At 43.1% G+C, this 135,356-nt stretch overlaps 2 protein-coding genes across 5 annotated transcripts; one reads left to right on the forward strand and one right to left on the reverse strand.

The window, feature by feature from the left end:
- Positions 1-51,054: 51,054 nt before the first annotated feature.
- Gusb (glucuronidase beta) lies at positions 51,055-65,336 on the forward strand. The gene is made up of 12 exons (XM_048433743.3): positions 51,055-51,301; positions 53,264-53,449; positions 53,625-53,803; positions 54,486-54,628; positions 55,053-55,240; positions 56,116-56,259; positions 56,456-56,634; positions 56,720-56,866; positions 58,847-58,931; positions 61,250-61,426; positions 64,387-64,522; positions 65,009-65,336. Exons 1-12 carry the CDS (start codon positions 51,092-51,094, stop codon positions 65,176-65,178), a joined length of 1,944 nt encoding a protein of 647 aa, XP_048289700.3. The 5' UTR covers positions 51,055-51,091; the 3' UTR covers positions 65,179-65,336.
- Positions 65,337-70,051: 4,715 nt separating this feature from the next.
- On the reverse strand, positions 70,052-119,584 carry Vkorc1l1 (vitamin K epoxide reductase complex subunit 1L1). Of its 4 annotated transcripts, XR_015737289.1 has the most exons (4): positions 119,244-119,584; positions 78,162-78,271; positions 73,331-74,524; positions 70,052-73,243 (listed from the first exon to the last, which is right to left on the reverse strand). XR_015737289.1 is itself a non-coding variant. In XM_087903593.1 (3 exons), exons 1-3 carry the CDS (start codon positions 119,582-119,584, stop codon positions 74,298-74,300), a joined length of 540 nt encoding a protein of 179 aa, XP_087759719.1. In that variant the 3' UTR covers positions 70,052-74,297. The 4 variants fall into 4 exon arrangements, 3 of the variants coding, with proteins under 3 accessions (XP_087759719.1, XP_085555967.2, XP_087759721.1); XM_087903593.1 differs by having other exon boundaries at positions 70,052-74,524; positions 119,382-119,584; XM_085699841.2 differs by having other exon boundaries at positions 70,052-74,524.
- Between the last annotated feature and the right edge of the window lie 15,772 nt (positions 119,585-135,356).

The following is a 135,356-nucleotide window of genomic DNA, read 5'->3' on the forward strand; positions in this document are numbered from 1 at the left end:
TTTTCATGGGGATCCTCACGCGCTCCCTTGTACACCTGGCCACAGTTCTGTGCATTTTGGGGTTTACCAGTCAGCCCCAGGTTGGGTGCAATATGTTGAGGACCAGCCTCAACAAATCACCTCTTACCAGTGTAGGGGCATGGGAACTGGAGAAGATGCACAAAATAACAAGACAGAAACTATCAAACAGTATCCGGAGGGAGTTTCAGGGATTACTCAGATTCTGAACTCACCCACGTTTATTTTTCACAGCTTTTATACCCACCATAAGCTGGGGGAAAAGGTAACAAAATGCTTCATTAACATGATACAGCAAGGTTACCTCACACAGTCACTCTGAGACTCCCCATCATCAGCATTCTGTGGCCCAGGTAGCCAGATGACCCAAGTCATCTACACTCACAGACACTGAGTCACACACACACAGAAAACGGCCCTTCCCCAGTGATCTCATAGTTACAATGGAAGGAGCAGAAGCACATTTGCCTATCCTGACCACCTGTCCAGATGGCACCAAGCTGTCTTAACTTCAAAAGTGCCAGGCAGCCATGTCCTGAGTTAGAAGGTGCAATTATGCCTGTTAGTCTCCAAACTCTCTGACCGTCAGACAATGGTGAGAATGTGCCTGCATTTCTCGGCATCCTCACCTCAGGTCTTGGACTGGTCTGTAATCATTGGTTTGAGTTTTCTTAACAAGCAACAAAGGTTTGTTCCAGGCTGATTGCATGGGGCGGAAGACTCCCAAGTCCAGTAGCCGACTGATGCCTTTCTTGGCCTCTAGGGGCATTGGGTACTGGCAGACTTTGACTGGATCTGTCCCCTGCTTGATTTCCTAATAAACATAGGAGGCAATGCACTATCAGTCCCATCCCCCCCACCCCGTTTGGTCCAGGCTGATGGGAACTCCTAGAGCCACCTCTGCAGTTGGGGGTCAGGCCCAGTGGCCACTGGTGCGGTCTGTACTCTTCAATCAAGCTACTGGTCACCCGTACTTAAACGGGTTTCCTGTAGTCATAGAGCAATTTAGCTCCTCCATCAGAAAAATGTATCTGGGCTTTCATTTTATTCAATAAATCACAGCCCAACAGCGGATATGGACATTCTAGAATCGCCAGAAATGAGTGGGTTACCCGGCCCACCCCTAAATCCACCACCCTTCAGGTAGTCCATGAGCAGGGCTTTGACCCTGTGGTCCCTTGGACCCAAGTCTTTTTATGTGTCATAGGCCCGTGAGTTTTTAATAAAACTGAATTTTGAGTCCCTGTATCCACCATAAAATCAATCATTTTCCCTCTGCTTTTAGGGTTACCCTAGTTTCAGGGAGGGCTAAACCCCATCTCCCCTAGTCGCTGTCCATGGCCATTCCTGTTTTCTTTTTGGTTTTTCGAGACAGGGTTTCTCAGTAGCTTTAGAGCCTGTCCTGGAACTAGCTCTTGTAGACCAGGCTGACCTCGAACTCACAGAGATCTGCCTGCCTCTGCCTCCCGAGTGCTGGGATTAAAGGTGTGTGCCATCACTGCCTGGCCTGGCCATTCCTTTTTGACTAAGGACTCTGGTGTTGCCCTTTGTCCCCTTCTGTGGGCATTTTCTAACCTAGTGTTCTCTCTCCTTACTGTTAAGTTAGGAGCATCACTCTAGCCCCTGGCATCTACCCCAGCCCCCTGGCCTGGGAGTTGCATTGGTCTGGACTCCAAATCCCAAGGAGAGGTCAGGACCACTCCCACAGAGTATTTAAGTGGGTTCCCAGAGAAGGAACATGTGGTTCTGGGTTTTGCATATGCACCCCGGTTTTCTGTCTCCCCTGCCATGCTCTCAGCCATCTGAGAGTGCTGCATTTAATAAAACATGGGCATTTTAATTTGGTTTAATTTGTTTTAATTGGATTTTGTGCACCGATGGAACAACTTGTCTTAGGATTTTTTTTCCTAACATGGAGGTTATCACCGAGTGGGTTTAGTTTTTCCTGCGGGCCCAGGGCTCAGGGCCATGCTGGAAAATGCCCTTCCTGCGCACATGTTCTGCCAGGCAAGTTCAGCTTCCCTTGATGAGTTCCCTTTTTTAAACTGCATGCGGGTAGGGTTTGGTGTGACCTGTTTGTTTTGGGGTTTTTTGTTGAAGTCTCAGCCATGCCAAAAGCCTGACACACACACAGCAAAGGCCAGGCCTATTGCTGAGATGGAATTTGGGGCAGGGAGACGTCCCTGGCCAATTTATCATGAACCCCGTTTTCTGACTTAGCACCGTGTTCCAGTAGACACACCGCAATAGGCTCGAGTCACAGGCGTGCATTTAAAATGGGTTTCTTGCAATTCCCAGTAGATTTCAAAACGCCCTTAAGCAGGCATTTACAAAAAAAAAACTTTTAAATTGAGACTATCCAACTTAAAGCAAATTAAGCTCTACGCCCACATTTTTCTAAGTGCGTGCTCTCGGTCTCCCCTTCTGCTTTTCTTTCTCTGTTCATTGGCTACCACACGGTTGGTCCCACCCCCATTTTTGCCTTTCTTTGTCTCTCTTGTCCCACCCCAACTTCCATTTCTCCCCCCCCCCGACTCCCCTACTGCCTCACTCCCTCAACCCCCCACCCTCCCATCCCTCTCACCCCCGCTCTGCTCCCACCTCAGGGCTGGGACCTGGTTCTCTCTTTTGGGGAGGGGGCGGGGGCGATTCGAGACAGGGTTTCTCTGTAGCTTTGAAGCATGTCCTGGAACTAGTTCTTGTAGACCAGGCTAGCCTCGAACTCACAGAGATCTACCTGCCTCTGCCTCCCGAGTGCTGGGATTAAAGACGTGCGCCCGGCTATGGGACCTGGTTCTCAAGTGCCTTTTTGTCCTGCCCCAACTTCCATTTCCTCCCACCTGCTCGGCTCCCACTTCGTGGCTGGGAGCCCCAGAGCTCCCTTGAATGGCATACAGACACTCGGGCTCTAGTGAAACTCCAATGGGCCTATTCCCCGGGTGCAGTGCTTGGCACCATCTGCGGACAGCACTCTGGTCCCACCCAAGCCTGGTGGCTCCGGGCGGGTGGTGGATGGGCTCCAGCGTGACTCTAATGGTCCCTTCCCCCTAGGCCCCAGCACAGGCCGAGCACTCAGCCTTGTTAGCCACGGAGGTGGCATAAATAACATAAGTTTTAAGTACATGTATGCTTCCAGATTACAGCAGCTCTAAAACTTTAGCTTTTATGCCCAGTTTAAAATACCAGGTAATGGTGCCTGGTTCTCAAATGCCTTTATAGATCTGAGATCATGGCATTTTAACAAGAGCTTCTCACACAGAGACATGCCAGCTTTTGCAGCACCCAATGGCTTCTCCAAGAAGACAGAAGACCTGCCACCTCCAGGCTTGCTCTGGGTTTGGCAAAGCCACCCACACAGAAGCAAAAAGAGGCTTTTTACCTCTCAAGCATCTGGATGCTTCATCCGGGGAATTGATCAGCTCATCCTGCGAAGACAGGTAGACTAAATCTTTCCCCTCACAGAAAAAAATCTTTGGGCCTCTCGTACTCAACAGCTAATGGCAAGTACTGCTTCTAAGACTGGTGTTCTCCAAGGGCACGGAGAGGATTCGGGATTGTCTGCTAGCCAAAAGATGTCTCATTTTTGCTCATGTATTCCTCCCAAATCTGTCTAAACGCATTTGACAACTCAAATGTTCTTTAACAGGCTTCATAGTCCAGGATTAACAGGCTTCAATCTGCAGAGGTTCAAAGTTCCCAATCACCTTTATTGCCTTCTAACCTATAGCAATAGCCTTTTGCTGTAAAATCTGTTCCAGTTCTCTGACAGATTCCTGGAAAAGTTCGACCACTACCTCAGAATCAGGGCTCATAAAATCCAGGGCTCCCAATTCCTTTCATTGTTTTACTGCTACACTAACCCCAGCCAGTCTCCAGCATATTTTACAGGTCACTCCTGCTGCCTAAGCCAAGACAAACCTATGATGTGCTCCCAGGACAACACCAAAAGCACCTTTACCAGCTCCTGGTTCTTCACCATTGGTACCAGCTCTCCTAGATCAAGGGCACCTGCCAACTAAAATCTGGTTTTATCTGCTATTGTGTCTCATCCCATGGCTAGCCCCATTTCATAGGGGCAGGAATGACAATATTTTTTCCTCCTAGACACCTGCCTTCTTACCTCCCTCAAGAAACAGATGCCTGGTATCTCCAGGAAGACAGGGAGCAGGATGCCTTTCCAGCCACACCTCCCGCTGAACATAAACCCACCAACTTTCAGCTCACCCCTCTCCGATGTCGTCCTATGTCCGCAGGAAGTAGCCAGACTTCTGTCTATGCCCCTTTTCCAATGAGATCCTAAAATGTCGGCCATAATTGTCACCTCAACTTCCTGTCATCCCTATATCCAAAGAGTCTGGAATGTTAAGTTGGAAGCGTCACCCTAGCCCCTGGCATCCATCCCAGCCCCCTGGCATGGGAGTTTCATTGGTCTGGACTCCAAATCCCAGCATGCCAGGTCCTGAACCCTCCCCAGGGGAGGGTCAGGAGCACTCTCACAGGGTATTTAAGTGGGCTCCCAGAGAAGGAACAAGTGGTCCCAGGTTTTGCATGTGTTCCCCGGTTTTCTGTCTCCCCCGCCGTGCTGTTGGCCACCTGAGAGTGCCGCATTTAATACAATGTGAGTATTTTAATTCGGTTTAATTTGTTTTAATTTGATTTTTTTTGTGTGCCGGCAGAGCGTCTCATCTTAGGACTTTTTTCCTAACACTTACAATATGGGCATTGGTTCTCTCCTAGCAGGGGACCTCTATTACCCCTTGGTTTCTCCTTCTGTGGTCCTCCAGCAGGACACTGGCCAGGAGTTGACTTTTGCGCCTTTCTTTTTGCTTCTCTTTCCCCATCACTTTCCCGTCTATAATACACTTTCTCAGTCACTGTAACTAACGCTCTAATTCCTTTCTCCCCTAAACACTCTCATTTCTGCAGTTTCCTTTTAATATCTGGTGCTGCCTGATGAACAAAGACTTGGGTCAGGGCTGTCTACTTTCCTGTGATTCTGGATTATATGGTGTAACATGAAAAGGCCGGACCTGCTTTTGTCCTGCCCTGTTCACCAGCTGTTTAGTCCCAGAGAAAAATCACACACAGATCTCTGTAAGTTATAATGCCGATTGGCCCTTTAGGTCAGGCTTCTTATTAGCTAACTCTCATATCTTGATTAACCCATTGTTCTGATCTATTTTAGTCATATGGTTCAGTACCTTTTTTAGCTGGGGCAGATCACATCCTGCTGCTTCGGTGATCTGGGCAGGGATGGAAGGAATTAACTTCCTCCTCCTCAGAATTCTCCTGCTCTCTTTGCATCATTTCCACTTCCTGTCTGGTTTACCTCCTGCCTGGCCAATCAGCATTTATTTAAAACATGATTGACAGAATACAAACAATTCTCCAGCACCATTTCCCCCTCTTTTTTATAAAAAAAAAAAAGGAAAATATCCATAGTCCATTTTTTGGGAATGTGGGCGTAGTATTCCAGGCTACTTCCAGCTGGTTGGGGGCACTGATAATCTTATGGGGACCTAAAGAAAATTTAGAGTTATGATCAGGTCTTAACTGAAGTATCCTGTGAGTCTTGATCATCCCAGGCAGCATCTTGAATCTGTTCTAGATGAAGAACTCAGACATCTGGGCCATCTGTTCCTACCAGAGAATACTCAGGTGGTCTCCCTTGGTCAAAGATGATTTTTCTTAACTCTGAATAAATCCAGAGCCTCTCATTTTCTGTGGAAATAAAAGCAAAATCTCTTCTCCAAAGTAACATACATTTTGACTTCAATTTTGAAGCCAAGGTATTTTCAAAATACCTATCTTGGATTAATTTTGCAGCATTTATAAGCAAATATCTTTTAGCAGCTGTTGCTCCTTCCTCAGCATTCAAACAATTTAAAGAGAGCATAATAGCAAACAGTATCAAGATTCCCTGTGCATTTTCCATCTTTACGTGACTTTATTTTAACCTCTATTTCTTTTATTTTTACGTTTAACTTTTGTGTTTTTTGAGACAGGTTCTCTGCATATCTTTGTCCTGTATCTCCCTCTGTAGCCCAGGCTATCCTTGAACTCCCAGAGATCCATCTGTCTCTGCCTCCCCAGTGCTGGTATTAAAGGTGTGTACCACCACACCCAACTATTCTCTTTCTTTCTTTTTTATTTTAAGGCTTTAAACATTTTTTTTCAAGCTTGTATATATTTTTGACATATTGTAAACCATTTAGAGGTTTTTTAACTCTTTGAATCTCTCTTTATTGTATATCTCTCTTTTTTTGACCATATGGGTCTTTAATTTGCTAAGGAATATGGAGAAGACAACATTCAAAAGCTCTTAAGGTGGTTTAAGGTCCTTGCCAGGAAGCAAGCTGCAACATTGTTTCCATGGTCTGGATTGCCTGCTTAAAAGAGTCAGAGTTTTTTCTGGCCGGACAGCCCAGAAAGCTGGCATTTTAAAACAGCGCAGCTTTTTTCCTGCTTCAGTTGAAAACTGAAATGCTTTACTCTAGTCTTTCCCAAGCTTTCTCAGGCTTTCTGTGGATGCAGTTATCCACGTGGGCGCCATTCTGTAACATGAAAAGGCCGGGCCTTCTTGTTTGTGTTTCTGTCCTGCCCAGTCTCTCCAGCTGTTTAGTCCCAGAGAAAAATCACACAAAGGACTCTATTAAGTTATAAAGCTGATTGGCCCTTTAGGTCAGGCTTCTTATTAGCTAACTCTCATATCTTGATTAACCCATTGTTCTGATCTATTTTAGTCATATGGTTCAGTACCTTTTTTAGCTGGGGCAGATCACATCCTGCTGCTTCGGTGATCTGGGCAGGAATGGGAGGAATTAACTTCCTCCTCCTCAGAATTCTCCTGCTCTCTTTGCATCATTTCCACTCTTCCTGTCTGGTTTTCCCGCCTATATCTCCTGCCTGGCCAATCAGCATTTACTTAAAACACGATTGACAGAATACAGACAATTCTCCCGCACCAATATGGTGTATATCTTCAGAAGGCCTCCTGTAGTCACTCCAAAAATGCTGCTGAACTTTCATCTGGTCCCTGCCTAACATCAAAAAACCTTGCTCAAATTTGCAGGCCATCATGCGGCTGCTTTGAGACCTGCCAGTAGGGTCTGGGGATAGACTAGGGGACTTCCCTTCCCTTCAGCACTGTTGTTCTCCCATCCAGGGTGAGTCAGAGGGGACTCGGCGTCTATCAGAGCCCGACTGACAGTAGGCTCCTTGGTGGGGCCCAGAACCAATTTCCTGGCTTCTTCTTGGCCCTGCTCCTCTCCTCTGTGGTGAATAGGACCTGCAAAAGCAGATGATAATCATGTCAAGTGGGTGGGTGAGTGAAAAGAACAGTTTCAAGGAGATTAATCAGGTCTTGGGGGTTCTCAGAGAAAAGAGCATTCTGAGACTTCCAATTGTAGAGATCACTAGTAGCAAAGGGCCAGTAATGAAAGGGTTGATTTCCATCTTGGTTGGGGGATCTGGTGGCTCTCAAGGGTAACATAACCAAGTTAGATTTGAGGGTTTCCTTTCTCCATCTCCTGGTGCCTCTAGCTGGTCCTCTGAAGTGGGATTCCCCTCTGTGTGCTGTGAATTGGTTAATACCATTGGTTAATAAAGAAACTGTCTTGACCTGTTTATAGGGCATAACTTAGGTAGGCAGGGAAAACTAAACTGAATGCTGGGAGAAAGGAGATAGAGTCAGGGAGACACCATGGAGCCACCACCAGAGACAGACACACTAGAACTTTGCTGGTAGAACACAACCTTGTGGTGATGCACAGAGGAATGGAAATGGGTTAAATTAAGATTTAAAAACTAGCCAATAGGAATTTAGAGCGAATGGGCTAAGCAGTGATTTAAATAATATGATTTCCGTGTGATTATTTTCAGATCTGAGCTGCCGAGTGCCCAGAACAACCAAGTGGCTTCCTCCAACAGTTCTCCTTCCTCCTGGACAGAGTCTACAAGGGCTATGGGAGGGGCTCCTCCTGGGCCACCAGTGGTCCAGGACTAGGAGCTGCGATGTAGGCGTAGTGAGGGGGAAGGAAGATATCTTTCTCATATTTCTGCCATTAAGGACTAAGGGTGAGGGGCCCTCACTTGGCAGGTTATTTTCTCTTTGCTGCCAGTATGTTAACCTGTTGAAAGGTTTAACACAAGAGGGGGGACCCTCTATTAGACCTCTCTATGTTACGATGTAAGGTATCTGGTCAGGGTGCCAGGGTCTGGGGCTGGAACATGATGGGCTAGCATCAAATTCCCCTCTGGGGCAGTTGTTGCCAAAGGTGGGCCATTCTGCACTGCAAAAGGTTGGTGGAGGAAGGACATCAGTCTATGTGTTACTCTCATTGGTTAATTAATAAAGAAAACTTCTTGGCCTGATAGGTCAGAATATAGGTAGGCGGGGAAGACAGAACAGAGAACAGAATGCTGGGAGGAAGAAGGCAGTGAGGCAGACGCTATAGCTCTCCTCTCCAAGATGGACGCAGGTTAAGATCCTTCCTGGTAAGCCACCACCTTGTGGTGCTACACACATTAATAGAAATGGGTTAATCAAGATGTGAGAGCTAGCCAATAAGAGGCTGGAACTAATGGACCAAGCAGTGTTTAAATGAATACAATTTGTGTGTTGTTATTTCGGGTGTAAAGGTAACCGTGGGAGAGCCGGGCGGGAATGCAGCCCGCCACTCCTTTCTACAAAAGGTAACAAAACTTCCCTTGTGAATTTCAGCTCCTTGATTGTTAGCTGTGGCTAGGACATCCTTCCAATGGGCTAGACAGAAGTCTTGAGGAGGGGAGGGGAACTGCCCCATTATTTCCATCACAGTCAAGCCTGCAATAAGAACAATTAGCAGACCACACAAAAGCCTTCAGGCATACAAGAAACATCTACTCGAAACAACTCTGTCCCAATGAGACAGCCGGCAAAGTTCTAGAAAGAGTGGCGGCTCAGTTCGGCACTGAGGGAGCGACCCTCCAGGCTCAATTATACAAAATGCTGTTCAGATTCAAGGCTCTCCATCCTCACACAAACAGACTTGGGGGTCTCCATCCCATCCAGCAGAAACGTCTTCTGGACCCCTGTAATTTCAATCTTCCAGCGCACTCCACTCTGAACATTACTGGATCACACTACAGACCTGGCACACCACAGAAAACAAAAGTACAAGCATACAAAGAAAGAGACAAAGAGGCTTACCAACTGGTCAGGAACCCCTCAGGCCTGGGACTGAGGGTGGCAGGGATCCCAGACAAGCCCCCAAATGTTGCTCTGGTGTCGCACACAGTGAGTTCCAGGATGGGCAGGGCTACACAGAGAAACCCTATCACAAATTAAAAAAAAAAAGCAAAACATCTAGATTTAGGTTGAGTATGTGCAATATAAATCTACAATATAAATATATCTAATATATAATATGCCTAGCATATTAATTGGGGTTTCTCAAATGAACATGAGTAAGTGCTGTAGAACACTTGACTACACCCTGTCACTTGTATTTTAAATAAATGCTGATTGGCCAGTAACCAAACAGGAAGTATAGGCATGGTGACCAGGCAGGAAGTAGAAGTGGGGCAATGGGAATTCTAGGAAGAGGGAAGTTTCAGTCTACAGTCGTCACCCAGACACAGAGGAAGCCAGACACAGAGTAAGCAAGATGTGACTGCCTCGCCGAGAAAGGTACCAAGCCACATGGCTAACATAGACAAGAGTTATGGGCTAATATAAGTTATAAGGGTTAATAAGAAGCCTGAGATACTAGGCCAATCAGTTTGTAATTAGTGTAAACCTCTGTGTGGTTTCTTTGGGACTTAATAACTGCGGGAAATGGGCAGGACAGAAACCTCTATCAACAAGTAACAAAATAATTACTGAAACATGGGCAACTTCTTTGAGGCCACTCCATTGAAGAGAATGATGCAAACCCTTCAGGGCATCATGCATGCTAGGTAAGCAATCTACCAGCTAAGCTACATCTCCAGACACTGAATTATTTTCATTTATTTATTCATTTACTAGCCTTTTGTTTCTTTACTTTTGTTTTTTGGCAAAGTCTCTTGCAGCCTAGGCTGGCCTTTCAGCTCAGGATGAATTCTCTTACCCTGATTCTCTTGTCTCCACCTCCCAAAGTCACAGGTGTGGACCACCACACCTAGTTTATGGAGCAACGGCAGTGGAACTTAAGGCTTCATGCATGCTAACCCATTATAACGAATCCTTCTTTTAAAAAGATCTATTTCATTTTTATGTATGTATAAGTGTGTGTGTGCGTGTCTGTGTGTGCATGCACATGAGTTATATGTGTGCAGGTTCCCACTGAAGGCAGACAAGGACACTTGATGCCCTGGAGCTGGATTTACAGGCAGTGGCTTGCCAACTGACCTAGGTGCTTTTCTTTCTTTCTTTCTTTCTTTCTTTCTTTCTTTCTTTCTTTCTTTCTCTCTCTCTCTCTCTCTCTCTCTCTCTCTCTTTCTTTCTTTCTTTCTTTGTTTATTATGTATACAATATTCTGTCTACATGTATGCCTGCAGGCCAGAAGAGGGCACCAGACCTCATTACAGATGGTTGTGAGCCACCATGTGGTTGCTGGGAATTGAACTCAGGACCTTTGGAAGAGAGGCAATGCTCTTAACCACTGAGCCATCTCTCAGCCCTCTTTCTTTCTTTCCTTCCTTCTTTCTTTCTTCCTTCCTTCCTTCCTTCCTTCTTTTCTTTCTTTCTTTCTTTCTTTCTTTCTTTCTTTCTTTCTTTCTTTCTTTCTTTCTTTCTCTGTAGCTTTGGAGCTCGTCCTGGAGCTCACTCTGTAGACCAGGCTGGTCTCAAACTCACAGAGATCCTCCTGCCTTTGCCTCCCCAGTGCTGGGATTAAAGGCGTACGTCACCACCACCACCCTGCTAGTATCGAGCCTTAATTATTGCGTCATCTCTCCCATTACCAGCATCCATGTTTCCTCCACAGGCAACTTTTTCTTCCTGTCCTGTCCCTATTGATTTCCCACAGTTTTGCCCACCCAGAAGTTTTTTCTCAGACCTGGAACCACAAACCTTTTGATTCTTTCATTATCTGTAGTTTCGTGACCATTCTCTCTTCCTTACAACATCGACTTCAACACCAAGAGCTGACGCTGCAATAGCTGCTCGGATCAATAGTTGCCACAATTGATGTTTCCATCCAAGATCATCAGGTTCCTCAGAGTGAGGGACTAAGAAAAGCTTGATTGATCATCCCTCATTCTCCTCATCTGATATCCATCCCTTGCTGGCTGAGGACCAAGAATTGTGACATAATAAGATTGGTCACCTGCTTAAAAAAACTGTACTCATCTTTCTGAGAGACAGCAAAAGCAAGATTGTCAGAATAGTTAAGGAAGTATGCCAGGCCCACACCCTGTGAGCTGTGTGCGCTGAAACACCCCATGGATGAGGTTTTCCTCCCTTCATGCTCACTCTCTTCTCCACCTACAAGCCTGCAGAATGGACCTAAAATGTCTCCTCTTCTAGGACAGAATCCTTCGGATAAGACGCATTGACAGGTGATGCCAGCCCGTGAAGGGGGAAGAGGCAGAGATAAGGAATTCAAAATCGGCCTTGTTTATATAATTACACTAATCACACACCTGCCTCTGATTACAAAGAAATTTTAAAAGCAAGGAAGGCAGAACAAGATGGAAAGATGGGGGAAATACTGGAAAGGTGGCTCAGTTGGTGGAGTGATTACCTAACAGAGATGAAGCCCATTCCCAGCGTCATAGAAACTGGCAGGATGGCCCACACCTGTAATCCCAGCACCAGTGCTGGGGAGGAGATGGGGGAAGCAGGATGAGAAGTTCAGCGTCATCTTTGTATGTAGGGAATTGGAGACCAACCCGGGCTACCTCAGACCTTGTCTAAAAGGAGAAGGAGGGAAGGAAGAGAGACGAAGGAAGGAAGGAAAAACTAAGAGGTCATGAGAAGAGAAAAAAACCTCACCCTGTCCTGGCTAGTTTTATATCAACATGACCCAAGCTAGAGTCATTTGAGAAGAGGGAACCTCAGTTGAGAAAGTGTCCCACCAGACTGACCTGTGGAGCATTTTCTTAAAAATTAGTGATTGATGTTGTAAGGTACAGCTTGCTGTGCGTGGAACCATCCCTGAACTGGTGGTTTTGAGAATTATGTAAGAAACACGTTGAGTAAGTCACGGGGAGCAAGTCAGTAAGCAACCCTCCTCCATGGCTTCTGCATCGGTTTCTGCCTCCGGGTTCCTGCCCTGACTTCCCTGAATGAAGGTAAAATAAACTTTTTCCTCCCCAAGATGCTTTTGGTCGTGGTTTTATCACCGCAATAGGTGAGAAACTTGGACACAGCTGACAATATCAAAATTCTCACTGAAATTTCCTTCAGAGATAGCTCCATTTTCAAAGGTGTGTCTTCAACAAGAATGTTTAAATAGCCAATCAGCCTTGTTTTCAGCCAGAATATCTGTGACCTTTGACTTAACCTTATCAGCCCTGCTCTACGTGCCAGATCTGAACAGTACATCCCAGAAAAATCACTATACAGCTTCATTTACAAAAGAAAGTTCTCTGAGATAAGAGGGATACACAAATCAGTTCATTTTCTCCAACAACCTTTAAACTCTACTTAATGTTTAAACTCTGTTCAATCTTCGAACCTGGTTCTACTTGGCATTATTGAAGGACTGTGATTTTAGTTGTGCAAGGTGGTGCCCCCTTGTCATTTTGGGATTGGAAGGTACAGGCAGGGTCGTGAAGAAACCAAGGTCATCCTAGACTACCTACTAAATTCTGTATGTTGAACAAAGTCTGTACTTCTGGAATAAAACCACCTTAATTATGGTGGATGATCTTCTGGATATGAGCATGTATTCATTTTTCTAGTATTTTATTTTTAAAAGTTGGCCCTGAGATCATCAGATCATCATATTCTCTCTCTCTCTCTCTCTCTCTCTCTCTCTCTCTCTCTGTGTGTGTGTGTGTGTGTGTGTGTGTGTGTGTGTGTGTGTGTGTGTTCGTGTCTCGGGGTTTAAATTAGTACTGGCTATGTAGAATACCTTTTGGAGAGATCCTTCACAGTCTGTTTAAAAGAAACACCAAGACAGTTCGGTTGTAATTCTTCTTTTCAGGGCTTGTGATAAGACTGGTGTCCTTTTCAGGATTATCCGTATGGATTTCGACAGTTGCTATACCAGTTTTCGCTCAGTGAGCATGAGTAGTCCCTTCCCTGCATCCTCACCACAGTGTATTATCACTTATATTGATCTTGGACATTCTGACTGGGCTAAGACAAAATCTGTAGACAGTTTTTATTTTATTTCCTTGATGGTTAACAAAGATAAATGCTTTTCAGTGTTTCTCAGCCATTTGTGTTTCATTTTCTGAGAACACTTTTTTTTAGTTCTATTATCCATTTTGAAAAATGGAATCATTTGTTTTCTTGATGTTCATTTTTCTGGGAAGGCAGAGAAAGGAGGACCCCTGGGTATTATTAACTTGCAAAACAGGTACCTTTTTTTGGGGGGGGGGGGCTGAGGCTGTTATGAGAACTCACCTGGGGAAAAAAAAGCAAAATAGATTCTGCAGTTTGATGCAGGAAGATTATCCCTGGCCACCAGGAGAGTACTGCCAGCTAAAAATGGTATTTAAATCATCTCTGTGGTAGTCTTGATTAAGAAACAACCATCATAGTGGCTGAAGAGATGGCCTATTAGTGAGTGTCACGTCTATCCAATAACAAATTGATACACTGGATGAAAAAAAAACATTATATATTGTCTAGAAATAAAGTTTTATGTGAAAAAACTATCTGAAGACATTTTGTTAGATTTATTCACATCTTTAGCTAGTAGTGTTCTCTGCATGAGCTTCAAATGACCTACAATATATTCTGGCTTTGTAGCATATTTCAGTTCAATACTGAATTTCAATTGGAAGGATTGAAAACTTTCTGAGTAGCCACAATTGTTCAGAGTACCTATCAGCATGAATGTGCACACCCACGATGCTTTTGTCCATGTAGAGGAAATTCCCAGACGCTGTACTTATACTGGGTTCTATAGTTGCTACCTTCTTGCCTATACCCAATGACTTTGGTTTGAGAACTGACCATTCAAACTAAAAATCAAACAGAGAAATCATGATTTAGTCTTTGTCATCATTGAATGCATATAAAAGGCCTTCAAGTTTTCAGTGAATTTGAGTGAGCAATATTATCAATGAAGAAATCGGCATACAGAGATAGGACCAAAGCACTGCCAGGTGGTGGTAGAGCACACCTTTGATTCCAGCACTCGGGAGGCAGAGACAGACAGATCTCGGTGAGTTCGAGGTCAGCCTGGTCTACAAAGTGAGTTCCAAGACAGCCATGGCTGTTACACAAAGAAACCCTGTCTTAAAAAACAAACAAACAACAAAGAAAGAAAAAAAGAAGTGGGAGGACCAAAGTAACTATACTTACCTCACTTTGGCTAGTACTCGTTTAGAAAATAATCATCCTGTTTGTAATCACAGAAGACTTCCTGTATTTGTGCCAGTTGTGCCACATATTATGGAGGCTCTCCAGCTTCCTTGTCCAGACTTCATTATTCACTGAGTATCTCTTACAATACGCTAATTCTTTTGTTCTAGGTCAGTCATAATGTAGACATGGGTTTATATGTATATATTATAAGTGCTTTTATTTGTAACCTAAAACTTATACTTGTGGCCGTAGGCTAGACATAGTTCTAAGCATTTTTAATTTTTATGGTGTTAAACACACTTTGCAAAGGCCCAAAAATGTGAGCCTACTTCCACATTGATCAAAGTTCAGAGAGTTGGAATTTACCTCTAGTTCCTTCAAGGTTGTTGTGCTTCTACCTCAAAGGTCCCACCTAGTTTCAGATCAAAGAGTTCTTATCTCTCAAGGTTATTGTCAACAGGCTAATATCCAGACCTTGCATTTCAGGAATAGAGAAGTAGATATGTTCCTACCTCAAACAAAAGTCTAAGGATCCAATTAAGGGTCCAGTTCCCTTATGGAGATAACCTTGGATTCTACCCAGGGAATTGTTTGCCTATAGAATGTTTTGGTGACTTATTTTGTTCTAGCAACAGAATATTTAACTATGGCTGTAGCCCACAACCTTCAACTGATATGTTCATTTCTTTGTATTATCATGCAGTTTTTCAATCTTACTCCAACCTCTTGGGATCAGGATATTTTAAGCAATTGGAAATTAAATGTGGGCGATTTCAGTATTCTGTTGGCTGAGGTTTTCTGTCCCACCCGGTTCCACAGCTGTTCAGTCCCAAAGACTCACACAGAGGTCTACATCAATTATAAACTGATTGACCCACTATCTCAGGCTCTCCTTATTAACTAATTCTTATAACTTATATTAGGCCATAATTCTTGTCTATGTTGGTCACGTGGCTTGGTACCTTTTTCGGCGAGACAGTCACATCTTGCTTCCTCTGCAGCTGGGTCACAACTGGAGACTGAGACTTCCCTCTTCCCAGAATTCTCCTGTTCTCATGGCCCCACCTCTACTTCCTGCCTGGTCACCCTGCCTATACTTCCTGCCTAGCTACTGGCCAATCAGCATTTTATTAAAAATAATACAAGTGACAGGATAAATGAGCATTGTCCCACCACACTAGTCTCTGCTTTTCTGTTTTATTATTTTTGTGTCTTCGTTCTTTTTGTTTATATTCCTAGTCTCCATGCCCCTACCCTGGCAAGTGGTATTTTTGTGAAGGCTGATCCCTGACATATGGAGACACAATGTGGGGGCGATTGGTGAACCCCAAAGCACACAAAAGTGTCCAGGTATACTTGGACAAGGGAGTATGAGAGGAACCCCACAAAGAAAATTGCACCACAGGTGGAGAGGTCAGAAATAAATAACAGATAATTAAAAAAAAAAAGGAAAGAGAAAGGCAGGACAAAAACTTAGGGATTAAAACTGTAAATACTTGTAGAAATGAGACAAGGAAATAGTATTCAACGATCTGTACAGTTGCTTAGATGTATTTTGATAGCTAGAGGAGGTGAAATGGAGCAGAATCTAACGCAGAGGTTTTTAGAGTTTGAAAATGTTATATTCCTGCCCTCACACTGGCAACATACCCGCTGGTGCCTTCAGGGTACTCTGGGACTCAGGGAGGCCAAAGTGAGGGGCCAAAGTGAGGCCTTGCCTTCGCCCACTCAAGTGGTGGTGCTTTGGAGACCCAGCCGCATCCTCTGTTGCTGCTTAGTGGGTGAGAAGAATGAAAGGAGTTTTGGTGCGTGGCCCAGCAATGGCCTGGGTTACCGCTGAGATTGTGGCAGTCCACGAACACGCACTGTGGGCAGCTGAGTCAGACCCACGCTGTTCCGTGGAGCCAGGAAAGGCAGGAGACAGGAAAGTTTGAAGGGCTCTACCTCCACAGTCAGTGCTCAGGGCTGGCCAATAGAAATGCCTAGAGGCTATTTGGCCTGTGATCCAAGGAAACTATGACAGATAATAGAGGAGAAGATTCAGGAAGTCTCCTTATATCATGATTACAAACTTTAAAATAAAAAAGCAAGGATAGTAAAAATTAGCGTGGTTATATCCGCCTAAGCTTGTGGACGCAGTGGTCTCGGAATTGCTACAATGGTAGACGACTGAGAGCCTGTAAATTTGCCAGGGGCCTCTAACACTGGCCTCTGAGGGGACTGCTAAACATAAAAACACAGCAGGCAATGAGCGACCCGCACCTCCTGGTCCCAAGTCCCCAGAGGGACACTGCCAAGCAGAGAACATAGCTTGCGCCCTGCCACGCAGCCCAGCGTCAGCTGTGAGCCAAGATCCTGGGTCCTGGCCTGACAGTCAAGCTGCTAAAAATGTAGCCTCAGGGAACTGCAGCTTCAGGCCAGTCAAGAGGTCAAGAGTCTGTGAAAACGCCAATGAGCAGGTTAAGCCTATCAGCTAGGCAGACTTGCAATTTGGATTAGAAGAAAGATAGTTTACAAACCTTAAATAAGACATGCTATGGCAATAACCTTATTTAAAATATCCTTCGGGAGACCTTGAGCCACTAAGTAAAATTCTTAAAGGGAGCAGTGTAATGGATTAAATAAAAATGCTGCGGATCGCTGAGTGGCTGCAGTGGCTGAAATGCTTTAGGTCCCAAGGGGCGGGAGTGGCAGTGGGTCCTGAGAGCAGCCAGACCCAGGCAGGGACTGTCGCAGATCCCTGCAGTGACTGCAGCAGGCCACGAGTCCCAGGCAGGGAGCCTTGTGGTGCCTGAGAGACCTGTACAGGGCAGCCAGCCCCACACTGCAGGTCTCCAAAAGCTCACACCATGCAGCTGTGAGGTTGGATGTTTATTTAGTGGGTTATGGAAGGGAAGAGGGAGAAGGGAGAGAAAGGGACGAGCAGAGAGACAGAAAGAGAGAGAAACAGAAGGGGGGAAGGGGAGAAGTGGGGAGAGGCAGAAGCTGCCTCTTTGAGAGGGAGCTGGAAAATGGAAGGACTCAGGATGGAAGCTGAAAATTAGCTTGCCTTAGTGGACTGGGGAGGGAGTGGGTGTGGTTCCCTCTTAAAGGGACAGGACAGATCATTACAAGCCGTGATACAAATTCCACTAGACAGCTTACAAAGCTGCCAGACAAGTACTCACACAGGCAGCACAGGTAGAGTATGCTATACAGAAAAAGCAAGTACATTATATTAATTATGATCAGCCTTGGCAAGCATGTGTATTACCTACAAAACTTACTCCTACAGCAGTATTATAACAAAAGGGTCCTCTTTTATGGCTACGCCTTCCTGTCTTGCCAGTTAAGTTATTAAGTTAAGTAGTAGCTTGCTTAGCACAGAAGAGCAGGACAGAATCTAGAAGAATCTAGAAGATATTTTGCCAGAGAACCAGCTATGATCAATGTTCCTTTTACTAAGAAACAGATTGATTGGTTTTTTTTCAAAATAGTCATTCTTGGGCAATTGTGTTTGCTCAATTTGAAGGCCAGATTAATAATCTTTTCCTGGCTGATCCATCAGTGCAATTCATGCAACTACATTCCCTTATTTTTCCTAAAGTTGTAGCAAAAGATTCCTTAAAGGATGCCATGTTAATTTTTACAGATGGTTCTTCCAATGGAAGAGCGGCATATGTTGTTAATGGAATAAGTTTAAGAAAACAATTTAGAATAACAAGAGAATCTGCTTGCCAAATTGTTAAGCAAAGGTATGTATGTTCACAGTATTTACCTATACTTCATCTGGGAGTAAATCCCCGAAGACTACTTCCTAATCATTTATGGCAAGTGGATGTTACTCATATTGCAGAGTTTGGCAAATTAAGATATGTGCATGTGACAATCGATTCATATTCAGAATTCTTGATAGCCATTGTACAAACTGGGGAAGCCACTAAGCATGGAATAACTCATTGATTAAAATGCTTCTCACATCTGGGGACCCCAAAATTTATTAAGAGAGAGAATGGGTCCAGATATGTTAGTAAAATATTTCAGCAATTTTGTTCCCAATGGAATAGCGAACATAAGACAGGTATTCCTTAACATCCTCAAGGACAAAGAATTGTGGAGCGTGCCATGACTCCTTAAAAACACAACTTCAAAAGATAAAAACAGGAGAATTATATCCTCAAATACCATATACTACCTTGAGTCAGGCACTTTTTATGCTAAACTTCTTGAATATGGATGTCCATGAACAATCTGCTGTAGACAGATTTTGGCATGGTGGCACCAAGGAAACCTTTGCTAAAGCAAGGTGGAGAGACCCTTGCACTGGATTGTGGAAAGGACCTGATCCTGTATTAATATGGGGTAGAGGTCATGTTCATGTGGTTTTTTTACAGGATGAGGGTCAAGCAAGATGGCTTCAGAGTGACTGGTTCGATGTGTACAGCAGAGGAATGCCAGCCCTGATGAAATCACAGCTGCTGTTGATTCCGCAGGAAAATCAGAAAGAGGCTCCCAAGCGTGTGATCCCAATTTCCTTATACCACCATGCTGCAGGCCGAGGAAAGGGTACCTGAACCAATGTTCCTGACTTACTACAACCTGCTGCAGTCTGAGAAGGCAAAGAAGATCATGGTGACAACTGTGATTTCCAGCCTCTTGATGGACTTGCTATGCAAACTTCTGGACCTAGTGAGCCCTGTTTACTTTGGAACCAGACCAGAAACGCAGACTGAACATTTGGTGTTTTATACTTTCAGACATAGAACTCAGGTTGCCAGTGAGGTATTCTGTCTGCTGATGAAATGTTAAAAGAACCTGAGAACTGTGACCTCAATTTTCTCCTCAGGGGAAAAAAAAAGACTCATTGCAAGGAATGACTGAAGCCTCTCCTCAGCTGTGAGGAAGGTAACATAAAGGTTTTATCAGCTGCTAAGAGACCGGGACAATTGCTTAAAAAAAAAAACAATGCCATTGGACTCTCACCCATCACAGAAACCTTTCCTGTCTTTTGATTAAAATGAATTTAAGAGAATTGTGATTTGACAAACTGTGTTATGGTTTTGACCTGTTAATGCTTTAGTCATTATAAAAGATTTTTTTAGTCATATAAAAGATATTTTATAAAAGTCTTTATAAAAGATGAAGATTAGAACTTGTCTAAGAAAAGTATGACATTACCAATAAATTCTCAAATTCAACATGTTTGATCAGACAAATTTAGATTTTGATACAGCTGTATACTGTTAAGAAACACTCTATACCGATTCAAAAAGAGCATTCCCATCCCAGTGATTCTCCACTCCTTGAATTAGGAGATGCTATAGCCATAGAGTATGTATAGCCCAAAGTATTATCTGCTTACTTATCATTAGCCAATTGCTGATAAACTCTCTTGACAGAAACTTGGCTCAGAGACACAGAGCCCAGAAGTACTTTCTTCCTTAACCCTTTGCTTACAGAGGTCAAAAGTCAAAGATGGGTTTGATCCCTCCCCCTCCCCCAGGTGCCTGAGACATAAACAGGCATGGTTGGAATGCATGTACCAAAGATGGGTAAGTCTGGGAAACAGGAAAGTGATCACCTAAGGCAGACACAGTGATCTGTCCTGCTGCAGAAGCACAGGCTTTATTAAAATTAATAAAAAGGGGAGAATAGTGGAAGCCCCAAAATGTGAGCCTTTTTCCACCTTGAGCAAAGGCCAGAGAGTTGGAACTTACCTCTACTCCTTCTAGGTTATTTGTGCTTCTACCTCAAACAAAGGTCCCATCCAGATTCAGATCAGAGAGTTCTGCTCTCTCAAGGTTATTGTCAACAGGTGTGGCTTAATATCCAGTCCTTATATTTCAGGAATAGAGAAGTAGATGTGTTCCTATCCGCCAAAAAAAGGCTAAGGATCTGATTAATGGTCCAGTTCCGTTATGGAGATAACATTGGATTCTACCCAGGAAGTGGTTTTGCCTGCAGAATGTTTTGGTCTAGGGTGTGAGTGTGACTTGTTTTGTCCTAGCAACAGAATGTTTAACTATGGACGTAGCGTGTGACCTTCAACTGGTCTATTCATTTCCTTGCATCATGTTAATGCAGTTTTTCAATCTTACTCCTACCTCTTGGGATCGGGGTATTTTAAGCAATTGGAAATTAAATATGGGTGATTTCAGTGTTCACTGGAACTACCTCCCAGAACTAGTCTATGTTTTTCAGTTTTATTATTTTCACACATGCTTTTGTATTCTTTACTAATATTTCTAACTCCCCATGCCCCTACCCTGGCAAGTGGCACTTTTGTTGAGGCTGATCCCCGACAACTCTTTCCTTGAACATAGTCATCCTAATGTCAGAGAGAGATGCTTTGAACCGAGAGCTTCAGGAAAAGGGACCCACAGGCTAGATTTATCAGACCTATTTGTGGACGGTTTTTATGATAACACTGATTGAATAACATAGCATGTATGACTTTGACTGATATGCTCACTCACACTTTTCAAATTACTACAAATGAGATCCTTAGAGGTTTCTACATCTACTATTAGAGCATAATATTCAACCATAAGCCTAGAACCACAAGGATTTCTACGGAAACAATCATTTTGTCTCCAGAATTATAGTGGCAGATAAAGGTCACAATGCATGCATTTTAAAATATTCAGAACCTGAGCAGAATACTGTGCATTAAATGAATTTAAAACTGTGGAGCAGAATACTGTGCATTAAATGAATTTAAAACTGTGGCCTGAGCAACAGAGTAATCATACTCTTGGAAGACAAAATGTTAAAACTTAATGATGATTTCCTATAAGGAAATATCCATATGTCATAGGCTACTTTTAAACTTTTCCCATATATGGACTACTTTGTTCTTCCAGTGCCCTGAATTCAAATACCAGGGGTTCAGAGCTGTAAGAGATATCATTGAAAAATAAATGTATAAATCATTGAAAAAAGATGAAAGATGTTCACTTGCTGTGGGACAATGGTCTGTACCCTGTCATTTGTATATTAATAAAAATGCTGATTGGTCAGTAGCCAGGCAGGAAGTAGAGGCGGGGCGATGAAAACTGGAGAATACAGGGAACAGAAACAGAGTCTAGCAGCCAGAAGCGAGAGCTGGAAGCAAGAGAGCAAGCACAAGCTTTCCAGTTGCATTTATAGTATAAGAGACCTTGCCCAAGTGGGCTGGTAACTTCAAGGTTATTGGCTGAAGGAGCTGAAGGAGCTCCCACAGCATCGTTTTCAATGGGCAACTGCCTTGAGCTCAGAAAAGGCTGATTCAGTAATCACACATTTATTAGAAGTTATGACCATCATGGGTATAATTGCACAAAAACAGACAATGGTCCAGCATATGTGTCTAAGAAAATGAAACAGTTTTTTGCTTATTATAATATAAAGCATATTACAGGTATACCAAACAATCCTACAGGTCAGGCAGTTATAAAAAGATAAAATTGAACTATAAAGGATATACTAAACAAACAGAAAGGGATGGAAAATACTCCCAGAAATAGATTGAATAATGTTTTATTAACCTTGAATTTTCTTAACACTAATGAGAAAGAAACTACAGCAACAGAGAGACATTGGATAATAGAAAAAAAAAACTTCTGAATTAAATCAGCTGGTATATTTCAAGGATGTGTTGATCTCACAATGGAAGCCAGGAGACATGCTACAGTGGGGAAGGGGTTTCGCTTTTGTTTCCACAGGAGAAGAAAAGCGGGGGATAGCATCAAAATTAATAAAGATTCTGTTTGAAAAAGAGAAACCTCTTGAGAAAGATAAATGACAACTCATCCACAAAGATGACAACTATACAGGTGGTTTTTTAAAAAAACATCATAAATGTTGGAGTAGGTTTATGTTTTTGTCTTTGCAGGAAATATTCATCTTCAAAGAGTCAAGAGACCTTGGATATCTAGATGCCTAAAGATGAAAATATAGCTATCCAGAAAGAATTAACAAGCAAAGAGAAAACTGACTTATGATGCTCTATCATCTGCATGGTAAAATTTGATTATCTGGACATGTATATACATCTCTAATTAAAAATAAGAGCTGGCTTTGGAGTTGGACAATGGCTATCCTTCTCCAAATCCAAGCATGTTGTTAAAAGAAAAATTCGAAATTTCCGTCTCATGTCAGCAGCCATCTGGTATGGGACAGAAAGAAGATAGATTTTAAGGAAATATTTGACTTTTCTCCATGCCCATTTTGTCTATATCATATCTTTAGTTGAATATATGTCTATATGAATGATGGTTAAGTTTTCAACAATGAATAGTAGATCTTCCTGCAGCAATCTTTGAAGCTTCCAGGAAGAAGACGGGGCCCCACAACAACGACTCCACCTTGTTGATATGACATCATGAACCTAATAGTGTTACTGTGAGACTGGTTTTGGGGTACCAACTGTGGAAATGGTGCACCTTCTTACAACATTCTGGCCAGAACTCCAAACAAGAGCAAAACAAAACAAACAAACAAAAAAACCCTATCAACTACTCAGAAACAATTTACAATTATATAAAACGGTAATCTTGAAACTTAACCATCATTTTACTTTTATAGAATCCCATAGAAAGAACATCACCCCCATGACAGTTGAAAGCAATTCAAGAAGACGACGTCCCCTCTCCCAACAAAGTTTGTCCTCATGGTTAGGGACACCATCTAGGGGTTGATTATTACTCATATAGGGTTGAGGGGTAGGGTGGAAATTATGTAGGCTTGAAGATCTTAAAAAAAGAGGAAAAATGAATGGGATAATAGGTAGATTAGTGTGAGCTTACTCACTAGGAATAATAATAGTGATTAATATAGTGAATACTTGTGAGATATTATTTATGGACAGTTTACATTGGTATAGATTTATATATATTGATATAAGTTCAAATGATATTTGTTACATTGAATATGTACCTATTTCTGTTTACAATATTTGTACACCTATGCAAAGTTATTTTGTCATATTGTATGCATGTGTGCTTCTACCTTTGTTTAAGACATTTTGTATATTGATACAATTTTAGGAAATATTTATTATATTGTATTATGTATTTCTACCTCTGATTAAGATATTTATACATTGTTTGCATTTTGAGGTCATTGTCTTCCTTTACTGCATAGGTATTTAAAGATTGTTTAATATTCTGATATGAAGTCATAATCATTAAGTTATATAGGTTTTAAGTATTATAGGTCAATAGTCATTAATGTTTGTTATACTTTTAGTCAGACTAATTAGGTTCTTTAGATACATAGAGATTGTATTCTGAATAGAGAGGTAACCTTCAACTATTTCAAAGATCTGTGGAACATGGCATTTAAATAACTTAGGATTCTGTTGACAATTGCTCCTGGCAGCACCAATCTATTCCCTAGAGAGTTTTGAGCACCAAAGACACTCCACTTAGAGTTTGTTTTCTTTTTGAAAAACTGGTCTTTGGGTAAGGAACTGACAAAGCACATGATGTCCAGACTGGACAAGTAGAATACAAGAAAAAAGATTGTCAAATCTTGCCAAGACAGGGTAAAACAGTTCTAAAAATGTTCCTACCTCTGAAAATGGTCTGTCAGTTACTCTAGGCCTTAGCCAAAGTTGGTTCCTTCAGCATTGCAAATGAGACTTTGGGTGATTGCTCAGGCGTCCAGTTGTCTCTGTCATCTACTGAACATTTTGGAAGCTGCTTAATTGTACTTCCTGTCAACTCAACTAATATTATCTCCCTTCTCAGGCCTTCAGTGGGGTTGAAGATTAGATATTCATAGTTATTATCCTCTTATGACCTAGTCAAGCCATTTCCAACACAAGACTTAGACTCCTTAGGATAGAACGCTTATTAAAACATTTAGCATATGTTTCTTGCTTAATATTGTTTATGCTGGTTGTAATTTTAATCTTATACTTGATATCTGTTCCTAGTGCATATAGTTTTCTATTGGGTTTAGAACTCTCCTATTTAAACAAAAGGGGGAGGTGCTATGGAAGCTCCTTCAACTTCTTCAGCCAATAGCCTTTAAGATACCAGCCCACTTGGGTGTGATCTCTTATACTGTAAATGCAGCTGGAAAGCTTGTGCTGCTGTCTTGCTTCCGGCTGCTAGACTCTGTTCCTATTTCCCATATTCTCCTGTTCTCACCACCCCACCTCTACTTCCTGCCTGGTCACCCCACCTCTACTTCCTGTCTGGCTACTGGACAATCAGTGTTTTATTAAAATACAAGTGACAGGGACAATTCCCACAGCATTCACTGTTAAGAATTTGGTTTTCTGAAAAGTTTTGTGGAACACTAAGTAAATTCATTCATTTCAATTCCCTTGTCTCTATCTATAATCACAATGGTCTTACTAGTTCATCAGATTTTCATAATTTTGAATGTGACAACAATTATTTTAAAAGAAGTCCTGAATCATGATAGAGAAAGGAGAAGGGATACGAGATGTTACAGAAGGAAGAAAGGTAAGGAGCAAACGATGTGATTATATATTAAAATTAAAAAATAAAAGATTTCACGGCTTTTATCTTAATGTCTGTGATAAATATAATCCCATATCTTTTTATTTTGAACAGTATGAAATCCAATTTTTTTCATTTCTTTCACATTCACTTAATTTTTATTTTATATTAATCTTACAAGTGATGAGGCTTAAGGGCTTATTTTGATTTGTATTCAGGACTTAAGAAAGAATAATAGCTATGAATTCCAGGATCACAGAGTAAAAGCACCCAGGACTTTGACACACAAAGACCCTTTTCTAAGAATGTGTTTCATTCTCAGAGCCTCCCCTCACTCTGATGACAGACCTTATACTAAAGTTTGGCTAGAAGGAGAAACCCCAGGCCACACTTTTCAAGGCAAGTACATCTTTGTAAACATGAGGCTATTTGTCCTTTGTTTTGCAGGTTTTGTTTTTAGATTCACACATTCCCCCACTTAAAACAATGTACTTTTCCATACTTTCTTCTGGTTCTGCTTGTCTCTGTATCCTTTTTTGCACAGAATAATTTTGGCAGACACTAACTTCAAGAGTCACGACATTGAGGAAAGAGGGCTGTTGGGAATTACTCAATTGAAACTATGGATGAAAATATCTCAAATCATCTTTAAAACATGAAATGAAAAATAAAAATAAGTAGTCCTCAACAAAGAGAAAAATAACATAACTGACATTGAGAAGGATTCAGATGAACCATAATCAAGTAACATATAGTACTGACTGTAAAGTTTATGAAGTTTGGTGCTTTGTTCAATTAGAAGGAATATCCCAACTCAAATGTCAGATATATATAGATATAGATAAGTCTTATACATATTCAGTCTTAATGCATTTTCATGTTTTCAGTTATAATCGATTTATATCATTTTCACTCTTCTTTTCCTCCCTCTAGTCCCTCCCACCTATCCTCCCTTAAACTGCTTCTATGGACCCACCCACTCCAGTTTATAGTCTTTTACTTTGATTATTATTGATATATACATACATATATGAATGTAAACCACACACACAAATGTAGTACAAAAGGTTGCTCATTCATCCCAGCAGCCCAGCTGTCTTAGACCTGAAATAATCCCACAAAAATGTATTAATTAAATCACTGCTTAGCCTGTTAGCTCTAGATTCCTATTGGTTAACTCTTACAACTTAATTAAACCCATCTCCATTAATCTGTGCATCACCATGAAGTCGTGTCCTACCAGCAAATTTTCAGCATATCTATCTCTGGCAGTGATTCCATGGCATCTCTCCAACTCTGCCCTTCTTTCTCCCAGCATTCAGCACAACTTTCCCTGCATAACTAAGTTCTGCCTTGCTATAGGCTCAAAGCAGTTCTTTATTCATTAACCAATAAAAGCAACACATAAGTAGAAGGACCTTCCACATCATTTTCTCTTTTCTGTTTAAACAAAAAGGAAGGCTTTAACTTTAACATAGTAAAATTATATATAATAAAACAAGTATCAAGCAAGAATTACTTTATCTTTTATCATAACTAAGGAAAACTACAACTATAACTATAAATTCTTCAACTCCATTAAAGACTCCAGAAGGATATAATATTACCTAAATTAACAGGAAGTGTATTGTAAGCAACTTCCAAAACTCTAGAATTGACAGAGATATCTTGCTACCTGGACAGTCAGCCAAAGTTCTTCTGTGCTGTTGGGGCATCCAACTTTAGTCTACAGGCCCAGAGTATCCAGTAGACTTTTCCATTAAGCAGGAAATTTCAAAGACAGTTCTGCCTATATTGGCAGTTTACCAGTCACTTTCTTCTGTATCCTGCAGAATTTCTCGCAGAATCTTTCATGAATCAGGAACCCCGAAGGATCATCTCACCTTTAGGCAAGTTCAGCAGTCATTTCTCTGTGGGTCCTGCATGTTCAGTTAAGAGTCCAGGCAAGAACAGTTTCTTGCCCAAATGGCCAACCAACTCCATAAGGAGCCTCTTTGATGTGCATCTTCTTCTTGAAGTAGATTGGTGCTGCCAAGAGAAGATGTGTCTCATTGTCATGAAAAGGTCTAAGTTTTTAAACATTTAAATGCCATATTCTGAAGGTCTTTGAAATATTTGAAGAACACCTATCTAACTGAAATATATCTCTATGTATCTAGAAAGCCTAACAAATGTGACTACAAGCTTGACTATTATGGATGATTATCTATTAACCCATATTTCTTAATTACATATTACATTCTTAATGAGCTGCCAAACACAATGCCTTAATTAAGAACAGAAATATACATATAACAAAATTGACCTTAAATTTGTATCAATAAACAAGATATATACCAATGCAAATTATTCATATCTATATTATTTTCCCCTTTAAATGTAAACAAACATTTATAGACAATATTTGGGAATACGGGCATAGTTTTGTCTATACTTCTTCCTGCTGATTGGAGGCACTGTTAATCAGGTCTTTTTAGTGTATCCTGTGTGCTAGGTTCATCTCTGTCAGCAGTTGGGGGAAATAATTTTTGAGGAGTATTCAAGGTGACCTTTCAGGGGGTCTTATTTTATCAAACCACACCAATCTGGAAGCAAACAACAGGTTCTCATTCTCTGTGAAAACAGAAGAATCTCTTTTCCAAAGCAACATATCCTTAGACCCATATTCTGAAATCAAGATACCTTTAAAATATATACGCTGGTTTAGTTTAGCAATCCTCAGAATCAAATGTCTCTCTACAGCCAAAAAATTCAAAGATAACATAGTAATATACCAAATGTAGACTCTCTGTGAATTTTCTAACTTTACATGGCTTATTTTTCTTTACTTATTAATCTATAACTGTACTCTGTCTCTTTAAAGATTTTGTTTTATTTTTGAAAAACCATTTACTTCTTTTTATAACTCTCTATACTCTTTTTCTTTTCTCTCTCAAGCCTACATACATTTATCCAACACTAAGACCCATCTGGATTTGTCTTTATCGCATATCTGTAATTCTTTGCTGTCCAGGAATGCTTTTTTTTAAAAAATGCTAAGCGCTTCTTAAAACTTAAACTGTACCATTACTAGGGTAAGACCTCTCTTAAAGGAGCTGCCATACACTGCCAGTAAACAGCAAGATGCTGTGTTAAAGTCTGTATTTTTGTGTCTAGAGCTCCTTTTCAAGCCCTCTCTGGTTTTACATGAATTTAGTCCACCACATTGGTACCAATCTGTAGAAGGAATTGCTTGCTTGTCCCAGCCACCTGACTAGCTTAGACCCAAAATAATCACACAGAAACTGTATTAATTAAATCACTACTTGGCCCGTTAGCTCTAGTTTCATATTGGCTAACTCTTACATCTTAATTTAACGATCTCCATTACTCTGTGCATCACCACGAGGTCATGGCCTACCAGCAAAGTTTCAGCATGTCTATCTCTGGCGGTGGCTCCATGGTATCTCTCTGACTCTGCCCTTTTTTCTCCCAGCATTCAGCCTAACTTTCCCTGTTTGCCTAAGTTCTGCCTTGCTATAGGCTCAAAGCAGTTCTATATTCATTAACCAATAAAAGCAACACATAGACAGAAGGACCTCCCACATTACACACACAACCTGATGGGTACCATTTCCTTGGTTGTGTATATATGGTTTCAGGGCTGTCAATTCTACACCGAACAACAATCACATTGCTGCTCTTCCCTTGGTGAGGTTAATTCTCCTCCCCAAACTCATTAGTTCACTCTGGTCATTGCCCAGGGGTGGGACTCTACATAAATTCCCCTTCGGTGCTAACATGTCCATTGATGTTGCCGTTTTCCCCCACCATGTTGACCCAACCTTTTCTAACAAAGAGAGTTTAGCAGAACTCCTGATATTCTGGCTCAGCTCCTTTCTACTCCCTCTTCAGAGATATTCACTGGTCCCCAGATGCAGCTGACAAGTAGATGCCTCCATTGGGCCCAGGCCCCACCATCTTCTGTTGTCTGCCTTGTCTCCGGGCCTGGTTTTCTGTGGTAGTTTACATCTGCTATAAAGAGGAGCTTTTTTTTTCAGGAGGAGGGTTCTACCTTCACTCATATGTAGTTAAAAGATGAGATTTAGAATGTAGAAAGGGATTGCGCTGGTCTTTTCACAAATCCATGACCTCACTCACCCTGGGTATTTGACACAGTTTCCTTCCTGTGGAGAGGTCCTTGAGTCCTTTCAGAGAGCTGTCAATTGTCACCTACATATGAATGTTATTTCTTATACCCTTTTTTGGGGGGTGATTTCTAGGCAAAGTTTCTCTGTAGCTTTGGAGCCTGTCCTGGAACTAGCTCTTGTAGACCAGGCTGGCCTTGAACTCACAGAGATCCACCTGCCTCTGCCTTCCATGTGCTGGGATTAAAGGTGTGCACCACCCCTGCCCAAATTTATATACCTTTTTGCTCAGCGTTTCATGCTTCTCATTGGCAGTGTTCATGAGTGTTTCATTGGGGTAAGAGTTTGTTTCTCTCCCTGGGCATCTTAAACGCTATTTTCTGGAACCAGGAGGGTGAAATGACTGGAAAGAGCACTTGGGTTCACAAGTCCAGTTAGAATAACCCGAGTTCCATGTCCTAACTGTGCAGTGACTGTGGCCATAGACACCCCTCCACACACAAACTCTGAGATGCAACCAAGCTTAAGAGAGATACTTTACGTTGTTTTGGCCATCACATTGTCGGCCTGACAAATCACTCCAAAGGCGTTTTTCTCATTCCTAATACTATTCGTTAGGCTATCGTTCTTGTGGGGGAATTGATCAGCCCAAGTGGCTTAGCTTCTTTTAAGATATGAATGTCTATCCACATGTACATGTATATACCTACATTCATATGCTTTGTGCATAATTTCAGGTAAATATAAATTATAAATACAAAACAAAATTTAAAAATGAATGTAAAATATGATCCTTTGAGGCTTGATCAAACAACTTTGCTCTTATTTCATTCCCCACTCTGTCCCCCATTGTCTTAAATTATTTCCCTCATCCCCACTTGGAACACTGTCCCTATAACTCTGTTTTCATCTTTATTCTGCCATTAACCTCCCAATCCTCATCCCTGCACTACATATAGTCCTTTTACCCTTTCCTCATGTCTTTGTTCACCCAGTATTGTATACTCAGATCTGTGTGTTTGGAGCTAGGAACCGCAAATGAGAAAGAAAGGTGATATTTTGGTTTTTTGGTCTGTGTTACCTCACTCAATATGATCTTTCCTTATTCTTTCCATTTACCCACAAAGTTCATGATTTCATTTTTATTGGCATATGAATAGTGCTCCATAGTGCATGTGGACACATTGTCATTATCTGTTGTAGGCCATCAAAGTATACAGCACATGGCAATTCAGATGTCAGCCCACCAGAGGAGTGATTGGCTGATGGAGGTTAATCCTGTCCAGTCAAGGCCTGCAGGACCACCGACTCTGGAAACTGTTGTTCACATTTGCTAAGGCAGCTGGTGTCTCCCCAGTACCTGCACTGTAGTGTGTAATCTCATGTGATGTGCATATGTAATCTCATATTGCATGTCAGTCTTATGGGGGCATCCACATCTGTGAATGGTCAGGAAGATGACTTTTCATTTAGCTGTATAAATTTTATTATATATATAAAAATTTATATATATATAAATTTATATATATATAATTATATATATATAATATATATTATATATATATAAATATATTAAATAATATATAATTATAATTATATATATATATATATATTATATATATTATAATATATATATAATTATATATAATAAAATATAGATTTTATTTTATTTTAAAAATAAAATATATAATATATATATATAATATATATATAATATATATATAATTATATATAATAAAATATAGATTATATATAAAATAAAATTATATATAATTATATATATTTATATATATAATAAAATATAGATTATATATAAAATAAAATTATATATAATTATATATATAAATTTATATATATAATAAAATATAGATTATATATAAAATAAAATTATATATATATAATAAAATTTATACTAGGACATGCTTCTTAAGTAGATCTATCTGTCCTATGAGGACTGTAGACACTTAAAAACCTGTTTTGTTTCTTTTTCTCGGACTAACTGCACACAATTGGCTCACGTTTGCCTCAGAGCAAGTTCAAACTAGACTAAAGACTTTGTAAACAGTTCATAAGTTTGAAACTCTACAGCTGTGTACAAGATCAGAGTGGCAGGTATCCAACCAAGGTTGCTACACAAAGGACACTAAGAAAAGCATGCCAATTCTTCTCTAGCCAAATCTGGTGACAATAGCTGACATGTCCTAGTATATGTCTCAAAGTTGTCCCTGGGTGCTGGGCACCTTCCATCCTGTCACAGTCTTACGCCTGACACCCTTGTGTTGCCATGGTAAATGTCTTGACTTTTCATCATTTACCCTAGGAATGTTCTTTTGACCAATGAGAAGTAACTCACAGCTTTTTTCATTGCTTCAAACCCCATGAGGAAAGGGAAATTTGAGGCTAGAGGAGAAGTAGTTAGGAGGAATTAGAATTAGAACAGGGGCATTAGACTAGAGAGAGAAGAATAAAGAGATTTGTTTAGAACAGCACGGTGTAAAAGAGTTCTTTTGCCCTCTTTAAATTTAAGAATTTAAAGTTCTTTTTGCTTCCTGTAATGTCCGATACAATGAATTATGGTATAGTCATTTCATATGATATATTTATTGCCAACTTCTTGAGAATTATCCACACTGGACTGCAGAGTTGTACAATTTTGCAGTCTCATCAAGAGTGAATGAACGTTCATTTTTCCTTCCCAGGTTTTCTGTTTGTTGTCTTTTTGATCTTTGCCCTTCTGGGTTAGTATGAAATCTCAACAGTGTTTTGGTTTTCATTTCCAAATGACTAGTGCAGAGGGACAATTGATGACATGTTTCTGAAGTATTTTTCTTTGTATCTTTTAAAAAATATTCTCTACAGGTCCAAGGCCCATTTTGAATGGAGTATTAATTTTCTGACTTTTTTTTTTTTAGTTCTTTATTCCTTCTTGTGGCACCTGCACCACCTGGAAACATGATCAGGCAAGGATCTAAGGAATAAAAAACACACAGAGACATGGGTCACCCTTGAAACAAGAATGTCAATTTTACTGTGTTCCAGGGCAGCTTATATTGGGTTCTCCTTAACTAATGGCCATGCCCCAGCCCTCAGGAATTTCAACTAAAAACTCACCACAAACCACTCCCATGCCATCAGGAACTCATGAGGGTCTTGTGCTCAGAGCAGCTGCAAGCATAGGAAAACAAATTGTTCACTCCAGCAGGCAAAGGGTCGTAGAAAATTCAGGGTCTGGGGGTCTGCAGTCCCCAACACCCTCTCTTTCTGTGGGCTTCCATTTCATACCATTTATTTATTTATTTGGCTATATTTTTTTTTGTAAAGTTTTACTTGCAATCCTTTGACCTTAATTCACATCTTACATGTTTGCCTGCCCTGAGCCTGCACTCGTGATGAGGAGCTGATTCATGTGACTTTACCCTTCCGTTTTGAACTATAGACCGTTGAAAAGTTTTTGTCGTAGAGAGACATTGCCTTCACTACTGTATCCACTGATGAGACCCCTGGTGTCCCACTGTTATTTCCAAAGCTATCTGTAGTTACACTGGTAGGATAAACTTATCGAGTCAGATAAAAAAAAATTTAAAAACACACATGAATCTCTAAAAGGGACCTGTTGGCAGGGGAAGCTTTGAAGTCATGAAGTGATGTGGGATTGTCCTTCTGTGTGCTGGGACTATGTGTTCCCTCTCTCTCTGCTCTTCTTCCCTTCTCCCCTTTCCCCTCCATAACCCACTTAATAAATATCCAACCTCACTGCATGGAGCTCCTATCCATGTCTCTGTCTCTTGCCTGCCACCACGTGTCTCCCTGCCTGGAGCAGCCACCACTCAGGGACCTGCAGTCATCCCTGCCTAGGACTTGCTACTCTCAGGCCTGCTGCCTGCTGCCATATGGCCCACTGCCACCACTTGGGGACCTGCAGCGTTTCTGCTACCTGTCACCGCTGGGGATCTGCAGCAGTTTTTAATTTTTCCATTACAATCCTAATATCTCAGTTTTGAGAAAGTTTACTGTTCCATCTCCACCTCTCTCCCACCATCATAGAACAATGCATTCATTGAATGGTATTTTTTTCTCAAAAGTCTTTTCCTCTCTCCACTATACAAGTTCTTAAAGTCTCCTGTGATCATTTCCACTACAGCTTCTGCAGCTTTGCTTCGTAAATATTCAGGTCCATGACACATCTGTATGAATCTATCCTATTCTGGAAGATGCCTTATAAGATTTTTCTGATAGATATTTGTTATACCCAAATTCACAGAGTCCCCCCAAAACCAACGAACAGACCAAGTCCCATATATTAAAGCAAGGAGCCTTTACTCTTACATGAATTTGCAAACTCAGATGCTAGCATGATTGGAAAGCCTTGAGCACAGTTGGGGTGGGGTTTTTATATTAGCAGAGGGATTTTTTAAGGTTCAGGACCCCTGATTGGCTGACATTTGCCTAGGGGAGCCATGGCAAAAAGGGGATGGGCGTATGCTGGGCTAAGAGACGTCAAGTGATCCTATTTACAAAAGTTGGAATGTTAAGAATTTCCTTTGGATGGTCTGTTCCTGGGTGGAGCATGGGTGGTCTCAGTTTGTGGTCTTTCTTGGAACCAGTACTACCTTAGGGTAAACTGAGACTCAGACCTGCCTTCCTGTTGGTCAATAGAACCTGTCTTGGCAGGTGTGTACCAAGCTACCCTGGGTCCTACATGTATCAATGACAGGACTCAATTATGGGTCCTGTCCATCCAGAGGTCCAAAGGGGTGATGTTGGGACCTTAGGCTGATCAGTTGAACACTATTGACCTGGTTCTCAAACAAAAGTCATACGTCTGTTGACAAGACAGGGGCTGGAATAAGTAGTGGGAACAAGATCGCTAAGGGGTCTGCTAGAGCTGAAAGGAAAGTGGCTGACCAGGGAGACCGGTTGAACAAGTTTTCATACCAGCCAGCTTCCCCGTGAGTATTCCGTTTTCTCTACCATTAATCCGTTTTCTTAACAAGACTATTGAATCTCTAATTACTTTGGAGCGACTGACAGAGGGAAAACATTCTTCCCCCAGGGCTGCACACAGGCCTTCCTGTTGCATGCAGAGGAGGTCCAAACCTCTTCCATCCTGTAAGGCAACCTCAGCCAGGGAATCTAAAGGTCTCTAGATTGAGTATAGACTGTTCTATGTTAAGATTCGAATTAATAGCCGACGGTAGGGCCTGGTAGTTTTTATCCTGGAGGATTAAGGTTGAGATGCCCACCCTCATTGCTCCAGCTATGCCCAGTCCTACCAAGGGAAAGAACAAGACAGCTGTTGCCCCTGTAGCCCGTTTTACCCTGGCAGAAACAGGAGATAAGGCCAGTACCATTTGGTCCTCTGTGTTATATTTCATGTTGGGGAACAATTGGACCATCACACAAAAACCTTGTCCTGTGCTAAGGACTGTCCCGTGGATGCAGGGAGTGAGCCCCGAAGTACAAACCCACCACCGAGTGGAAACCAAACAGAGGGTGTTATTTTGTATGGTGATGGTTTGGTTACATAGACCTGCTGGGGTCTGCCTTCCAGGGATCGCCATACAGGTTCCCATACCTGTCACCTGCTGTAGCGAAATCTTTTCTTGTTTTCCCCAAAGGCAGGATTTTGGGGAGACTGAGGCGTAATCACCAGCTATTGCAATACCAACATAGAAAGGTGGTTATGCATTTAGACAATGCCAGCATTTTTTAGGCAAATCAGGGTTAGAGGCATTAATCACCTGGAAGAGTTTAGAAACCAAGTCCCATAAAGGCTGTATGAAGAATCTTGACTCTCGGGGGTTGGTTCCCGAGTGGGCTGCTGGTGTCTGGCCGAGGGTCTGGTGACTGGAGCCTCCTGAGGTACCAGAACTGGATTGTGTCCTATTGCCACTGGGGAATTTGTCTGAACCTCTAATCTAATAGTGAAGAGGGCCCCCTGAGACTGGCCCAAGAAAAGGCCCAGGGCCATCAAAGATTTGGATACCCCAGGTTTTATCAGTAGTCCATTCCTCAGTCAGAATCTGTTTTCCTTGATCAGTAAACTCTATCCTGAGAGGGTTACATTTCTGTCTTCCATAGGACCCACAACCCACATCATATATTCCCTGTCGGATAGTGATGGGATCATCTCTTACTGGTGGTATCCAGTACTCACACATTTCCAAGGTGCACAGAAGTAAGATTCAGCTCCCTCTCACTGTTAGCAGCAGGACTTCTTGATCTTGTATCCCGAGCAGACATCAATACTGTTCTCTCTCTCTCTCTCTCTCTCTCTCTCTCTCTGTGTGTGTGTGTGTGTGTGTGTGTGTGTGTGTGTGTGTCTGTCTGTCTCTCTGTCCCTCTCTCTCTGTCTCTGTCTGTCTGTCTGTCTGTCTGTCTGTCTCTCTCTCTCTCTCTCTCTCTCCCTCTGCTGGTGCCTGTCTCAGTTGGCCAGAAATAAATCCTGCACCTCAAGTTCTAGAGGAGAGTACCAGGTCCCAGGAGGAACCATAGCAGATTCTTGTTTGAGGATGTCTCCAGGGGAGCTGTCGGTGACAGCCCAAGTGAGTTCTTCAGGTTGATGTGGATTAGCAGGAAATGTGGTCACATCCACACCTTTCTATGCCCATTTTGTCACGTCTTCCTGCTCTGTATGCCTGCTCTGTCACATAGACTAAATTAACACCTCTTTCCCAGGCAACCTCCCAAAATTACAAAGAAGGAGTGGAGCGACATTAGCATGCCCCACCCTTTGTTTAGGATGGCAGCAGTTGTCTCAAAAGGCTCGGAGACCACCTCCTGTGTGGCCTGAAATTCTGACCGCCATACGAAGTAGAAATATGGGCCTGTATAATATGGCCCTACATTGACCCAAAGTTAACTTCTCGGCATCTTTAAACAATGGGGTGGTGGCTGCAAAGATTCTTAGGCATGGGGGACACCCTGCTACCACCGGATGGAATCTCTTTGTCACGTAGGCCACCGGCCTATTCCGAGGTCCTAGAGTTTGAATGAGAACCCCTTTAGCTATGCCTTTTCTTTCATCTGCATAGAGATGAAATGATTTAGTGATATCTGGCAATCCCAGTGTGGGCGCTGACAGGAAGGCCTTTTTTATTTTATTGAAGGCCTTGTCTTCAGCCTCTGTCCATTGGTCCATTGAAAGGGCCGGCTTTCTTTTGTTGCCTCATACAGCGACTTAGCCAGCTCAGCAAAGCTGGGAATCCAGAGGATGACAGAAGCCAACTAACTCAAGGAATTCTCAAACTTCCCTCCTGGAAGTCGGGGTAGGTATTTTGAGCATAGCCTCCTTATCGGCTTCAGAGAGTCAATGCTGTCCTTCCTTGAGTAAATATCCCAGATAGGCCACTTTAGTTGGGCAGACTTGGACCTCTTTAGCGGATGCCTGGTACCCCAGGGTTCCCAAGGCAGAAAGCAAATCCCCAGTGCTTACCTGGTAATCTTCTTTGTGTCGGCTGCTCTCAGGACCTCATCCACATCCTGCAGGACAGTGACCTGTGGGTGTGTCCTCCGACGTTCCCCGAGGTCCCTTGAGTGGAGGCCCTTCCATTGGCCTCTGGAGAGGCGTTTCGGTTGGCGCTTCTTTTCATCCGGACCTCGTGTGGCGGCTGCTAGGAGGGTTCTTGCCGTACTTCAAGTCTGCTTTGTGTTCTCCGCAGCAATGGCCCTCCTCTGTTTCTCGGTTGTTGTACACTTTCTGAGCCACTTAACAGCTCCCAGACGCTCTTATCTGCAGGCCCATCTATCTTCTGTAACTTTCGCCTGATGTCCACCACTGACCTTTTCTCCCCGGCCTCCGGCCCATAGGGGAGTGTGCCCTAAAGGCCTCTGTAATTCATTCTAAGAAGGCCGATGGAGACGCTGTCTTTTCTTGTAGTGCGTTTTTGATTTTGGTCAAACTGGAGGACCAACAAGCAGCTGCCCAGAGACCTCTCATCAGAATCTGGCGGTAGACCTGGAGCCTCTCCTTCCCTTCTGTCAAGTTGAAGTTCCAGTTAGGACAGGTGAGGGTGAAGCCTTAGTCGATTAGGGCAGGGTTGACCATTGGGTTTCCAACTTTTGGCCTCTATCGGAATTTTCTCTCTTTCTTATGTGGTAAACAGAGCCTGTAACAGCTGATGGCAATATTCCAAGCGGGCTGGTGAGTGACTCTAACAGAATCTAAAAGGTTAATGAGGGCCCTCGGATTGCTTGAGAAACTGGGGTTTTGGTTTTCCCTGCTATAGAGATCACCTGTGGCAAAGGGCCAATACAGCATCTGGGCATTGCCCTCATCATCTTATGGGCTGACTGCCCTCAGGGGAAGAGTGACAGAGTCAGTGACCTGGGGCGACTCTCATTGGGCCCACCCCTGGTGAAAGGCCAGCTTTCCAATTTCCCTGGCCTCATTCCTGGCCGCCTGATCAGTTGGGCGAGGCGGCCAGTAAAGGGGAGGTGAGAAAAGAAGTCCATGCCCCTTGAGGCACAGGGGCAGAGAGAGGGCTTAGGACCCTCTCACCTTTTGTCCTCTCTTCTAGCAAAGATGCTCTTGTTTATTGGCCCTGTGGAGATATGGTTTTAACCAACAGGTCCTCCCAAGTGACTATGTAAGAAATCAGGTCTGCCTTTTCTCGTAGAAATGACGCATGACTCGAAGGTTCTCTCTATTGGACACCCGGTTCCAAATGTTGGCAGTTCGGTCTTGCAAAACATGATAACTTTACCCTTTTTAGTTTTCAGTTCTTCTCTCTGCCCTGTTTCTAAAGTCCCGAAAGTGGTCCAGAATCAAGGTTAGGGGAGCAGGGGTTCCCTCAGTCTGCCCCATATTGTCAGCACCAGTCTAAGGCAGGACAAACAGCACAACTCACAGGACAAGAAACAGACAAACAGTCCTCCTGGTGCCCAGAGGCGACACTAACAGCAACCCGCATGTCTCTCTACAGAAACCAGAGAGATCCACTCGCATGCACAATGGTCCTGGGACCCAAATACAGAAGAGCCCTGGGAACGTCATCCCAGCTACCCTGCCTGCGATCTTCCCGTGTGTCTGTGTAGACCATCTACAGGCTCTTACAGTTTCTGGTACAGAACTGGGCCTACTGACAGAAAGCTATCCAAACAGAAAGGCTTGAACAAAACACGGAAAGCAACTGGCTGAAGCTGAAGAGTCTGTGGGCGGTAGTCCTGGTGGGTTTAGGGGATCGGGACAAGCCCCCAAATGTTGCATCCAGATCCATGGAGTACCCCCCAAAAACCAACTAGGAGACCGAGTCCCATATGTAAAAGCAAAGCCTTTATTCTTACATAAATTTGCAAACTCGGACCCTCTGTGTGCCCAATTGGTGCATATCTATACCCAATAAACAGCCCTCAACTGCTCGGAGATCTGGGGAATATGGCATTTAAATGTTTAATTATTAAAAGACTTTTCATAACAGAGAGACAGGTTGACTCCTAGCAGCAGCACTCTGCTTCCTCCAAAGAAGACAGAAGACAGATGGGCACAGAACAACGTCCATCCGCAATTCGCTTCATCAAGTGACAGCGTTAACCATCGGACAGAACTGCCTTTCATCTAAACCCCTGAAGATCTCCGGATGTAGACAAAGAATCAAATGGAATCGACTAGCTGCTCAGGCCAAGGTAGGCTTATCTTCCTACAGATTTTCTAGCCCACAGGATCTTCTGGAGCCTGGCAGGCCCTGCTTCTAACAACAGAAGACCAATACAGTCCTGCTGCCCTTGCTCTCAACGACCATGGAGAACACTGAGGAGAAGCTCTAGGAAGCCAATAGGGTAGGTCCTCTGTCATATTTTTTAATCAATAACTCTGTTGGGGTTGGGGTTTTACCCTGTCCGGGGAGTCTGGAATGTTTGGGTGGAGGGTTCCATTCCTCCCCACTCCTCTGGGAGTTGCCTCAGTCCAGCTCCACCTCCAAGAAAGCCCACCGAATGGTGACCCCTCTCCAGAGAGACTCAAGACCATTCCCACAGGGTATTTAAACTGCCCCTCAGAGGATGGACATGTGGTTTTCTAGGTCTTCCTTCCTGTCTCCATCCCCAGGCCACCGGGGAGTGCTGGCATTCATTAAACCTGGGCTTTTTCTAATTTGGTTTGATTTTGTCTGATTTGGATTATTGCATCAGTAGAGAGGTTTGTTGGGCCGTAAAAACTTTCAAAACTCACATAAAATTTTATCCTTCTCTGAGAACTCTAATGCAGTTTGACAACTGAGAGGTTTTGCCAGTTTAAACGGATAACCTGACCAAACAAATATCAGTACAACTTCTTAACATGTTCTAAATAAAAAGTGTTTTAAGATATAGCAATGCAAGTTATTAAGGTGTGCACCTGCAAGTTATAAAGGTGTGAGGACAAGTGCACAAGTTATTAAATTTCTATACTTTTCATTGTACAAAAACATCTGTCACAGTCATTCTGACGTAAATATGCTGCTTTTTACACAATGTATGTGTCTAAAACTTGTGTTTTCACAATCTCAAAAAAAATCTTATGAGTTCCAGGGAGCCGAATTAAAGGATCCACCCTAAACAGGTCAGATACACGCCTCTCAATTCCCTGGTTCTGGAAATTTTTTTCTTCCTAAATTTAACTTTGTCCTCTGCTCTGCCAACACCTTGCCAGGTCCAAGAGACACCGGACAGTTCCACACCGCAAACCCTGGACAGGAGTAAAGTGACCAGCTACCCCAGGATGTGACCAACACTCGGCTATCTCAGGCCCCCCCCCAAGAAAGACTTCGATGCCCACAAATAAGCAGTCTTGAGAACCCACCGTCCCAATTCTTTCAACCTGCTATGCCTAACTCCCTGACTTTTTATTGTAAGAAAAAGATGGGAATGTTATAATCTACTGGCCTGGTCTGTCATCTGGGTACCGTGTCCCTTTAAGAGACAAGCTCTGCCCACTCCCAACCTCTCCACCTCGCCTCTGGCGATTTCTCTCTCTCTCTCTCTCTCTCTCTCTCTCTCTCTCTCTCTCTCTCTCTCTTTCTCTGTCCTTCTGGAGAGGCACCTTCTGCCTCTCTCTCTTCTCCCCACCTTCTCCCCTTTTCTTCCCCCTCCATAACCCACTAAATAAACTCTATGCCCCAGCTCTCTCTGCATGGCGTATAGGTCTGTCTGTCTCTCATCCACCATGGTCTCCCACCCACCAAGGGAACCCACCGAGGCCTTGGGAGGCCTGCTGCTGCCCTCGCTGCGTTATGTTTATAAATGATAACACAAAGCACTTCCATTTCTTTCCAAGTCCATCAGATATTTATTTCATTTTATACTAATCTTAACAGCAAGGAGCCTGAAGGGCTTATCCAGGATTCAGCTAACAATAGTAACTGAAGTGCACTGCTCAGTACATGAAAGTATACCTGGCCTAGCTCCAGGGTGCTAGCACCTAGCCCTAATCTCTACTGGGTTATACCTGGCCTAGCTCCAGAGTGTTAGTACCTAGACCTAATCCATCTTTTGTTTAGCAGATACCTTTTGTTTCTCTTGTCTCCCAAAGTGAATCTTGTCTGAGAGTTTCCCAAGGATTCAAAACCTATGCAAAACTTGGATAACAACCCGGAAAACCACAGTACCTCCTAAATCAGCTCTTTGCACTGGGCATTGTGTCTTTGGAAGCTTTATTCAGGTTGTTTTGAGCATATGGAAATCAACTGACTAAAGTGTAAATATGGGAAAAATGTCCTGAGCAAATGGAAAACCCTTCAGTCCTTAGAGGCTAAATTCATTCTTAAAGTGTCTCTGAGTCTTCTTCTGACAGACCTGCATGACCCCCCGACACCCACACCGCGATGTTCACAACAACCTGGAGTGTTGGCCTCTGAGATTTGTCTACGGGTGCCCTGCATCCTCAGAGCCTCCTTTCTCTCTGATGACTGACCTTAGACTAAATCTTCACTAGAAGGAAGCCAGGTAGCATATCCCAAGGGAAACATAACTTCACATACGTGAAGAAGCCATGCTAATATCCCTATTTTACATGTTTTTCTGTTAGATTTGTACTTTCCCATACTTTATTCAACACACTCCTCCATATCCAGTTCTATTTCTGCTCCTCTCATGTACCCACCGACTCTAAGTTCATAGCCTCTATTTCTTTAGTTATTATTTTCACATATACATCTCTGTGTGTATGTGTTTGCATGTGCCTCTGTGTGCGTGTGTGTGTGTGTGTGAGAGAGAGAGAGAGAGAGAGAGAGAGAGAGAGAGAGATTATTTGTTGTTGATCTTTTTGATAGAGCCTGAAGACTCATGTTTTTACGATTTTTTAAAAATGCTGGCGGGTCCCCGGCGGCAGTAGGCAGGCAACAGACTCTGGGAGCAGCCAGTCCCAGACAGAGACAGCTGCAGGTCCCTGCAAGATCCCCAGAGCGGTTGCTGGTCCCAGCGAGACGAGTGGCTGGGCAGACTGGTCCTGCCATGGGGGCGGGTGTGAGCAGGCGGTGGGTAGAAAGAAGGCACATGGGCAGACACATCGTACAGAAAAGAATTGGATATTTATTACTTAAAGGAGAGAGAGAGTGTGGGGGAAGAAGGAGAAAAGAAGAAGAGGAAGAAAGAGACAGAGAAGGACCCGAGAGAGACATGCATGTGCCAAGAGGGGACAGACAGAATCTAAGATGGTGGGAGGAGGGCAGGGGTCGCCGGGAGTAGGCGTGGCTTGTCTCTTAAAGAGACGAAAACCATAACAATGCTGCTGCTCAAGCTGGCCTCTATCTCGTGATGTGGAGATGACCTGGAACCATGACCTGGAACTTCTGAGCCCCTGTCTCTCACATGCTGGGACTACAGATGCACACCATTATAACTGGCAACACTCTGATTCTTTTTTTCCTCTGTCTTTATTCCTTCTTCTTCCTCCTCCTCCTCCTCCTCCTCCTCCTTCTTCTTTTTCTTCTCTCTCTCTCTCTCTCTCTCTCTCTCTCTCCCTCCTTCCCTTTCCTTGTAGTCTCCCCACTGGAGACAGAGTTTCCTCTGGGTAGTCCTGGTTGTTTTGGAACTCACTCTATAGATCAGGCTGACCTTGAACTCAGAGATCCACCTGCCTCTGCCTCCTGAGTGCTGGGATAAAAAGCATGCTCCACCAATGCCCGCTCCCTCTGATTCTTTATTCTACAAAATCAGCACCTCAAAACTACATAAGCCTCGGACAATGAATGTTACCTTGGGTGCCATTCTGTAACATGAGGGCCGGGCCTGCTTGTTTGTGTTTTCTGTCCCCACCTGGTACCCCACAACCGGCAGGCCCCAGAGAAAATCAACCACACAGAGATTTCTATAAGTTATAAAGCTGATTGGCCCGTTAGGTCAGGCTTCTTACTAGCTAACTCTCACATCTTGATTAACCCATTTTTCTGATCTATGCTAGCCATATGGCTCAGTACCTTTTTCAGCTGGGGCAGCTCACATCCTGCTGCTTCGGTGATCTGGGCAGGAGTGGGAGGAATCAGCTTCCTCCTTCCCAGAATTCTCCTGCTCTCCTTGCATCATTTCCACTTCCTGTCTGGTTTTTCCACCTACACCTCCTGCCAGGCCAATCAGCGTTTATTTAAAACATGATTAACAGAATACAGATAATTCTCCCTCACCAAATGAAGAAAGTTAATTTCACATCAGCTGGTGTGGCCCACATGGCTTTTATGCCTCACATCTGGAGATAAAGGTGAAACTAGACTCTAGTCACGTAAATGCCAAAGCAGGCTATGTGGGACAGCAAAGAAAGTCCTCACAGTACCAAGCAAAGCCAAACTTCCCCGTGACACAACTGAGTTTCCAAACTGAACAAGTACCTTCTAATGTGGCCAGCTCCCAGGCTGGCCTTGAGTTTCCTATGTGGCCAATGATTCCTGATCCTCCATCTTCCAAGCCTGATGCTCTGGACAGAACTCACAGCTATCTACCAACTGACCTGCATCTCCACCCCTTTTGAGAACATGGTTTTGTTTCCCCATGACTATCCTCAGTGTAGCTGACAATGACCTTAAAATCCTAATCCTCCTGCCTCCACCTTCCAAGTGCTGGGATTACCAATACACCTGAGAAGAACTTGGCAGGCATACTTGGGGCAGGAGAGAAAGGCTGGTAAAGCCGAGTGGTGGTGGCACACACCTTCAATCCCGGCACTCAGGAGGTAGAGGATGGCAGATCTCTGAGTTCAAGGCCAGCAGTTAGTTCCAGGGCAGCCCGGGCTACACAGAGAAACCCTGTCACACACAAAATCAAAACAAAAAGAAAGAGAGAGAGGTCCATTTCCAGTGTGTGTGACAGTCAGAGAGTTTGGAGAGCAACAAACATAGTTGCACATCCCAACTCAGGATGTGACTGCTTGGCTCTTTTGAAATTAAGACAGCTCATTCAAGTAAGTTCATGCCATCCTAACAGGTGGTCAGGATAGGATGTGCAAACACACTCTGCTCCTTCCTTTATAACTATGAGGTCACCTGGGGAAGGGCAGCACGTGTGATCTAGAGCGCATTTGTTACCTAGACAACAGAATACTATTTGATGTCTCAGAGCGATAAAGTGACTGACTGTGTGAGTTATCCCTTGTATCATGTTAATAAAGTCTTTTGTTACCTTCTTCCCCTCCCCCACCCTGTTTATGTTGAGTATAAAGTTGTGGAAAAATAAATGCAGGTGAATTTCAGGATTTCAGTCACTGGAATACCCTCCCGATACTCTATGTTTTCTGTCTTATTATTTTATGCATCTTCATATTCTTTACTTATATTTCTCCAATTCCCATGCCCCTACCCTGGTAAGAAGTATTTTTGTCAAGGCCGGTCCTCAAGAAGGAGGAAGGGAGAGAGGAAGAAAGAAAGGGAGGAAGAAAAAAAGAAAGAAAGGAAGAGAGAAAAGAAAAGGAAGGCTGGTAAAATCTTGGGGATACAACAGTGAAAAGTTTTTACAGTCCGATAAGCCTCTCTGCCAATGCAATAATACAAATCAGACCAAATCAAACCGAATTAGAGAAAGCCCAGGTTTAATGGATGGAGATGGGAAGGAAGACCAGAAAATCACGGAGAAGAGAAAGGAAGACCAGGAAGACCACATGTTCATTCTCTGGGGGACAGTTTAAATAGCCTGTGGGAATGGTCTTGAGCCTCTCTGGGGAGGGGTTACCATTTGGTGGGTCCAGGCACACCCGAGTCTGGGACCTTCGAGGGAGTAGATAGATCAGAGCCAGACACTTTTGCAGGACCAATCCCAAGCCAGGGACCTCTGCAGGAGCAGATCCAGACCAGAGATGTTTACAGAAACAGGTCTGACCCGGCAGTCTAAGCCAGAGCAGGCCTGAGACAGCAAACTCCACGGGATCTGAGCAAACCCTGGAGCGGAGCAAACCCCAGGAGCACTGAGCAACCTCCAGGAACACGGAGTGACAAACGGAGCAACATGACACTGACTGTATCATGAGGAACAACCGAGGAACAACTATCTGAGCCTTGGATCCACTGGCACCTAGATTAATCACCAGAGTCACAGACAGCCCCAACCACACCAATTAGAGGAAAAGATGAGTAGACAAGGTAAGAATGCAACACCACAAAGAGCAACGTGACACCAGTAAAATCTAGAGACCCTACAACAGCAAGACTTGAACAACCAAATACAGATGAAGCAGAAGAAAATGACCTGAAAAATAGCTTCAGAAGTATGTTTGAGACTCTTAAAGAGGAAATGAGAAATTCCCTCAAAGAAATGGAGGAAAAGACAAACAAAAAATTGGAAGACATCAGCAAATCCCTTAAAGAAAACCAAGAAAAAGCAATCAAACATATGAAAAACCTATTCAAGACTTGAAAACTGAAATAAGGACAATAAAGAAAACACAAGCCAGGCTGGACAGATAGCTCAGTGGTTAAGAGCACTGCCTGCTCTTCCAAAGGTCCCGAGTTCAATTCCCAGCAACCACATGATGACTCACAACCTGATACCCTTTTCTGGATTGCAGGCATACATGCAGGCAGAACACTGTATACATAATAAATCTTTAAAAAACACAAGCCAACAGAATTATAGAAACAGAAATCATGAAAAAACAATGAGAACCACAAATGCAAGCATAAACAGCAGAATACAAGAGATGGAAGAGAAACTCTCAAGCGCTGAAGATACAGTAGAGGGAATAGACTCATCAGTTAAAGAAAACATTAAATCTAACAAAAGCTTAACACAAAATATTCAGGAAATATGGGACACCATGAAAAGACCAAACCTAAGAATAATAGGGATAGAAGAAGGAGGAGTTCAACTCAAAGGCACAGAAAATTTATTTAACAAAATCATGGAAGAAAACTTTCTCAACCTACAGAAAGATATGCCTATGAAGATACAAGAAGCTTACAGAACACCAAATAGACTGGATCCGAAAAAGTCCCCTTGCCACATAATAATCAAAACACTAAACATACAGGATAAAGAAAGACTATAAGAGCTGCAAAGGAAAAAAGATCAAATAACATATAAAGGCAGACCTATCCAGAATTTCAATGGAGACAATGAAAGCCAGAAGGTCATGGTCAAGCATTATGCAGACATTAAGAGACCACGGATGCCAGCCCAGACTACTATATCCAGTAAAACTGTTGATCACCATAGAAGGACAAAACAAGATATTCCGTGACAAATCTAGATTTCACCAATACCTAACCACAAACCCAGCACTACACAAAGTACTAGAAGGAAAACTCCAACCCAAGGAAGTTGGCTACATCAACAAAAACACAGACAATTGATGCAGCAGCAAATCCCAGAGAAGGAAAAAACACACAAATTAACATCAGCAACAAGGAAAACTAAATTAAAAGGAGATAGCAATCACTGGTCATTAATATCCCCTAATATAAATGGACTCGACTCACCTGAAAAGACACAGGTTAACAGATTGGATATGATAACAGAATCCATCCTTCTGCTGCATACCTCAACCTCAAAGACAGACTTTGTCTCAGATTAAAGGGTTGGGAAAAATTCCAATCAAATGGACCTAAGAAACAAGCTGGTGTAGCTATCCTAATATCTAACAAAATAGACTTCAAACTAAAATCAATCAAAAGAGACAAAGAAGACATTTCATATTAGTCACAGGAAAAATCCATCAAGAGGAAATTTCAATACTGAACATCTATGCCCCAAATACAAAGGCACCCTCATATGTAAAAGAAACACTTCTAAAGCTTAAATCATACATTAAACCCCACACACTGATAGTGGGAGACTTCAACACTCCCCTCTCACCAACTGACAGGTCAGTCAGACAAAAAATTAACAGAGAAAAAAAGGGAACTAACAGATGTTATGACTCAAATGGACTTAACAGACATCTATAGAATATTCCATCCAGACATAAAAGAATATACCTTCTTCTCAGCATCTCATGAAACCTTCTCAAAAATTGACCACATACTTGATAACAAAACAAACCTCAACAGATACAAAAAAAAATGAAATAACCCCATGTATCTTAACAGATCATCATGGCTTAAAATTAGAATTCAACAGCAACACTAATTCCAGAAAAACAGTTATCAAAAGTCTCCCAACCAAAAAAAGCCCAGGACCAGATGGTTTCAGCTCAGAATTCTACAATATTTTCAAAGAAGAACTAATACCAATACTCCTCAAATTGTTCCACACAATAGAAACAGAAGGAACAATGCCAAACTCTCTTTATGAGGCTACAATTACCCTGATGCGCAAACTACAGAAAGACGTTACTAAGAAAGAGAATTACAGACCAATCTTACTCATGAAATTTGATGTGAAAATACTAAATAAAATACTGGCAAATCGAATCCAAGAACACATCAGAACCATAATCCACCATGATCAAGTCGGCTTCATCCCAGAGATGCAGGGATGGTTCAACATATGAAAATCTGTCAAGGTAAACCACCATATAAACAAACAGAGCGAGTTCCAGAATAGCCAGGGCTATTACACAGAGAAGCCGTGTTTCTCAAAAAAAAAAATATATAAACATATATGTGGGTTGCAGAAATGGCTCACTGGTTAAGAGAACATGGCAGCCTTACCAAGGATCCAAGTTCTGTTCAAAGCAGCCATGTTGGGCAACTCACAACCACCTGTGACTCTGCCTCCAAGGAAGTCAATATCATCTTCTGGCCTCCTTAGGCAAGCACGCTCGCGCGCGCGCGCGCACACACACACACACACACACAATTAAAAATATAAAATTTTCATTGTATGCATAAGTATTTAATAAGATCTCTTACCTTGCATCCTAAACTGGCTGATCTTTAAATTCTTTCCAATACTGAAGCCACGACTTCCAGTTTAGCTTGAGTCAAGGTCTAGAGAAACCTGAGCAGGAGAAGGGCTAGTGAGAGAGGCTTGGGACATTGTGCCTTTCTTCACTCACTTCTGACGTGTTAATCCAAGCCTGTTATCTCAGCACTCGGGAGCCGGAGCTAGAAAGATCATGATTTCAGGTTAGCGTGGGCTTATAGCAAGTTGGGGAGGAGAAAAGAATACAGATATACATACTCTTCCCCTGTCTTTGCAAAATTAGTGTTTGACAGACATGCAGCTCGAAGCTGGCATCCCAGAAAAATATAAGAGGCTTGTATTCTACACCTCTCCAAGCAACGGACCCAGGGGACAAATCGCTCTGCCAGGCCCAGAATGGGTTAGGAGTTTACATTCCCTGAAATATCCCAAGAGACTTTTAAATTTTTGTATGTGTATGGGGCATTTGGCCTGCATGTATGCTGTGTGCCACATGCATGTCAGGTGCCCACTGCAGCCAGAAGAGGGTCGGATCCCCTGGATCTGAAGTTACAGACAATTGGGACCATTTACGTAATTAAATCTGACTCTGCTGAGTCTGTGTTCTCAACTGCCTTAACCCTGAATATTGGCATGTGGGTCTGGACCCCAGCTCCAGCAAAGGGAAGGGGGTGGGGAGTGGGAGGGAGACAAGAGTTCCAGGTCATTCTGGCCTCATCCACTTCCTGTCCAATCTATGTGAGACCCTGTCTCAGAACAGCCATAAAAATGGCCTCCTGCAGACGTGGTGGGCTTTCCACTCATTCCAGCACTCGGAATGCAGAGGCAGGCGGATCTCTGTGAGTTCCAGGCCAGCAGGGCTACATGGTGAAAACCTGCCTCAAAAATTAAAGAAAATGTCCTCCAAAGGCTCATGTGTCAAGGGGTCACTTGCCGAGACTGCGGGTTTTAGGGAGATGACTGGACCATGACGTGAGTGTCTAACCTGAACAGTGGATTAGCCTATTCATGAATTCACACAGAATGGCCCATGAGGCTAGACCTAGGTAGAAGAATGTCACTCGGGAATGTCTTTGATGGCTCTATCTTTTCCCAAGACCTTCCCTTTTTGGGGTCATAGTTATGAAAAATTGCCTCAAGAGAAAGTTAACCAAAGTCTAAGAGGACACCAGGATCAGGCCTGGCGTGATAAGGCCACTGGAAGGCCTCGGGAAGGATCAGAGCCCCGCAGTGAAACTGTGGCTGTGTGCACAGGGGCAGGAGGGCGACCGAGCCCATGGGACATGGTGAGAGAGGGAAAGATGCCTGCACTGCGCTGAGTGTGGTGGTACACACCAGGAATCTTGGCATTGGGGATGCTGAGGCAGGGGATCACCAGCAGTTCAAGGCCAGCCTCGGGGAAGAGGAGAGAGAGAGAATGAGAATGTGTCACACAGTCTTTCTTGTCTACAGATCATTCTGATGGATGCAGTCTCCTGGAAGGCCCTAACTTGTCTAAATTGTGTCAAATCAACCAAAAGCCAGCCAGCCAAGATGGAAGAAGACTCCTGATGTCCTCCTCTGGCTTTGCGTATGCATACAGGCATATCTATGCACACACATAAAACAAATTTTAAAAAGTATAAAAAAAAAGCAGTTAATCCATAAGAGCAAATAGATACTCTTTTTTACCTCTTTGCTTTTTAAAAATTATTTAATGGCTTGGTTCTGATTGTAATTGTTTTTATAATGCACTTTTCATTTAAAAAATAAAAAATATGTGTAGCAAAATGACAGTAATTTCTTATTGTAATCATATAACTTAGTGTACATTTGTGTATACAATATATGCTTTTTATTATTTTGTTGTTGTTTGGTTGCTTTTTAAGACAGGGTCTCCTGGTACTGAAGGGTTCAAGAATAAGAATATAAAAAAATGTAGATTCCAGAAATAAGAATGTAGAAAGAAAGAAATATGAAGTTGTAAGCCTAGGAGAAGGAGAGCAGGCTGTCAGCAGCTTTCTCAGCGGCTCGAGGATTAACCATTAACAGTGGGTTACTCCGATTTACAACTCATAGCTCTATGTGCAAGGCCGAAGCATCTCCCTGCAAACTGAGAGCCAGCCCACGGATATGAGCTGAGTCAACTTTTAGGAGATAGATATACATGACCTCTGCGTTACACAGTATCCCTACTATGTGAAACCGGCAGCATCAAAGGGGGACGCACGGGGCTTCAGTAAGCACCACCTGGGAGTACCAAGGAAGGCAATAGATTAAGTACAAACACTACTTAACTGAAAACCTCTGTTGATGAAGATTGGAAAGTAAGGCAATCTGTACCTGAGTTTTACCTTGAGATTGTAAAAATTTCTTTGTTCAGACCTAATGCTTGGTACACTTTACTATAAGGAGGTGGAGCCAGGCAGTGGTGGCGCACACCTTTAATCCCAGCACTTGGGAGGCAGAGGCAGGAGGATCTCTGTTAGTTCGAGACCAGTCTGATCTACATGAGGTAGTTCCAGGTCAGGCTCCAAAGCTACAGAGAAACTCTGTCTAGGAAGAAGAAGAAGGAGGAGGAGGAGGAGGAAGAGGAGGAGGAGGAGGAGGAGGAGGAGGAGGAGGAGGAGGAGGAGAAGGAAGAAGAAGAAGAAGAGAAGAAGAAGAAGAAGGTGGGCTCAGAAACTGGCCTTTACCACAGCCTCACGAAATCCATCTCTGGCTGTGTTCTCAGCTAACTGATAAGCTTTTTGTGTCCCGTGGAGATTTTTTATTTTTTTTTTAAATTTTTTCCTGGAATCTGGTTTCTGGAATAAAGTTTGCTTCCGGTTTATTAGACTTTGGTGGTCTGTCCTCATCTTTGAGCGACCCCCGTGGACCCAATGGTACCCTGGCTGGGGGACAACAGGCTTTGGAGCGGAGGTAGACCTGCAGTTTTGAGTAATCCTCCAAATTACTGGTGCCTGCGACGCAAGGAGGAAACTAGTTCTGGGCAGAGTTGGAGCATCTACACCCAAGTTCCAGACGCTGTAGAACTCACACCAGCGGGCATGAAAGAAGAGTCTCCTGGGCCTATACCGTGTCTTTCCAGTCAAGGTACAGGTTGTGATGGGTGTTCCACAGGTCACATGACCTGCAGAAGCCGGTCCCCCTCACCCGGGTCCTCAGTGGTCTTAATACCGCCCCCCTTCTCTCTTCCTTCCCGCCCCATCCATCACTGCACTAGCTAACAGATTTTCAAGTCCTCAGATTTCTCACTTGGGCAGTAACTATACATCTGAGCAAGTGTTGATGGCCAGATATCTTACTCTCCCACCCCTACCCCCTTGCCTGCCTCCTGCTGGGCATCAGGAGGGCTTAGCCGCAAGTTTGTAGCGTGAAGCCACCCGCTTCCTGAGAGACCTACAAGAAGGGACCCTCATTTCTGGACCTGGGACCTGAACCCTCTGATTCAGAGCCCCCACCTCATGAAGTTGTCCATATGTCGTTAATAAACTGCTAATCCCCAACAATCCCTCCCAGTGTCTCTCTTAAACCCCTCATGCGCGACTTTTCACAGGAGTCGTGGAGAAAGGGTGGGGACCGGGACTCCGAGGGTTCTCTCAGCCCTTGGTCTGAGAGTTTTCTCTTCCCGCAGATCCTGGCCCCGGTGCCTCTGCATGGCCTTGCCCAATAGCTGTAGCTGGACGGGTACTTACTTGCCCTTAACCAAGTTGGCGCAGGCGGCCTCACGCGGGAGCACGTGACCCTCCCAGGCCCCGCCCTCGCCCTCCCTAGAAGAGCGAGGCTAAAAGCCCAACCGCTGGTCGGTGGGCAGTCAGACCAGCATGTCCCCGAAGTTGAGTCCGTGCTGGGTTGTGCTGGGCCCGCTGCTGTGCAGCTGCGCGCTGGCACTGCAGGGCGGGATGCTCTTCCCCGTGGAGACCCCCTCGCGGGAGCTCAAAGTGCTGGACGGACTGTGGCACTTCCGCGCGGACTTCTCCGAAAACCGGCTGTTGGGATTCGAACAGCAGTGGTACCGGCAGCCGCTGCGGGAGGTGTGCGCTCCCGGGGGGTACCCAGGTTCTGGAAGCTTCCAGAAGCCAGGGGATGGGAGGAGGGGTGCCTGTACCAGGAGATCCCCTTCCCTTGTGCCAGTCTAGCGGAGGTTATGGGTTTGCAGGCTGGGGAGGGGAGCGGCCGGACGAGGAAGTGGGACCTCGCATGCCCCAGAACCACATGGACTCCAGGGATTCTGCTAGGCGAGCGCTGCCCCAGGCAATAGATTTTTTTTTAAAAAAAGCTTTTCATTGTATTTCATTGTGCTGGGTGTTGAACCCAAGACCCTGTGCATGCATGTCACTACTGAGCCTTTTGTTCTTCTTTTGAAACTGTCCCATTCTGTAACCCAGGCTGGCCTGGCTATCCCGGTGAGCCTCCCGCTCCAGTTTTCGGGCGTGTTGGAGTGGATGTTTGCACATGCCTCCTGCATGCTCTCGCACAGCTAGTGAGAAGCAGAACCCTAGCAGTGTGCACGCATGCATTGGTGATGCTGCCCACCACAAAGATTTGGGGGTGGGGATAGAGGAGGGGAGAGCTAGTAGGCCTTGCGGGGTCCTTGGGGTTGCAAGATTCAGATAAAGGACATGACTTGGCACCCAGCCAGCGGAGGATCCAATCTCTGCTCTCCCTTCCTAACTGGGTAGGGTTGGTGCAGGAGCAGGTTGAAGAAAACCTGTGTGTTCACAGCCTCCGCCTCTCCGGGATTCATTCATTTATTCCTTCGTTCATTCCCCCTCACTTCCTCTTCCCCTCTTTGGCTCTTCTCCCTCTTCCTCATCTTTCTCTGTCTTCTTTGTTTAATGTTTATAATATCTACTTACTTGTGTGTGCATGCGTGTGGGCACCCATGTGCCACACAGTTCATGTGAGGTCAGGGGACAACTCGCTGGAATCTGGTCTTTCCTAGGTTCCAGGGATCTACTCAGGTCATGAGGCTTGGTGACTAGTGCCTTTAAGGCAGAGTCTCTCTCTCTCTCTCTCTCTCTCTCTCTCTCTCTCTCTCTCTCTGTGTGTGTGTGTGTGTGTGTGTGTGTGTGTGTGTGTGTGTGTGTGTGTGTTTGAGACAGCACTCTGTCCCACTTTGACCTCCAACCTGTAGCAATTCTGCTGCCTTAACACCCTCCCTCCCACTCCCCCCAATCCCCGGTGCTAGGGTTACAAGTTATGAGCCTACCACACCTGGTTTAACCACTCAGTTTTCATCTGCCCTACCCAGCATTCAGCAAAGGAGGAAGTAAGGAGGAGAAGTGCCCTCCACGCGCCTTCTCAGTTTCCTCAGCCCAGGGCCCCCTGTGCCCTGCTGTTGACCTTCCTGTGGCGGCAGGCGGTGGCCATCTGCCTCTTCTGTCAGGGTCTGGGGCTTCCTGTCTTCCTGTCTTCTGCTGGACAGTGGCCCTGGGCTCACTCTTTCCATGGAGATTTTGGCCCTGGTGCCGTCTGCCCTGGGGAGGAAGTTGGTTGCAGCAGCCTTCTGCACTAACGGTTCATACAGTTCACTTGTCAGCAGGCAACCTACCCACGTGCAGCCCGTGCTTATAGAGTCCCTCATCTGTGTCCCTGGGCTTCTGGGAAGCGCTGGGGAGTGCAGGCATGAAGGACAGACCAGATTCTTGCTGTGTGGCCCCAGCTGTCCTGGAACTTACCGTGTAGACCAGGCTGGCCTCCAACTCACAGAGATCCGCCTGCCTCTGCCTCCCGAGTGCTGGGATGAAAGGCCTGCACCACCACTGCCGGGCCTGAGATGTGCTACGTAGCAGGTGATAGATAACCAGGGTATGCCCTTGAACTCCGATCTTCCTGGCTGCACCTCCTGGGTGGTGGGACAGCTGGTATGCACCAGCACCATTGGTTCATGCAGTGCTGGCGTTGGAACGCGGGGTCACAGGCATGGTAGGCCAGCACTCTACCAGCTGAGGTACAACCCTAGTCCATCATGACTCCGACTCTTCTTTACCTAGTCGGGCCCAACCTTGGACATGCCGGTCCCTTCCAGCTTCAATGACATCACCCAAGAGGCGCAGCTTCGGGACTTTATCGGCTGGGTTTGGTACGAACGGGAAGCAGTCCTGCCGCAGCGATGGACCCAAGACACAGACACGAGAGTGGTGCTGAGGATCAATAGTGCCCATTACCATGCCGTTGTGGTCAGTGTAGGGCACGGCTGGCTGGGGGAGAAGCAACCTGGGCTGTCGAGTCTGTGCCGAGGGTCCCAGAAAGGGTTGCTTCGTGGGCTCCATTGGAACACTTCCGTCGGGCTTCCGGAAGGGGGCGGTCCCCTTTGGCCAGTTGCCCTCTGCTCATATTTCCTTGTGTCTGCAGTGGGTGAATGGGATACATGTGGTGGAGCATGAGGGCGGTCACCTCCCCTTTGAAGCTGACATCAGCAAACTGGTCCAGACTGGACCCCAGACCACCTGCCGGATCACGATCGCCATCAACAACACACTGACCCCTCACACCCTGCCGCCGGGGTCCATCATCTACAAGAGTGACACCGTGTAAGCAACATCCCTCCTCCCCCCTCCCCTCCCCGTCCAGTGGACTCCCATATAGGGAGGGTGACTTTACCCCGGATCTGCAGAGACTACAGAACACAGGCTAGTTAAATGTCAAAGGAGGCAGAGGGCTGGGAAGATGGCTCAGTGGGTGATACGCTCAGTAAGTAAGCATGGGGACATGAGCTTACAGTCCAGGCACCCGTGGAAGAATGGATGTGATAGGCTGGAGCTGTCATCCCAGCATCCCAGCATCCCAGCATTCCAGCATCCCAGTGTTCTTCTGTGGGCCTGTGTGGAGATAAGAGGTGGAGATGGATTCTTTGAAGTTCTCAGGTCATCTAGAACGAGGGACCCTGTCTGGAGGTAGGTCCCTACCTACCTCCAGGCATGAGTCAGTACCTGAGGTTGCCCCGTCTCTACATGGGCACTGTGGTACAGACACACACACACATACACATACACGCATGCGATTAAAAGACACAGGAGCCAGGCAGTGGTGGCACACGCCTTTAATCCCAGCACTTGGGAGGCAGAGGCAAGGCAGAGTTCAAGGCCAACCTGGTCTACAGTGTAAGTTCCAGGACAGGTTCCATAGCTACTGAGAAACCCTGTCTCGAAAAACAAACAAACAAACAAAAAACCTCACAGGAAAGGAACAATCGATCTTCATTTTCTACCCTAGATTTCCCAAGAATTACTTTTTCCAGAACACAAGCTTTGACTTCTTCAACTATGCGGGACTGCATCGGTCTGTGGTCCTCTACACCACGCCTACCACCTACATCGACGACATCACTGTGACCACTGATGTGGAGCAAGACGTCGGTAAGGGCTCCTGGCAGGGGGGCTGTGCTAGACTGAGCCCAGTTATCTCAGTTCCCCAGCGGGAACAGTCTCTAAGGAAAAAGGCTTCAAGCATCTCCCAAGTGTCACCTGCTTCATCACCCTCAGAGGATGAGACCCAGACTGCCCGAGTTAACAAGGGTTTCAGAAGTCACCCATCTGGTGGGCCTCGATTTGCGAAGCCATGAGGACCAGTGAGAAGTGTGGTCTTGTCTAGAGTAACATAGTCAAGCCATTGAGTCACTTGGCCCCTCCCCTGTTGTACCACCCCTAGCCGCTCCTCCCTGCACAGTAAGCTGAAAAAGAAAACATCAAGCAGTTGTTTGCTGGGGTCTTGGGGCCCGAGAGGACTTCTGGGAGTGGTGAAGTCCTATCCGTTTCTGTCCCCATCTCTTGTTTCCCACAGGACTGGTGAATTACTGGATTTCCGTCCAGGGAGACGAACATTTCCAGCTAGAAGTACGTCTTTTGGATGAGGATGGCAAAGTCGTGGCCCAGGAAACGGGGGAACAGGGCCAGCTTCGGGTCCCTGGTGCCAACCTCTGGTGGCCTTATCTGATGCATGAGCATCCAGCCTACCTGTACTCCTTGGAGGTAATGGAAATTTGGATCTGGGGCCAAGGAAGGCCCTTTGCTGCCACCTGGTGACTGTAGATTCACTAAGCAGTCTGGGACAGGTGGCTAGGCAGCCACTGCCCTAAATGCCTGGCTTTCCTATCCCTTGGAAAGTCCTGAGATTATGTTCTAAAGACAGAGACTATAATTTCGGCATCTCAGCTGAAGCAGGATACACAGGTCCTTTTTAGCCAGGCCCGGGGGTATGGGATAATAGGATCAAATGAGTACAGGGATTGAGGTTAGCCTGGTCTACATAGTGAAACACTGCCTCAAAAAAAAAAAAAAAAAAAAAAAAAAAAAAAAAAAAAAAGGCAGTGATAGTACCTTTAATCCGAGCACTCAGAGGCAGAGGCAGGTGGATCTCTGTGAGTTCAAGGCCAGCCTGGTGTACAGAGCAAGTTCTAGGATAGGTTCCAAAGCTACAGAGAAGCCCTGTCTCAAAAAAAAAAAAAAAAATCCAAAAAGCAAAATAGCCAGCTAGACATGGAGGTGCATACCTATAATCTTAGCACTTGGGAATTATAGGCAGGAGAGTCAGGAGTTCAGGGTCATCCTTAGCTTCAAGCGAATTTGAGGCCAGCCTAGGATACACAAGGTCTGATTTGAAAGGAAAGGCGGGGCGGTGGTGGCGCACCTCAGCACTCGGGAGGCAGAAACAGGTAGATCTCTGTGAGTTCGAGGTCAGCCTGGTCTACAGAGCAAGTTTCAGGACTGCCAGGGATACCCAGAGAAACCCTGTCTTGAAAAGAAATAAAATCTCCAGAGTGTCATGCATGGGACGAGTCCTTCCTGTCGGGAAGGATGAGGCTCAGTCTACCTGGGTGCCCCTGCCCGGCACATTGGTCTCCTAGGTGAGAATGGCAAAAACTGTGTCTGAGTCTGACTTCTACACCCTCCCTGTCGGGATTCGAACAGTGGCTGTCACCGAGAGCAAGTTTCTCATAAATGGGAAGCCTTTCTATTTCCACGGCGTGAACAAGCACGAGGATTCGGACGTGAGTTGTGACTGTGGTATTCCCGTGTGGGATGCTGGGAGTTCATGTGCTCTGAAGAGGCTGTCATGGGCTTGGGTGTGTGAACTGAGCCGAGATGGGAATAGGGAAGGTGTCTCTATAGGGGCTGGGGCTTCAGAAGAAAGCGGGTGTTCTCCAGTGATAAGGGCAGAGGTCACACAGCCCTGCTCTCCCCCAGATCCGAGGGAAGGGCTTCGATTGGCCACTGCTGATTAAGGATTTCAACCTAATCAAATGGCTTGGTGCCAACTCCTTCCGTACCAGCCACTACCCCTACTCGGAGGAAGTCCTCCAGCTCTGTGATCGCTACGGAATTGTGGTCATTGATGAGTGCCCCGGTGTGGGCATCAAGCTGCCGTGAGTGCCCCTCGCTGCCCACACTGCCCAGCCTGCCCTGCTCTCCTCAGAGCCCTTGGTGACCCTTTCCTTTCTGCCTCCACAGCCAGAGTTTTGGCAACGAGTCTCTTCGGCACCACCTAGAGGTGATGGACGAGCTAGTTCGCAGGGACAAAAATCATCCGGCAGTTGTGATGTGGTCTGTGGCCAATGAGCCTGCTTCTGCTCTGAAACCTGCTGCTTACTATTTCAAGTGAGTTCCCCCGGGCTGACTGAGGCCTGTCAGTGTCCCTTCCCTGTCCATCATTTCTGAAACCCCGAATCAGCCTACCCAAAGTGTGGTTTTTCCACCCATTAAGACCCTCCTAGTCGTTCCTGGAAGGGAATCCAGAGTTCCCTTTGATACACAGAACTCTGGATTTTATATATTATTTTTGAGACAGGGTCTTGCTGTCCCTTGCTATGCATCAAACTTGTACTGATCCTTTTGACCGTGCCTTCTGAGTGCTGGGATCATAGGCATGGTCCATCAAGCCTGACAATGGTTTTGGTTTTAGATTTATGTGTACTTTATTTCTGTGTGTGCCACGGCACGTGGAGGCCAGAGGATAGCTTGTAGGAATTGCTTCTCCCTTTCTACCATCTGAGTCCTGGGGCTTGCACTCAAGTCATGGGACTTTTAACCAAGTCATCTGCTCAGCCCCTTGGCAGTAGGTGTTTTTAACTACCGACTCATCGATTCAGCCCCTTTTCTGATTTCCTTTTCTTTCTTTCTTTTTTTTTTTCAAACAAAGTCCCAAGTAGTATAGGCTGACCTCAAATTTGTTATGTAGCCAAAGTTGGCTTTGAATTCCTAATCCTTCTTTCTCTACTTCCTTCTTGGTGCTAGGATTACAGGTGTGTTCCATCACACCTGGCATTCATTCATTCATTCATTCATTCATTCATTTTAGATAGAAACATATGATAAAACTATAGAAAACTACTTTATGATGTTTTGGGTTCATCTGAGAATATAAATGGGATTTAAAATTGTTCTGTGTGAGTGGTATATACCTGCATAGATACCTGCATAGATACCCGTCCCAAGTGTGCCTCTTTCCTTCAGAGGCCAGAGGCATCAGTTCCCCAGTAACTGGAGTTACAGCTGTTGTAGGCCACCATGTGGGTGCTGGGAATTGAGCCAAGTCCTCGGAAGAGAGCAACCACTGGGCTATCTCTCCAGCACTATAAAAGGGGATTTTTTTTTAATTACACAGAAAGATTTTAAATATTTTCTAATGTTGAGGATCCAATCCAGGGCCTTATCTATGCATGCTAGGCAAGTGCTCTACCAGTGAGCTCTACCTCCAGGCCCATTCCTTCATCTGTCATGAGACTGTCACTTAGTCTTAGGGTGAATTATACAGCTTGTCACAGAGAGACAACCGAAGCTTCTGATGCTGTATGCCAGCTCCACATAGTGAGCTCCTCTGAGTCTGTAGGAGGCAGGCCTGGAGAAATGCCCCTCGCTTAGGCCAGTGAGAGCTCTGGACACACAGAGTCCTGCAGAGCTCATGGTGGACCAGGGCTGGGTGAATAAGGCTTTTTTCTTGAAGGGGAAGCATATAGCTTACTGAGGCTCCCAGACGTTTTCAGGAGGCGGCAAGGGAGATGCATGCATGTGTTAGGAACAGCAGGGATGAGGCTAGGAGACTGGCTGGACTGGAGTAACCCAGACTGACTTTGCTGGTTTAGAGCTATTTGGAAAGGTGGGTTTGGAGCCTAAGACCAAGGGGCAAAACACAGCCTTCAATGATCAAAAAGACGTAAAAGGGGGGAAAGTCTTTAATGATGAATGATGGTGATCTGTGCCATGCAGGCCGGGAATAGGTCCCAAGTAACAAATCTTAACCCTCGACTAGTCCTTCCATTGGGTCCTGTCCTCTCTAGTCCTCATGAGTCAATGGAATTCAACTCAGTACTAATATTATTGCTTCAAGAGCCTTCCCGACTCTTAGTTTAAATCATGATCTCCCCCCATATCCCCCCGACTGACTGACTTACAGGGTGCGACACTCCCCTTGCTTTCTGCAGCCTCTTCGGTTTGAACTCATCTCTGCTCTCGTGGCTCCGTGCAGTCATGGCCTTAGCTGGGAGCCCCCCGCTGATGGGGTGATGGGAAGGAAAGGGAGAGACAGGTGTCCGAGAGCCCCGCCCATCTGACAGCTTGTCTTCTGCCTTCCACTGACAGGACGCTGATCTCCCACACCAAAGCCCTGGACCCCACCCGCCCTGTGACCTTTGTGACCAACGAAAAATACAATGCAGACCTGGGGGTGAGCCTGGGGGTGGGGTGGCCCCCACACTGCTCTGCTCACCTGTGCTTGGCCTTTAGTCTTGTGCTTGCTACCATGAACCAGCAGTGGCCCGTTCAGCCATTTTCACAAGTGGTTAAAGTGACTAACTTCCTGCTTATCCTCCAGGCGGTGTGGCTTCTAACCCCAAGAAGGCTGTGCTAGAGCCAGGACAATGTACTTGTTTGTGGACTTGGGCTTTTCTAAAGATGATTTTTATTAGTGTGTGTGTGTGTGTGTGTGTGTGTGTGTGTGTATACATATATATATGGTTATTTTATATATATAATCAAATATAATAAGCCTGTTATACATATTAACAGGTTTATTATATTCTCCTATGTGTGTATAGTGTATTTGATCATAGCCACTCATTTCTTCCCTTGCCCACCTCATACTCCCACTGATCCCTTTCCTCCCTTCAGCTTTCATGTTTGTTGCCTTGTTTGTTTGTAGACAGAATCCCACTATGTAGCCTAATCTGGCCTAGAACTCAAAATCCTCCTAGCTCTAGGATTACAGGTGTGAGCCAGCATGCTGGTCAGGCTCAGCCCCCCCCCCATTTTTTTCATTAATTTTTATGAACTTCAGCAGGCAGGCATGGTGCTGGAGCAGTAGCTGAGAGCTCATAGCTTGAACACAACCACATCTGCATTCTATCCTGACCTTGAAGGGGGCCGCTCTTGTCCTAGGCCCCATATGTGGATGTGACTGTGTGAACAGCTTCTTCTCTTGGTATCATGACTGGGCATCTGGAGGTGATTCAGCCACTTGGAATGAAACTTCAAAACCCACCCCCAGTGATAAGTCTCCCCCACAAGGCCACACCTCCTCATCCTTCCCAAACTGTTCCACCAACTGTAGACTAAGAATTATAATATATGAGCCTATGGAGACTATCCTCTTCAAACCCACAGTATGAGCTCCTAGTCACCGAGCCATCTCTTCAGCACCTACCTTCCCCTTTAATTTTTTTGAGGCAGAATCTTATTGAGACAGTCATTTCCTTATGAATAAGAAAGCCTTGTCAGGGAACTGGAAAGATGGCTTATTGGTCAAGAGCACTTGTTGGTCTTAAAGAGGACCAGAGTTAGGTTCTTAGTACCCACATGGTGGTGGCTCATAAATATCTTGTTCCAGGGGATCTGACACCTCCCAATGCATATACAAATACACAGGGAAAACACTCATTTATAAATATCTAAAAATAATAACAAAAGTCTTATTATCCCTGGCTTCTCTATATCTCTAGAGCCCACCCTTCAAAAAAAACACAGAGTTTGCATTGAGGCCTGGGTGCTGGCTGTTCCAATGCTTATCCATCTTCTCTGTGGGTGGGGACGGCTTTGCTGGGTGCCCTGTGCCTGGCCTCTTTACCTGGAGTGTGCTTTATGAAGTGACAGTCCTTCATCCTCCAAAGCTTTCTGCTGCTTGCATCTTCCCACCACCACAGCCTGGAAAAGAACTCACCATTTAAAGGGTAGCTTTGGAGCCGAGCAGTGTGGCCTAAAGCAGACATGCCTGTGTGACCCTGGAAGCTAGCCAGCTAGATGCACAACTCTTCCCTGCTGTTCAGACACATTCCTGTCCCTTCCCTGTGGACCCTCATCACTGCTAGAGAGAAATCTAGCCAGTCTGGGGCTCACAGCACTGCCTTCTCAATTGTGGCTCAGTGGTATGGCCTGTGCTTAACTCAAACAAGTCCTTGGGTTGCATCCCCAGCATGCACGTGCACACACACACGCACACACACACACACACCACCCCCCTAAAGAATAAGGAGCAAGAGATGTAGCTTAATCAATAAGAGCATTTGCCTCAAGTTCCTGAAACCCTGGACTTGATCCCCAGCAAGGCAAACAACGAGGTGTAGGCAGTGCATCCCTGCGACCCCAGCACTTGGGAGGTGAAAGCAGGCAGATCATCAGTTCAGGTCAGTGCTGGCTACATAAGGAGCCTGAAGTCAGCTTGGGCTAGCTAAGGGTCTCAAAACCCGAACTGTAGAGAGAAAAGCTATCTGCTCTTCAGGTTGGGTCATACCTCCAGGCAAGGCCACAGCAGACCAGTGAGAGGAAGGAGTAAACTCCAGCGAGGCAGAGGCTGGCTGGCAGCCTGCTTCACTTCCAGCCATGGCCCAGTGGGAGCCTCCACGTAGCATCGTAGACTGGCCCCATGAGGGTCTGCTCTTGGCTTTATTCCCTACATGTTGGGTCAGATAACGTCCGTCATCTGCATTCTAGTCTGACCTTGAAGAGATCATCAGTGTGGGGGGCATACTCACATGACTGCTCTTGTCCTAGGCCCCGTACGTGGACGTGGTCTGTGTGAACAGCTACTTCTCCTGGTACCATGACTCTGGGCATCTTGAAGTGATCCAGCCACAGCTGAAGAGCCAGTTTGAGAACTGGTATAAGACTTACAAGAAGCCAATTATCCAGAGCGAATATGGAGCAGACACAATTGCCGGGTTTCACCAGGTAAACGGTGTAGACAGTTACCACAGTGGTGACCCTACTTAGCTCTCTGGGCCGTCCCTGCCCTCAGGTGGAACTAGGCACTCAGCCTTCGCTCTCAGGCACCTCCCCAACTCTACACACACTGTGCCCCTGCATGCAGGCCTCTGCTTGGCTTGTGTGGGTTCCAGAGGCAGCCCCACTTTTAGCTTTGTTTCCACACCACCACCACCAACCTGCTATCCATACTGGGTTTCTTTTTTTTTTCTTCTTCTTTGCAAAGATGTTTGTTTGATGCCCACGCTGGCCTCAAACTCACAGTCTCTCTTAGTCTCTTGAGTGCTGGGGTGACAGATGTGAGCCTCCACATCTGGCCCTTTTTTGTTTGTTTGCTTTTGTTTTGTTTTAGGTTTTTCAAGACAGGATTTCTCTGTCTAACAGCCCTGGCTGTCTTGGAACTAGCTCTTGTAGACCAGGCTGGCCTCGAACTCACAAAGAGACCCGCCTGCCTCTGCCTCCCAAGTGCTGGGATTAAAGGCGCCAATAATGACTTTTTAAGATTCTTGGCCCGTGGGCTGGACAGATGGCTCAGAGCACTTGCTGCCCTTCTAGAGGATCTCAGTTTGGTTCCCAGTACCCACATCGGGTAGTTGACAACTGCCTGTAACTCCAGTTCGAGAGGATGTGATGCCCTCATTAGGCCTCCACAGGTACCTGCATGGCTGTAGTACACACAGATACACAATTTAAAAAAAAGATTCTGTTTCTTTCTTTTTTTTTTTTTGATGTATTTATTTATTATGTATACTATAGTCTGTCTGTGTGTATGCCTGCAGGCCAGAAGAGGGCACTGTACAGCAGCTTCTGGGATCTGAGATGTAGGCAGTAGACTAAATTGATCCTAATTTAAATAGCCACATGCGGCTTGTAGCTACTGTATTAGCGTGGGTCTATTCACATTACAAATCATGATGGGCAAGGTGGCACAAGTCTGTTCTACCACTTGGGTGGAAACAGAATGAGCTCAAGGCTAGCCTCAGCTATATGCCTAGTTGCAGGCCAGCCTGGGCTATATGAGATGACTCAGATAAAGTGATTGCTACACAAGCATGATGACCAGAGTTCAAAAGTTCCCAGAACCCACATAATGCCAGGTATGGTAGCACACATCTGTAATCCCAGTTCCCCACCTGGTACACAAAGTGGTGAACAAGAGACCTTGTCTCAAACAAGGTGGAAGGCAAGGGCTGACGGCTATCCTCTAACTTCTCTGTGCCTGTGCCCATGCACATACACATACTTGTACCTACACAAGAATTTCTTAAATTTCTTTAATGATTTCTTAAAAAAAAAAAAAAAAAAAAAAAAAAAAAAAAAAAGAACGTGCATTGGTATTTTGCTTGCATGAATGGTATTGGAGTTACAGTTGTGAGCTGCCATATGGGTGCTGAAATTGAACCAGACTCCTCTGAAAGAAGAGCCAATACTCTTAACCTCTGAACTATCTCTCCAGCCCCATACATAAGTTTTTGTCTTTGTTTGTTTGTTTGTTTTTTAAAGATTTATTTATTTATTATGTATACAGTGTTCTGTCTGTCTGTATTCTTGCTGGCCAGAAGAGGGCACCAGATCTCATTACAGATGGCTGTGAGCCACCATGTGGTTGCTGGGAATCGAACTCAGGACCTCTGGAAGAGCAGTCAGTGCTCTTAACCTCTGAGCCATCTCTCCAGCCCCCCCTACTTAAGTTTTTTTAAAGAAATTTTGGGCTAGGGATACAGTGCAATGGTACAGTGCCTGCCTATCTTGCACAAGGTCCTAGGTTCAATCCCCAGCACTATCAAAAAATTTTTAATTATGTGTATGTCTATGTGACTGTATGTAGGTAAATATGTGCATGTGTCAGGGTAACCCCTGAGGCCAGGGGTGTCAGAGTCCCCTGGAGCTGGATTCACAGGTGATCATCAGCCACCTACCACAGGAGATGGGAACCGAACTTGAGTCCTGTGCAGAGACAGTACACTCTTAACCACCGTGCCATCTCCTCAGCCGCTTATGTATAGACTTTAAAATAACAACAGAAGTCGGTCCACACGAAGGAGCTGCTGCAGCAGGATGACTGCATTGACAGAGGACAGTCTAGGCCACGCCCAGGCTGTGTCGTAAGGTCGTATCTTGAAAACAAAACCAAAAAGAAACACATGCACACACACACACACACACACACACACACACACCCTGCCCCACAACACACTTTTTTACAGTTGAGGTAAACACACACTTTACTTCCTAAGTACTTTAAAGCTTTAAGAGCAGCTAGGGCTGGGGGCTGTGGAGAGGCTTCAGCAGGGAAAGTACTTGTTCTGTGACCATGAGGAGCAGAGCTCAGCTCCCCACCACCTAGGTAGGCTCCAGGCTAGTGTGGCAGGCTTCCTGTAATCCCGCTGCTCCAGTGGTCGGAGATGGGATCCCCAGCAAATAACTGAACTAAATGGAACAAGAGACCCCCCAACTCAATTATTTAAGGTAGAATACAATTAAAAATCATCTGATTTCCAACACATACACATGAGGGAGAGGGGTCACTTGGGTGCTATTGTGACGGATCAGACTTGGGGCAGAGTGGAAGTCAGAGAGAATGAATATACACAGCTTAGTTAACCTGAACAGTCAGGGTGGTAACAGACCAGTTACTTGGGAGGCTGAGGCAGGGTAGCAAGGTCAAGGCCAGCCTGAGCAGTTTAGGGGTACCCTGTCTCAAAACTGGATTTTGTTCTGTTTTTGTGGGACAGGGTTCCTCTGTAGCCCTGGCTGTCCTGGAACTCGCTGTGTAGACCAGGCTAGCCTTGAACTCGGAGATCCACCTAACTCTGCCTTCCGAGTGCTGGGATTAAAGGTGTGCACCACCACCACCCGGCTGGATCTCTAATTTGTATCTAACACTTCAGTCCCAACTCTGACATTCCCTTTGTCTTGAATCTCAGGATCCACCTGTCATGTTCAGTGAGGAGTACCAGAAAGCTCTTCTGGAGAATTATCATTTGATTTTCGATCAGAAACGAAAAGAATACGTGGTTGGAGAGCTCATTTGGAATTTTGCTGACTTTATGACCAACCAGTGTAAGTGTCTGTTAAGCTTATGGGTTTTTCTCAGGTTGGCCTTTCCAGTTATGCTGAAAATGGGGCTGGGGATATGCTTAGGTAGTAAAGTACTTGCTTTGGTCTATTGTACATTTAGTTAAAATGGGTTCAGCTCACCTCCAACTCTTGGTAGGGTCTCACTATGCAACCCTGGCTGACCTGTAGACCAGGCTGGTTTGGTACTCAGTGATTTGATTGTCTCTGCCTCCTAGGTGCTAGGATTAAATGTGTGCTCCTCCATAGTATCTTAAACTTTTTTACTTTTTTATTTAGCATGTGGGGAAGTAGGTGGGGAGTTTTGATGTGCCCTAAGACACAAGTAGAAACTATAAACTTTGGCGAGTCTGCTTGCTCTTTCTACCATGTGGGTGCCTGTGATTGAATTTGGGGTGATTAGGTTTAATGGCAAGTTCTTTACTGAGTCATCTTATCAACCCCCTTGTGGTTTTTGTTTTGTTTTTAAAGCGCCAATCAGAGTAATAGGAAACAAGAAGGGGATCTTCACTCGTCAGAGACAGCCCAAAAGTGCAGCGTTTATTTTGCGAGAGAGATACTGGAGGATTGTCAGTGAAACCATGGATCACCATTCGGTGCCAACGACCCACTGTTTGGGAACCAGACCATTTACAATCTAAAGCTAGAAGTACCTCACTGCAGATGCAACCTCTGATGAAAGAAATGAAAGGCATTTTCTCAACAGACAGTTCCTGGTGCCAGAGTTTCTTTACGCTGGATTTGTGATCTGCTAGAAGGGAACATTAGCAGTGATAATAAAGCTTTCCTTGTATGGAAATAGTGACTTGCGTATGCATATCTGTGCTGGAGCTCAGTAATGTGTGCTGAGAACTGTTTAAGGTCATTTCTACATCAGTTCTTGGCATCAGGCTTTGGGCACTCTTGGAAACCTGTGCGTGGACACTCACACTTCCTTAAGAGATTAAGGTAAGGGACTGGAGAAATGGGTCAGAGGTTAAGAGTGGGGACTGTTCTTTCAGAGATTCCAAGTTCAAGTCCTCACATTCACTTGGTGGACAACTGCGATTACAAACTCCATTCCAGTGGTGGCGCGTGCCTTTAATCCCAGCACTCTGGAGGCAGAGGCAGGAGGATTTCTGTAAGTTTGAGGCCAGCATCGTCTACAGAGCGAATTCCAGGACAGTCTGAGCTGTTACACAGAGAAACCCTGTCTCAAAACAAAACAAAACAACAACAAAAAAAACAAACCTTCCATTTCCTAAGTGACACAAAAGCCCTCTTGGCCTCTGCAGGTATCACATCTATGTGGTGTACACACATACATGTGGGAAAATAGCCATACATGTAAAATAAAATAAATTTTTATTTATTATTAGTTTTTCAAGACAGGGTTTCTCTGTGTAGCCCTGGCTGTCCTGTAACTCACTCTGCAGACTAGGCTGGCCTCAAAATAGCCGTCTGCCTCTGCCTCCTAAGTGCTGGGAGTAAAGGTGTACACTACCACCCACCCGGCTAATTTTGGTTTCAAAATGCTACAGGTGACTATTCACTGTCCCAAACTCCCATGGGCATCAAAACTGTCTAGTTTTGACCCAATAAGAGTCAAAGACTCAGCTGGGTGGTAGTGGCATATATCTTTAATCCCTCCCAGCACTTGAGATGTGGAAGCAGGAGGATCTCTGAGTTTGAGGCCAGCCTGATCAACCAAGAGTTCCAGGACAACCAGAGCTGTCTGAAAAAACCAAAGACTCCACTCATTAAACCCCACAAAGGAGCTGGGTGGAGTGGCACATGGGAGGCAAAGGCAGGCAGACCTGTCTCAGAACAAACGCCCCACAGATTAGCCACAGCTCCATGGGTGTTCACATACATAGAGAAGTCTCTATATAGTACAGAAACTGACAGCCACTTTCCATGACTGAGCGGACAAGTGATTGTGACTGCAACTCCAGGCTAGTCTTTGGGTATATACGCATACTTGTGGAGGCCAGAAAAGAATCTCAGGTGCTATCCACCTTGGTTTTAGAGACAGGGTCTCAGACTAGGGAAGAATTCACTCAGTTTAGCCTGTCTCCCCAATGTTGAAATTATAAGCACATGCCATCAGTCCCAGCCCAGCTCTGAGGTATGAGTTCTGAGGGCTGAACCCAGGGTTCTTATGCATGTACTGCAAGTACTTTACTGTCTCCACAGGCTTCTTTATAATTCAAAACTTGACAGGGCAGATTTGTGTAGAAGCCCAATGGCTCTCAGCAATGCCACTGGCGAGGACCTGGCTCTTTAAACAGGGCCTATATAAGTGAGTGTTCTGTGGCTGGTACATCCAGAGTGATGACCTATTATCTTGCTAAGTCTTTCACTGGGGATTTGTCCCTGTATCCCTGGTTCAGAGGGGATACACTTCACTGAAGCAAGAGTATACAGCACAGTATTCTTCCCAAGGCCAACACCGGAGGATGGGCGTCCAGAAAAGGGCTCCCAAGCTTTCCAGTCAGGTGGAAGGATCCATCTGCAGTGCAGTAGATGGCTGGACTCTTTTTCTCAGCGTCAGCTGCATGCCTCTATACACATCCCTTTCCAGTCTTCCTTTCCTAGACCCATGAAAAGAGCCTCCTCCTCCTATCCTGAGATCATTTAAAACTGAGACTGTTGTTAGTTCAAGTGGGAAGGGATTTTAGGAGAGCTGTATTTTATTCACTATGGAACTTTTAAAATTTTCAAAATAATCAAGTTTTTTGTCTTAGCTTAATATAAATCTTTATTAATTTATTATTTTCTGTGTATGAGTGTTTGGGTACCATGTGCATGCCTGGTCTGGTGCCGATGGAGGCCAGAATATGTCAGATCCCCTGGAACTGGAGTTATAGGCAGTTGTAAACCACCCTATGTGGTGCAGGAGAATTGTCTGTATTCTGTCAATCATGTATTTTAATAAAACGCTGATTGGCCAGGCAGGAAGTACAGGCGGGTCAACCAGACAGGAAGTAGAGGCGGGGCAATGAGAATAGAAGAAGCTTCCTCCGCCCTAGCCTTCCGCCATTCCTGCCCAGATCACCGAAGAAGCAACATGTGAGTTGCCCAGCTAGAAAAGGTACTGAGCCATGTGGCTAACGTAGATAAGGATAATGGGGTAACATAAGTTATAAGAGCTAATAAGTAGCCTGACCTAATGGGCCAATCAGTTTATAATCTTATGGAGTCTTGTGTGTGATTTTCTTTGGGGTATGCCGGTTGTGGGGTGCCAGGTGGGACAGATACCCCAACAAGCCGGCCTTCATGTTACACATATGGATGCTGGGACTTGAACCCCAGTCCTTTGGAAGAATAGCCAATGCTCTTAACTATCTCTCTAGCCAGCCCCTAGTTTAATATGAATTTAAATAAAGCTTCTTAGTTGACAATATGTAAATGGAACGGACATGTAAACATTTTACAAATTAGAGATAAATTATGGTTTGAGTCCTAAAATGGTCTTTTTTGTTTTTTTGAGACAGGATCTCAGGCCAGTCTTTTTTGTTGTTTTTTGAGACAGGTTCTCTCTTGCTGTTCTGGAACTCACTATGTAGACCAGGCTGGCTTCAAACTCAGAGATCTGTCTGCCTTTGCTGGGACTAAAGGTGTGTACCACTACATCTGTTTGGGCTAATCTCTTAAATTAGTATTTGGCATGGGATGATCTTGAATTTTTTAAATTATTATTAGTCTCTTTATTGTATTGCAAAACACAGTTCATGTGTGGTGTCAGAGGGCAAGTTAATGGGTGCTCTTCTTCAACCATGTGGGTCCTGAGGATAAAACTCGGGTCGTCAGGATAAAGCAACTGCTGTAGCTCACTGAACCTGCTACTGGTCCAACCTTGAATGCTTTGGTCCTCCTGCCTCCACTTCACAAGTGTTGGGTCTATGGTACTCGTTATCACCCCCAATTTATACCAAACCTGGGCTGTGTACATCCTCCCATGAAAGCTATCAGCACCACTATATCCCAAACTCAGCTCCTAAAGTTTCACATAAAACACGGTTTAGTCAGTGAAGGATGGCTTAGATCTCAAACGGACTCTGTTTCTAGATGTTACCTCTTTAAAGGACTGTTGTAAATATTAAAGATGTGTTACTTTTATGTTGCATTTGTTGAACTCTGTGAAGCTGTGTTAGTGTCCCTGTCTAAAACACCTGAAGAAGCTGAATAGCCAATAGTGAAGCAGGAGAGAGAAATAGGCGGGGCTGGCAGGCAGAGAGGACAAATATGAGGAGACATCTGGAAGAAGAGGGAGCGAGAAGAGGAGAGGAGGACGTCAGGGGCCAGCCACCCAGATACTCAGTCAGCCACAGAGTAAGAGTCAAAGTAAGATATACAGAATTAAGAAATGGTAAAAGTCCAGAGGTAAAAGGTAGTCAGGATAATTTAAGATGAGAAAAGCTGTCAAGCAAAAAGCCAAGCTAAGGTCGGACATTTATAAGAATAAGCCTCTGTGTATAATTTATTTGGGAGCTGGGTGGTAGACCCCTCGAAAAGCCAAAAGAGTATAAAAAGTAAAACAATCAACAACAAACTATAGGGATGGAACATTCAAAGAAAGCTATGGAAAGACATTCTAAAACAGTCTATGTAACATCTATCGTCAGCACCACCACTACCACCACCTCCCTTTTATCTGTCTGAGTGTTTGGCCCGAATGCATGTCTATACATCACTGCATTTGCACACTTGGTTCTCGAGATCATCAGATCCCCAGGAACTGAAATTACAGATGGTTGTGACCTCCCACGCAGGTGCTAGGAGTCAAACCTAGGTCCTCTTGAAGAGCAACCAGCGCTCTTAACCCAAGCCATTCTTTGTCAGTTGTTTTCTGGGGCAGCATCTACATGGCCTAGGCTGGCCTCCAACTCAGTATGTTGTTGCAGATGCCCTCAAGCTCCTGATGCTCAAGCTTAAACCTTTTTGCCTTTTTTTTTTTTCGCTGATGGGAATTAAACTTAGAGCCCACTAAACAAATGCTTTTCTGTTGAGCTATGTCCCCAGCCCTGTCATGGATTTTTTTTTCACTTCTGGAGCTGTACTTACAGGTGGTTGTGAGACACCATGTTGGCAATGGGAACTGAACCCAGGTCCTGTACAATAGCAGCAAGTGCTCTCTTACCTACCGAGCCATCTCTCTAGCCCCTATCATTGATTTTTTTTTTTTTTCTGGCTGTCCTAGAAATGTATTATGTAAACCAGGCTGGCCTCAAACTCACAGAATTATGTTTGCCTCTGCTGTGATTAAAGACTAAGCTCCCAAAGCACCCGGCCCTATCATGGATTCTTAACAATCACATATGTAATAAACCCACAGGAATCCAAGAACATAATCCCTAAGAAATTCGCATCACCTATAAGTTACCCGGGATTTAAGAGAAAAGGCTTCAAGTTAGTATGTGTAGGGACAGGGTTACAGTACCAGGGATCTGCACGTTCTTCCTGACTCTAGACTTCATTCCATCCAGCTTCATTTTGAAGACTCCACAACGAAGTAAGAATGGCAGCACAATGTCCACAGGTAACGTCTACATTTATTTTATACCAAAAAAGTTATGTGCAACAAATAAACATTCTTACATATTTACAAGTTTTTATTTACCAGTTAGCAAAATGGTGTCCTAAATCTCTGATAAAGAATATTTTTATCTGTATTAGAGAAGGATCTTCCCAGTGAACGCCTTTTTACATGAATGTTTCCTCAGGAGTTTTCAAAGCATGAGTACTATTTTAGATGGACACACTTCACAGGTCATATACACCTATTATTTAGGCCATGCTCAATACAGCTTCATAACAGTTCATCTCTTCTGGGCCAATTAGTTTCAGAAGGGGGCAGGGGATGTTTGATCAAGTGCCTGGAATCCTACTCTGCCCTTTGATTGTAGGGTTGTACTCACAAATTCGAATTCATAAATGTGCTGCCTCAAATGCTAAAAGGTGTAGAGGGGCAGGCTCACTGATGTATGCTGGAGGAAAACACAGGGAAGGGTAAAATCCATATCCCCAAACACTTCCTGGAAATGACAGTGAGGAGCTTTGCTGACATTTTCCTGACTTTTAAGGTAAAGCTACCACCTGTCAGTATTCATCAGAATCAACTGATGGTGCCAACTATAGCTTAGGAAGTAATTGCTGAGCAGTGTTTTTAATTTTTGCTTGTGAGACAAGTCTCATATAAGCCAAGGTTGCCCTTGAACTTCTGGTCCTCCTGTCTCTACCTCCCAAGTACTGGGATTATAGGTATGTGCTACCATGCCTGGCTACACTTTCACTGTAGTCTTTTGAAAATAATTATAAATAAAAACAAACAAAAAAAAGCAACAATATTAATCTCATTGTCCTCTATCTTACCTCATAGGTAAAGGATATCTTGTACCAAATGAAATACTTTTCTATATGTATGGGTGTTTTGCCTGCATTAATGTCTATGCACCATATGCATGCAGTGCCCTTGGAAGCCAGAAGAGGGCATCGGATCCCCTGAACTGGAGTTACAGACTGTTGCTAAGCTGACCTGTGGGTGATAGGAGCTGAACCCAAGTCCTCTGCAAGAATGACAAGTGGGCTTTATCTCTTTATATGAAAAAAAGTCAATGTCTTTCAACATTCTTACATATAATAAATTTGAACCACTCATTCTAGCACTTGGGAGGCTAAGGCAGGAGGAATGCCAACTTTGAAGCCAGCCTGAGCTACGTACTGAGTTCTAGGACAGCCTAGGCTACAGAGCGAGATCATGTGTCTTTAAAAAAATACAAAAGAACAACAATAACAAAAGAGTCAAAGGAGAGGCTACATACATGAAGCAAAAATAGTTTCTGGAATGCAGCTAGTGCAACTTGTTAGACCTGAGTTGTTCCAGTTTATCCTCCTGATAGAAAGCAGCTGTGGGGAAGGGCCAGCCACAGTCCTGGAGCATGCCTAGGCAGAACTTCTCGTATTCCTTCAAACACCACCACTGTGGAGTGAAAGGCTTCACAGAATTACTGTCGGAGTCACTGTCCTGCTAGTCTGCCCTTCCGCATGTGTTGTTAGCTCTGCTTCAGTGTTTACTATTATTTTGTGGGTTTCACTATATAACCCTGGTTGGCCAGGAGCTCACTATCGAGACCAGGCTGGCCTCCAACTCAGAGATCCACCAGTCCCTGCCTCTCAAATGCTGGGATTCAAGGTGTGTGACACTATGCCCAGTCAAACCCAGCTTCTTCAGTGTTTAAATATTCAGTCTGAACGAGTCATAATAATACTAGCAGTTTTATAGCACAGTATTTTCTCCCCCATTTTACTAGGTTTAATAGAAGGTACAGAGAGGAACCTGAATTTCCTCAGGGCAAAACTACCAATAAAACACAATAGGGTTGCTTACTGAGAACATATACTTTAGCAAACTCTTCTTTTCTTTCTTTTTCTTTTTCTTTCTTTTATTTTAAGGATGGGACTGCTATAGCTAAGGCTGGTCTCTAATTTTCTATGTAGTCAAGGATGACCTTGAACTCCTGATCCTCCTGCTTCTACCTCCCAAATGACGGACCACAGCACACAGTTCGGCATTCTTATTTCAGACAGCACCTGTTAACTCTCAGTGAGAAAAGGGTATTCATTCTGTTAGGTCACAGGAATGTAATAAACAAACAAAAAATTCATACAATCTATAATGGTAGTACTCCCAAGACTTAGGAAAGCAAAGGGGAACCATGACGGATGTGGTGGATGGGACACTCTCACCTTTTCTTGAGTAAGTGTTGTAGACACCTGTAATGTCAAGACAAGCTTTAACGCCACTCTGCTGAGTGATAAAAGATAGAAAAGATCATTTGGAATTGGGACCCAAGGGACTTGTTTAGCACAGCCTTGATATGTAAGTAGCAGAAATCTTGGCTATTAGCCATTTCCACTGCCTTGGGAGAGCTGGACGAAGGGGTACGAGATGATCTCACTGTACACTTTTCCCATGAGGACTTGGTCCTCCATAAATACCATTCAGTACTTTCTAGAAGTTCTTTAACTACTTCGAAGACAACAACAATGCGTACATAGTAAGAAAGTCATGGAAATGTTCACATTCTTGAGGAAATACACCTTTGATGAAATCAGAATTAAGTTGTCTTAAGAAACTGGTTAGAACCTACTAAAAGGGCATTACAATTCACATTTTATACCTGCCCTGGGCCAGAACTCCTACAGTGCATCAGTTGTGACTGAAGGGCGTAAACCACTCAACTGCTGACTGTTCTTTACAAAGCAAAGTCTGTTCCCTCCCTCCAAAAAGAAGGCAAATAAAAGGTCTCCAAATTTGCCATCTAGTTGTCTATTTTTAAAATAATGATTAACCAAATCATAAACAAAAACACTTCCACTACTTCTCAACCCAAGGAATAAAATGGCCACACAGCCCCTTCTGGTAGAATGCAAGTTCTCTGTTTCATGGTAAGGAATGAAAGGAGGGATACTTCTGCCCCAGTCCAACACACAGAATAATTTGGTTTGAGATTTAAGACAGAAGGCACTTTTAACATCTCCTGTAAGATGCTAACCAGAGAAACACAGTCACCATGTCCTCCAGGTTTATTCAGATCACCTCTGGGTTTCTTCTCACTGCTGCTGTGTGGCTACTGGAGTGGGACAAAGTCTCTAGGTCTCACTTTCAGGTCTTTCTATGTGTTGTGTTTCTTCTGAGTCAGCAAACCGGTCCTCGTGTCAGCCCTAAGGTTTACAAATTCAATATGTGATTCTGAAACACTGACAATCCTTGGTGCAGAAGAAATGAGAAAGGAAACACTATGGACCAACCTTGGAGCACTTGGCTTGTGCTTATTTCAGTCCTAATACTGCTGAGCGGACTGGCACCAGTTTCAAAGGAACACATCTGTATTGAAAGGTCAGCTACTGTTTAAGAGGCTTTGCCCAAAAATGCCATGGTGGTTTCAGTTATTCTCCATTTCCTACCATCAGTGTCCCAAGAGCCTTGGAATTAAAGGTCTGGTCACATGACATCCTAAACAGTTAGGATCCATCCAGCTTTATTCAAATTGGATGTTCAAATTTAACTTCTTCCTCTCAGAGTAGGAGATGCAGGGAACCAAGCACCCTACTGTTTCTGCTGTCAACCTCGTACCAGGGCTGTCAGCACATTTCCCGAGATGTTCTGTCGGTGTCTACTACCTCCACTATGCATCAGTCGTCATGAGCTGACAATTCCTCATTGCTACACTTCAACTCAACTGTACAGTAAGTTCTGCAGGGGTGGATCCAATGTTTCTACCTTTATTTACAAATATCACATGAATGGACTCTAATTGAATCTACAGGTTTAAATCCATCAGCTAAAAACATATTACATGTTGTAAACATGGCAATATTTAATACAGTATCTATTCTAAAATATTTTCATGTTCATGATCACATTTGTTATACCTGAAATTGAATTTTTACACATTAAAGAATTACTAGCAATGGCTGCTCACTTTACGGTTAAGGACTGGGGGCAAGGGCTACATTTTATTATCTCAGAAACATCTTCAAGGTAAAGTTAAAGCTTGTCTTTGATTGGCTCGGTGTATCCTTTTTTGTATCCGGATTTAAAATGAAGATTGACACAGAAAATAGCTAGGGCCCCTTCTAATTTACAGTATTTTTTAAAAAATCAGTTTAAGATTCTCAGGGAAAGTGTCTGTTGTGAATTTAAAAAAAAAAAAACTTGCAAAATAAACTTAATGAAAGAAGTGTTTGAGACAGTCGAGTGGGAATCCGCCAGCCGTCAGTCTTCCTTAGGCTGCAGCTGTCGCTTCCAAGCCTCATTCAAGTAAACTAGTCGTTTGTAATTGATGATAAGGAGGATGAAGTTCAGCACATATGTGGTGACGCAGATGATGCAGAACTCCTTCAGCACAAAGTACAGAATGTAGGCCAGGTACAAAGACCCCACCACGGACACGATGGAGGAGGTCATGAGAACAAGAGCTGCAACTGCGCTGGCCGTCATGCCTGCAAGAGAGAGACACAGCTAGATCAGGGCCTGGCCTGGACAGAAGTTTCTCAACTGATAAGTAACAGGCTGTGGCTAAAAGCAGTAGTGTATCAATACTGACCTTACCTTGACTATGAAAACAGAATGCAAAAACCACCCGTCTGTTTTAACATTAAGCAGGCTGAATTTTACTGAAAGGACTGCTTCAGAGCTGCCAGGCATCTGATCTGTTACTATTTCACAAGAAGTGTGCACATGAACTATGCAAGCTTGCAATTACTTTAGGCAAAGGCGTTGACAGTCTCCTAAAGAGCACAGGAATGAGGGCTGCAGCTTTCCTTTCAAGCCATCCCTATTGGGTAAGATCCTCCTCTCTGATGTTTCACTATAGGTTCCCTATCTGGGGAGAATGTTTAGATCGAATTTACCAAATACCCAGACCTGGTGATACCCTTGCGAACACTGGCTGAAGAGGAAAAAACAAAACATAAAGCTTTGAAACACTTTAGGATAGCTAGTTGGTAAATAAGGACAACTACAGCAGGCCAGTAAGCCTCATGTGCATTAAAACAATTAGGAAAAAAGGCAGTTTGAGCCAGGTGTGGTAGCATATGTCTGTAATCCAGCACTCTGGGGCTGAGGCAGAAGAACTGAAGACTGGAGCCTGCCTGGTTTACAGTTAAGACCCTGTCCCAAGAGGGGGGTATTTGAAGCCAGGGCTCAAGACAAAAGTGTGTCTGGAGTCTTGACTCCCTTCATATGTACTCTTGTGTAACTGCCTAATATCAGAGACACAAAGACTATGCCAGTGACACCACGGCTATACACATTTATTTTCAAGGTCAAAAAAGGCAGAGCTTATAGCTAGTGTGCCAGCAAAGCCTAGACTATGTTCAACTATCTCAAATTGCACTGCCCCCACCTGTGCTAAATCACCTGTGCTAAAAGTCGAAGCCTAATGGTTAGTGTTGACACCTTTGTCAAAGTTTTAAAATGATGGGAGAGTTAGGCATGGCAATCTACTCTGTAATCCCAGCACTCAGGAAGGGAAGACAGGAAGGAGGTCTTCTGTGAATCTAAGGAAAGCCAAGGCTATGAGTTCTAGCCTCATCTGAGATATGTACACAAATAAATATTTTGAGAAATGATACCGGTGAGCTAGATATGAAGATCAGTAGTAGATCTCTTATCAACTAGATGTACAAGGCTATGGGTTCAATACCAGCACTGCAAGCAAACAAACAAAAAATAAAATGATATGTAAAGTATTGCGTTTTTCTCTGCTCAAATTTCAACAGTTAACTCCTAAATCTGTTGTGAGAATTAAGTGAGCGAAGCTAGAGCTTGACTATTTGGGCTACAATAAGGTGCTCAGAGTGCCCTGTAAGTACTGCTACTCTGTAACTGTGGCATATGCAGGCACTTGTCATTTGAGGAAAAACTGAGAACTTTATAACATGCCATAACTCTAACAATAGAATATTATATAGCTGCAAAAAAACCAAAACAATGTATCCATATAAAAATATGGAAAAAGAGCCATGCAGTGGTGGTGCATGCCTTTAATCCCAGCTGAAGCAGTGAGTTTGAGACCAATCTGCACTACAAAGAGAATTCCAGGAAGGCCAGGGCTGTTACATACAGAAACCCTGTCTTAAAAAACAAAACAAACAGACTACACACACACACACACACACACACACACTATCATTAAGATAGATCATAGATCAGTCAAGCAAAAAAGAAGGATCAAAGGGGGAGAAAAGAAAGAAAGCTGTAAGACAGGAAACAGCATTTGCTTTTTATGTTTTGAAAGGAAAGAAATTAGACCATGTGTTTGTATCTTTTATATATGCAAAAACAAACCAGAACCATAAACTGGTGGGGGGTAAGGGCAAAGGAGATAAAATGAGGTGGAACTGAGGTGGGATTATTTTTCACCACACAGCACTGTATGAAAAAATTAATTTTAAATGATGACAGTCACATAGTCCACCAGGGAGTGAGGTGATGAGCTCCGGATGTGTTAGAAGATTCAAAAGAACTGACACTACAGAAGTATATGGAAACTAGAAAGTCAGGAACCTGAGTGGAAACAATGCGCACGATGAAACTATGCATCATTTAATGGAACCAACACATTACTGTTAGAAATGGAAACATGTCTCGCCTCAATTTCCCATGTAAGCATGGATGACTGTTTTCCCTAAGCACTCTCCTATAAGGGGAAAGGAGTTGTTCCTTGAGTCGGGATTATACTTTAGAAATCCCTCAGAACCAATAAATTTGAGATGAAACTTCTCCCTTCCAACCACAGAATCCCTCACGATGCTTTTACATGCACATACAAACATGATTACCCTATTCTTTAAGCTCCATTTTGCTTGTTTCTTTCTGGACAGCATCTTAATCTATTCACACTCACTTTTGCTTTAATGACTACACAGAACTTTCTAATATGGATACGCCCTCATTAGCTCAGCCATTACTTACTGCTGAGTTCCCAGTGATAGCTTTGCTATTTTAAATTGCATTATCATTCCTATTTCTGCAGGATAAATATGTGCATTCAGAATTGGACAAACTTAATAAAACTTTTTAGAAAAAAAATCATATTCCAAATGTGAATCATACAAGCAGACTTAACTGATCACTGCACAGAGGAGCTGACAAACAATGGAACAGAATCTTAAACAGTTGAATTGCAAAGCACAAATGGTAGCACTAGACCCAAAGCAAAACCACAAAACCAACATTTCAAAGGATAAGCGGATTATCACAAATAAGCTTAGTGGGCAGCAAGAGGACATTAAAATACAGTCAAATTACAAAGATGGCTACTAATACTTGATAACTAGAAAATCTGACAAGAAAACAACCTTTCAAAAGAAGATTAGGGGGAAAAATGAAGATTAGATGGAGACCAGATGACAGGGGTGGGGTGGGGTGGGATGACAGCAATTTGGCAATAACTGATAAAATCCATTTTAAAAAAATCTTTTTTTGACTCATTAACCTCATACCTGGAAATTTATTTCAGGGAAATAACTCGAGGGAGGTGCTTTAAAGAAAATGGATCCCTGTGGCATTATTTAGTAAAAATGTGAAACTGAGATGTTCACAAACACTTAGGACAACGATATTGAAAATAAGAGAGCATAAGACTTCTATTTTTTTTTTTTTTAAGCAAAAGGCAGGGCTGAAGATGTAACACAATTATACAATTCTGGGTTTGATCCCAGCACCACAGGGGACAAAGCAAAGACCCACTAGATACGGAAACAGCAGATACATAAACGCGATGAAAACTATAACAGCTTACTGCCGTTTACTTAATATGTGGTATTTTAAAATAGCTCAAGTCTATAATGTCATTTTAAAAACGAGTTTACAAGACTGGAGTAATAATTTCCACGAATGGGGCTGGGTTTCTGGACATCAGGACACACTGCGAGTCACGACTAAAGGTCCACTGACATCAAAGTCAATAAATCATAAAAAGCAGTGAACCACATTTTCACAAAAATATGCTGCACCATAGTGGTTCTCTATCATCAGCATGTGCTTTTTACTACGATGATATAATTTAGGCGAAGACACAAGCATTGAATGGGCATAACAAGCTTATTTCTGTATCTCTGTATAAATACTTACCAAGTAATAACTGTAGTATATAAAATATAAGTCCAAAGACACTGTTTGGCTGGTTTAATACACCATCTTTTCCAAAAATGGAACCCAAAAGACCAAATCCTCGACCCCATCTGTAAAATAAGGAAAACCAGTAACCCTATATTTGAGATTCCCTAATTTTTAAAATGTAAAATTATTTGAGAATGTTATCCAATTCCAAAATAACTATGTTCACAAAAACACTTAAATATCTTTTGTTCCAAGAATGATTTACGCACAGGGGAAGGCCAATCACTAACTCCTGTATTGTGTCTGATTTAAACTGATGGTTTAATAAAACTTCCCTACAAATCTCTGTATCTCCATCTAAGACCCCAGGTTCACCTTCTCTTCTCCTGAAGTAGGCAAAGATATCTTTCCTGACCACACTCAAGGGAAAGCCTCTCTCAACTCATATCACCCTCTCAGACCTTTCCAACTAGGGGATTCTTAGAAGTGTGGGCTGTTCTTGCACTACAGTGGTTAGCAAGGTCCCTGGCCTCCACCATTCCATTTCCCACTCTCAGCTGTGATCACCAACCAAAGCCTCAGCCACTGCTAAGTGCCCCCGCTGAAAACTACTGATGTGGTCCCTTCCAAAGCTGTACTCAAAATCAACAGACTGAGAAGCTGCTTACTGGAAACTTCACCAAGGTAAACAAGAGGAATAGATACCCCAGGACAGATCTTTGAATGCAGAGAAATACCAGAAACACTGGTCTCTTCTAAAATCCTGCTTCCCAAGTAAAAATCTGATACCTCACATTCCACTATCTGCTTTCATTAAAGTTTAACTTTAAAATTTGTGACTTTACATATTCAGAGTCTTTTAAAATAACTTTTATTGAGTTTGTTCTTTGACAGTTCCATACATGTATAGATTTCATTCTGTCCACCCCTTTAATACCTTTCCCACTTCTACTACCCATGCTAGAATCCTCTCTTTAAAAAAAAATGCATTATTAAAATCATGATTTAATAAGATAATACAAACAGACCAACAGTAACGTAACCTTTAAAAACCTTAAGAGACTTCTGCTTTAACTCAGAATGACAGTGCTTCCTAAATCCAAAAAGGAAATAACCATAGCGTTTAGCAGGATACACTGGAATATCACTTCAACTCTGCTGTAAAGACAAACGTCTGAAAATAAGAACGAACAATCACGTCACGCTGGATTAAAGGACTTCATGCCAAAGCAAGTGAACAAAACCCCTCCACATTGATGTTGAAAAAAACCATTCCAATCTTGGAACTGAGAGCTACAGAGAATTTTTATTACATAGACTTACACATTTCAAACTACAAAGTCAGTTCTATTACTTACATGTATTCTCTTCATTCATCACATATTTATTGAAGAGTACAGACACTGAGGTACAGCACCCTACAGACAGCACTGTCCTCATGGGATTTACATTAGTTATGGCAAAAATAAAAACAAAAAAAATCATTACCTAGTACATAACATTCAGGATTGAACAAGCCTACTCAGATACACAGAAGAATGGGGGTGGGACGTTCCAGGGCAGCACCTGGTACAATGAAGTGACCTAGTGAAGACTTGTCAACAAAATGCAGATTTTGCCTCAGTGGGCTGGCAGTGGGGCTAAGACATTCAACAAAAGGAGCTGAGGCTGGGGTGCATGTCTGTAATCCCAGCACTCTGAAGGTTGAAGTAGAAGGATTATCATGAGTGTGAAGCTAACCTGAGCTACACAGTGAGTCCCTAGGTCAGCCTGGGTTACAAAATGAGACCTTGTGTCAAAACAACAATAAAAATAACCAACTAGAAATGCATCTCCCATTTGAGCCAGCTGTAGCAATTGTAGTTATTTCTCAGAGTGGCTCCAAGGTTGCACATGGATATTTACTGCATGCTGTGGATAGTGAGCTCAAACCCCAGAACTCACATAAAAGTGGAAGGCGAGACTCCACTCCACATGTGTGCCATGGCCATTCACCACCATCCCTGTCCACATCATGCACGCACAACTATATACAATAATAATAAATTTTAAAAAAAAGTTAGGGCCATTGAAATAGCTCAGTGGTAAAGGCCTTTGTCACCAAGCCTGATAAACTGAGCTCAATTCTCAGGACTTACTATAATGAAAAGAACCAACCCTACAAGTTTCCCTCTGATATGCCATTGACATGCATACACACACCCGTAAGTAATCTTGTCTGAACAACCAAAGAGTCAGTGTTGGTGGAACATACAAAGAAAATAAAAAAATTAAAAACATTTTTTTTTAACTGTGTAACCCTAACTGGCCTGGAACTCAGAGATTTGCTTCTGCCTCCTTAGTGTGGCAATTAAAGGCATGAGGCACCACACTTACAAAAAGATCATTCTGAAATGTGTATGGTTATATAGCTCTATAATCTCAGGACTTGGGAGGCTGGAGCAGGAAGAGAACGAGAAGTTAAGGCGAGCCTGGGCTATAAAGTGATCTCTGTGTCCATGATTTATTATTATTATTATTATTATTATTAGCTGCAAAATGACTCGGCAGTTAAGAGTACCCACTGCTCTCGAAAAGGACCTATGTTCAGTTCCCAGACCCCATTGTCAGGTGGCTCACAACTGTTTGTAACTACAGCTCCAGGGGATCTTATTACATACTCTCTGGCCTCCTTGGGCATTGAACAAACAAAAATGAACACACACACACACACACACATACACACACACACTTTAAATAAAAATAAGCTGGGGGCTGGAGAAACACTGGCTGTTCTTCCAGAGGACCTAGGTTTGGGAAACACAGCAGCTCACAACTGTCTATGGTTCCAGTCCCAGGGGTTCTGACTCAACTCCCTCTTCTGACCTCTTCAAACACCAGGCATGCATGTGGTTCACAGACATACAGGTAGGCAAAACACCATACACACAAATACATAAAATAAAATTTTTAAATAAAATAAAAATAAGCCATGAGTAGCAGTGTATGTCTTTAATCCTAGCATTCAAGAGGCAGAGGTGCATCTCTGTGAGTTCCAGGACTGCCAGGACTATTACACAGAGAAATCCTGTCTCAAAAAAACAGTAATGGTGCTAATAAAAATAAATAAATAAAAAAGCATTCTAGCCTCAGTGTTGGCCAGGTGCTGATATTTGGAAGGTACAGGTCCCAGAACTTGCTACCAGATGGAACACAGTACAAAGAAATGATGCAACAATGAGGACTTTGACCTGAGTAGCTGGGAAAAGAAGTTGTGTTTTCTGAGCTAGGAAAGATATGATCGAAACTCAGCTTTGGACACAGGTTTATGTGGCCTTTGTGTATCTATGTAGAGCTGACAGATAAGCAACTAGATGTATCAACTTGCAGCGCAAGCTAGAGATAAATTTGGTGATAGTCAGGATATGAGTGGAATTTTAGAGTCAGGAGACTTATGACATCAACAATAACCTTTGATAAATGGTTAAAGGCATCAGAGAAGGCAAGGGTGAACATGTGGCTAAGGACTTTGGTGATTTATGTTTCTGTTTACATAAACATCAACTGATCTTGTTTCAGTTGTCAATCCTTTGCCTTCAGATATTCTCAGATGCCATATTTCAGTAAAACAACACCCAGACGACATTAACACACTGGGTTTCCTCAAGTAACTTCAGATCTGGTGGCTTTCCCTTTAATTGTCCCTGAAAGTTAAATGTACTTTCTATATACCTTGTAATGGAGACTCTGGATTTCTCATCAAAACCTGGCTGAGAGGGGATGAGGAGATGGCTGATTTTGTAAAGTGTTTGCAATGTAAGTAAAGAGATCCAAGTTCAAGCCCCAAAATTTCTGTAAAATGCTAAGTGTGATGGCACCTGTAATCCCAGTTAGGGGGTGGGGCACAGGCAAGTGAATACCTGGGACTTGCTAGGGGCCAGTCCAGCTAAATCAGTATGTTCCTGGCCAGTGAGAGACTGTTTCAAAGAATAAAGGTGGGAATATGCAAATGGTTCAGTGGGTAAAGACCCTTGCTGCCAAGCCTGACAACCTGAGTTCAATCTTCACGATCCACATACATGGTGGATAGAGAACTGGTTACCTCAAGTTGTCCCCGACCTCCAAATATTTCTGTGGTATATACACACAAACATGCATAAATAAAAAACTAAAAAATTAATAAGGAAGAGGGAAATTAAGAAGTCATTCAGCATTGACCTTCTGCCTCCACATGTACTGGATACACATACACACAGTCTGTGGACTCAGCTGAGGGCATTCCAACCACTCATTTCTATGAACTTTACCTCTTTTTTCTTTTTTTTTTTCTTTAAAGTTTTGATGTGAGGCCTCTTATTTTGTAGCCTATACTGGCCTAGAACGATGTAGCTCAGACTGGCCTTAAATATGTGACAATCTTCCTGCCTCAGCCTCCCAAGCATGATTACAGGTGTGAGCCACCATTCCTGGTTGAGTTTTACTCTTGAATCAACCATAACCACCAGAAAGCTGTCTTTGGACAACACTGGTTTTTTTTCCTTCGAGGGTTTCTCTAGCCCTGGCTGTCCTGGAACTCACTCTGTAGACCAGGCTCACCTGATACTCAGGAGATTTACCTGCCTCCGCCTCCTGAGGATAGGAATTAAAGGCATACACCACCACTACTCAGCTGTACTGTCTTTTAAACCGCTTCCTTGAAGTCTAACGCTGGTATTATGTCTTAACAACTACTAAAGGGAACATTCTTTTATTAAAAGAATGTAAAAGGGAATACTGCATTTACTAAAGGAATGTTGCCAAAACACCTATAGCTATATATTCCTATGTTGCACTTTAAAGAAGATTAATATTAATAATTAATGGAGAGAGAAGGCTTTGACCTTCAAGGTCATGCTATGTTAGCATCAACTCAATCAGGATAGCTTTGAATTAATAGTAATTTCCTGCCTCTGTTACTCAAGTACTAGGACAACCAGCATGGTACCTCACCTAGCTTTAATATTTCCTTTTCAGGTAGTCTGCCAACTAGGAATAGTAAAGCAGGCCTATAACTCCAACACTCCAGAAGTGAGGCAGAGCACAAGGTCTAAGATGAGTGACATGAAGTATATAAGGTTTGATTCCATGTTTTTACAGTCTTCATAAAAAAGCAAAATTATAGTGCTACAGGGAGACAGCCCAGCAACAGTCTCCTCTAGAAGGTTTGGAGGCACATTATTGGCATACACCACCATGCCCCACCATTTTATCTTTTGAGACAAGGTCCCTCACCAAATATAGAGTTTGCTGAGCCACAGGGATCCACCTGTCACTGCTTCCCTGACCTCTAACATTTTGTGTAGGTGGTAGATGCTAAGGATCTGAACTTGGTTCCTCACACTTGCATAGCATGCCCTCTGTGCAATGAGCTATCTCCCCAGCTCTACTGGAATTCTTGATGTAAAATATATAGGAGATAAAAGAAACTGGAAGTACAAGACCTCACATGTACTTTTTGTTTTGTTTTTGAGACAGAGGCTCATTATGTAGCTCTTGCTGGTCACAAACTCTTCATGTAGACTAGAACGGTTTCAGACTCAGAGTTCTGCCTGCCTCTATAGGCGGGGCGACGAAAACAGGAGAATTCTGGGAAGAGGAGAGGTCAGTTATCTGTCATCCAGTCCTAAAGGAAGCGTCTCACTGATAAAGTGAGAAGGCCTCACTGATAAAGGTACCAGGCCGCATGACTAACAAAGACAAGAATTATGGGCTAATTTAAGACATAAGAACCGGTTAATAAGAAGCCTGAGCTAATAGGCCAACCAGTTTATAATTAATGTAGACCTCTGTGTGTTTCTTTGGGGCTGAACGGCTGCAGGATCAGGCAGGACAGAAACCTCTGTCAACACGCCTCTGCCTGTGATTAATGGAGTACATCCATCACCACATCTAGCAGATTTATGTTTTTTAGCATATATATACACTGTTTTGCTTTTTTGTTTTGTTTTCGTTTTGTTTCTCAAGACAGGATTTTTCTGTTAGCTTTGGGAATCTATCCTGGGACTTGCTCTATAGACCAGGCTGACCTCCAAGTCACAGAGATCCACCTGCCTCTGCCTCCTGAGTGCTAGGATTAAAGGCATGCATCACCACAGCTCAGCTCTTTTTTCTTTTTAAAAACAGGGTCTTACTATGTAGCCTTGGCTAGTTTTGTTATATTGGTACTTGTTATATTGCTGACTTCAAATTAATGGCGATCCTTCTTGACTCAGCCTCAAGTGGTGGGATTACAGGCACGTTCCATTATGCCAATCTTAATTTATAATTTAACACTAGTTAAACTCGAGAAAATAAAATCTCTACATATGGACAAACAAGCACTGGCATATTGCACCAGCAGCAGCAAACCAATGTAGGCTGGAAGGAGCATCTTAGCAGATGAAGACCAAGAAGTGTGATCTTCACAAAAATTCAGCTTCAGTGCCAAGACTGATGGCGAAAGACTGAAAACACAGTGTGCTGCCTGATGGGGCAACAAAGCTAAAGAGTGTGTGTGTGTGCTGGGGAGGAGAGAATAGCTCAACTGGCAAAGTGCTTGCTAAGCAAGCATGAGGACCTGGTGTGGTCCACCAGTAACCATGCAAAGAGCCAGGAATGGTGAGTCGGACAAGCAATTCCAGCACTGGGAGGCACAAGAGGTTCCCTGGGATTTGTCTGCTGGCTGACCTAGCCTTCTTGGTCGATTCAGGCCAATGAAGAGATCTTCTCAAAAAACAAAGTGGATTGTGCCAGAAGAACAGTCAAGGCTGGCATTGAGGCTGAATTTTTCTTTTTTCTTTTCCTTATTTATTTATTTATTTATTTATTTATTTATTTATTTATTTATTATGTATACAGTGCTGGCCAGAAGAGGATACCAAGACTCATTACAGATGGCTGTGAGCCACCATATGGTTGCTGGGGATTGAACTCAGGACCTTTGGAAGAGCAGGCAAAGCTTTTAACCACTGAGCCATCTCTCCAGCCCGAGGCTGAATTTTTAAAAAGTTAGTTCTAGCCAGGTGCAGTGGTAAGCACCATTTATTTATTTTTAATCTTTCTAAGATTTTGTTATTTTTATTTATGTGTATATGAGTATTTTGGTTTATGCACCACATGCACGCAGTGCCTATGGAGGCAAGAGGGCATTTTATTCCCTAGAACTGGAGTTAACCAGCATGTGGTTAGTATTAGGAGTTGAACTCAGGTCCCTCATGGACCAGTGGCTCTCAAGGAACCTTTCAGATTTCCTGCACCAAACTGCAACACTTCAGGCATCTAGCCTTGTGGACTAGGCAACCACTGGGTTGTCAATTTGATGGATGGGAGACATCTACCTTGGGACTGCTCTGGGTCCTGAGTCATTCACTCAACTTCAAAAAACAAAACAAAACAAAACAAACAAAAAACCAAAAAGAACAAGCCTGGTATGGTGGTCCATGCCCTTAAGACCAGTACTCAGGAGGCAGAGGCAGATGGATCTCTGTGAGTTGGAGATCAGTCTGGAACAATGAGTTCCAGGACAGTCAGGGCTGTGTAGAAATCTGGTCTCAACAAAACAAACTTAAAAAAAAAAAAAAAAAAAAAAAAAAAAAAAACCTGAGCAACTAACAGGTTCTCAGTCTCTAGGTGTGATCCAACAGTTAATGTTTTAATGCAAGCTGACTTAAATTCTTTGATACATACATATGTACATATGTAATATATATTCATCCCATTTAATCCAAGAGAATCCATTTAATCTAGAGAATCCTGAATAGTACAAGTAAAGGCAACTGCCACCCATCCAGACGACTTGAGTTTGACTCCCAGTGGAAGAGAATTGACTCTAGAAAGTCATGGCACACGGCACCTCCTGACTCCCATTATAAAATAGAAATATAAAAAAGAAAAGTTTTTAAATAGTGAAAACAAAAGGTAGGAACTTCAAGGGGGAGAAAAATCAGCTTTGAAAAATGCTTTTCACTGATTATCATGACCTTATACTTAACAAGAAATTCAAACTTGACTTTCCAACCAAATGAGATCTACTTAAAGAAAATGTAGCAGGGCTAAATCTAATCCTTTCATGTAAAGTTACAACATAAAATCTATGAATTGGCTACTGTTCAAAGATGAAGATGCACTGAAGGCTATATATTACTTCATTTGGTATAAAATTCAGAATGAATACTCTCACAGTCTTTTTTTCTAATCCTATAGACAGAATGTGGTAACAATGGTTTTGTACTTTTGGGGATTAGCTGTCATTCAAGAGTGGCACTGCTCTGAGATAACCAACCAGAGGCACTCTCACCTGCCAGGTAAGAGTTTAACTATCACAGGGATGACTATATGGGAGCTTGGGGAAGGGGAAATGATGTAATTATAGTCTCAAAAATAATTTTTTTTTGGTTTTCGAGACAGGGTTTCTCTGTAGTTTTTGGTGCCTGTCCTGGAACTAGCTCTTGTAGACCAGGCTGGCCTCAAACTCATGGAGATCCACCTGCTTCTGCCTCCCAAGTCTGGGATTAAAGGCGTGTGCCACCACCACCCGACAAAAATAAAATTTTTAAAAAAAAATTTATTTGCTTATTATGTATACAATATTCTGTCTGTGTGTATGCCTGGAAGCCAGAAGAGGGTACCAGACCTCATTACAGATGGTTGTGAGCTGGGAATTGAACTCAGGACCTTTGGAAGAGCAGGCAATGCTCTTAACCACTGAGCCATCTCTCCAGCCCAAAAATAAAATATTTTTAAAAAGCTTTTAACAGTTGATGAAATAGTATTGTTGGTACAAAGTACTGCTCCCCTGTAGTTTATTATTACAACTACAAAATAACTTTGCATCTGATTCTATGTCTAGTTTTTACAATTCTTTATCCTGTCTTATTTAAGTATTGAAATGTGATTGTCAGTTGACTAAACTATGTGAGTTTATATTTTGCATGTCTGATTTGCTTTAGTGATACATTTTAAAAACATATCAATCCGTCCACAATAGATTGGAAATTAGTATTTGTGTGTGGGTATGTGCGAGTTCATATTGAGGGGTGCACACATGTGTTTGTGATCAACTTCAAATCTTGAGGTCAACCTCACAATTTACTCCTCAGAAGCTATCCACCTTGCTTCTGCAGTCTTTCACTGTTGTAGAATATTATTGTTAAGATGTGTTACATTTGGTTATGCTGTGGAACATTTGTTTGATGATGCAAAGATGTGTTGCATTCTTTTATGTTGCATTGTTTAACTCCGTGAAGCTATGTGACTGTGCCTGTCTAAAATACCTGATTGGTCTAGTAAAGGGCTGAACAGCCGATAGCTAAGCAGAGAAAGGGTAGGCAGGGCTGGCGGGCAGAGAGGATAAATTGGAGGAGAAAAAGAGTAAAGAGGAAAAAGGAATAAGAAGGAGGTGGACATCAGGGGCAGTCACCCAGGGACACAGCAAACTACAGAGTAAGACGTAATAAAAAGTGTATAGAAATAGAGAAAGGTAAAAGCCCAGAGGCAAAAGATAGATGGGATGATTGAAGAAACAAGCCAAAGTAAAGCCGGACATTCACAAGACAGAATAAGTCTCAAGTGGTGGTGGCGGCGCACCCCTTTAAGCCCAACACTCGGGAGGCAGTCAGGTGGATCTCCGTGAGTTCAAGACCAGCCTGGACTACACCTGGACTACAAAAGCTAGTTCCAGGGTAGGCTTCAAAGCTACAGAGACACCCTGTGTTAAAAAAAAAAAAAAAAAAAAAAAGAGTAAGTCTTCATGTGTATTATTTTGGGAGCTGGGTGGCAAGCTCCCAAAAGGTAAGAGTAAAAAATAAAGAGTAAAAAAACAACCAACTAGAACCTGCCCTTCATTATGTTAGGCTGGCTAGCTAGGGGATCTCAGAAATTCTCTGGTCTTTGCCTTCCTAGCACTGAGATGACAAAAGCTAACCACCACAGTAGAATTTTTGTGGGTACTGGGGATTGAACTCAAGTATCATGCTTGCCCGGCAAGCACTAACCACATGAGCCAACCCCAACCCTTACCCAGTCTCTAGACTGGAAATTAACATTTTTAATTAATCTGAATGTTTTGCCTACATGTCTGTGCACCACATGTACACCTGGTGCCAGAGAGATCAGAAGAGGGTGCTGGATCCCCTAAAACTACAGCCAAAGGGCTGTGAACCACGGTGAGTGCTGGGAACTGGACCTGAGTCCTCTGCTCTTAACTGCTGAGCCATCACTCTAGGCCCTGGATTGAAAATTTCATTCACCATAGTTTGGGAAACACTGGGCTAGCCTTAGGAAGTTACACGTGTCTTTAGCTTGATCAGCAGATTAAATATAGATAAAATTCTGAATAAATCTCTGTTGCTTAAGATGCTGTTAATACTTCAAGTAATTTAAATTTTTAATATTTAAAAATTAGAAATCCTAAGCATACAGGAGCATATTTTTAACCAAGTCAATATTTACATGTAGAATAGTTCAGCTTTCACAAACCAACAAATTAACAGATCTCACACACAGCTTTCCTATTTCCACAGTTAAGTAATAAAAGTCAGAACCAGGACATGGTGTTTCCTATTAATCCAGCATCATGTCCATAGAGATTATTAAAGGAGAAGAGACTGGTAGAAAATTCTCTGAAAGAACTGAAATCTTTATGTGTATATGGTAGATGCATGTGGAGCCTGAAGTTGATGTGGAGTGTCGTCCTCAACAGCTTCTCTACCTTTATTTTTTAGAGACACAGTCTTTCACTGAACCTGGAGTTCAATGATTGGCTAGACTGGCTGACTAGCAAGTCCCAGGGTTCCTTAGTTTCTACCTTCCCAGGGCTGGGATTACAGACAGGCCTCACCCAGCCATTTCTGCAGCAAGCACTTTACAAACTGAACCACCCTCCCAACCCTCCCCTAACAAAACCTAACTATGTTAGATTAACAAATAAAGAGTCTTTGGAAGTACCAGAATGTTCTGTTAAGCCTGGACTTCCCAAAGTTTAAGTAATTTTAATTCAAACAACAATTAAACATTCAGTTCAAAGATCTGAGGATGGTTAGCCCAGTTAGCAGCAGTAAAAATATGAGATCTTCCAGCTGGGTGGTGGCGCATGCCTTTAGCCCCAGCACTCCAGAGGCAGAGGCATCCAGATCTCTGAGTTTGAGGCCAGCCTGGTCTATAGAATGAGTTCCAGAACAGCAAGGTCTACACAGAGAAACCCTGTCTCAAAAAGGAAAAAAGAAAAGAAAATATGAGATATTTTTCTTTGAGAGTAAGACAAAACAATATCAGTGTTTGTTCAGTGGTATTTCCAAGTAACTAAATGCTGGAAGGTCTACTAAGGCTTCCTAGGGAGAGAAAGCAGGTATGCAGGCTCTTTCAAGTTAGCTACCAGCAAAAAAAAAAAAGTTATCAGAAATAGTGCCAGTATGAATAAGTTTTCAGGTATGAGGAAGGAAATCAAAAGCTAGTTTTAAATGATGAATTTTATGTTAAATGTAGGGAGCAGTGAGACCTCTGAAAGTCATCTACCTAGACTGAGGCTTTAGGTGGAGTACTTCCCCATTACCCCCACTCTTTTTCAAAGTATGCACTGGGAGTAAACACTTGTCCAATTTTACACTCACATCTACAGAGGAACTCTATTAAGAACTTCTGGAGGAGCTGGGGATGTGAACAGGAATGAGAATGTACTTGGCATCAAGTCTTCTACCTTAGATGAAGCATTTCTTGGGGCAGTAGGAGGTTGAGGCAGGGTTAAGCTGCCCGTACCCTCTCACAGCAGTCCTACTCCAACCTCTCTGTGGTAGGGATCACAAGTGTGCACCTAACCCAGTTCTAATGTATTTTTACTTGTGGGTAAAAATTCCCCATTACTCCAAAACAAAGTCCTAAATTTCCATTCTGCATAAAATTCCTTCTAGTTCCTCAGTAGAAAATTGCAGACTATGAGAACTGGAAAGATGTGGTTAAAAGTGCACACTTGTTCTTGCAGGGGATCCAAGTTTGATGCCCAGTAACCATGTCAGGTGGCCTACAACTGCCTAAAACTCCAGCTTCAGGGGATCTGACACTTCCTTCTGGTCTCTGCAGGCACCAGGTATAAACATATATTCACACAGGAAAAACATTTATAATTAAAAAAAGCTTTTTTTAATAAATCCCCCAAATGAATGATTTGGGGACATATTCCTATCTGTAGATCATCATGAAATGAGACATTAACTGAGAAATTGGAGAAGACTTTAGAGAGACCAATTTTCAACCTGGGCTCAGAGGTGTGGGTCTATACTCCTAGGCATTTGGAAGCCTAACATATTCAAGGCCAGCTTAGGAAAACACAAAGTGAAATCTCATCTTTTAAAAAACATCACACAGAAAAAGCAAGTCTTGCCAGTTGGGCGGTGGTGGTGCACACCTCTGGAGGCAGAGGCAGGCAGATCTCTGGTGTGGGACAATGGTCTGTATCCTGTCGATTATATTTTAAATAAATGTTGATTGGCCAGTAGCCAGGCAGGAAGTATAGGCGGGACAACCAGACAGGAAGTAGAGGTGGGTCAAGGAGAACCGGAAAATTCTGGAAAGAAGGAAGTTCTAGTCTGCAGTCATGACTCAGCCACAGAAGATATGACTGTCTCACTGATTAAGATATTGAGCCACCTGGCTAGCATAGACAATAATGGGCTAATATAAGTTATAAGAGTTAATAAGCCTGAGCTAATGGGCCAATCAGTTTATAACTAATGTAGACCTCTGTGTGTTTATTTGGGACTAAATGGCTGTCAGGAACCTTGGTCAACAAATGGCGCCCAATGTAGGGCAACTGCATCCACAGAAAGCCTGAGAGAGCTTGGGAAGTAATTCTACACAGAAAAGAATAGAGTTAAGCACAGCTTATTGATAGCAGCATTTTCTCAGGTGGGCTCTGTTTGCTAGAGGCAAATGTATCTCATTTAAGAGAGGCTTTCTGACTCAGCTTTAGCTGCAAAAACTTTGCAGCCCTTTTAATAGACTCTGTCACAAAACACTTAAATGGTGTTTATGAATAGCCTACAACATGCTTCTTGGTGGTGGCACAGACCTTGAAATACCATAGAGTCATGGCACTAAATGTGGCCCTGGCCAGTACCTCCGCCATGAGACTGGAATCTCAGAAAGTTAAGGAATGGGCTTGATCCAGCCATCAAAGCCACAGCATTAATCCTAGCCATATCACTTAGCAAATTAAAGACTCATGTGGTCAAAAAGAGAGAGATACAGTAAAGGTAGATTCAAAGATGAAGAAAACCTCTAAATGATTTACACTGTGTTAAAAATATATATATGTAGGCTTGGGAGAAAAAAGGATAAAGTCCTTTAATCCCAGCACTTGGGAGGCAGAGGTAAGCAGATCTCTGTCAGTTCAAGGACAGCTTGGTCTACAGAGGGAGTTCCAGGACAGCCAAAGATACACAGAGAAACCCTGTCTCAAAAAATCAAAAATTAAAAATGAAAGAAATAGAGGTTAAAATAAAGCTATGTAAAGATGAAAAATACACAGAGAGTCTAGACACTATATGTTATTATGTTCTCTTTAATTGTTTTAAATTGTTTGAATGCTGCTAAAAAATACTTGTTTATAAATGCTGATGAATTAATCCAAGATAGGTATTTGGAAAATACCTTGATTTGAAAATTAAGTCAAAAGGTATGCTACTTTGGAGAACAGGTTTTGCTTTTGTTTCCACAGGAAATGAGAGGCTGTGGATTCATTCTGGGTTAAAAAAAAATCAGGTTTGATCAAGGAAGACTCCCTGAGAAATCTTCAATAGAAGCAGACGGCCCAGATGTCTGAATTCTACATCCAGAACAGATTCAAGACCACTGCCTGAGATGATCAAGCCTCACAGGATACTCCAATCATGACTTGATCATAATTATAAATTTTCTTTAGGTCCCCGTAAGATTATCAGCGCCCCCAATCAGCAGGAAGTATCCTGGAAAACTACGCCCATATTCCCAAAAAATGGATTATGGATGTTTGCCTTTGTTTAGAATGTTAGTTACAAGTTGTTAAGTATAATGGTCAGGAGAAAAGCTAAACAAAGGATATTAGATTCAGAGTTCTTGCTTTAAAAAAGCAAAAAGCGGGAAGTGCTGTAGGACAATGGTCATTATCCTGTCACTTGTATTATTTTTAATAAAATGCTGATTGGCCAGTAGCCAGGCAGGAAGTATAGGCATAGCAATGAGAACAGGAGAACCATGGGAAGAGGGAGGCTCAGTCTCCAGTAGTCACCCAGTTGCAGAGTAAGCAAGATGTGACTGCCTCACCAAAAAAAAGGTACTAAGCCATGTGGCAAACATAGACAGATGATTTACTATTATTTCCATTTTTTATTTTTCATTTCTAAGTTATTCCATCTTCAAGTTCATGGAGTTATAAGTGCCTCACCTGTGCGTGCTTTTCTTCTCCACCTCTATATGTTGTGTGTGAACAGAATATATGTGTTTATCTCCTTTGTGTTATCTATTTCTTTTACCTTCCCAAACAAACAAAAAAAAACATATTTACTTCAATGCTTTCTTAATCCTAATGTGTCATATATGAAACTGATTTTCCTCCTGATTTTAAGGCACATTTCCTGGTTCTTTTCATGCTTCGTAATTTTGAATGCTTAAACACTGATTTATCTTTTGCCTTGGGTTTTGTTTTGGCATAGTGTTAAGTTTCTTGGAATCACCCTCCGAAATTGCTTCTTTCACTTTTTTCAGTGAGAGGGTAGTGCAACAGAGCCTTTAATTAGAGCAGATATAGCTTTATTTCCAGGGCCATACCCTTTGATGGTCTGCAAATACTCTGGCAAGGAGGAACAGACTATGCCCGGCAGTGTGAGGTCATGGATCATTCTGCCTAGGGCATTCTTCAGGCAGAGTAGCCCCCTTCACCTAAGTGCAAGTCAATGCTCACCAGACCAACAGAGACTCTCTGCCTGTCTATAATTTTCTTTCTTTCCTCCCTATGTAATCTACCTCCAAACTTTCTCCCTCTTCTCCTACTCTACCCAACTTTTATATCTAGCTTCTCAACCAAGGTAAGACCTCCAAACTTGGTGGCCATGGTGGCGTATGTCTTTAATTCCAGGGCTCAGGAGGCAAGAGACAGGCAAAGATCTCTGAGTTTGAAGCCAGCCTAGTCTACAGAGTGAGTTCCAGAGTTCCCAGAGAACAGCTGGGAAAGAAATCCTGTCTCAAAAAAACAAAACAAAAAAATACAACAAAAGGCCTCCAAATTTTATTTGGGCTCCTTACTCTCTATTCTGCAGCCTGCAAACTTCTAGTATGAACTGGGGTAACCAGAGAGTGCAGGTTTGTCTCCTTTCTTTCAGAGATCACTGGCCACTGAGACCTATTAGTACCCATAAACAACAAACTGCTTTCTTACACAATGTCTAACATTGTCTAACTTTTTCTTTTAGTGTTGAAGACAGAAATAAGGGCTTTGCATTGGCTAGACAGCACACTGGACCACTGAGCTAGCTTTCTGGGGTTTGTTTCTTTGTTTGTGAGACAGGGTCTTGCTCTGTGGCTCTGGCCCAATGGGAACTCACTATAAACCTTGCTGGTTTCTAATGTGTGGTGATGCTTCTGCCTTACCCTCACAGCTGTTTACCACACCTGACTTGTTCTTTGAGACAGTCTCTAGTTTGAGAGGCTCTTCCTCTCTTACTCTTCCAAGTGCTGGCATTACAGAAGGCTACTATGCCCAGCTAGTTTTCTGGTTTCTTTTCTTTCCTATTTACTATTTATTTATGGGAGAGGGGCGCAGGTACAGCGGTCAGAGAACAATTTGCACAAGTCAATTCTCTACTTTGATCCAGGAATTGAACTTAGGTCATCAGAAACCTTCACCCACTGAGCCATCCACCTCATCAGCCCTGTTTTCTGGTTTCTTAAAGTAGCAAGATGCGGTTATTACTAAGGTCAATATCACAGGATTTAGAAGACGAGCCTCTGGGCATGCCTGTGAGTAATCATCTTGATTAAGTGGAGTGGTATGAGAAAATCCATCTTAACTGTAGGTTGGACAAGCCCCTGGGCTATATAGAATGGAAAGAATAAGCTGAGCACAGGCATTCGTTGCTCTCTGACTGCAGATAAAACAGGGCCAGCTGCTTCAAGTCCCTGCAGAAGCTAAAATAAATCCTTTCTCCCTTAAGTCACTTTTGTCAGAATATTTTGTCACAGCAACAAGAAGTCAGAGGATTAAATCCAGGCCTTGTTTTAATACTATTGCTGGACATAATATTGCAAATCAAATAGTAATCCCTTCATTTCACATCTTACTCAACTCAACACCTCCTCTTTGGAATACCTAACCAATGACTTTCTTCCTTTTTTCTTGACACTTGCTCCACTCTTAAGTCTGATACTGAACTCCTTAATTCTCCTGCCCTTCCTTTATAGTGCCATAGTGCCTTGGATTTCTTCACTTAGCAACAACCCAGAGGAGAAAAACAAACTTTAGAAAGTAATCAACTAAGCTTTAAAATCCGTCTATCCATATATAGATATATCCAGAAAAATAACCAGAAGTTAATTCCATTCCAATGTTAAGAAAGGTAGCCCAGCCAGATGGTAGTGGAGCACTCCTTTAATCCCAGCACTTGGGAGGCAGAGACAGATAGATCTCTGAGTTTGAGGCCAGTCTGGTCTACAGAGTGAGTTCCAGGACAGCCAGGGTACACAGAGAAATCCTGTCTTGTACCCCTCCCCCACAAAAAAAGATGACTGTTCTGGGTGTTTTTTAATGCCAATCTTTTTTCCATATTCTTAGAATACAAAAATACACAGAGACAATGAGATGTATATGTACTAGAGTCAATATGTGACAATGTGTGTGTAAAAGAGAGAGGGAGAGAGAGAAAGAGAGAAGAGAGAGAGAAGGGAGGGAGAGAGGGAGGGAGGGAAGGAGGAGGAAGGGAGGGAAAAAGAGTGCGAGCACAGACCAGGCTGTGCTGCATGATCTCCTTGCCTCAGTCTCCTGAGCTCCTAAGCACTGGGATTGTAGACATCAACCACAGTTCAGAGTTGTAGTTGGTTTTGCAAACCATTCTCTCCAACTGACATTTTTGAAACCGTCATGCACTTTCCACCTACAGCCTTCATGAACCCCCCTCCATTCTAACGACGTATAGCCCTCTAATAAGCCTCAATCATTTCAACTCTCCTTTGTTCCCACACCCACTCAAAAATCCTACCATAGCCAGGTTTGGTGCTGCATGTCTAGGAATCCTAGCACTCAGAAGGCTGAGGCAGGAAGACCACAATTTGAGGACACATAAAAGGGAAAAAAATTAAAAGTAACAAAAGCCCAAACTTACCATAAACAATTCACAGGAAATAGTGAATACTGCAAAGAGGCCTGGCAGAGGGTTCTCAGAGTAGCATTGAAAAGCCACTTTTTCCAGGTCAGAGATTCAAGAGAAATCATCAAATATGAAGCAACGACCTTGGTGTACAACAAGATTGTATGGGGAGAAAGAGGTAGATATTGAGGACAGTGCCAATGCTGGATAAGCCCAGAGGAAAAACTATTGAGTGGGGTTGAGAAGCTGGGGACACAAGGAGAAATCAGGATTCAAATAGCATTCTGACATAAAGCTATTTTGGCAAACATCTTGACATTCAATACTGGTTGAGCTGAATAATGAACGCCAGTTATCAATTTTTTACCTCACAGTTAAACCAGTATCTGAATGATGATGTCTTTTTATATTATTTTAAAAAGAAGTAATAACTGAACAAAGTGCAGAATTCAAAGGTTGTGAACTAGTATGGATGAAGTCTGAGGCACTATAATCTCAGCATTCCAAAGGCAGGAAGACCAGGATACAGAAGCCAGCCTGGACTGCAAGAGACCTTCTTTCAAAACAAAACAAAAACTACTCACAAAAAGACAAACCAGGCAGTGGTGGCACATTCCATTAACCCCAGCACTCAGAAGTCCGAAACAGGGGGACCTCTATGAGTTCAAGAACAGTCTGGTATAGAGAACAAGTTCCAGGACAGTTAGGAATACACAGACAAATCCTGTCTCAAAACACACAAAAAAGGCAATTATCACGTAAGTTTTGCTATATATATTTTACCTCTATTTTTAACTTTTTCACAATCAAATTTTTCAAGTTTTATTACTTAACTCTTTTTTAAAAATGGTCTTTTTAAACAGCCACATGTATCCCAGGTTGGCCTTGAACTATGTAGCAAAAGATGGCTGTGAAATCCTGATTCTCCAACCTTTACATCCCAAATCCAAGTAGACTCTATATCCAACTTAAAGTTTTATACTCACTAATTTGATCTTCTTCTTCTTCTTTTTTTTTTTTTTGAAGCAGGGCATCATTCCACAACAAAGACTGGCCTCAAGTACGTAACAATCTTCCTGCCTGCCTCAGCCTCTTGAGTGCTGGGATTAAAGACATGAGCTACAACAAAGTTTTAAAGTCACAAAATACTATATAGAAGCCTGTCGTGGTGCGCACACCTTTAATCCCAGCACTTTACAGGCAGAGGCAGGCAGAGGCAGGCAGAGCTTTGTGAGTTCAAGGCTAGCCTGGCCTACAAGGTGAGTTCCAGGACAGCCAGGGCTATTACAGAGAAACCCTGTCTCAAAAAACCAAAAACCAAAAGAACAAAAAATAAATAAATAAAAACCTATACAGAGAAAGTATCTTACAATTCTGTCATCCATCCATCTCCAGAGACCTTCCACTAATACATTCTACTCCCTCAGAGATCATCTAGATATGCTTGTACATCTTTTATTTTAAAGTTGAGTGAAGCCGGGCAGTGAGGGTGCACATCTTTAATCCCAGAGGAAGAGGCAGGTGGACCTCTGTGAGTTTGAGGCCATCCTGGTCTACAAGAGTTAGTTCCAGGACTGCTAGGCCTGTTACACAGAGAAACCCTGTCTCCAAAAAATAAAAAAATAAAAAAGATGAGTGAATGTAGATTTAAGAAAGAGGTTCCAAGGGAGGAAAAGAATACTCCATGTCTAACAGAGTCAACAAGAGGAAAGAAAAAAAGGAAAAAAAAATGCTTCATGTCTTTTAAATAAATCTACATAGTAGTATATGGCTTATTAATAGCATGCATATGTCTGTGTGTGTACTGTGATGCACTTTTATCTTTTCATTTAATGGATCTTAGAGACTTCTGAATTAATTCATATAGTATTAGCAAACTCATTCTAAGAGCTAATTCAGTGTATGACTAAATTGTTTTCCTAGTTCTTTACAGACAGGTTTAGTCCTAACTTTTATGATTTATCAATGCAGCATTTACTGACAGGATAGTTTTTTACAGATAGGTTTTGTCCCAACTTTTATGATTATCAATGCAGATACTATCTAACCCCTACACACACCGTACATGTGCACAAAATGGAATGATGTACTCATGTTACTGAGTTCGTGCACAGCATTTCACATACAAATTTTACTGGTGTATAAGTGGCCCTTGTAAGTTTGGCATCTGCTGGTTAAATCAACTGTGGGTGAGATACTCAAGAAAAAAAGGGGGGGTTGGGTGAAGGGTTTTCAGTTTTAAGTGGCTATAATCCTAGCTCCTTGGAAGACTGACACAGGAGAGTCACAAATTCAAGGCCTGCCTGGCCCAAAATGTCAGTTCAGGCCAGCCTGGGCAACTTAATGAGATCCTGCTTCAAAATAAAAGCTGAAAAAATGTAGTTCATCTGTCTAGCATACATGAGGCCTTAGGTTTAATATCTGATACCATGAATGTATTGAATATGTACACCATCAATCACAAAATAATACAGAATAATAACAAGTGTTTCATGGTATTTACACTCTACTAGGTATGATAAGGAATGTACAGATGGTTTAAAGTACACAGAGGATGTGTGTACAAGGTCATGCACAAATACTGCAATGTAAGTTCATAGACAAAATGTTAAACACAAGAAGCTAGACAAAGAGAACCTACTATAAGATTTACTTTACTTAAAACTAAAAGAGAACAAAACCAAAGTATGAACAGAAGACAGAAATGTGATCACCTCTAGGAGAGGTGACACCAACCAGGAAGACAATAGAGAAGGTGGGAAGCTGGAAAAAGTCCATACTTTCATCTGGTTGGCAGCTACTTCTATCTATTCATATGAAAACGTACTCAGTTGATCCCTGAAAATGCATGCACTATCTTGTATCTCAAAGAAGGCATTTCCTTCTTTAGAGTGAGATAGCAAACCCTTTCTTTTTTCCCAAACAGGTACTCAGACTGCCAAATATCTTTTCTTGAAGAACTCACTTTTTAGAGATTTATTTTGATTTACATGTATGTGTCTGAGCATATGTCATGTGTGTGCATGGAGGTGTGACCATGGAGGCTAAAAGAGGGAGTTAAATACCCTGGAGCTAGTTACAGGCAGTTGTGAGCCACCTGATATGGATGGTGGGAACTGAACTCCAGTTCTTGTGTTTTCTGATGAGCTATGGAAGAAAAAAATAGTTGTGAGTGACAGAGACCAGCACCACTGAAGTGAAATGTCTGCTTTATTAGGACAACTGTTACCTGGGGTTAAGAAACCAACTGTGATTTAAACAAGAGACCAGCATCACTGAGGCAAAATCTGGAAGTAAAACTTTCTTAGGGTGTGCTTAGAGAAGCTACAGCATAGAAGGGACCAAGATTACATCTCAAGCGGGAGGTTAAACCATGTAATACATAAGTCTCCCATGTGTTGCAGGTTTTAGTGGTACGCGAGTTCCAGGATTAAAAAGGTCATGGGGAGCAGCTGACGTTTGGAACTGCGAAAGGCCAGGAGAGGCCTTTAGTGAAGGTGCAGCCTCAGTTACAAGTGAAGAACCCAAGATATTGGAGACCCCAGGACCATGAGATGTCTGCCAAGGGCAGTGGCAGGTATGGATTAAGCTCGCCTAGGCCTCCAACAAAGTTGTGTGTGTGTTGTGGAGGAGCAGAGCTGGAGAAGAGGAACTATCCAAACTGGAGCCCAGACCTAGGACACTGTTGGATTCTTAGTTCTACTTTGACTGTAATTGATTATAACTGTGCCCTGGCTCTTCCTCTTGGAATAGAAGTTCTGTAGGTTTCTTTCTTCCTTTCTTAACAGGAGTCCACATTTGAGATTATTTTGGATTTTTAAGGAGACAGTGGAGCCGGGCGGTGGTGGCGCACACCTTTAATCCCAACACTCAGGAGGCAGAGACAGGCGGATCTCTGCGAGTTCGAGACCAGCCTGGTCTACAAGAGCTAGTTCCAGGATAGGCTCCAAAGCCACAGAGAAACCCTGTCTCGGACAAAGAGAGAGAGAGTGACAGAGAGAGACAGAGAGAGACAGAGAGAGATTTTAAAGCATTTTTTTTAAGAGAATAGAACTATTAAAGTCATGCTACTAACGAGCTTTTGGAGATAAACAAGAAAGGAAAGGTTATCATCTAGTAATGTATTTGTGTGTCAAATTAACAAGGGAACAATTGTATGGGTTAGTTTTTTGTTATCTTGACACAAGCTAAAGACACCGGGAAGGAGGAACATCAATTGAGAAAATGTTTCCATCAGATTGGCCTATAATCAAGTCTTTGGGGTATTTTCTGGATTAAAGACTGATGTGGGAAGACCTAGTGCCCTGAGAAGAGATCCAGAGCAAACCATGGAGAGCAAGACTAAGAAGTACACCTCAAATAGAGCGGTGGTGGTGCACGCCTTTAATCCCGGCACTCAGGAGGCAGAGACAGGCAGATCTCTCAGATCTCTGTGATTTTGAGGCCAGCCTGGAGCAAGTTCCAGGACAGGCTCCAAAACTATAGAGAAACCCTGCATTGAAAGTAACAAAAAAAAAAAAAAAAAAAAGTTTTCCTCCATGATCTCTGCTTGTATTCCTGCCTCCATAACCCTGTCCCGCCTTGATTTTCCTCAATGATGAGGTGTAATTGAGACATATAAGCCAAATAAACTCTTTCCTCCCTAAGTTGTTTTTGGTAATGGTCTTTATCACATTATTTGTTTCTTTATTAAGAAACTAATTAGGGGGGCTGGAGAGATGGCTCAGAGGTTAAGAGCATTGCCTGCTCTTCCAAAGGTCCTGAGTTCAATTCCCAGCAACCACATGGTGGCTCACAACCATCTGTAATGGGGTCTGGTGCCCTCTTCTGGCCTTCAGGCATACACACAGACAGAATATTGTATACATAATAAATAAATTTTTTTTAAAAAAGAAACAAACTAGGACCCTATATAAATTATTTTGACTTGGAAGACTCTCTGAAATGGTCTCAGGAACCCTATGTCTCACACTTTTGAGAACTCTTTAAATAGAGTACTTAAGAACATACGACATAGGCCCAATTTAAAAAAGAATGAAATTACAAAAAAGAGTTAAGAGTCCAGATATATCCTTAGTTATACAATTACCTGATTTATGACAAAAAAATGGCTCTACAAAGAAAGACTAATGATTTTTTTAATAAATTATACAATACCAATAATGACAATATAGAAAAACCAATTGACTATCTCACAGCAATAAAAAGATTTCTGCCTGTCTCAAAAGGGGGGGGGGAGGAAGAAAAAGTCAGATGTGATGGCACACATCTTTAATCCTAGCACTCAGGAGGCAGAGGCAAGCAGACCTCTGTGAGTTCAAGGCCAGCCTTGTGTACATGTTGAGGTCCAGAAGAGTGGGGCCATATAGAGAAGACCCTACCTCAAAATAAATAAACAATAAATACAAACAAGCCAAGAACACACTTGTAATCCTGGCACTGAACTCAGGAGGCCACCACAGGAGGACTATGAGTTCAGGGTTAACTTGAGCTACACAGTAAGAGTGGGGGAAGTGGAAGGTTAGAGAGATGGTTCAGCAGTTAAGAGCACTTACTGCTCTTTCAGAGGACCCAAGTTTTCTTCCCACATTATTGGCTCACAACTCTAGCTCCTGGGATCTAACACCTCTGACCTCCTTGGCACCTGCATTCTTGTGCACATACCCACATACAGACATATGCACACCTACACAAAATTTAAAGATTTTTAAAGTTCTTTTAAAAGGGGAAATAAACCCTATAAATTGTTACCTATATGTAAACAGTAAGACAGAAAATAATATGGAATACCTTCACATTAGAAGCTAAAAGGTCTTCATTTCAAAGGGGAATGTTGATAATACAATTAATTAGTTGGATGTGACAGCCCAGATCTGGAGATTCCAGCACTTAGAAGCCTAAGACTGTCTCAAAAATAACCAAAAATAAGCCACCTTACAACATTAAGTCTAGCTGGGGACCAGCAAGACGGCTCAGTAGATGGGCAAGCCTAAAAGGTAACTTGAGAGAAGTGACTCCCAGAGTTGTCCCCTAACCTCTACAAAAACACAGTGGCAACGCATACACACATAAAGCAAACCTGTCATCCCAGCACATGGTGGGAGGAGGCAGAAAAATCAAAAGAACAAGGTTACCCTATGCTAAATAGCAATTTCGAGGCCAAGCTGGGCTAGATGAGACCCTTTTCTAAAAAGATCTGATGGCACAAGTCTATAATCCCAGTCACTTGAGTGGAGGACTGCAAATTCAAGGCCAGCCTGGGCTACAGTAAGTTCCAAACTGACCTGAACAACTTACTGAGTTCATCTCAAAGTTAAAAAAAAAAAAAAAAGGCTGGGATTGAAGTTCAGTTGTAAAGCACTTGCCTAGCATTGGGTGAAACCCTAGGTTCAATCCTTAGAGCTGAGGGACTAGGTGTCTTGTTCAAAAGGTTATCTCTAATTAAAAAAAGGCAAAGCCATAGATGAGGAGTGAGTATGTGGATGTGTGGGGTACTTATATGTGTATGTCTGTGTATCTCCTACACAGCAGTCAAACAATGACGGAACACCTGCTAGAAAGATGAGCAAAAGATTTTAATGAGTCTTTCAAAAACAAGATATCCAAAGAGCAAAAATCCATGTGAAAGGCTGCTCAATTTCTTTAGTAACCAGAAAAAAGCAAATTAAAACCAAAAAAAGAGTGTTAAATAGTACAATCACTTTGGGAAATTGTTCTATAGTTTCTCATGAACACTCACTCTGACCCAGAAAACCACTCCTAAAGATATACCCAAGAGAAATGAGAACATGTAAAAAGATTTGCATGTGACTGTTCAGAGCAGCTTAGTTCACAACAGCCAAACTCTTAGAACTAAATAAAAAATGAAGCATAATTAGGTAAGAGAATTCAGTACTAGTAATAATGTTTTAAAAACTGATACTGCCAACAAGTTCAATGAATTAGAAAAGTCATTATACTGGGTGAACAATGCCAAACAGCAAAGAGTAAATATAATATGACCCCATTCATAAGAAGTTCAAAATACAGAATGAATTAACAGTGTTAAAGTTTGTCTGGGCCTGGAAAGATGGCTTAGACGTTAAGAGTGCATACTGCTCTTGCGGATGATCTGAGTTTGCTTCCCAGGACCCACACTGGGAGGCTCACAATCTCTATAACTTCAGCTCCAGAGGGATCTGATACTGCTGGCCTCTTGAGGGCACTGTACTCACAAGAGAGTATGTATGAACACGGCACGCATGCATGCACACATGAACACATGCCTAAATTTTATAAAATGAAATATATATTTTCAAAAATGCAACAGTTTCAAGGGTTTGTAAGAATTAACAGGAGTTCCCACATATTACTGGTAGAAATCTATTAAAAGCAACCAATGTCAGTTGGTCTGACATTACCAACTAATACTGAGCATACACAAAAATGTTCATACAAGCAGTGTTTGTAATTGCTGTGAATTGGGAGCAACTGAAATATCTTATCAAAAATAAACAAATGAGGGCCTAGAGAGATGGCAGAGCAGTTAAGAGCACTGGCTGCTCTTCTAGAGGACCTAAGTTTGAGTCCTTGCACCCACTTGGTGACTCACAATTGTCTGTAGCTCTAGCTGGGCGGTGGTGGCACACATCTTTAATCCCAGCACTGGGGAGACAGAGGCAGGCAAATCTCTGTTAGATCAAGGCCAGCCTGGTCTACAAGAGCGAGTTCCAGGACAGGCTCCAAAGCTACACAGAGAAGCCCTATTTTGAAAAAAAAATAAAACAAAACCACACAATTGTCTGTAACTCTAGTCCTAGTGGAGTCAACACTCTCTTCCAGCCTCCATGGAAAATAGGCAAACATGTGGTACACAGACATATATGGAAGAAAAATGCCCATTCACATAAAACACAAATAAAAAATATAAATGAGTAAGTCCATTATACTATTCATCATAGAATTTTATCTAGCAATGACTACTGATCAAGTATGTAAACACAAAAATCTCACAAAGAATCACTGAATGAGCTGAACATCGTGGTGTACACTGATCCCAGCAGTCAGAAGATCTCAGTTCAAAGCCAGCCTGGTCTACATAGTGTTTCAGGCCATCTAGGACAACGCAGTGAGATCATGTCTGTTTGTATGTCTGTCTCTCTAACATTCTCTTTAAAAAAATCACTGAGTAAAGGCAGAAAATAAAGAAAACAAAATTAAAGTTTCCATTAAAATTCAAATGAGTTAGGTATGATGCACACCTATAACTCTGGAACTTGAGAGTGTCAAGATGAAGAAGGGAAAACCTCATGTTCAAGACAAGCTTGGGCTATTCTGTGAGACCATCTCAAAAATTAAACTTTTGCCTTTCAGCCAAATACATAGAAAAAGAGGTGAGTTGCCTATTTTATGTTCCCTAGGTCTTCAAAAAAACATGGATGTGTTCCTTCAGGCACATATATCTGAACACACAAGAAGAGTGATATTATAGACATCAAGGGAATGGGTATTGTTCAAAACAGAATGGCCCATAACTGTTCACACGGCAAAAGTGAGTCAACATGTCACTCACATGTTATTGGCACTGCTGTAAACAAGCAAACTAAAGACAAAATTCTTGTCAAGAGAATTAATGTGCAGATTGAACAGATTCAGCACTTTGAGGGCAGAGACAGCCTTCTGAAACAGGTAAAAGAAAATGAGGGAATGATCTCAAAGAAAAACAAGGGAGATGGGCAGTAAAGAAAAAGCACCAGGTTCAACTGAAGCACCGGCTCTCTACCCAGAGTAGCATTTTGTGAGAACCAGCGGAAAATAGCCAGAATGTTCGGGTCAGGAATTCATGAATACAAAAATAAAAGACCTAGACTGTAAAAAAATAAAATGACGTGGTGGTGCACACCTTTAATTATAGCACTAGCACTAGGGAGGCAGAGGCAGGAGAATCTCTGTGAGATCGAGGCCAACCTGGTCTACAGAATGAGTTCCAGGACAGCCAGCGATGTTACACAAAGAAACCCTGTCTCAAAAAAATAAGTGCCTTCTCAAGAAAACTCAGATACCATTTGGAGCTAGAGGTCAGTTGATCAGAAGAGAGCCTTGCACTTCTGACCTGACTGTTGATTATGAGGGTTATTATGCTTTACGAATATTATAAGAAAAAGGCACACAGCTCAATGACTCTGACAATCTATTAGGTCTACTGACTCAACCACACTCAGTATGGGAGGGAACACAGCAATAGACAAGCCACGGGTTTCCAACTTAAGCAACAGTGATGCTGTGCAAAAGTGATGCTCTTCACTAACAGCATATTCAGGGGAAGAATACAAACTAAGCTGGGGCATGCTGAACTTAAAGTATTTTTAAATAGCCAAGTAGTTAACATGCAGATCAGTGCTCAGTGCTCAGAGAAGAGGTCACAGGTGGAGATACAAACTTTGGATTCTATCTAAGTGAACCTACTAGAAACAAACCTATAAAGAGATGACTATCAAGAGAAAACAGTCACTGGAGGGCCCAGAACTAATCCATGCCAACATTTAGTGGCCAGATACAGAGCAGGTCAACAAGAAAAGAAGGGAAGGGATCAAGTGGCAGGAGAAAAATAAGAGCACATCATGAACTATTAAGCAAGATAAAATGGCAAGAAAAGGCCACTCTTCAGGTTGATGCATACTTAAGAGAGGATACGGATTATGGATAATACTCAGCAAGCCAGTTTCTACTCCACCCTTTCTGACTCAAGACAAACAGCATCTCACCAGGAAACAGCTGCTTCTGAGAATGGATGCAAGTATTTCTGAGTTGTTTTGTGAGGAGAAAAATCTCAGCCCTCTTTCTCTGATCTGACTCTCAAGGAGGGAGATGGCAGCCTTTGGAGCTGAGTCTGTACAACTGGACACTATTAAAAGGTCAACATGCAGGGAATGGCTCACCTTTCTGCTCCTTCCATGTGTCCTTACTGGCAGGAGAAGGTTCAACACCCACCCGACATTCTTCTCCAGAATACACCCAGGGCCAAGGCTACAACTTGTGCAGAACATGCAGGGGGAGGGGGACTGGCAGATGGCCAAAGCAAGTCAGCAGTCAGTCAGGGCAAATGGGCTCCTCTGGTTACATGCCCCAGGGCAGGTGACAGAACCTAGTGAAATTAGGCTTTGCCCAGATCTCCAGGGAAGATCTAGTCATATCTGAAAAATAGAGATAGCTCACTTCATGGTATTTTAGTAGTTTCAATAATTTAAGTTTAACTTAGAGTCTAAAAAACACCATTTCTACATGTACCAGCTGAGCTCATGCCAGTATTCTGTCCTAAACTTTGCCAAAGTCTTAGTTAAGAATAAAGCAGGGTTGGGGGCAGGGCAGGGATAAGAGAAGCTGGAGATACAGCTCAGCAGTTTAGAGCACTTGCTGCTCTAGTAGAGAACGCAGATTCAGTACCCAACACCCACATAGTAGTTCAAACTATCTGTCACTCCAGTTCTGGGGGATCTGACCCTTTTATGGCCTCTAAGAGCACAGGACATGCACATGGTTCACTTATATACATGCAGGCAAATTATTTATGTACATAAAAATTTTAAAACCAAACAAAGTAGTATAAGTGAGATAGCAAGGGGATTATAAATCTGAAACCAGCCTGGGCTATACGGCAATTTCCAGGCTACCCTGAGCTATAAAGTAAAACACTGTCTCAAAATATAGTAGCAATACAAAACACAATTGATCTCTCAGTCCATGAATTCATAATATTTCTGTTGTTATTTTTAGAGACAGGGCTTCTCTGCATAGCTTTGGCTATTCTGGAACTTGATTTGTGGACCAGGCTGGACTTGAACCTAGATTTGCCTGCCTCTGCCTCCCTAATGCTGGGATTACCACACCTGGCAGAATTCATGATTCTTAATGTCAAAGGTTTCTTTATTTCTCCCCCCATCTCCCAAGACAGGGTTTCTCTGTATAGCCCTGGAACTGGAACTCACTCTGTAGATCAGGCTGCCCTCTTAACTCAAGAGATCCGCCTGCTTCTGTATCCTGAGTACTGAGATTAAAGCCATGCGCCACCATCACCCCGCTTTTCTTTTCCTTTTTAAAACAGGGTCTCACCATGTTCTGCAAGTTCCAAGAACTCCAGCCTTAGCACAAGAAAGTGGGACTAAAGTCACACACCATCATACCTGCCCTGGCACTCCTTCAATAAACTTTCACAAAACTTCACAAATAGTATAGATGATCTAAACACATGGAAAGAAGAACGAGGTGGCATATGGGGCTGAATTTGGAAACGACATTCACCTCTTCAGAGGTGGCACCTTCTTTTCCTTACATGCTGCCACAGTACGCACTGCTCACAATCACAGGTTACCTAAAGGTCTGTCTGTCTGTCTTTCTTTCTTTCTTGAGACAGGGATTCTTCTTTTACATTTTTTTTTAAGCTAGAACATTTTAAAATAAAGTCAAATTTGTAAGCTCAACATTACACTTTCAGAACTTGGAAGCTGAGGCTATGGAGATGGGTCGGTAGCTAAAGAACATGCAGTGCTGGATGAGTCTGAATCCCTAAAACACATATAAAAAGCTGGGCAAACATGGTGGTCTCTGCAATCCCAGAGACAGGAGATTGTTGGGGCTAGACTAGTCAGAAGTGGCAAGCTACAGATTCAGTGCTCCTGCCTGAATAAATAAAGTGGAGTGAAATTAAGAAAGATACCCAACATGAACTTCGGGCCTCCACCCACATATGTGAACATACATACATGCATGTATCATACACATACAAAAATATAAACAAAAACTTGGAAGTATCCTTAATATCCAACAAATAAAGTATCACAAATAAAGTATCAGTTCAGTTATCAACTTAATGAAACAGTACTTAATCATTATATGAATGACATTAAGAAAGAGATCACAGGTATTGTATGCCTTTAATGTCCTGAAATTAGCTCTATAGACCTGGCTAGCCTCAAACTCGGAGATCACCTGCCTCTGACTCCTGAGTGCTCGGATTAAAGAAAGGTGTGCATCATCACCACCTGGCAATAGCTAACTTTTTAATACATTTACTTAAGAATGAAATAAAAATATAAAGGGAATCTAGATTCAAAAAGTATTAAATACAACTCAATAAGAAGATGCACTATAAGTCAGAATTGGCTGGGGGGAAAATGAAAAAAACTGACTCCTTCCAAAGTCATCTACAAAATCCCAAAAGGGATATTTTTAGAGCCCAGATCTAAGATTCCCATGACAATATAGGATGCAAATAGCTCAGAAAATTCTGAAAACAAGCACATTTACACTATTAGATACCAAATTTACTATGTAAAGTCACAGGGGTCCAAGAAACTGTGATAATGGAATAAAGACAGATAAAACATTTTTCTAGATCAAGAGGTCTTATTGAGGAACATCTGAGCCATGTCAATACAGAAAAATCTGTACAGCATGTTGGTGTCTATAATCCCAACACTTGGCAAACTGAGGAATCTCTGGGTTGGGGCCAATCTGGGCTACACAGCAAGACTCTGATTTAAGTGTATGTGTGTGTGTGTGTGTGTGTGTGTGTGTGTGTGAAAACGGGAGATAGACAAAAGCCTACCTATTTAGAAGAAAATAAGCCAGATCTCTACTTAACAATAAACGCAAAAGAAAATTCTATGAAAGATAAAACTGTGAACATCCTTTTCTCTTTTTCTTCTTTTCAATTATTGATAACGATGGATTAACGATCGCTATTGGCACCAGGCGGGACTCGAATCCAGGTTCTCTGGCACTAGAGCAGAGCGTTAGGTGCTCCTAGCTGCCGAGCCACGGCTCAAGCTGCTTCTTTTTTGTTTTTCAAGACAGGGTTTTCTCTGTGTAACTCTAGCTGTCCTGGAACTCGACCTGTACACCAGGCCGGCTTTAAACTCAGAGAGCTGCTTGTCTCTGCCTCCTTCTGTGCTGAGACTAAAGAGGTGCGCTACCACAACAAATCCATATAGTTACTGGGTCTGGTGCACTGCATTTAATTAATCCTAGTACTAAAGAGTTCAAGGCTTCTGTGAGTTCAAGGCCAGCCTGGTCTACTAGTAAGTTCCAGTCCAACTAAAGCTACATAATGAGGCCTTGTCATAAAAAAAAATCTAATTACAATGATATCTATAAAAATGAACTATAAAAATAGTAAAACAGGCCGGGCGGCGGTGGCACACGCCTTTAATCCCAGCACTCAGGAGGCAGAAGCAGGCGGATCTCTGTGAGTTCGAGGCCAGTATGGTCTACAAGAGCTAGTTCCAGGACAGGCTCTAAAACTACAGCGAAACCCTGTCTCAAAAAAATAAAACAGGGGGCTGGAGAGATGGCTCAGTGGTTAAGAGCATTGCCTGCTCTTCCAAAGGTCCCGAGTTCAATTCCCAGCAACCATATGGTGACTCACAACCATCTGTAGTGAGATCTGGTGCCCTCTCTGGCCTGCAGGCACACATGTAGGCAGACATTGTATGCATAATAAATGAATAAATATTTAAAAAAACAAAACAAAACAAAAAATAGTAAAACATTCAAACCCCTTAAAAACACAAAGGATGTCCAAATGTCAAAATCAATACAAAGATTTGCACAAGCTAGATTCGCAAACAAACAAAAAAAAACTGTAAAATACAATTAATAAAAATATTTTTTTAAAAAATCATTAAGTTAGAGTCAGAGACAGGTGGATCTCTGTGAATTCGAGGCCAGCACGGTCTACAAAGTGAGTTCCAGGACAGCCAGGACTGTTACACAGAGAAACTCTGTCTCCAAAAACATACATAAAAAAATTTTGTTTCAGGGCTGGAGAGATGGCTCAGTAGTTAAGAGCACCGACTGTTCTTCCAGAGGACCCAGGTTCAATTCCCAGCACCCATATGGCAGCTCACAACTATCTGAAGATCCATTTGTAGAGGATCTGACACCTTTACACCAATGCACATAAAATAAAGTTAAATAAACCATAAAAAGTATTTTTAAAAAATTTTGTTTCATTTTTGTGTTTGTTTTAATTTTGATACAAGAGCTTAGTCCAGGTTAGCCTTGATCTCCACCATTCTGCCTCAACCTCCTCATACAGGAATTAACAAGTGAGCTCCACCATATCTAGCCTGTCAACTTTCTTTTGTATTGGTTTCTTTACTGGAATTCCAGGAACACATTATTGCTGTCTTATGATTTTTTTTTCAACCAAAACATTACTGTATTTGAGAAATAAAATAGTAGAAAATCTATGGCAATATAAGGAATTAAATTGGATAGAAAGGTCAACCCCACTGTGTTTAGAACTTGATTTATTTCTAGCAAGGCAATGGTGGCACACACCATTAATCCCAGGAGGCAGTTGCAGGTTGATCTCTGATTTCCGAAGCCAGCCTGGTCTACAGAGTGACTTCTAGGACAGTCAGAGCTACACAGTAAGACCCTGTCTCAAAAAACAAACAAAAAAAGAATTTGATTTATTTCTGTACATTGTGCATGTAATAGAGTATCAACACAAGTCAACCAGAGTCGAAATCGCAACTTTATCACTTCATTAATGTGTTTCTGCTTCCTCCTTTACCCCATGAGGGAAACAGTGTTATCTCACAGAATTGTGGGGACTATGAGGGCACCAGTTAGTGTATGTAAATTGTCTAAGGACAATGCCTGAGTAAAGTCCTCATTATAATTATTTTAGAGCATAGTTGAATCTTGAGAGTATTTAATGTTTTTCCTCTCACTAACACACCACAGCTATTTTCCCTTATCATGAAAAAAATCACACCAGTATTGTAAGAGAATGTCAGGAACCTTGTACCCTTGCCAGTACTGGGCAGTCTCACTTTTCAGTTCTTTGCCAATTTGATGTATGAAAAATGTTATCTCATTGTTTTGATTGGCATTTCTCCCTCCCCAAGGATCTATAAAGCTTAATGGTGTTTTTAAGTCTATTTTTTTATTTTATGTGTATGTTTTGTCTGCGAGTACACATCCATTTGTGTGGTGCCAAAAGAGGGTGCCAGACTTCCTGGACCTGCAATAAATGATGCTGTGAGCTGCCTTGGGCTGCTAGGAACCGAACATGGGTCCTAAGACAAATTGTCATGTTGTACAAGTTGGCCTGGAACTTGGTATGTACTTGAGGATAACCTTGAATTTCTAATTCCCCTGCCTCTACCTCCAGAGTGCTGTGGTACAGCTTATACCACCAAACCAGTGTATGCTGTACTGGTGATAGAACCCAGGACTCCATGCTTGTACACTAAGCTGGCCTCTAACTCACTGAGATCCTCCTACCTCTGCCTCCCAAGTGCTGGGATTAAAGGCATGCGCCACCACAGCCCAACCAAAGTATTTCTAAATGAAATTTTATGTAGATTGTAAATCTATGAGAAACAAATCAGATTTTATTCTAATTTCATTTTTAAATTTTAAAATACATTTATTTATTTGTGTGAAGGACTCTATATGTATGTAGATATCAGAAGACAACTCCCATGAATCCGTTCTCTACTTGTACCATATAGGTCCCAAGGATCAAACTCAGGTCATCAGGTTTGCAGGTAAATCCTGCTAGCCGTATCTTTTTTAAATTTTTTATCTTTTTTTTTAAAATCAGTATACTTCATAAATCCAAATCTGTAACATTTACAGTGAGAACAATAAAGTTTTCCTGATGAAAAAACTAAATTAAGCCAGGCAGTGGTAGGCAGAGGCAGAGGCAGGCAGATCTCTGTGAGTTCAAGGCCAGCCTGATTAACAAGCCCTAGTTCCAGGACAGGCTCCAAAGCTACAGAGAAACCCTGTCTCAATAAATAAATAAAGAAATATATGAAGGAATAAATAATAAATTTGATTCAACAGTCACAAATGATAGTCTGTTCTTTTAAAACAACAAGAACAGCGCATTAAAGCTAAATTTATACCTGTCTAAAAGACTACAAAGTACATCTCCAAGTTAAATGTGTACATTATTTAAAAATATGAATACTTGCTAATTGCAAATGTTTAGTAAAAATAAATACATGGTAATTATAAAAAAGATACACATGAAAGGTGTATTTATGTCCTTGTACAATGCAATGACTGCGTGTGTGATAAAGAGAAAGTCTCCCTAGGTGGTTCAGGCTGGACTTATGATCTTCTTGCCCCAACTTCTCTAAATGCTGGGATTACAGGGATGTGCCACCACTTCTGGTCCGAATTCTTAAACTACTACCATAAAGCCAGTCTTTACAGCAAAGACTAATCCCAGGATATGAACAAACTTAACAACTATTTCTAGGATGCTTATCCTGAATGGTGGTGGCATTACAGATAATTTAAAGTTCTTCCTTTTGCTTATCTTTATTTTCCCTCCAAATATTCCAAATATGTTGCATTACTTTTTCAAAATGCTGTGATTATAGACTACAGGAACTTGCAAAAAGGAAGAAAAATTCTGGAAGCACTCTTTAGCCAACCCCCTTGATGATAAGTAGTTCACTATCACAATCAGGCACTTGACCTTGACGTGATGTCCTGTTCATTCAAATCTCACATCAGGTGTAACTCTTATCAAAGTTATACCTTTGTGCACCCACAAGATATTATTAGAGCTAGTTCTGCCCTCCAGACCCTTCATGCTACTTCGGACCCACACCACCTCTTGGCTTCCATTATAACTCCTTGCAACAACTAACCCTCCTTCATCTCTAGCTTTGTTATTTCAGTGTTACATAAATGTTTTCATAAGACATGAATGCACTCTTTTAGGACTGGTGTTATCCCCAACTCGGCACAAGTCTATTGAGATAACCTAGCAGTACAAATCAGTGGTCCCCAACATGACAAAAGGTTAGCATGATAATGTATCTCAGCCTATATAAATGCCTATATAGTATTTAAGGTTAACACTAAAATAGGAATCAAATACTTGAGAAATTGACTCAGAAGAAGAATTCTGAGGAACAAATGTTAGATAGATAATCGGTCTAGCAGTCTTCCACAAGGATTTTATAGGAGAAAATTTAAGGCCCAGTGCTCAAGTTTGTCACAATACATGATGTGAAAGAATGTCTGGTTTTCTGAGCTCTAGACCTCACTCCTTACCTAACTGAGGTAGGTCTGTCACATTCAAATACAACGCATGGTGTTTACTCTTTAAGGGTCAGCTTTCCAATGCTCATGCCTTTCCAAATGCCATTTTGTGGAGTTGTTTCAAATCATATAGGAAACAAGTGTCTGTGAAGTCTTAGTACTATCTACTGATTTAGTCAGCTCAACCAAGGCCTAATCCTGTCTCTATATTCATTAGACTCATCTTTCAGAAATGGTTATCAGTGGTTTTTTGGCAGAGACCCCCAAAGACCACTGGAAAACAGATATTTGCACTATGATTCATAACAGTAGCAAAATGACAGTTTTGAAGTAGCAATGAAAATAATGTTATGGTTGGGGGTCACCACAGCACAAGGAACTGTTGCAGCAGGAAGGTTGAGACCCCTCTGGGTTATCCCAGCAGATTCAAATCTTCCTCTTCCCTGCAGGTGCCTGGTTCATTTTATCTTTCTTCACTGGGTTAACCTCCTAAGTCCTCATGGTAGCTACTTCACTGAGTATCTGCTGTTAACTACTGGGTGTGATGAAGGGCAGGCCTTCACAGATCTAGGCTTAGAGGGCAAACACTCCAGGAACTTACTTCTTGAACACCACACCTTATTAATGTCCTTTTTTTTTTCCCAAAAAGACTGCTGTTAACAGGTAAAAATAAACTAAAACCACAGGCATTTTCTCATGCATTTCTATAAAAAAAAGGACAACCCTTTCCATAAGTTTTGCTAATATGGGCCCCACTATAAATCAGTATTCCATCTAAATGGAATTTAAAGTCAAGGTAAAAGGCTAGGCATGGTGGCACACACCTGTAAAGCCAGTACCCAGAGGTTGGAGGAGGAAGACTGTAAGGTTAGGGCAGTCAAGGTTATTTAATGAGATGCTATCTCAGAAAATAAAAATAAGCAGAAGTAAAAACAACCTGGGCCAGTGAGCGGGGTAAAAGTGGTTGCTGAGCAAGGCTAACAGCCTGGGTTTGATCCCTAGAACCCCTGAAAAGGCAGAAGGAGAAAAGCTGCCACAAAGTTGCTCTCTAACCTTCACATACACTTCCCCTCCCCCAAAAATAAAGAATTTAAAAATAGTAAAGTGCTTGGAGTCCTGAGCCAGGCTGTCTGCATTAGAGTCCGGCTCTGCTATTGTGCTCTCTTGAATGAGCGTCATTCACATACTCTGCACCTCAGTTTTTCATCTGTAAAGCAGTGATGAGTTACTGAGCTCAGGAGACTATTCCAAGGATAATATACATAGCGTATTTAGATACTGGCCAGACCAGAGCAAGCAGGCCTGTAAATACTGACACCTATCTATCTTCACTAATGGTAGCCATCCACATTCACTTCTTTTGGTTTCAGCTGCTTTTGAGATTTCTGTTACAAGACACAATGGCAACACAGCAATCTGTTTCTTAAATTCATCTGAATTCATTAAAATAGGAAGTCTTCTCCCACATACTAGCAGTTACTAATGTTTCACTGACAGAAACACAAACACTTAAAAATACAGAGAGGTCGAAATAATGCTTAGCAAAAAGCAAGTGGTGGACATGGTAGTACAAAGTCACTGCTAGGGAAACAGAGGCAGAAGATCAATGATGAGTTCATGGTCAGCCTGGGCCATAGTGAGAACCTGTCTTCAAAAGAAAGAGGGTGAAATAGTAGGCTCTAAACTGGTACCCAAGAAGTCATGATTCTGATCCTAATCTGTCACTACCTCTGTAATCCTCATCATGCCTAAAACTCTGACAAAGAAACAACACATTTCTAGATCCTTTCTCTGTGGTACTGGAGATAAAACGTAAACATTTCAATAAAAGGTAAATGATTCAACGTAAAGATCTGTTACTTTAAGATTCTGTTCTTTCAAATTGCTTAAAATCCCTAAAACAAACCAGTGATGGTGACAGAGAGTACCATTACTACTGTTTTTTCAGACAAGAGCTCTCTGGGTAACCCTGGCTGTCCTGAAGCTTGCTATGTAGATCAGGTTGGCCTTAAACTCCCAGAGAGCCCCCTGCCTCGATCTCATGAGTGCTGGGACTAAAGGCATGTGCCACCATGCCTGGCTCCATTGCTATTGCTGTTATTGGCAATTCTGCTGCCTTTGAACTCTGGAGGCAATGTCTCTTTTGAAATCCAAAAGTCTGGAACTACTCTGTTATATAATTATACTTCCCAAAACACTAGAGGCCTTAGACACAGTGACCTGAAGACTGTCTAATATTAATGCCTACCTTATTCTATTTCATTTAAGAAGCTTAAAAACTGAGAAATGAGAATAAAGTGAATTTAAGCAGTTCATGGTTAAAACATGGTTAGGAATAACTTTAATAAGGAAGCTTCTCTTCTGTTAACTTCCTTTACCATTCATTCTACTAACTCTTAGGCTCAAGAGTTTTTTGTTAGGCTCAAGTTTGTTTTTTTTTTTTCCAAAATAACTGCATCTTTTAATACTATTACTATCTGGCACTCAGTTTTCAAACCAAAGGGACTAATGTGAAGTCTCTAATAATGCTTCATTTAAGGGCTTTCCTACACTAGCAAGAGAATCTTGTAGAAATATATTCTACCCAATTCCAAAAGAAAATCAGCCTACAAAGCAAATTTAGCCTAAATCCCCTTATCTTCATTAAACACACACTCATGCATACATGTGCACCTCTCAAGTTAGTTAATAAAAAGGCTGTTTCTTGAAAATAGTTTTATATATGGGATACATTTAGTTCTATTAGAATGTCTTACTTCTTACCTATCCTTTAGTGAGTGGGCATCAAATTTAAAAATACTGAACATTTTATTTTTAATTATATCTCCATTTTTATCTGTAGGTATGTGCACACATGTCTACTAAAGCCAGAAGAGGGTACTAAGAGGCTGGTGTTAGCTCATTAAGAGCACTTATTTTTGCAGAAGACCTGAGTTTCGTTCCCAGCACCCACATGGATTGTTCACAAATGCCTGTAACACCGGTACCACAAGATCCAACATCCTCTTCTGACCTCGGTCAGAATGTACATGGTATATATATATATATATGTATATACAGGCAAAGACTCATATAAAATTATGTATCTGAAAAAAAAAAAGGAAAGGAAAAGAAGAAAAAAGAGGACACTCTATCCCCCAGAGCTGGAGTTACAGGTGGTTGTGAGTGAACCACTAAATATGAAGGCTGGGAATTAGAATCATTCTCTGGAGGACTAGTATGTGCTCTTAACTGGTAAGCCATCTCTCCAATTCAAATTTAAGATATTTGGGTACATCACTACATAACTAAATATCAGCCACAACATACTATATTCACACTTTACATATTATAGAGATATAGGAGTTAGGCATGATGATGCATACCTGTAAAATCTCAGAATGAGTAGTGAAGGATCTCAGGAGTTCAGGGCCAACCTCAACTTGTACTGCAACATAGCAAGTTTGAGGCTAACTTGCGTTATATATGAGACCTGTCTTAAGAAACAATGCTGGGGCTGGGTAGTGGTGGTGCACGCCTTTAATCCCAGCACTCAGGAGGCAGAGGCAGGCGGATCTCTGTGAGTTCGAGGTCAGCCTGGTCTACAAGAGCTAGTTCCAGGACAGGCTCCAAAGCTACAGAGAAACCCTGTCCTGAAAAAAGAAAGAGAGAAAGAGAGAGAGAGAGAGAGAAAGAAACAAACAAACAATGCTGGGCATGGTGGCATAAACCTTTAATCTCAGCACTTAGGATGCAAAGGCAAGCAGATTTCTGAATTCCAAGCCAGTCAATGCAACATACTAGACTCTGACAAAAAAATAAAATAAGTGAGCCAGGGATGAAACTCAGTCACACAAAGAGTTTGCCTGATAATTGCCCTGTGTTCAATCTCCAGTACCACTGAGAGAGACATACAGAGATTTTGGCTAATATACCTTAAATTATAGGTATATTATAATATACCTTATATTATATAATTTTAATACATTAACTGATCTTACTAAAACTCATTTTATCATGTCTTATTAAAAGCAAAACAAAGACTGGACAGATGAGTATGCAAGGCTATAATCCCAGTAAAAAGGAGGCTGAGACAGGAAGACAGCTTTCAATTCAAGGTTGGCCAGAACTACTAAGACCTTGTTTAAAAAACAAAAAGCATGAAAATTTTTCCCTGTGGTACATATTAACTATGAGAATAAATAGTGGATAGTTATTAAATGGTTCAGAGACAGTCTTTTTTTTTCTTTTTGCCTCAAACTCACAGAGCTCCACCTGTCTCTCCCTCCTAAGTGCTGGAATTAAAGGCATGCACCAGCACTGTCTTGCCCCAGAGACAGTCTCTTAAAAAAAAGTCCATTTTAAGAACTTAAGCATTATAGTAAATTACTTTTTACAAGACCAAATAATAAAAGGCCCAGAAATTTTTTTATATATTTCATTTAAAAAATTTAGAAGTTGGCAATAATTATAACTAAATTTCATATTAACCTATTATCCAGTCATTTTTATTTCATGGTTTCTAAGTATCTGAAATATGCTGTTGCATGTTCTTTTGATTCCGTGTTTAGTCATTCAACAAATTGAGTGTTATAATATTTAAGTTTAAAAATCCTTTCCAAAAGTGCAAAGAACATAAAAAAAAAAAAGGTGTGCATAAAGTACACTCAGTGGGATCAGTGAGATGGCTCAGCTGGTAAAGATGCTTGCCACCAAGCCTGATGATCTGAGTTCAATCTCTACGACCCAAATGGTGGAAAACTGACTCCTACATGTTGTCCACCAACCTCCAACTAGGTGTGCTCCTACTCAAACATAAATATATACAATAAAAGTAAGATAATGCTCAGTGGTTCTCAAAGTATCTGAAATAAGGCTAAGAAGACTTAACCTGGATGGAAATAACCTCCTGTGAGCTCTTTGTCACACTGATACATTCTACAATGTAAACTGGTGCCTACATCCTCAATGAATTTTTAAAAATGTTTAATGAGTCGGGCATGATGGTGCACCCCTTTAATTCTAGCACTCAGGAGGCAGAGGCAGGAGGATCTCTCAGCTCAAGGCCCATGTGAGTTCAGGATAGCCAGGGCTACAAAAAGAAACCCTGAGCCGGGCGGTGGTGGCGCACGCCTTTAATCCCAGCACTTGGGAGGCAGAGGCAGGCGGATCTTTGTGAGTTCGAGGCCAGCCTGGTCTACAAGAGCTAGTTCCAGAACAGGCTCCAAAGCCACAGAGAAACCCTGTCTCGAAAAACAAAACAAAAAGAAAAAAAAGAAAAAAAGAAAAAAAGAAACCCTGTCTCAAAAAGCAACAACAACAACAACAAAAAATGTTTAATGAGACCACAATGATAACTGTTCTCACCTAAAAAAGTTACAAGAATTCCATTTGAGAACCAACTGGACAGCCTACCTGGACCATGAAAGGGGCTAAGTGGAAAAGATCAACAGCCTTAAGTTTGCATATAAACACAAAAGAAACCCCAACCCTAGCCTGGACAAATACTCCTCTCCACCAATATGGAGGGTAAATAAACTAGTGAGCTGTATATTTCTGTCTACCTAGCAATTTATCAAAAGGAGGGGAAGAAATGTAGTGAAATGTAAGCACTCTTAACAACCATCAAATATTGGGGATAGAAAGTGTCTACTAAAATTACAAACCATCAATTCTGCAATAATTCTTTTCACTTTTGCTGTTTTTGATGACTGGTACCCTTTAAAAAAAAGTATTTTTAAAACGTGTAAAATAATTTTTCCAAGTAATTTACCTGGAAATTTGCTAGAAAAAAATTAAGCACACCAAATAAAATGTAACAGAAAAAATATCAACTGTCTTTTCAAGAAATAAAAATTGTTCAAACAAACCAGCTTGGCAAAATTGTGCTTATTTAATTTTTTGCGGATTATCCCATTAATACTAATCAGCAACATTTAAAAGTCATTCTAAATCACGCATGGTGGTGCATGCTTGCATTTCCCGACATTCAAGAGACTGAGGCAGGAGAATAGCTGCGGTGGTTACAGTCAGATGAGTTCCAGGGCTGAGTGGATCCTTTCTCAAAATAAAATAAAAGTCATCGTAGTAGGTGCCTAAAACATCTTTACTACACACAACATACTCATCTTTTACACAAAACTTAGAGTAGAACCAAACTCTGGCCATTTTCCCCCTGCTGGGCACACTTCTTGAAATACACGAGGGAGAAAAATCCAAGATATCAGATAGGTTAAGTGCTGGTACCTTCCTCTTCCAGAGTAGGGTCAAATGCGTGTCTACCCGCAAATGTCACTGTCGCCTCCAGAAGGCTGCCAATTCTCTTTAACTCTACGGAGTACAAAGAGGCCTGAGCACCGAAAACACCTGTCCTGAACGGCCGGAGGTTGGTGGGGAAAGCCACCCCCGGGAGCGCACATCCGGCCACACTGCCCCGGGGCAACAGAGGTCCGAGGACACTGGGGATGGACGCTGCCTTCGCCGATCCCCGCACCGAGGGCTCCACACGCCTCGCACAGCGACAACAGGGAGACAAGTCACGCCGGCCAGGACGCGCCCGCGCCCTCCCGGCTGCACCGTGCCACCTCATCCCGGAGGCCCTGCCCTCGGCCGCCGCCCCCCGGTCGCCGCCGTCCGTGTCGCGGCCCGGGCCCCGCTCCGTCAGGCCGGAGCTCCCCGCGCGCTCCCCGCCCCCCGCCGCCGCCGCGTCGCGCTCCCCTCACTCAAGCCGGGCTACCTGGAGGCCAGGGCGGCGGAGCACTTCACCCAGGGCCCCAGGTCGCAGAGGGCCCGGTGCTCCGGGTCCCTCTCCTTCTCCCGCTCCACGTGGTAGGCGTAGATGGAGAGCAGGATCCCGGCGGCGCACACTGCATACCGGGCCACCCGTTCCCACCGCGGCACCGACACTCTCAGCAGGACGGGCGCCGCCATCTTCCCCCCGCCGCCGCCGCCGCTGCCGCCGCCTCCCTCCGCCTCCACCTCAGACGCCGCCGCCCGTCGGGGCCCGACCCAGCCGCCGCCGCTGCCGCCACCGCCTCCGCCGCCGCCGCCGCCGCCACCGCCACCGCCGCGCCCCATTGGCTCGGTCGCCTCCTCCGGGCCCCGCCCCCACAGGCGCGCGGCCCAACCGCCCCGAGAGGAGTGAGGCGGACTGGGCGGGGAAGGCGCGCGCGGGCACGGAGGGAGGGGCGGAGCGCGCAACCGCCGGGGAGGCGGTGCGGCGCATGCGGAGGGAGGGGTCTGAGGGAGGGGCGGGCTTGAGAAGGGGCGGGGCTTGTCCAGAATTGGGACGGGGTGAGAAACCGCTCATAAGATTGGAGGGAGAAGGCGGAGCGCGCAACGGCAGGGAGGCAGGGCGGCGCAGACGAGGGGGCGGGGCCGAAGGGGTGGGCGTGGTTGATTTAAAAGGGTCGATGTGAGCCAGAAGCGCGCGGGCGGGGAACGCCAGCCAGGGCTGCGTGGCGCAAGTGGAGGGCGGGACGGAGGGATAGGGTTCATAAGACTGGAGGGCGCGGTCAAAGAAGAGGCGGGGTAAAGTGGGGCGGAGAAGGCAGAGGCGGGGTAAAGTGGGGCGGAGAAGGCGGGAGCGGAGGGAAGGGGCGGAGCGCAAAACCTCTAGTATGCTGGAAGGGGGCAGAGGCGCGACCAGGGGAGTTGAGGGGTGTGGCCGGGGAAGGGGTGAGGCCCGAGGTGGTTTGGCTTAGCCTGAGGGGCCTGTCGCAAAGGATCGATTTCAAAGACGCTGTTACTGTGCATGACTGGGCAAGCCCTTGGCCCTTGGTAGCAGTCAGTTGCCCTTTCCCCCCTCTTTTTCGTCGTTATCACTTGATATTTCTTATCCAATCCAAATTATCCCTGACCAATGGCTCCAGAGCTCCAGAGACACGTTTGCATGACATGATCTTCCCCAGGCACCACCTCCTGTCATCTTGTGTTCAACATGTGAAAAACTTTTTTCTTAAATATGCAAAACTATTTTTATATTTTAAAGAAGACTATTTTTAAATGGATCCATGAATACTTCTTTATAATTTGGATTTGATATGGCTTTAACATAATTCATACAAAAAGAATAAAAATGAACGAAAAAAGAAACCAAGACGTGGAAAGGGGCAAATCAGAAGAAAATGAAAGGGGAAACGCGAGAAGGCAGATAATAAGCAGGTCATATCATAGGGGCTTGCACAATTGTTCAAATTGAGCCATAACTGACTTTGAGCTGCCTGGTGGCCAAATACATCTAAGGGCCTCTGTGTCTATGAAGAAACAAACTGTTTATGGCAATTACTAGCTTTTGCCCCAGCGCAGTTCTCAGGTTTTGGGGGGCATTGCATAGTGATTTTGATTAATAAGTAATGTTTTCCATTTAATTATACAGTGTTAGGTAACAAATCAACCCAATCTTTTACACTCTTAAACAAGCAATGAAGTGTTTTGTTTTGTTTTGTTTTGTTTTTCCAGTTTCTCTGGATCAGAAATCTGGATGCAATTTAGCGTGATCCTCCTGCTTGGAGTGTCCCCTCTCTTCTTTGTCTTCCTCTCCTCCTCTACCTTGGATCAAATCAAGATGTAAGGCAGGGTTGGAGTTATCTCAAACCCTGAACGTCCTCGTTTAGGTTCACTCCGATGGCAGTTAGCAGGTGGCAGGCAACCTCTTTGGCTGCTTGGCAGTAACAACTGTTCCAATTTACACCTTCAGAAAATGCAGCTGGCTCCCCCCCCCCCCCCCGCCTCCCGCCGCCTCCACTCCCATAGGAAGGGGTTAAAGAAAAGGGAGCTATAGTTCAACAGTAGAGCATTTGCATAGTGTATGTAGTGTATGTGAGGCTCTGGGTTAAACCTTCAGCAAACAGAGAGAAAGAATTAGATCCGAGTCTTTTAAAGTTCTATTAGTGATGTGTGTGTGTTCGTGTATATGTGAGTACAAAGAAGATCGTTGAGTGTAATCCTCTATGAATGGCTCTCCAACTTACTTTTATGGGACAGAGCCTCTCACTGAATCTGGAATCTGTGACTGGTCAAGATCTGAAGACCCATCTGCCTCTCCCCACCTCCAGTGCAAGGGTTGTGAGTAGGTGCAACCTCATACAACCGCATTAAATAGGTGCCAGAGGTTTGAACTCAGGTCCTCATGCTTGGGCAGTAAGCATATTTTTTACCAGCTAAGCCATCTCTCCAGCCTGAGTCTTCTGTTGTTAGATATCCTATCCCTTTCAAACGTTGTTACTTAGAAGATAGTCCACTGGGGATTGGGGTGTGTGCTTCAAGCCAAGCAACTGTGATTGCCTGCGACTCCAGCTTTAAGAAATCCAATACCTGACATCCATGAACAAACAAGTCCATTAACACAGACATATATTTATATAAACAGTCTCTCTCTCTCCCTCCCTCCCTCCCTCCCTCCCTCTCTCTCTCTCTTTCTCTCTCTCTCTCTCTCTCTCTCTCTCTCTCACACACACACACACAGAGTATCATAGGACTTAAATTCATCTGCTTGCCACTTGAAAGCCGGTACTTCAGAGAAATTTGGTAGAATGAAGTCATCTTTAGGCAGAGACACTGCTTTTCTATCGGTTAAATTCTATTAAGGAGCGGCCAGTTCCTCTAAAGCACAAGAAAGTGCTGTTTCCAAAAGCAGGAAGGGACCCCAAAGAGACTGGGGGGTAGTCAGCAGTAAAGTGCGTGACTAGCAGGCAGAAGGGTGGAATGACAGGTAGGCATCACCACATCAGCATACCTGACTCTGGTGCTTCCAAGGTCCCTCACTTTTCTTTCTTCTTCTTCCTTTTTTCTTTTCTTTTTAAGTCAGGTCTCATGCATCCTAAAGCTGGCCTCGAACTCACCATATAGCTGATGATGGCCTTGAACTTCTGTCCACCTCCACCCTTTCAGAGCTGGGATTATAGGCACACGTGTCCTTGCCCAGATCATGTAATGCTGGGGCTTGAAGCCAGGGCTTCCTGCACACCAAGAAAGCACTCTACAAACAGCCTCATTCCAAGCCCCCAGTTCCCCGTTTCATTGGCATCAGGAGATGCGCAGTATTTTCTGGCAAACATAACTTCATATTTGAAAGCTGTCTTCTTTTCCTTAAAATACTTTATCTACTATCCCTGCATTTGTACAAAGAAAGAGATTGCTGCCGGCTTACCTCTCTGCTCCGGAACAAAAATACCAGAAGTTTTCTGCAAGCCTCTTCCGTGTCCTCAGACTTGATTTGCTGAATTAGAATTCTGTGCTTTCCCCCAACATTTTGGCAAGAATGGAGCAGGAACCCTGAGGTGTAGCAATAACTGGGCTAGAAAGCTTTAAAATGGAGTCTGAACGTCCAACCCTCCAAGCTCCCTTTGGGAAACAGCCTCTGGCAAGGAAACAGGTGGTATTTTCATGTTTAGAGATAATGGGTTTGCTGTCATTTTGTTAATGTGAGGACAGTTCACATGTCATATTTAAACTCAGGAGAGCTAAAATAGGAAGATTTCAAGTTCAGGGCCAGCCTGCACTACACTGAGAGATCCTGTTTTCCAAACAAACCTTTAAAACCCTGTGCCATTGATCCAATATACATAGAGAATTGGGCTGGGTGGTGGTCCTGGCCCTGAATCCCAGCACTTGGGAGGCAAAGTCAGGTGGATCTCTGTGAGTTTGAGGCCATTCTGGTCAACAGAGCAAATTCCAGGACAGCCAAAGCTACAGAGAGAAACCATGTTGCGTGAGGTCTTACTTTTTTGACTCTTTAGTCTTTTTGGGGGGAGGGGGACACCACCCAGGTCCCAAATAAAGACACAGAAGCTTATTATTAATACCTCCCAGCCTAAGCTTGGCTTGTTTCTTGCCAGTTTTTCTTAAATTATCCTGACTACCGTTTGCCTCTGAGCTTTTATCTTTCTCTACTTTGGTATACCTTTCTTTACTTCTTTCTCCATAGCTGGCCCCTGATGTCCTCCTCTCCTTGTTCTCTTGCCCCTCTTCTTCCTCAGTTCTCCTTCTATTTATACTCTCTCCCTGCCAGCCCTGCCTATCCTCACTCCTGCCTCGCTATTGGTCACTCAGCACTGTATTAGGTGTTTTAGGCAGGCAAAGAATCACAGCTTCACAGAGTGAAACAAATGCAGCATAAACAAAAGCAACACACCTTAAAATAATATTTCCCAACAAAAACCTGTCTCTAAAAAGGAAAAAATAAATAAAAAAGAAAGAATTATGATTTTACCACCATATAACTGAAGACATTATACTTATTTTTCTTGTGAGTTTTTTTTTTCTGATGCATCTCCCCCTATACTATAAGTCCCCCAAGTGAGAGTTCTTTCTCTGTTTCGTTAGCTACTATATCAGTCAGAAAGAGAGAATCTGGCCAAAGGGTAGGGACCTGATAAGTAGATTTTGAATGAATGAATGAATGAATGAATGAATGATTAAATGAATGGCTCCTTAAAAAAGTTAGTTTCCGTACAATTTAGTCGAAGAGCTGAATTACAACTGTAATCCCTGATAGTGTCCCGTGCTTACGGGCATGACTGGAGGTCCCTACATTTCACTGGCTGTGTGTGTGCCTCCCAAGCTTCTTCCTCCCTCTACCCATTGTGTTCATCTATAAATTAGGAGGGCTGTACTGCTGACCTACAGGGCTTAAAGAGATTAAGTGCACGGTGCCTGGCACACGGCAGTGTTCAGTAAATGCTCCCCATTGTTACCTTAATCCTCTCCATGGGTGAAAATGAAACAGCACTGGGTGATAATAAAAATCTTCCAGAACCAATGACCTAAACTAAACACTCAAAACTTAGCCGATCTGTATTTCAACAACTATTAAATACATAATTTAAAATGTGATTCCTCGGGGAGAGGCCTAGGAATGTGTATTTTTTTTTTTTTAGCAAAATTCCTTAGGTAGTCTTTTGTGTTTTTTGATTGATTGTTTGGTTCTTGTTTTTGTTTTACAAGACATGGTTTCTCTGTGCAATAGCCTTGTCCTGGAACTCTCTCTGTAGACCAGGCTGGCCTTGAATTCACAGAGGTCTGCCTGTCTCTGTGCTGGGATTAAAGGCGTGCGCCACCTTGCCCAGGTAGTCTTTATAATGAGAAGCACATATTTACTTGCGTGGTTTAAGACAGAGTCTCCCTAAGTAGTCCGGAACAGTATCAAATTCATAGTCCTTCCGTCTCAGTCTCCCATGTAGCTAGGATTACAGGATATTCTCAGGTAGGAATGGTAGTTCTCACGCCTAATGCCAGCATTCGGGAGATGGAAGGACTAGGAAGTAACGAGAAGTTCAAAGTCAACTTCAGTCACAGATTGAGTTTGAGGCCAACATAGGCTACATGACACTGTCCCTCAAAAACAACAAAAGTAAAAGAAAAAAAACAAAGTAAAACAGCAATAACAACAAAATTTCCCATTCAAGATGACTGGAAGTGACTCCCATATATACCATGGCATGTGTACACACACACACACACACACACACACACACACACACGTATGCATACACACATAAAATAAATAATAAAATTAATTAAAAAAATATTTAGCTGGGTGGTGACAGCCTTTAGTCCCAGCACTCAGTGGCAGAGGCAGGAGGATCTCTGTGAGTTCGAGACCGGCCTGGTCTACAGAGCTAGACCAACCAAAGCTACACAAAGAAACCCTGTCTCCAAAAAAGAAAAAAATTCACTTTCTGATCTTCGTTTTATCTCTTTATTTACGTAGGGTTTTCTGATTGTTTATTTTTGTTAGGTTTTCAAGAAATGACCCAGGTAGCCCAGGCTGGCATCAAACTAACCGTGAAGCAGAGGCTGATCCTTAGGAAGACTGCCTGGTCCCCTGCCTCCATCCAATCCAAGTGCTGGGATTACAGGCATGTGCCACCATGCCCAATGCCTGCTAGCTTGCTTGTTTGTTCATTTATTTATTTTATGTATTTTGAAACAGGGTCTTATTCTGTCGCCAGAAGGGCTTGGCATTCATATGTTGTCCAGACTGACCGCAACACTTCTTCTACATCGCCCTCCCCAGGCAGAGCTAGTAGGCTGATCTCCAGGATAGACCTGCATTTAGAACAGTCTTCTCTGGGCGGTGGTGGCACGCAGCTTTAATTCCAGCACTAAGGCAGAGGCAGGCAGATCTCTGTGAGTTCCAGGCCAGCCTGGACTGCAGAGTGAGTTCCAGACTAGAAAGGGTTACAAAGAGAAACCCTGTCTCGAAAAACAAACAAACAAACAAAATCTGGTTAGCTTTATAATTTGAAGATTAGCCTTGATCAACTCTAGACTCAATTGTGGCCACATTAACATTATCCCTAACTGTCATAGAAGATCACATGGTTATGCAAGAGTTTGTTCCCTTCTCTAGGTTTCCAGTGTGTCATCCTCAAAATCATGTGTTCAAAACTTAATCCTCTGGCCAGCTGTGGCGGCACATATTTGTAATCTCAGCACTCAGGAGGGAGAGGCAGGAGGATGAGAAGTTTGAGGTTATCCGTAGCTACATGGTGAATTTGAGGCCAGCCTCGGCTACACAAGACGTGTGTCAAAAAACAAACAAACAAACAAACAAACAAAAAACTTCAAAAAAAAGACTGTATGTCAAATCAAAAATAAATAAATAAAAATAATAAAATAATGATCTTATTGGCATTAGTCTCTCCCAGCTACCCAGACTGTAAATTCTTCAAGGTTTAAGGGGGAACGCAGAGTTCATCTCTCTTTAAAAAAAATGATGAAAACAGCCAGATGGTGGTGGTGTTAGTCCACGCCTCTAATCTCAGCACTCAGGAAGCAAAGGCAGGCCGATCTCTGTGAGTTCAAGGCCAGCCTTTTCCACAAAGGGAGTTCCAGGGCTCTTACACAGAGAAACCCTGTCTCGAAAAACCAAAGCAACAAACCAAGCAAACAAGCAAACAAGATGAAAACACCAGGCACTTTGCTGACCTCAGTTCTGTTGGAGGGAGACTGTGAGGAGACTTGCAGAGACTGTCAGGGAAGGAAGATGCAAGAGGCAGCATCTATAAGGAGTTTTGAGGGGGCAGAGCTAGAGAGTCAGAAGCAGCGTCTCCTGCATTCGCTTTGTGTTGGTGTGACCAAATGCTTGACTTATTAACTTAAGGGAGGATCAAGCAATTGGTTGCAGAAGTTTAGTGCATGGTCACTTAGCCCCATGCCCTTGCATCATGGCAGTGAGAGCCCATGGTAGAAAAGATTGTTAACTTCATGGTAGACAGGAAGTGCAGAGATAAGACAGACTAAGTTATTGGCCTTATCTTCAAAGGCACACCCCAAGTGATCTGTTTCATCCAGGTAGGCCTCACTTCTCAAAATAGATCCACCAGCTGGGGACTAAGCTGTCAGGAACCAACAAATTACCTGTATCCCTAGTGAGGGGTTAGAGGGTAAGTAGGACTCAGAGGTGTATCACTGTCTACGCTCAAGGAAGGCTTTGGATTCAGTCCCCAGCACTGAAGACAGACAGACAGACAGACAGAGAAAGCAGAAGGGCAAGGTGGAGACATAGCCTAGTTGTAGAACGCTTGCCTGACATAGGCAAAGCCTTGAGTTCATTTTCCAGAACCACGCAAAACTGGTTGAGGAACACAACACACTTGAAACCCTGAACTCTGGAGTTGGAAACAGAAGGGTCAGGAATTCAAGGTCATCCTCAGCTATGGAGCTAGTTTGAGGCCAACCTAGGATACTCCAACCCCTGTCAAAAATAAGAAAACAAAAGAAATGGAGTCCTCGCTATGCTAGGGCAAAAACTGTGTGTCTGCACCATTCACCATGCCTGTGTAGCTTCTATACACTGCGGGCTTGGTGGAAAGGTCAACATGTACTCTCTTAACAGCTTTAATGAAAGCTGAAGAGCATATTGCCTGACACTTGGGAGGGTGAGGTAGAGAGTTCTCTAGTTCAAGGATAGCCTGGGCTACATATTGAGACCTTGTCTCAAAATAAAGATGTGGGTGTGTCTGTGTGTGTGTCTTTTTGTTTGGAGAACCTCTCTCCACCCTCCTTTGAAAATCTTTTTATACTAAATTGTTATTGGCACAGAAACCCACAACAGGCCAAGACACAGAAAATAAGAGGCTGCTGAGGGCTCAGCCCTAATATATACACCGCACCCTTCCACGACCAAGGGTCAGGGATCATTGCAAATAGAGGGAGGAAAGAGTGTAAGAGTCGAGCAGTGGATGACTACAAGGAAACATCTGGAAGGAAGAGAGGGAGGGAGGGAGGCAGAAAGGAAGAGAGGGAGGCAGGGAGGGAGGGAGGAAGAGAAGGAAGGAAGGGAGGAAGAGAAGGAAGGAAGAGAGGGAGAGAGGGAGGGAGGGCGAGAGGGAGGGAGAAAGGGAGGGAAGGAGGGAGGGAGGGAAGAAGGGAGGGAAGAAAGAAAGAAGGAAAATTATTTTAGGGAACGTGGTTTCATCCTCTATTTTCACCTTACTCTTTGCTTCCATCTAATTTTGTTTTATAGCCGGGTGGTGGTGGCACACGCCTTTAATCCCAGCACTCGGGAGGCAGAGGCAGGTGGATCTCTGTGAGTTCGACACCAGACTGGTCTATGAGAGCAAGTTCCAGGACATGCTCCAAAGCTACAGAGAAACCCTGTCTCGAAAAACAGCAAACAAACAAATATATATATATATAATTTTGTTTTATTTCTTGAGATAGGGGTTTATTATGTTGCCCAGGCTGGCTCTGAACTTCTGGCTTCGAACTTCACTTCTGTCTGAGCCTCCCAAGGAGCTGGGAGTACAGACTACATCCCACCACACTCTGATTGTCAAGATGAGAAAACTGGGTACCAAAGAGACTAAGTTAGGCTGGGATGGGACTTAGTGGATATTAAGTTTGGAGCATAGGCCCGAGCCCCTGGCATCCATCCCAGCCTCCCTGGCCTGGGAGTTGCATTGCTTTGGACTCCAAATCCCAACATGCCAGGTCGTGACTCCTCCCTGGACGGGGGTCAGGACCACTCCCACAGGGTATTTAAATAGGCTCCTAAAAGAGAAACACGTGGTTTTGGGGTCTGCATGGGCTCCCTGCTGTCCTGTCTCCCTGCTCTGCGCTCAGCCACCCGAGAGCATCATTCTTAATAAAACGGTGGACATTTTGATTTGACCTAATTGGATTTCTTGCACCGGCGGAGCTGCCTCTTTCTTATTATTTTTACTTAACAGTTGGTAGAACCCTTACCTAGCAGAAAGACCTGGATGTAGGCTTGGACCCTGGCACCCTGTTTCAAAAGTAAACAAATAAATAGCAAAGACTAAATAATCCTAAATTAATCTAAGTAAATAATAAACAAAAAATCTAAATAAATAAATAGCAAAGACTAAATAATTCTTTATGGTATGCTTGCTTGAGACGGGGTTTTTCTGGTAGCCCTGGCTGTCCTGGAACTCACTCTGTACACTAGACTGTGCCAGAACTCAGAGATCCGCCTGAATTCCAATGCTGGGATTAAAGGCGTGCGCCACCACTGCCACTGTCATTCCCCCTTCACATGGCTCCTTTTAGGCATTTCTCACAGCAACAGGTATAACACGCCAAGAAGAGAAGGACCGTTCTTAGGTCTAGTGTTCCCACAGTGAGTCTCCCACTAGAAGCCTAGTGAAACACTGCCTCCGTTTCCTGAGTCCAGTGGGAAACTGCCCGAGGCCACTCTGAGGTGGCCTCTTCTACCTCAGAGGACAAGTCACCATGTCCTTTGCCTTTTTCACACCCTTTCCAAAAGTACTGTTTCTCAACCTTGTGTTTATGCAAGCTCTTGAACAGCACACAGGCCTGAATGGAAAGACACTCTGCTTGGTTTGCAATGAAGGCCAAAGGCTAGACTAGGTTGGCCACTCTCCAAATGCCGTCCCTAGAGGCCTGAGGTAGACAGAAACGAAATAATTATTTTTTGTACATCGTGAGCGGAAGCTAGGTTCATCAAGTAGAGGTAAGTTTGCTTTACTCATTTTTGCTTCTCTCTCTGTCTGGCACTCGGCCTCTCTGTTGTTCTCTCTCTCTCTCTCTCTCTCTCTCTCTCTGTGTGTGTGTGTGTGTGTGTGTGTGTGTGTGTCCCTCCCTCCCTCTCTCTGATGTTTTGAAACACAGTTTCATATAGTGACACTGATCTCCCTCTGACTTGTTACTTCAACCCGAGCATGCTCCTGAATCATCTCAGATCACCTCCTGAATACTGGGATCACAGCAGGGTACCACCATGCCCAGTTTATGCCGGGCTGAGGACCAAATCCAAGACTTCGTGCATACCAGGCAAGAACTCTCCCAATGAAGCTAAATGTCCAAACTCCAAATTATCTTATTCTTGTTGTAAAAGAAACCTTAAGGGGGGACATTGATCGAGAATATGCTAAGAGGGTGAGGAGAATATGCTAAAAGGGTGGCAGGCCGTTTACCAGCAGGCTTAGCTGGTAAACGGCCTGCCACACAAACACAAAGACCTGATCCCTACTAACCAGAGAAAGAACTCAGGCACAGCGGCCTGTGTCTGTACTTCACTGCTTATGGGAACAGAGACAGAAAGGCTCGCTGGTCACACACACACACACACACACACACACACACACACACACACATTTCCCAGGTATAACAAAAATAAAAAACTTTAAATGATAATAATACCAAAGGTAGAGTATGACTGAAGAACACCCAACATTGATTTCTGTCTTTCCCATGCACACACACAAACACAAACACACACACAAATGCACACACGTGCACGCACACATGCACAAGGAAAAGAAAAAAGAGAGCACACAAATGGCCAGCTGACGAGCAGCAGATAGGAAAAGATGGAGAGTTTTATACCAGTTTGCCTGGTTTCTAGTTTTCACTCTGGTTAGATAGAAACACGTCCTGAGTGTAGTAGCAGAGTTCTTGAGCAGCTGAGGCAGGCACTCCCAGTTCAAAACCGACCTAGGCTACAGAGCGAGACCCAGTGTCAAAACAAACATTAAAAAAATAAAGCCAGGTGGTGGGGGGGGGGCGTGCCTTTAACCCCAGCACTTAGGAGGCAGAGGCAGGAGGATCTCTGTGAGTTCAAAGCCGGCTTGATCTACAAAGCGAGTTTCAGGCTACCCAAAGAAACCCTATCTCAAAAAGCCACAAGAGAGTAAAAGAAAAATGAGCTAGGCAGTGGTGGCGCATGCCTTTAGTCCCAGTACTCAGGAGGCAGAGGCAGGCGGATCTCTGTGAGTTCGAGGTCAGCCTGGTCTACAAGAGCTAGTTCCAGGACAGGCTCCAAAGCTACAGAGAAACCCTGTCTCAAAAAAACAACAGCAAAAAAAAAGTTTATGAGATTAGAGGCAATAAAATAGTATTTGAAAAAAGAGAAAGATCCTGTCTTAAGAAATAAATGGATAAATAAAAGAACACAGTACTTCATCAAAAGGCATATCATATACCTTTAAAATTAATATAGAATTGAGTTAGGCCAAGTGCCTGCTAAGCTTTGCAACTTGAAAGATAAAGGTAGCTTTTCACAATCCTTTAGACAAGAGAGTGTTATCTACCTATGACAAGAACCTTTGGCCAGCCACAGACTTGTAAAGAGCCTTTGCCACAGCTAAATGATTCTACACTAACAGCTAAGGAAAGGGCATCTGGAATATTCTATGGGGACTGGAGAAATGGCTCAGCAGAAAAGAATGTACAGTGAGTCAGGCAGTCGTGGGGTACACCTTTAACCCCAGCATTTCGGAGATAAAGGAAGTGAATCTCTAAGTTGTAGGCTAGTCTGGTCTATGGAGAAAGCTGCAGTCCAGCCAAGGATACACAGAGAAACCCTGTCTCCAAAAGCAAAACAAATAGATAAACATAAGAGTAACTGACCTGCTGGGCAGTGGTAGCCCACACTTTTAATCCCAGCACTCAGGAGGCAGAGGCAGGTGGATCTCTGTGAGTTTGAGGACAGCCTGGTCTATAAGAGCTAGTTCTAGGACAGGCTCCAAAGCTACAGAGAAACCCTGTCTAGAAAAACCAAAAAAAAAAAAAAAAGAAAATTAACTGACTCATGCCAGACATGGAGGCACATGCCTTTAATGACAGCCTCAGGAAGCAGAGGCATGTGAATCTCTATGAGTTTCCAAACATCTATTGCTACACAATGAGACCCTGTCTCTAAATAAATAAATGTCTAGTGACCTTGCAAAAGACCTAAGTTCCATTCCCAGCTCCCACACTAGACAGGCCACCATTGTCTGTAACCAGCTCAGAGGGGTCCGACACTCTGACCCCTGTCACTACCATTCACCTGCACACACCAACACAGGCATAAAATAAACCTTTAAAAAAAGAATATATAAAGATGTCATCCAGTATAAAATCATTAAACAGAAGCTCTCAAACGTGCCAAGTCAGGAACCACAGCAGCAATGAGCCAAAATAGAAATTGTAGATTAAAAAGAATCATGGCATTTTATTTTTTTATTTTATGTGTCAGTGGTCTGTTCACACACATGTCTGAGAACCTCTTGAGTATTTGGTTCCTGTGGAAGCTGGAAGAGGGGCTCAGATCCTCTGGACCTGGGTTATAATTGTGAGACATCTTGTGGCACTGGCAACCAAACCCTAGTCCTCGGCAAGAGCAGCAAGAAACTCTATCTCAAAGAAAAAACTAGCAAGGATTCTTCACCACTGAGCCATCTCTCTAGCTCCAACTATATACATAATGTCTATATATAATGTGTACATATGGTATAATATTATATATATTATATTATGTATATTATTGTTGTTGGTTTGGTCTTTCGAGTCAGGATTTCTCTGTGTAATAGCTCTGGTTGTCCTGGAACTTGCTTTGTAGACCAGGCTGACCTCAAACTCACAGTGATCCTCCTGCCTCTGCCTCCAGAGTGTTAGAATTAAAGACATTCACCACCATGTCCAATCATGATATTTTTAATCTTTATAACTTCAGATAATCTTGAAGAAAGAGATATCTTTGTTCATAAGCCTTAATATGAAGTTCATAGATTCTTATATTTTATTTTAGCCCATTTAGCTTCTGTATTAGGCATAAGTCAGGGCACACTCCTGTAATTTTAGCTCTTAGGAGGTTAATTCAATCTTAAGATTGAATGATCAGGCAGTCCAAGGCTAGCCTAGTCTACAAAAGGCTGTCCCTAAAGCTGGGCATAATGGCATAGGCTTTAGTCCCAGGACTTGGGAGGTAGAGAGGCTAATGGATCCCTATGAGTTCAAGGTCAGCAAGGTTCCAGACTAGCTGAGCTATACAGTGAGACCTTTTCTTTTAAAAAAAATAAATGACCTTGGGTGTCAGATGTAGCTGTGCAGCTCAATAGCACAGTGATGGCATGGTGTGATTTAGGGTCCCGGTGCCATCTTCAGTGTTGTTTAAATGAAGGTATCTCTTGCTGGTAGGAAATTTCATAATTTGTTATTTTTCTTTTCTTTGTAATTTTCTTGTTTGAATGTTTTTTTTACATTTATTTATTATGTATACAATATTCTTTCTGTGTGTATGCCTGAAGGCCAGAAGAGGGCACCAGACCTCATTACAGATGGTTGTGAGCCACCATGTGGTTGCTGGAAATTGAACTCAAGACCTTTGGAAGAGCAGGCAATGCTCTTAACCGCTGAGCCATCTCTCCAGCCCTTGAATGTTGTTTTTTGAGACACGGTTTCTTGTAGCCTGACTGGCCTCTGGCTCATCATGTCATTGAGGATAACCTCTGATTCTCCGACTCTTGTCTCCGAAGTGCTGGGATTACAGGTGTACATGCGCATGCTCAGTTTATGTGGGGCTGAGAAGCAAACCCAGGGGCTTCCTGCACGCCAAGCAAATGCTCTGTCAACTGAGCTGCATCCCAGCCATGCTCTTACTAACTCTACAACGGTTTTATTAATGGTTTAAAGGTTTTACAATTTGTTAGGGGCTGGAGAGATGGCTCAGTGGTTAAGAGTACTGGTTGCTCCTCCAGGAGACTTGGGTTCAGTTCCCAGCATGCACATGGCGGGTCACAACTGTCTTGCCACTCAGGTGCCGAAGGATCCGACACCTTCGCACGGACATAAGTGAAGGCAAAACCCCAAGATAAACAAATAATTTTTTAAAATTGTTTTTAATTGGGCTGGAGAGATGGCTCAGTGGTTAAGAGCATTGCCCGTTCTTTCAAAGGTCCTGAGTTCAATTCCCAACAACCACATGGTGGCTCACAACCATTTGTAATGGGGTCTGGTGCCCTCTTCTGGCCTGCAGGCATACACACAGACAGAATATTGTATACATAATAAATAAACAAATACATAAATATTGTTTTTAATTATATGTGCTTCTTGACATGTGTGGTGGTGGTGGATGGGGGGGATGCACTTGAGGTGGCAGTGGAGGCCAAATTCCGTTGGAGCTGGACTGCAGACAGCTGTGTGCTGTTTAAGATCAGTTCTGAAAACTGAACTAGGTCCTCTGCAAGAGCAGCACACATTCTTGACCCCCGATTCATCTCTCCGGCCTCATTAATTTATTTATTATTTTTATTGTGTGAGCGTGAGTCCATGCATGTCATAGCACAAGCGTGGCAATCAATGGCTAACTTTCTGGGGTTAGCTCTCTCCTTCCACTGTGGTTCCAGGAGCTGAGCTGAAATTGTCAGGTTCACCTAGGTTGGGATTGGTTTGGGGGTTGGTTTGTTTGTTTTGGTCAATTTCACTTGATCCTAGACATATCTGGGAAGAATGACCTTTTAAAAATAATTTATTTTTAATTTACGTACACTGGTGTTTTGCCTGCAGGTATGTCTTTATGAGGGTGTCAGATCTGCTGGAACAGAGTTACAGACAGAGTTACAGACAGATGCGGGTGCTGGGAACTGAACCTGGGTTCTCTGGAAGAGCAGCCAGTGCTCTTAACTGCTGAGTCATCTCTCCAGCCCCCAAAGAATGACTCTTCATTGTAGAAATTCTTTCATCAGATTGGTCTTAAGTCTTTGGGAAATATTCTTGATTAGTGATTGACGTGGAAGGGTCCTGCTCACTGTGGGTAGTGCCCTCCCTGGGCAGGTGGTCCTGGGTATAAAACAAAGGAGTTGAGCAAGTTATGGAGAGCGAGCCAGTGAGCAGCCTCCTCCATGGCTTTTGCTTCAGTTCTTGCCTCTAGGGTCCTGCTCTGACGTCTCTCCATGATGGACTGACTGTAAATTGTATGGTGAAATAAAGCCTTTAATCCCCAAGTTACTTGGTGTTTTATCACACCAACAGAAACCCTAACTCGGACACCAAGGAAACATTTTTTACCTACTGAGCCATCTCCCTGGTTCCATAAAAATATTATTGTAGCTGGACAGTAGAGGTACACGTCTTTAATCCCAGAGATCTCTGTGAGTTCAAGGTCAGTCTGATCTACAGAGTGAGTTCCAGGACAGCCAGGGCTACAGAGAGAAAACCTGTCTCAAAAAAAATTATTTAACATGAGCCAAAAGAAATAATAGTTGTTCAGTTATACACTCGATACCTTGCATATACTGGATTGTCTAATCTACATATCAGCCATTAAAATACATATAAAAGTAATCATTTCTCAGTATAGGAAACTGAGGCTTTCGAGTATTTCTTTTTAAAATTTTTAGTTATTTAATTATTTTGTGGTCTGTTTTGTCCACATGTATGTCTGTGCACCACGTGTATACAATGCCCTTTGAGGCCAGAATAGGGTTCTGGAGTTCTAGACAGTTGTGAGCCATCATGTGGGCTCTGGGAGCTAGATCTCTGAAACAGTAGCCAGTGCTCTTAAGCACTGAACCGCCGCAGGTCAGCCGTGCCTGAGGATTTCTTAATTCCCTGATCCCACAGTGAGGGCAGGGCTCAAACCCTGCTCGGTGCC

The sequence above is a fragment of the Myodes glareolus genome, chromosome 2, assembly GCF_982192425.1.
Source record: "Myodes glareolus chromosome 2, mMyoGla1.1, whole genome shotgun sequence".
In the NCBI taxonomy this organism is placed as follows: domain Eukaryota; kingdom Metazoa; phylum Chordata; class Mammalia; order Rodentia; family Cricetidae; genus Myodes; species Myodes glareolus.

Bases quoted from the DNA above. Each gene is read 5' to 3' on its own strand.
- Gusb (XM_048433743.3), top strand. From the start codon at position 51,092: ATGTCCCCGAAGTTGAGTCCGTGCTGGGTTGTGCTGGGCCCGCTGCTG. The intron at 51,302-53,263 runs GTGTGCGCTCCC...TTCTTTACCTAG, and splicing joins ACCGGCAGCCGCTGCGGGAG to TCGGGCCCAACCTTGGACAT. The intron at 53,804-54,485 runs GTAAGCAACATC...TTTCTACCCTAG, and splicing joins ATCTACAAGAGTGACACCGT to ATTTCCCAAGAATTACTTTT.
- Vkorc1l1 (XM_085699841.2), bottom strand. From the start codon at position 119,584: ATGGGGCGCGGCGGTGGCGGTGGCGGCGGCGGCGGCGGCGGAGGCGGT. The intron at 78,272-119,243 runs GTAGCCCGGCTT...CTTATTTTACAG, and splicing joins TCCGCCGCCCTGGCCTCCAG to ATGGGGTCGAGGATTTGGTC. The intron at 74,525-78,161 runs GTAAGTATTTAT...TCTCTCTTGCAG, and splicing joins TATACTACAGTTATTACTTG to GCATGACGGCCAGCGCAGTT.